At 43.6% G+C, this 124165-nt stretch overlaps 5 protein-coding genes, 2 long non-coding RNA genes and 1 pseudogene across 7 annotated transcripts; 3 read left to right on the plus strand and 5 right to left on the minus strand.

Annotated features, from left to right (window-relative positions):
• Positions 1-2517: 2517 nt before the first annotated feature.
• LOC121503223 (uncharacterized) lies at positions 2518-2907 on the minus strand. Its single transcript, XM_041777454.1, has one exon. The coding sequence runs from the start codon at positions 2905-2907 to the stop codon at positions 2518-2520; it is 390 nt and encodes a 129-aa protein (XP_041633388.1).
• Positions 2908-3099: 192 nt separating this feature from the next.
• Positions 3100-3804, plus strand: LOC121503224 (uncharacterized). The gene has a single exon (XM_041777455.1). It carries the CDS (start codon positions 3100-3102, stop codon positions 3802-3804), a length of 705 nt encoding a protein of 234 aa, XP_041633389.1.
• Positions 3805-13757: 9953 nt separating this feature from the next.
• On the minus strand, positions 13758-71953 carry Stlk (Ste20-like kinase). Its single transcript, XM_041777450.2, has 4 exons — positions 71591-71953; positions 48672-49100; positions 36517-36753; positions 13758-14093 (listed from the first exon to the last, which is right to left on the minus strand). The coding sequence occupies exons 1-4, from the start codon at positions 71895-71897 to the stop codon at positions 14026-14028; spliced, it is 1041 nt and encodes a 346-aa protein (XP_041633384.1). The 5' UTR covers positions 71898-71953; the 3' UTR covers positions 13758-14025.
• Positions 70584-71555, minus strand: LOC108081301 (uncharacterized). Its single transcript, XR_001770951.3, has 3 exons — positions 70990-71555; positions 70838-70862; positions 70584-70778 (listed from the first exon to the last, which is right to left on the minus strand). It is a non-coding gene; the product is annotated as an uncharacterized lncRNA (long non-coding RNA).
• A 1516-nt stretch (positions 71954-73469) lies between the features above and the next one.
• Positions 73470-74490, plus strand: LOC138929657 (uncharacterized). Its single transcript, XR_011445882.1, has 3 exons — positions 73470-73861; positions 73920-74319; positions 74387-74490. It is a non-coding gene; the product is annotated as an uncharacterized lncRNA (long non-coding RNA).
• Positions 74491-75162: 672 nt separating this feature from the next.
• On the minus strand, positions 75163-77275 carry LOC121503225 (myb/SANT-like DNA-binding domain-containing protein 1). The gene is made up of 4 exons (XM_070285999.1): positions 77185-77275; positions 75645-75858; positions 75474-75586; positions 75163-75413 (listed from the first exon to the last, which is right to left on the minus strand). Exons 2-4 carry the CDS (start codon positions 75812-75814, stop codon positions 75163-75165), a joined length of 534 nt encoding a protein of 177 aa, XP_070142100.1. The 5' UTR covers positions 75815-75858; positions 77185-77275.
• Positions 77276-84380: 7105 nt separating this feature from the next.
• On the plus strand, positions 84381-84899 carry LOC121503226 (protein Pixie-like; annotated as a pseudogene).
• Positions 84900-111415: 26516 nt separating this feature from the next.
• LOC138928645 (uncharacterized) lies at positions 111416-117502 on the minus strand. Its single transcript, XM_070286010.1, has 4 exons — positions 117304-117502; positions 117063-117214; positions 112991-114108; positions 111416-112805 (listed from the first exon to the last, which is right to left on the minus strand). The coding sequence occupies exons 1-4, from the start codon at positions 117500-117502 to the stop codon at positions 111416-111418; spliced, it is 2859 nt and encodes a 952-aa protein (XP_070142111.1).
• Positions 117503-124165: the final 6663 nt, after the last annotated feature.

A 124165-nucleotide genomic window follows, 5' to 3' on the forward strand; every position in this document is an offset into this window, starting at 1 on the left:
CCAGCAAATCGAGTGCAGCCTAATCCAGCTTTTCATACAACAGGTGTGGACTATTGTGGGCCATTCTATCATAAAGCAGAGACCAGAAATAAGGCACCCCACAAGTGCTACATCGTTGTTTTTGTCTGCTTTTCCACGAAGGCCGCTCATTTGGAAGTGGTTCAGGATCTCACGACGGATTCTTTCATCGCAGCGCTGAGGAGATTAATCAGCCTTCGAGGCAGTCCGCGTACCATTCGGAGTGACAATGCTACGAACTTTGTCGGTGCAAAGAGCGAGCTTGCCGAGCTGAAGGTGCTTTTTTTGAGCGAGCAACACACGGCATCGATATCTTCGGCCTGTTTAGCTGATGGGATCGATTGGAAGTTCATCCCTCCGCGTGCCCCGCACTTCGGTGGTTTATGGGAGGCCGCTGTGAAGTCGGCCAAATATCACTTCTACAGAGTCGTCGGTGCATCCGTCTTAGCCATCGATGAATTAAGAACTCTTGCCTATGAGATTTCTGCCATCCTTAACTCCCGTCCACTCTGTCCAATTTCAGAAAATGCTGAGAGCCTTGAGGTGCTAACGCCTGCGCATTTCCTGAAGGGTTCCAGCTTCACAAAATTTCCTGAGCCTGACATCACTCATCTTCGCGAAGGCCGCCTCAGCAGATGGCAACGGGTGACCCAGATGGAACAACACTTCTGGAAAAAATGGAGCAGCGAATATTTGTCCCTTCTTCAAGAAAGGAGCAAGTGGCGCGTCGAAACGTCCAACATCAAGGTTGGAAGCATAGTCATAGTGGTGCTGAAGGATGACAACATTCCCCCATTGAAATGGCAGCTTGGGTGCATCGAGGACGTCATACCCGGCGGAGACGGCGTCATCAGAGTAGCTATGGTCCGTACCGCTACGGGTCTTATCAAGAGAGCCGTCGCCAAACTAGCCGCTCTGCTCATCGATTCCGAGATGGTTGGAACCGTACCTCTTCCAACGGGGGGAGTATGTTCGGAGCAGACCGCCGGCACCTAGTCACGAGCGCATAGGTGTGCCGCTGCACCTGCAGCGCTCTTATGTTTTCTCTTTGCTACTCTTTTCTTATCTCGCTAAAGCTGTCGCGTTATCTATCAGCAAAACTACATTTGTTATCCCATAAACATGTATATATATTGAAGCCAAGCTTTTTATACACACAGTCTGCAGATCCGAGTAAAGAACACAAACATTAAACACGGCTTATATTAAATTACCTATCGTGCGTTTTTATTATAAACCAAAGGGTGGCATATTCGTTGTCTTCCCCACAAACAGATCCCTCGATGAAAGCGCTTTCAGGAGGCTGCAACGCTAAGAATGTTATTTGGAGGGGGGGGGGTCAAAGATCACACTTTCAAAAGAAACATTAAATAAAAATTACACGACCGGAGCAGAGACGAAAAATTACAACACAAAAACTAAACTCTCTCGATTCTTGCCTCTACATGCCTTCGCCCATTGGCCAATTAAATTGAACAAATTTCTCTTCACTCTCGGCTCATTTCACTTAAAAAAAAATTAATAAATAAATTTAACTAACTAAATCTAAATCAGCTTCATTTTTTTTCTTCGAGATTTTCTTTCTCTTTTTTTTTCTCTAGTTCGTTTTTTTTTTTTTACTTTTTCTTCCCTTTTTTTTCCACTCAAAATTTTTATGTGGCACTGGCAGGTTATGTTATATTTTTTCTCAACGAAATTTTTCCCTTTTCCTGGGTCGGGATTTCCCCAGTTAAGAGCTCGAGTTTTTCTCACAACACTTTGCAAATAAATTCGGTCGGTTTTCCTAAGCACAGCAAAAAAAAGGAACTTTCGTCTCTGCTTGACGATTTGGAGTAACTCCGCCGAATTAAGGCGCTCCGGCGAGCGCTTCCGCGACGACTGGCCTGAGCGTTTTATTGGCCCTCCTTTCGTGGCCACAGCGCTCGCAATTGAGCGCTTTTTTAAACCACTCCGGAGCGCTATTTTCTCTCTTTCTTTCCCGGTGGCTGATCTTGGCGCTGGCTTCTGCGCTGATGGGGATTTCCCTTGACGAAATACTCGCTTTCTGCTGCCGCAACCTGTATAATAAATTGGGCAGGCCCCTGTCAGATAAACCTATTTATTTCTCCTTTTTTTTTCGCCAACTCACCTCGCTCTATTTAGCGGAAAGGCTGGTATAGCTGGTACTAAAGTGTTTCTCCCTTAGGGTCTGTCCGCTTGTTGGCACTTCTCGACCGCTTGAAGGATGGATTGGGAAAGATCGAACCGACGCCAACTTTCTGGCGGCTATCCCCTTCCCGAGTCCAAAAGGAGAGATGTGCCCCAGAGCAGGTTGACATTTCACTCTGTTACTCTCCCTTCCTGATCTACCTTTCCTCCTTCTTACGTCGCTCACCCACCCCTAGGTGGCGCTAAAAACCAACTCTCATGCTAAAAGCGCTACAAAAGCCCCCTCTGAAGAGCAGACTTGGGGTTAGACACCCGAAGGCTGATCCACCCAAGGCTTGTAGCCTATCCGGTCTACTGCCTCATGTCCTTCGCATGGAACCGCCCTACAGTTCGACCATTCAAATTTTCCAGCTCATAGCAGGAATTGCCAAGCTTCTTCCGAACTCTCGCCTTTATATAAGCGGGTCCCAGTTTGGAACTGTATCCGGCCGGAAAACTGCTTTGCTTGAAGTTCTTCCTATAAACTTCCTGTCCTTCAGCGTAAACCACGTCCCTAGCTCGCAAATTGTATTGACGCTCGTTCTTCGCATTCTGTTTGCCCATCACCTCCATTGCCTTTAGCCTCGCCAATTCCAAAGAATCCCCTCGAGAATAAACTGCCGACCTGTCCTCCAACAGGCCCAATAGCCTTAACAGTTTATATGACGACCCGGACGTCATGAAGTGCTGTCCGATCGCCATGTAATATGGGGTTGTACCGATTGCCGAATGCACTGCTGAGCGAAGGGCGCAACAAATGCTACTTAGCTGCTCGTCCCAATCTTTTTGGTCTGCTCTAACATAGGATCGAATCGCAGCGATCACCGAACGATTCACCCTTTCAGATGCGTTCGCCTGTGGGCTATACGCGGCTGTTAGAGTGTGCGAGATCTCATGCAACACACGGCATCGATATCTTCGGCCTGTTTAGCTGATGGGATCGATTGGAAGTTCATCCCTCCGCGTGCCCCGCACTTCGGTGGTTTATGGGAGGCCGCTGTGAAGTCGGCCAAATATCACTTCTACAGAGTCGTCGGTGCATCCGTCTTAGCCATCGATGAATTAAGAACTCTTGCCTATGAGATTTCTGCCATCCTTAACTCCCGTCCACTCTGTCCAATTTCAGAAAATGCTGAGAGCCTTGAGGTGCTAACGCCTGCGCATTTCCTGAAGGGTTCCAGCTTCACAAAATTTCCTGAGCCTGACATCACTCATCTTCGCGAAGGCCGCCTCAGCAGATGGCAACGGGTGACCCAGATGCAACAACACTTCTGGAAAAAATGGAGCAGCGAATATTTGTCCCTTCTTCAAGAAAGGAGCAAGTGGCGCGTCGAAACGTCCAACATCAAGGTTGGAAGCATAGTCATAGTGGTGCTGAAGGATGACAACATTCCCCCATTGAAATGGCAGCTTGGGTGCATCGAGGACGTCATACCCGGCGGAGACGGCGTCATCAGAGTAGCTATGGTCCGTACCGCTACGGGTCTTATCAAGAGAGCCGTCGCCAAACTAGCCGCTCTGCTCATCGATTCCGAGATGGTTGGAACCGTACCTCTTCCAACGGGGGGAGTATGTTCGGAGCAGACCGCCGGCACCTAGTCACGAGCGCATAGGTGTGCCGCTGCACCTGCAGCGCTCTTATGTTTTCTCTTTGCTACTCTTTTCTTATCTCGCTAAAGCTGTCGCGTTATCTATCAGCAAAACTACATTTGTTATCCCATAAACATGTATATATATTGAAGCCAAGCTTTTTATACACACAGTCTGCAGATCCGAGTAAAGAACACAAACATTAAACACGGCTTATATTAAATTACCTATCGTGCGTTTTTATTATAAACCAAAGGGTGGCATATTCGTTGTCTTCCCCACAAACAGATCCCTCGATGAAAGCGCTTTCAGGAGGCTGCAACGCTAAGAATGTTATTTGGAGGGGGGGGGGGGTCAAAGATCACACTTTCAAAAGAAACATTAAATAAAAATTACACGACCGGAGCAGAGACGAAAAATTACAACACAAAAACTAAACTCTCTCGATTCTTGCCTCTACATGCCTTCGCCCATTGGCCAATTAAATTGAACAAATTTCTCTTCACTCTCGGCTCATTTCACTTAAAAAAAATTAATAAATAAATTTAACTAACTAAATCTAAATCAGCTTCATTTTTTTTCTTCGAGATTTTCTTTCTCTTTTTTTTTCTCTAGTTCGTTTTTTTTTTTTTACTTTTTCTTCCCTTTTTTTTCCACTCAAAATTTTTATGTGGCACTGGCAGGTTATGTTATATTTTTTCTCAGCGAAATTTTTCCCTTTTCCTGGGTCGGGATTTCCCCAGTTAAGAGCTCGAGTTTTTCTCACAACACTTGGCAAATAAATTCGGTCGGTTTTCCTAAGCACAGCAAAAAAAAGGAACTTTCGTCTCTGCTTGACGATTTGGAGTAACTCCGCCGAATTAAGGCGCTCCGGCGAGCGCTTCCGCGACGACTGGCCTGAGCGTTTTATTGGCCCTCCTTTCGTGGCCACAGCGCTCGCAATTGAGCGCTTTTTTAAACCACTCCGGAGCGCTATTTTCTCTCTTTCTTTCCCGGTGGCTGATCTTGGCGCTGGCTTCTGCGCTGATGGGGATTTTCCTTGACGAAATACTCGCTTTCTGCTGCCGCAACCTGTATAATAAATTGGGCAGGCCCCTGTCAGATAAACCTATTTATTTCTCCTTTTTTTTTCGCCAACTCACCTCGCTCTATTTAGCGGAAAGGCTGGTATAGCTGGTACTAAAGTGTTTCTCCCTTAGGGTCTGTCCGCTTGTTGGCACTTCTCGACCGCTTGAAGGATGGATTGGGAAAGATCGAACCGACGCCAACTTTCTGGCGGCTATCCCCTTCCCGAGTCCAAAAGGAGAGATGTGCCCCAGAGCAGGTTGACATTTCACTCTGTTACTCTCCCTTCCTGATCTACCTTTCCTCCTTCTTACGTCGCTCACCCACCCCTAGGTGGCGCTAAAAACCAACTCTCATGCTAAAAGCGCTACAAAAGCCCCCTCTGAAGAGCAGACTTGGGGTTAGACACCCGAAGGCTGATCCACCCAAGGCTTGTAGCCTATCCGGTCTACTGCCTCATGTCCTTCGCATGGAACCGCCCTACAGTTCGACCATTCAAATTTTCCAGCTCATAGCAGGAATTGCCAAGCTTCTTCCGAACTCTCGCCTTTATATAAGCGGGTCCCAGTTTGGAACTGTATCCGGCCGGAAAACTGCTTTGCTTGAAGTTCTTCCTATAAACTTCCTGTCCTTCAGCGTAAACCACGTCCCTAGCTCGCAAATTGTATTGACGCTCGTTCTTCGCATTCTGTTTGCCCATCACCTCCATTGCCTTTAGCCTCGCCAATTCCAAAGAATCCCCTCGAGAATAAACTGCCGACCTGTCCTCCAACAGGCCCAATAGCCTTAACAGTTTATATGACGACCCGGACGTCATGAAGTGCTGTCCGATCGCCATGTAATATGGGGTTGTACCGATTGCCGAATGCACTGCTGAGCGAAGGGCGCAACAAATGCTACTTAGCTGCTCGTCCCAATCTTTTTGGTCTGCTCTAACATAGGATCGAATCGCAGCGATCACCGAACGATTCACCCTTTCAGATGCGTTCGCCTGTGGGCTATACGCGGCTGTTAGAGTGTGCGAGATCTCATGCTCCCTCAAGAACTTTTGAAACGCCTCAGCCCTAAATTGAGAACCATTATCGGACACTAACGTCTCCGGCACTCCAAAAGTGTGGAACAATTCCTGCTGCAGATACTTGAGGACAACATCCGCCGTGAGTTTCTTTACGGCTTTCAGGAACACAAACTTGGAATAGTGGTCCAGCACAATAAATATCCCAACATTGCCGCTACGAGAGCGTGGATAGGGTCCAAGGAAATCAATGTACAAACGCTGGAAAAATCTTTGCGACTCAGGCGCAACGCCTATTGGCGGTCGCTGAGTCCTGTTCGGCGCTTTGGTGGTCTTACAGACTTCACAGGATTGGATATACGATTTTACATCGTTTACTAAGCTGGGCCAATAGTAGTAACGCCGAATCCGTTCAAGCGTTTTATGGATACCACCATGCGAAGCAAGAGGATCACCATGATTTTTCTTTAATACCTCAGGCACTAAACCTGCTGGTATCCACAGCTTCCAAACAAAGGTATCATACAAAGGATCCCCTGTTGCGTGCTCGGATCTTCGGTATAATAGTCCATCCCTTACTTTTAGGTCAGGCAACTTCTCCTCATTAGCCTTAACTCGCTCTAACAACTCGACATATCTCCCGAATTTAAACTCTGGCGACTGAAGATCCACCATTAAACCCTGGCTCGCTACAATGCTGGCCATTTCTGCTTCGTTTACTCTTGATAGAGCATCTGGCATCACATTGAGCCTCCCACTGCGGTGCTCTATTTTGAAATTAAAGCCATGCAGCTTTAATGCCCAACGGGCTAAGCGCGAGTGCAGGTCAGTTTGGGACATTAGCCATTTAAGAGAAGCGTGGTCCGTGATAACTGTAAATTCGTGTCCCTCAATATACGGCCTAAACCGCTTAATGCAGGCTATAGCCGCCAGACACTCCTGCTCAGTGACAGAATAATTTCTCTGTGCCTTATTGAGCTTCTTAGATACGAAAGCAATTGGATACTCATCCCCTTGCTCTGTCTTCTGCACTAAAACTCCACCTACTCCTGTCTTAGATGCATCGCATTGCACGAAGCACAGGAGCCGAACACAACATATTTTTCAGCTCTTGAAATGCCTTCTCACCTTCTGGCGTCATATGGAATTTCTTCCTAGGCTTGAGCAAGTCTGTCAACGGAGCAGCCACAGAGGCAAAATTGCTCATGAATTTGCGATACCACCCAACCATCCCTAAGAAGCTACGAAGGGATTTCAAACTTTTCGGGAGTGGGAATTCGGACATCGCAGATATTTTTTCGGGGTCAGTACGTATAACTCCGTTACCAACAATATGCCCCAAATACTTCACTGACTTCATGCAAAAGTGGCTTTTCTCTACGTTTAGAGTTAAACCAGCTGCTCGAACTCTATCAGCTACCAATCCCAACACTCGCAAATGCCTCTCAAAGGTGTCAGAGACCACTAGAAGGTCATCTAAATAAACGAAAACCTCATTCCTCAAATCTGCGGGTATGACTCGATCCATTAGCCGCGTCATCGTCTAAGATGCGTTAGTCAGACCAAATGGCATCACCTTATATTGGTAGAGCGGCTTTCCTGGGACGGTAAAAGCCGTGAGACTTGGGGTCAAGAGGGATCTGCCAATACGCATCTTTTAGATCTAGACTGGAGATAAACATCGCCTTTGGCAACCTCGACAATATGCCATCGATCTGCGGCAGGGGATATGCATCTTTTGTCGTCACCGCATTCACTTTTCGACTGTCTAAGCACAGTCGAACCTTTCCTGGCTTTTGGACGAGAACAACTGGCGACGACCAAGCGCTCTGGGACTCCTCTATCACTCCCATTTCGAACATCCTGTCGATTTCCGCATATAGCAGCTTCTCGACAGCGGGAGACACAGGGAAGTGACGCTGCTTTATGGGTTTGGCTTCCGCCACATCGATTTCGTGCGAGAGCAAATTTGTCTTCCCCAAACCTGAGATAGCGAACGAAGGAAATTTGGCCACCACAGCACTAAGACTGCCTTGTTGGCTTTCAGAGAGACTATGGGAATCCGATGTAATCTCAGCGATCTACATATTTTCCGGGAGCAACTTAAAATCTGACCAAAACTGGATTCCCAAATACAGATCTTGATTCAGAGAAGGGACTATGTGAAACTCTACTTCCTTAGTTATATCCTTGAAAGTGACCTGAGTCTTAAATCTTCCCACAATGTTCTGCGTTTTCCCATCTGCCGTGTGGGCTACCGTGGCCGCTCTCTTAAATTTTACTCCACTGCATATGACCTGTTTTGCTAAGTGGCCACCAATAACATTGATCGCCGCCCCGGTATCCAACAATCCGACCACTACTCTATCCAGCAACCAGACCTCGGCATAGGGACGCTGATCATTAGCTTTGAATCGAATGGAATTCACTGTTCGGACTGTCTTCCAAAATTCTTTCATCCTTTTTGCATTCCTTGAAATAACTGAGTTTTCTACTAAATAACTATTTAAATTTATCTCCTTACTAACTATTTTTGGCCAAAACTCCATGTGGCTGCACCCTATTATCTCCTACTGGCTCAGACTGATCAGATCCTACTGCTGACTCGTCTCCGTGTGTGTCGCCTTGTTTCTGAGAACACAGGACTGCAAGCGGCTGCTGCCTGTGTTCGAAATCCCGTTTTTTTGACAGCGAACACAGGTCGTTTTATACGCGTTTTTAGCCCCGCAACCATAGCAGAAAATTTTTCTTTTTGATCCGCAGTCTTGGTACCGGTGGCCCTCTTTGTGGCAATTCCAACAAATGAGTGCTACCGCCCCAACTTCCTGACCAACTTCCTCTTCCGAAAACTCCTCTGCGTCTTCCCACGGTGCCCCCTCGACTAGCTCTGCGACTGGCCTACGGACTGACACCGACCTTTGGTATCCCTGGGTCTTTCGCAAATCCTCAAGAAAGTTTTCCCTGCGATGACAAACTTCTCTTAAATTTTCCACAGTTTTGATTTGCAAATTCAGAATCTCATGTCTAATGTCTGGCCTCAAATTCCGCCTTAAAATCTCCACAACTTCCAGCTCCGTCAAGGGCATTTTAAGCGCATCCATCATTTCGGACAAGGCCTCATAAAATTCGTCGAACCCTTCCTTTTCTTTTTGTTTCCAATCGCGAATTGCCTCCCTGATGTCTATATCCGTCCGACCATCCCTAAACTGTCTTCTCAATGCCGTGCAAAGATAATCCCACCATAGTTCGGTCAGCTTTTTGTGGCACCGCCAATAAAACTCCCTAGCCTTTCCCTCAAACAAAAGGCTTGCATTGCTGCTGAGAATGGCGAAGTTCCCCTCCAGAGTCTGGTATGTAAGAGCCTCGACCCGATAGAATTCTGAAGCGAAACTTCTGGGCGTATCGCGTCTGGAACCTGCTAGCTCTCTACGGTGGTCAAATAGAGGACGGTTATCACCGTCTAGGACTGTTTCAGCTCCAGGGTTTGTCCCTCCTCCTGGCTGATAATGGCCAGCCAAGTTGGTTTGGAACAACTGGGCCATTTTATCACTCAATTGAGCAAGCAAGTCGTTTTGCATGGCCTGTACTGCGCTGATGACTGTATTTTCGATCAGCTCAGTTTGCGCGGTACCCAGGACTTGAGTATTTCGCTGGCCACCTGGTGTTGGGTCGCTGACAGCCAAAACTTGCCCCTTTTGCCTTCTAGTGTTCTGGGATGGAGTAGCCGGTATTTCAAAACAAATTGCAGAGCCAGTAGGGCATTTAGTACTCGATTTAGAATATGCTGCTACGCAGGTCTGATGGAACTGGTGCCCGCAATTAGTTGTGTAAGTGGATGCAGCAGCTAATTCAGCTTTGCATAGCGGACAAATAGGTGCACTACTACTCTCTGATTCTTCCATATTGATTTTCTAAATTATTTTTATGACAATATAATTAAACCCAAATAAAAATATTTATGCTAAAATATAAATGTGAATATAAAATATAAAATATAATTAAAATGTAATATTAATAATTGTTCTCTATTTAATTTTTATTTATTATTGTTTTTCTTGTATAAATTTTGTTTGTTTTTACTTTGAACTGCTTGCCGAATTAATTGATTTTAAAATGCCAACTAAATCACTGACATAAGAGTTTCTTATCTGCTTTTGCTTGTACGAGGTCATTGAACTCTCTGTCTAAACGCCTGACCAGCTTTACCGCTTACGCTCAGGAATGGTATGAGCTCGCTCTCAAACGCTCAAACTTTAATCGGGCTTCAAAGCGGCAAACGACAAAGAAAAGATCAAAAGATCAGCCGATCACGAAATCAGAACCATAAGCATGAAAAAAAAAAATTTACTCGGAACAGACAAAACCACAAGAATTCGGAAATAACAAAAACAATTGTAATAAATCAAATTTGACGTCGAGCGTGACTAATCCCCCTGGGAATATGAGACAAGTGCAGAAACAGGAAAGAAGGAAAAAGACAAAACAACAACACTGCCTGTGCTAGACGCCTGGCGCTTATCATATGTTAAGCGCCACCTGCGCCTTCGCACTCTGCAAAGTTGAGCATATCGGTTTCGCCTTTCATCGTGGTCAGCGAACTCTTTAGAAAAAAAATGCACTGCTTTCCGAAGCGACTAATGGCGAAATTATCTGTTTTTTTATTAGATGGAAATTTGGTGGGTTGTGTTTGTCCATTACCCGTGGTCAATCAATGCAATTATGAAACCTCACCGACTGCAATTCCTATGCGTTTAATGGACAGACCTATTGACACTAGTTGAATTGTAGAGTATCTGGTTGAGCTTTTCTTCCTCGCTTGCAATTCCACTCAACCGTGGTCGGACGACAAATCTCTCAAGATTTTGTCTCTCCGTGATCCGATGCGTTTGAGTGAAGTTCCACCCGAGGTTTGAAGCTGCGATGAGTGACAAATCGGAACGACTCAATATTTGCAACGAAAGTAAAAATTTACTTGCCTTTGCTAAAAGTTCATACCGAACCATCAAAATTGGTTAAAATGTCTATTTGTTTCTGAAGCAACGTAAGAATTACGTGGCCCCACGTTGGGCGCCATCTTTAATAATAATAATTATTCAATATATAATTATAAATGTAACGAACATTTTAAATTATATACTCAGGCTTGCAGTTGGGACTGAGAGAAGCGCACACGCAAAATTGTTCTCCGGCTGCGGCTGAATTGGAGTTAAATTGGAACTTAATTTTAATTTAGATGTAAACTGGCATCCAGTTCAACTGAGAATCATTTTAACTTGATTTAGATTTGGATATATTATAAATTAAGGTTTGAATCTAGGGTAAAACCAAGATTTAAACTTTAAAGTCGGAATCTAAAGTTAAGTTAACCTTAAACTTGTTTGATCTTGGGCCTAGAGTTGGTCTAAATTTTTAATTTATTTTGAATTAAGGTTCGCTTATATCCAAACTGTGCATTGAATTTTAATTGGAATTGGGATCTGATCCAAATTGGGAGTTAATTTAATTTTAAGTACAATTTAAATTAGGTTCAGAACTTGGGATTGATCTTGGGTTCAGATCTAAATCTAAACATTGATTTTTAAAATAAACTTCACTTAAATTTGAATTGGGCTATAAGTCGGATTTAAATTCTATTTAGATTTGAAGTCTAGATTTTAGTTAGATCGAGACTTAATTTTACTTAAATTCAAGGTTTAAATCGAGCTTGGATTTGGGTTTAAATTCGGGTTAATTGTCATTTCACATTCCGCAGTTGGCTTTAGTGGGGCTAAGAGCGCAAGGCGAAGGAACTCTCCATTTTCCAACCCCTCCGATAAGTCGGCGCCAATTAAAAAGGGGCTCTGGGGACCGAGACGGAGCGGTATAACTCCCATCAGGCATCCGCAGGGCGGAAATCCCCGCGCACCGAGGGACCCCATTAAGAGCAGGTGCGATGAATAAGGAGAAGCTGCCAGCAGGCCGGGATGACGAGACCCAGGAACTGGCCGTTTCGAGAGCAAAGGAGGAGCTGCTACGTTACTTTCAGCGTCTAAAGCAGAAAATACAACGCTCGCCGTCTATGACCACGACGAAGACGCACCCGACGTCAGCACCACCGAAAATGCATGGCCCGGTGTTCGTATTTGGCGATAACGAAGAGGAGTTGGCCACCCCAAAAAGAAGCCGGGATGCTGTGAGCCCTGACGACGGAGCCAAAAAGCAGAAGGTCGAAACTAGCGCACAAACCCTGGCGCACAAGTTCACGGACACTAAAAGCAACAACAAAAAGGTAGTCCGTCACGTCACGCATAGGACAATAGACTCGATGCTGGCTATATGAAAGCTACAGCTCGAAATTGTAGAAGCGATGGCCGACGCCCACCCCAAGCGCACCACCTCATGTGCAAGCCAGCAGACAACCCCGACGCTGACTGGTACGACGCATACAGATGCACCCCCAGACAGGCCAGGAAAGCCAGCATGGCAGCATGTTAAAGCCAAGCCTAAGCCAAAGAACCCCCACACCAGGGCTAAGATCAGCGGAAAACAGCGCTCTGATACTATCCTGATCAAATGCAACGAAGGATCCTAAGCAGACATGCTGAAGATAGTAAAAACTGAGCCCTCCTTACAGGGACTCAAGAATATCGTGCAAGGTGTGCGAAGGGTAGCTAATAGCGAGCTTCAGCTTAGGATGCAGAAGCCCATCGATCCAGCTACGCAACAGTTACAAGCTGCCATTAAGACGGCCATCGCCGGCAAAGCGGAGGTGACTGTCATGGATTAGATAGTTCAGATGGAGATCCGCGACCTGGACATGACCACCCTTTTCGCTGGCGAAGACTGCGACATCCCAGGCGACTCTGCACCCAGGATGCGGAAAGCATTCGGCGGGACACAGATAGCTACGGTCAACTTTAGACCTGAGCATGCGCGGAGGCTAATGTCTTTGGTCTCACCCTGGAACACCTCAGGGAACATGACCAGTGGCATGGCCAAGTATTTCGATGACCCCACTAAGTTCCTGCAACTCTATCGCAAAATCAGCAAGTACCGGTGCGATCTAAGAGGGACTGGCCATGGAGTGCCAGCTTGAGGCGTAGTTTAACAAGCAGATCAAGATCAAAAACAACTTTTAAATTATTGGTTTGATCATTTGTTAAGATGAAATACCGCTCCAACCTGTAGATCTCCAGATCATCCGTGAAGCAGTTGGTTTTCACTTTGATGTTCACATGCAAGGTTAGTTTAATGGGGCTGGGTTTTACTCAAAGTCAGTTTATGAGACTAATGGGTTATTTCGGAATCTGAAAGGAGTGTTTTTAACACAGATGATTAAATTAGGTTAGGTTAGGTTAGGTTAGGTTAGACCGGACGTCCCTCGAGGGGCAACACATAGGCCAATATGACCCATAGCTATGCGGGTTTCGAGATCCTTGAATATCAAGGTGTTTTTCGCAAAGGCAAGGAGTTCGCCTAGGTTCCTCTTGCAGGCATCTTCTAGCGATGCCAGAACTGGAGAGCCTAGGTATCTCATTCTTGCCCTCGTTAGGGCCGGACATTTGCAAATGAGATGCTCCAAGGTTTCGGTTGTCTCGGATTCATCACATTTCCGGCATTTGGCGTTGTCGGTAATACCCAGCTTGTGCAGCAGACAGGCAGTGACCTGTAAGAATACCCACTAACATTCTGCAGTCCTTCCCAGGAAGATGCAGCACGTAGTGAGTGAGTGATTGAATTAATGAGAGGCTAAAAATTAAGCTGGTAGTTATTAAAATCCTTAAATCCGAACCATTCTGAAAGTAAAACATTCTGGTTTGAAAAAAACATAAATCTATGTTTATGTTATGTGGGTATGTCTCACTATAAAAATGTGAATGTTACTTTAATTTAAAACATTATATTGATTTATGATCTTTATTATTTATTTATTGATATTTTATAAACACAGGAGTATATTAGATTTGGTTTATAAAAGATACTTTTCATTATTGTTTTACATACATAATCTACAATTAATTCTGATATTTATAGTTTATTTTTAGTTTTACTGAAGAATGTGGTAATTACATCTATTTGTGTGAAAAATATATATTGACATTTCAGAACTGCATTTGTGTTAGTAACATCCTTGCATTAAGGGGCCTTTAGGTAAAGATTATTTCAACACATTAAAAACTCCATTCAATGTCATCACAACTTCTGTTCGTTGTTACGTCATTCGTGCGCACAGATTTATCTGAAATTAATAAACAAAGATTACATTATTAAATATTTATAAATGACTATGAAAATCTTGTTGAGTGTGAAAATGTTTATTATAAAAGTAAAGTGGTTCCCGAGACTTCTCTATTATTTATCGGTTTCAATCTCTACAAACTTCCCGACCTTATCTTACCTATAAATAGGAGTCTTAAAAAATACAAGAGGTATAATACGATATAAAGGATATAAATAAGATACTGTGAATCAAGCAAGATGTTGGAATAGGGCAAATCACCCCAACCCAAAGAAATAGGCCAGGTGACCCAGCAAGAATGACTTTCGTAGGGTTCCTAGAAAATATGGTGAATACCCTAATTTTGAAGAACCTACGAGAATCAATTTGTTTCGATTCTATCTCCTGGCCAAACATTTGAATATTCAAAACTTTATCATATATGGTAAAATATAGGAGCCAACTTTTGATTTTTTTGGCATAGTTTCGTAAATTTTTAAAAATAATATACTCATTCCAAAAATTTTCAGGGCAACTATGATAAATGTTTAACAAATAATATATATAATAGGGTCTTCCCACACGCGCATTCACCGTCCGTTGAACTAACTGCCCATAAGGTTTTGCCGTTCCGAATTTTCTTAAATGGACCGCGGTCATAATTTTTCGGTGCAACGCTGATTTATTCTTCTTAACAGTGAAAATTTGACCAACACTACGAAAAATGTAAACAGGGTTGGCGAGGTTCAATTGAAAAATGAAATTTAAGATGTGGCGCCAAAGCTACAAACATGCCCAAAATAGTTGTTGGTGTTTTTCTGTATATTCTTGCCCTAATATGTCCCCAATTCTTACTATTTAATATAAACCGCCTACCTCTACCTTATTTTAAAGACTCTTCGGGGAATTTGCTCTTTGTTAGAGTTTCTAGGTTTTTGATGTTTGTATGGTGCTATAGTTGGTAGTCTGATCTGTGTTGGGCTATTTTCGTTTTTAATTTTGATTTTGTTGTACATATTAGACATCTACATGAGTGGCAAAAAAATGGCATTTAAATGCACAAAGCTCAAAATGAGTTGAGTGAATTTGAAGCAAATGCCAAACTAAATGGAATGAGTTGACTCGCTTACGTAGGACTCGGCCGCACAAAGAATAGAGAAGGAGAAACGAATGGAATGAAATGAGAACTCGGAAAACTGAGACGCTGTATTCGAATGATTCGAGTTGCAACTGTAAATAACACTACAGTACCAAATGTTTCAGAAAAAAAAGGTTTGATCGACCGCCACGTTTGGCTGTTGCCTAGTCTAAATTGATACGTAAGCAATTGATGAGTTTCTACATTCATGGCTTTTTTATTTAACTTATTTCTAAAAAACATGGCTATTAAATTCATAATTTCATGGTTTTCTCTTAAAGTAATTTCTAAATTAACAATAACAAAAATAAATTAAAATATAAATTCATAGTTTTTTCTTAAACTTATTTTCAAATTTACGATTTAGCTAACTTAATTTTGAATGCAAAAACATTATTTTGTTAATACTATCAGAGTTGATGGCTATTTGGGAACGCTTTTCGGTAATTAAATTTCTCGCGTTTGAGAATGTGCGTTCCGAAGCCGCGCTGCTAGCTGGAATGCAAAACATTTTGCAGCTTGTCTTGTGCAACAGCGGAAAAAATAGCTTATTCATATGCCACCAAGCTAAAGCACAAAAGTCCATCGTGTATGAAACATTGATATTCATATATCCAGCAATCTCTTGTTCCACCTTTTCTTGTGTTGTCTCGCATTTGGGGACCTCTAAGTAATCAGCAAATTCATCGTCTACCAACTGGGATTCGTTATTGATAATCTCGCAATTCATTTGGAGAAAGTGATTCATAATAACTTTGCAATCGTTAATTATGCTCTCTCTCTCAGTCGGTGTAAATTGAATAAGTTTGTTTGTTGGAGGAAAAAGGAACAAGGCTATGTTGTGGTATTTTGACAAATTTGGAGTTACAGTTGTTAAAATTTGGTTATTGAGTTCAAACTTTAGGCTTTTAATTATGTCTATGTCATAGTCAGAGTATTCAATCTGGCAGGCTTTCTTTAGCTTATTTAAATTTGGCAAAATGAGATGAATAGTTGGGCGTTTAGAAGCTTCAAGTTTTTTCGACACATTTTCAAAAACTTCCAGCAATCGTACAATTGGACCTAAACAATTAATGTTAATGCCCTCAACTCTGCAGGCCTGATTTTTTTCTTTTAAAATATCTGTTATCTCTACCCAATTGACTTCAATTGACTTTAGCAAGTAGTAGACGGTATTCCACCGAGTTGGACAAAAGCTCTTTAAAGACACTCCTAACGATGAATTATTTCCTGATTTTTTAAAATATTTTACCAACTTGCTGCAACTTGAGACAATATTTTCCATCTCAGGAATAGCATTAATAGCTTTTTCAACAGCGTTGTTGAGCAAGTGGTTGACGCAATGAATTTTCTCCGAGTCCGAAAAAGCTTTAATCATGTTCGACCCACGATCAGTTACGACTACGGGTTTGTCAAGAACGAGGTCACATCCAAAATCCTTCAATATTTCCTCTATTTTTGTCCGTATATTGACACCTTGATAAAGAATAAATTGGAATTATACTTGTACACATAAAGTTGGGGTTAACAAACCTGTGCTGGGCGAGCCCTTCATTGACTTCATGGCCATAAGGCGATAAACCAAAACTCCCTCTCTTATATAATGTACAGTGCACGACAAATATGAAGTTTTTAAATAGTTGTCTGTCCATATGTCACTCGTTATAGCGTACCCAAAGGCTTTATATTTTTCAATTTCCGATTTTATTGGGCCAAAGTGGGACGAATATATTGTTGATATGTTTCGGGAAACGGTTGTTGGATGTGGTAACAGCTTATTAACGTCAACATTTGCACCATATGTTGCTCCAACATTAATTAAAAACGATGCAAACTTCTTAATGCCAGAGTCGTCAATAATTTTAAGTGGGCGGCAATTCTTAAGTACCCATTCTGTTACAACAGTTATGCCCTCGTCTTTCGTTGCTTTGTTTACATCTAATAGAGCACCGTTGCGGAATTTAATGGCATTAACGTCGTAACATTTGTGTTTGACCAGGTTAGACGTGCTTCCTGCAAACTTCAAAACAGTGTAGCACATCTTACAAGCTACAAGATCGACCAATTCTTCTCCATTTTGGTTTTTAATTTTGGAGAAAAATTGCCAAACTTCGCTTCTGCCTCTCTTTTCTACCAAGGTGTACATGCCACTTTTAATCTCCTCTTTAACATCCACCGCGCTTTGCACAACCTATATTTTTCAAACAAATTAAATTAACTCTGAAAAATATAACACAAAAAACACTTATGGACAGGTCACGTTGGTTAATACTAAACGCATGTTAATATCTACGCACGAAAAACAAACAAATTGTTATAATTATATTAAAATTAAAACTTTAATTTAAAACAGCAACATTAAACTAAAATACAGATTCGTCGGCTTCTTTTCCCGTCTTGGGTTCTTCCATGCTTCTCTGTCTTTCACCCGCGATCTCTGAAAATTCGAATCCGTGCACAACAACTCGAATCATTCGAATGTAACACGCATTGCCAAATTGGTTGTTTCTTTTTTCGCGTCATTCGTTCTCTTTCATTTCGTTCAACGTCCCAAGCTGTGAAGCAAAGCGAGAACGCATACCTGATACAATGTCGTTTCATTTCATGCATTCCACTCATTCCATTCTATTTCATTCGAATGTATTCAATAAAGCGTATGTTGTGAGTGGTTTCATGCAGACGTCTAGTACATGTTATTGCATGGTCTGTTGTCAATACCGTTACACGGAATTTTGTAGATAACATTGTTTTTTTTTCCATTGTCAATAAAAACAAAGAAGAACAAGAAGCAACGTGCATGGAATTCTCTTTACGTATAACAGACAATCGAGGAAACAACAACCACACTGGCATGGACCGCGGAATACTTGACGCAGTGGGACGAACACGGAAATTTCTTAAGCAAAATAACAACATTAGGATTTTAGCTTCAGACAAAGGAAATAAAACGGTAGCAATGGAAATGGACGATTACAATAAGAAAATGAAGGATATTCTAAGACGATTTGAGCACGTGGTTGACGTGGATCAACCGAAATACATCGGACCAAATCAAAATAAAAGTGTTTCATTTATTTTGGTACTCCACCACCCCCTCCCTGACCACAAGCCGGCTCAACATTATATACATGTTTTTTAACTAAAACTAACATATAAATATATAGTACGAGCTGCCAGGTCCATCGACTATATACAAGGTTAATGGTGTTTTATTTACAATTTGTACAATTTTTATTGTTGTTCTTGTATTAAATATTGTGATATAATTGTGATTCTTTAAGAAATTTTGTTATTTTAATGTTTTCTGTAGAGGGGTGTCGTTTATGTTTTTAATGATGTTTTGTTTCATATGGGTAAAGGGCAAAGGTTTAGGATGTGATTGATAGTGACTGGAGTATGTATGGCAAAGTGGGCAGTTTCGTTGTGTTGTTGTATCTAGTTGATGCTTGTGTGTTAGGTTTGTATGGCGCAATCGAAATCGGGTAAACTTTATTTGGTCGAGACAAGTTATTTCTTCTTGTGCTATGCTTGAGTACATCGATGTGTCTGAGTTGTTGGTATTGAAGTTTTGGTACCAGGTATTGTATATGTGATATAAGTTTAACATATTGCGTGAAACAGTTCGTAAGGGATAATATTTAATTGTTTGTGAAAACTCAAGGCTGTTAGAAACAGAGGTACTTAAGGTGGGATATACATGTAAACCAAAATTTTTTTAGCAAATTTTATTTTTGTTTTAAAAAATAGTTTATTACTTAAAGAAGATACTGTGTAAGTCTCATTATCGAATTCCAACTTTAAGTGCCTCAAATCAAGTATACACGCGAGGTTCACAAGTGTTAACGTGGGCGCATCAAAAACTTGAATCATCTTCTTCTCAGCTTTCAATTTTTGCATTTCTACCTATGCTATGGACACGATTCACAAAAAACTACGTAACATATCGGAGTGAATCAAAAATTGTTATGATCAGCATGAAATTATCTTCTATTTGAACCTAAATGGTTGTTATAAAACTGAGTTTTACTATTTTTTAAGAGGGTGGGAAGTGAAAACTGACCATCTGAAAATGGCATTTTTTCCTTCAAATCAAAATTTTTTTTTGTCTTGATTTCTTTTTGGTTTTTTAGGTCAAATTGAAGATAAAGGTGTAATGAATACAAAAAATTTTATTTTACGCATTTCGGACAGGAATTACGAACTCTATCGTGTCCATAGCACGGCAACTCAAAGCTCGAGGTGCTACGGAATATGTTCCATAAATCCGCCATTTTGTAAAATATTGTTTATAACTAATTTTTTTTTATCATCTCTGATTCTACTTTTAACTATATCCAAAGTTTCACGATGATTGCTTGACTATTTCTTATAAAAAAAAAATCACGAAAAATGGCCAAATTTTGATCGCTTACATGTATATCCCCCCTTAAGTTAAGTCGGACTGGCGAGTGAAAGAGCAGAAAACGTCCCTGCCTCCCTAAGAACGCTCCAAAGCGAGCTGTAGAAACGGGCTGATCCAAGCGCAATAAGCAGATGGAGGAGTAATTCCGCAACCTGCAGAATATCAAAACTTATGTGCAAAGAGCACAACGAGAAACTTACTCACTACGTGCTGCATCTTCCGCGGAAGGACTGCAGAATGTTAGTAGGTATTCCAACAGGTCACTGCCTGTCTGCTGCACATGCAGTCAAGCTGGGTATTACCGACAACGACAAGTGCCGAAAATGTGATGAATCCGAGGCAACCGAAACCTTGGAGTATCTCATTTGCAAATGTCCGGCCCTAACAAGGGCAAGAATGAGATACCTGGCTTCTACGCTTTTTATGAAGAGTGCAGCGATCGCGTGTTCCAAACAAGTAAACAACACCAGCTCTCCCACTTTCACACAGCATATTATTGTCTGGCAAAAATCCTCCATCTGAACCCTCCCCGAGGGTGCCGTCTGGGCAATGGCCACTGTATTAACCCGGAATCGGGTAATGCATCGCTGCATGCCCCGTCCGCGATAATAGTGTCTAGCAAAGGCTACGGTTCAACTCCTTCTGCCCTTAAAAGCCTAAGGAAGTGAGCCGTTAGCCATGGCTGGAGGTGCCAGACGAAAGGCATAAAACGCAAGCGGGCGGTACCCCCGAAAAAGATACCATTCTGGACGGTATAAATGATGAAACCAGGGCTAGGATGTCAGCCTAAACGTCTGTGGAAGGCGTCCTCTCTGCGTGTCGCAAGCGGGTGCACCTCGGATGTGACGGGTGCTGCAGTGCAGTCCTCCAGATAAACAAGGAGGGAGAGGACATCCTCTATCCCAGATACGGGAAGATGCGTGGGGCATGGGTAGCGTATACCTGCTCCTCAAAAAGCGCCACCCCGGGGATACGGATGCTCACACCCTGAAGGCAGATGTGGTGGAGAAGGACCGAGGTCTGGAAACCATCGTGGATGCCGACCGGGAAATGACGCTGGATGAGTCCGACGAAGGAGAGGACGGTGACCTGACCGTAGTAGTCAACCCGTCGTATGGAGGTGAGCCCAGTACCCATGACACTCAGGGTGCTGCAGCTCAACCTCCATAAGAGCAAGGTCGCGTCGGCAGAACTCCTCATAGCCATGGAGCAAGGATCCGCCGACATAGCTTTGGTCCAGGAGCCATGGATAGCCTCAGGCAATGCCATCGCCGGACTGAAGTCCGCAAATTACAATTTGCTCCATCCACCAACGGTAAGCAGGAATAGAACCACCGTACTTGTACGGAAGGGTTTACACGCTAACCTTATGTCTCACTACAGCTCTGATGAAACAAACTCAAAGATTCTTCAAAATCGCCAAGCAGACGCAAGATTATATCGTCAATAAGGAATACAAAGTCCTACTATGGGACTACAAGAAGGAAATACGCAAGGCGCAGAGAAGCACGTGGAGAAACTTCTGCTCCAATATAGAGACTGCCCCAGAAACGGCTAAACTCCGGAAGCTGCTTTCGAAGCAGCCAACCATTCAGAGTCAGATTAAACGCGACGACGGACAGTGGACTGAGGACAGCGAAGAGGCCCTAACAGCACTAATGCATGCGCATTTCCCAGGATGCACTGAGGTATCAGATGCGAATAAGCACCAGGACCTAGCAGCTGGAGTAGAGCATCTCCCAAAAGATCTAATATCCTCTAGTAGAATCCACTGGGCTATAGACTCCTTTGCGAGGATAAAAGCACCAGGACTAGATGGAATATTCCCAGCCATGCTGCAGGTGACCAAGGAAGTGATCAACCCATGGCTCTGCGCAATATATACAGCTCGTTTAAGCACGGGCTTTATCCCTATCCAATGGAGGACCTCTCGGATTGTCTTCCTGCCCAAAGCAGGAGAGTGCAGTCACGTGAGCCCCAAGGATTACAGACCAATAAGCCTCACCTCATTTCTACTTAAAACGCTGGAAAGCTGCTGGACCTATACATCATGAACGATGTAGGGAGACTACTGTCGACCAACCAGCACGCCTACACAATGGGGAAATCAGTGGAGACGGCACTATATTCGTTGGGAGCCACCATTGAGAGAGCCCTAAACAATAAGGAATATGCACTTGGAGTGTTCGTGGACATATCCGGGGCATTCAACAACGTTAGCACGGACGCAATAATGGATTGCCTAGAAGCGACCAACACGTGCCCGCTATCAACTTGTGATTAAGAAATCTTCTAAGTTGCCGGCGGGTACAATCATATTGGGGCACCGCTTCCATGGAGCGCACAGAGGCACGCCACAAGGTGGGGTTCTGTCGCCCCTCCTATGGAATCTGGTGGTAGACGACCTAATCAAGAGATTCAAAAGGAAAGCACCAAAGATAACAGCTTATGCGGATGACATAAGCATAAGTATCACGGGAGTCTGTCCATCGACCCTCAGCTCGATCATGGAAACAACGCTCAGGGAGATATGTGAGTGGGCGGAGAGGGTAGGACTCAATATCAATGCGGATAAGACGGACCTTATTCTCTTCACCAAGAGATACAAGGTGCCGCAATGGATCCCCCCGAAAATTAACAAAACCAGGCTGACCCCGAAAACACAAGTCAAATACCTCGGCATTGTACTTGACAGCAAGCTGACGTGGAGAGCCAATGTAGTGGAGAGGATAAAAAAGGCCACCATAGCGCTATATGCATCCAAGAAGATGCTTAGCAGCACATGGGGCCTCTCACCCGCTCTAATGCGTTGGGTCTACATATCGGTGGTGCGTCGGTTCTGCTGAATGGAGTCTTAGAGTGGTGGCAAGCCACGGAGAAGAAAACATATAATAAGCTTATGGAGAGAACCCAGCGGCAGGCACTGCTCTGCATATCAGGGGCGCTGAGGTCAACCCCCACTAAAGCACTCGAAACCATAATCGGTATATATCCCCTAGATATCCAAGCGCAACTGACAGCAGGAAAGGCGGCACAACGTCTGGTTGCATCAGGAAACTGGTCGCTACAAGGTTTCGGGCACAGTTCAATTGGTCGACACGTGAGCAGTACATCTGACTACATGATACCTAGAACGTGCCCGGATGTAAACACAACAGTATTCATGGGACCAAATGACTGGAAGTCAGGCCAGGACTCTGCTCAACACCTCAATATATACACCAACGGCTCCAAGATGGAAGGAGGAGTTGGAGCGGGCATATACTGTTCAGACCCTGAAATGAGGCTGAGGCAACGTGAGGAGCAGAGAGGTACGGCGCAGAAGTACTGAAAGAGCTCATTAATTGACACAGCAAATCGCTTATTAACATGTACATCATTCGTTCGTCTTGTTTTTGAATATGCACCAGATATTAACTACTCTGCGCATTCAAAAATGTCTATCGGGGGAATGGACAAAATAAGTCTATATTGTCAGGCACTGAAATTTCGGCATGAAGCAGCCGGCATGTGCTGTGCCTCAGGAAAAGTTGCGCTGTCACCTCTACCCATTCCGCCTGAACCCTTCTTGCAGGCAATTCAGATAATTCAAAATCATTATTGCGTAAGATACGCAAATTTAATTCTTGCTTCCAAATGACGTCATTTTGAGCAACTAAAATTTGCGATCTTCACATTTAAAGTACAAGGCCAAGTGTATCATAAAATCGGGTCATTAATGTCATTGCCTGATGATAATCCGAAATTTCTTCAAAGTTATTTTATGGGGAATTGTGAAGAGCGCGTGACGACTCGGTGCCAGTATAATTTCATTGAACAAAAAGCAGAGGAAAGAGCAATTGTGATGTTAATGTTTTTTTAAAAGATTAGAATTAACTATTTCGATTGATTAAAAGAGTTTCGCCACGATTGCAAAATGACAACTATCAAATTGTCATAAAAGCCGATAAAGTACCATTAGGTGAACACGCTGGTAGATTCAACGCAATGCATTAAACTGCCAGACAATTTTTGCACTGTACTTCAGAATAAAAATGAGTTGATTCAGAGTATTTTTCCGGACATACAGAATAATTCTTTCAATAATAGCTGGTTTCGTCATAGGGCGATTTTGGCAACCAAAAATGTTGATGTTGTTGTTACCAGGCAATCTGATCTCTTTTAAATCAATCGATACTGTTATTGATGATAATGAAAGTGTAAATTTTCGAACTGAATTTTTACATTCACTAGATATACCTGGAATGCCACAACATAATCTTAATAATAATCTTTGAATCCGCCTCAATTATGCTGCGGTATGCGTTTGGTCATCAAAAGGATCACCGGAAATATACTTAAAGCAACCATTTTAACTGGGAAGTTTAAAGGAACAGTGGTCCTGTTGCCACGTATTCCAATGATACCGTCAGTTTTTACCATACCCTTCAAAAGGATACAGTTTCCAATTCGTTTATCTTTTGTCGTGTCTATAAATAAGTCTTAAACTCAAATGTCCATGTTTTTCTCATGAGTAACTATATGTTCCATGTTCACGTGTAGGAAAACCGTCGCACAATTAGCGTTGCAAAAATCGAAAAGTCATGTTCGCAAAAAAGATTTTAACCATACTTATTCGACAGAAATTTTCTCAAGGATTCAGAATCTGCAATAAAATCTATTTAAAGATTTTTTTGTAAAAGATATGTGCATTCAAAGTTGAACTTTCTTTTCTTTTTTGAATCATACAAATAAAATGGATAACTTGGTCGACTTTCAGCTAATATTACACAAAAACCATAAAACTAATGCTCATGGATTTATATATATAGATAGATAGATACATTCATAAACTATTAAAAAACTTAAAAAAAACAGCACTTTGGTTTGGGCTTGTACAGGTAAATCGTTACCTGCCAGGTGTCCATTTTTATACCCTTGCAGGATATTATAATTTCAGTCAGAAGTTTGCAACGCAGTGAAGGAGACGTTTCTGACCCTATAAAGTATATATATTCTTGATCAGCATCAACAGCCGACTCGATCTAGCCATGTCCGTCTGTCCGTCCGTCTGTCCGTTTCTACGCAAACTAGTCCCTCAGTTTTAAAGCTATCTGAATGAAACTTTGCATATAGTCTTCTATATACTCTCACTGCTATATATGTCAGAACGGGCCGGATCGGACGACTATATCATATAGCTGCCATACAAATGATCGATAAATTTTTAGAACATAATTTTTAACTTGGCTGTTTTTCAATATTATTCCATCATTTTTTTTTTATTATTCCAAAATTTTGGTAAAAATTTTATGAAAATCGGACCACTATATCTTATAGCTGCCATAGGAACGATCGGGAAATTAATCAAAAAAATTATTACTTCGTTGTTTTTCAACGTATTTTCGTCTACTCTGAAATATGAGCTTTACTTATTATTTCAGAATTTTGGTAACAATATTATGAAAATCGGATAACTATATCATATAGCTGCCGTAGAAGCGATCCGTAGATGTAGAGAAAATGTAAAGCTGGGAATGTATAACTGTAACTGTCAAACTGTAAACATAATAAGTATAGGTAAAATGTTATTGTTGGGGCGACGCTTCCTTCCTTCGGGAAAAGTGGAGTTTTCGACGATGGAAAATTCCCACGGCGCAAGCGAAGTAGTGGCGAAGTAGAAATAAAGAAACGGTGGGGGCGTCGTGGGCAAATTCAGATGATCAGCTTTATTTCGCTGCATACATGGTACTAAATCTAAGCTTAAGCAAACGGCTGCGCTCCCGCCCGCTTACTTCGCTAAGCGAGAGCGAGAGAGCGGCAGCGGCCGATCCAAGTGTTCGGCAGCGCAGCCGGAGGCCCGCGCTCGAGAGTGCGAAAGCGCTCAGCGCTGCGGGAGAGCGAGCGCGGGAGAGCCAGAGGGCGAGAGCAGCCCGAGGCCCGCGCTCGAGAGTGCGAAAGCGCTCAGCGCTGCGGGAGAGCGAGCGCGGGAGGGGAAGAGGGGCGCGAGCGGAAAGCTCAGCCGGCAGCGGTGGTACAATGGGCCGCGTACCTAAACATTCCGCCCCCCTTGCAATCACTCGGGTTGCAACAGGTCCGTGGACATTACGGCTGGTGACACGCGCCGGAGACGACCCAGCCGAAGACGGTGCTCTGGGCCACCGGGAGCCCTTCGTGGATCTTGAGGAACCCCGGTTGCATCACACGCGGATACATGTCCGCGCCCAGGATTACGGAGATCGTTGCTGGCAAGTAGAAGCGCTCGTCGGCTAGCATGACGTCCCGGAAGTGGCCGCGCACCGCCTCACTCAGCTCCCGGACGGGAGTGCGGATGCGCACGCTCGGCACCACCTTGAAGACCACGTCGAGTTGGACCTCATTGTCGGCCTTGGACCCCACGGTAGCCGCACAAATCTGCTCTCCACCGACGCTGGTAGTTGGCAGCCGCAAACACGCTGCCAGCGACGCGTCTATACAGCTCACAGGCGTGCATGGGTCAATGAGGGCCGCCGTGTCGAATGTCTGGATGCGCACCAGCGCAGTCGGGAGGATGTTGACGCTGTGCCGCTGCATGAGCGACGACAGCGACGGCGCCGTAGCCGCAAAGCGGCCGGCGGAACCTTGCTTAGGAGCGGCAGGCGAGGGCCGAGGAGCCACTGTAGACTGCCGTGGAGCGCCGGACGAGGGGCGCTGAGCTGCCGAGGAACGCCGTGGAGCGGCGGACGAGGGCCGCGGAGCGGCTGCAGAACGTCGTGGAGAGGCGGACGAGGGCCGCGGAGCGGCTGCAGAACGTCGTGGAGCGGCGGACGAGCGCCGCGGAGCGGCTGAGGAACACCGTGGAGCGGCGGATGCGGGTTGCGGAGCGGCCACAGAACGCCGTAGAGCGGTAGACGAGGGCCGAGGAGCTGGAGAACTCCGCGACCGGGACCGTCGCGCCTCCTGACGCGACTGGCGCGGATTCCGCGGCTCATCGGAGAGGTGCAGCAATGTGTGATGGTCCTGGCCGCACTTCTTACAGCGATCTCCCCGCTGACACCCTCCGTCAGAGTGCTCGTGGGCCAAGCAGTTGGGGCAGTACCGGTTGGCGAGGACGGCCCGGAGTCTCTTCTCGGCACTCAGTCGAAGAAAACGGCGACACTTCTTCAGCGGATGAATCTTGTTGCAGACTCGGCATCGGTAGGAATTCGAACCTCGCGAACATCTGCGCTCCAGTGCGATGGCGCTACGTGGACGTGGAGACATCGTGCTGCGATTACTGGCGGAATAGGGCGGAGATAAAAAACAAATCGAAATAAGTAATAAGCACTCGCAAGTCGAGACACGAACAGGAGCTACGGAACGGCACATTGACATAGAACATTGAGGCCGGTGCCTATTGGGGACCGGCGGAAGCTTCCGTCGGAAGAAGGACGAGCTTCGCTATGGGACGCTTAATGAGTCCCCGCGTCGTGCGGATGTCGACCACACGGACATGGCCATCGGCTCCGGGAAAGACCGCATCAATCCTGCCTAACCGCCACTCATTGGACGGAAGGTTGTCCTCCTTGACAACCACCATGTCCCCGACCTGAAGATTCCTTGCCGGAGCTCGCCACTTATTCCGCTTATGGAGTTCCTTCAAGTACTCCTCCTTCCATCGTAGACGAAATTGCTGGTTAAGAGCCTTCAGGTGTTGCCAGCGGTTTATGATGGCCGTGGCGTCCCCCTTTATTTCGGGTTCAACCACGGCGAGGAGTGGCCCCCAACAAGAAAGTGCCCCGGAGTCAGTGCCAACAGGTCCGCGGGGTCTTCGGACATTGGCGCGAGCGGACGCGAATTCAGGCACGCCTCGATCCTAGCTAGAAGCGTAGATAGCTCTTCGAATGTGTATTTTCGCGTGGCCGTAGACTTGTAGAACAGGGTCTTGAAACTTTTAACGCCTGCCTCCCATAAGCCTCCCATATGGGGGGCTCCCGGCGGAATGAACTGCCAGAGCAGCTGCTGGTGACTGTAAGCACCAGTCACAGCCTCCTTGACAGCTTGTAGGAAGTCTCGGGAGAGAAGGGTAGCCGCACCCACGAAGGTCTTCCCGTTGTCCGACTGAACCTGACGGGGGCATCCTCTTCGGGACACAAACCGGGCAAACGCGGCGAGAAACTTCTCAGTCGTAAGGTCGGATGTGGGCTCTAGATGAATGGCCTTAGTGCAGAAGCACACGAACACCAACACATACCCCTTTGTGATGAGGCAAGCTCGACCCGTGTAATTCTTTATGTCGAAGGGACCCGCATAGTCCACACCAGTAAATGTGAAGGGGCGCGAAAAGGCCGTCCGTTCTTGCGGTAAGTCTCCCATGAGTTGCGTTTGCAACTTCTTTCTGTGGATGACGCAGATCTTGCAGGAATAGATGACGGACTTGACCAAATTCCTCACCCTTGGGATCCAGAATTTGGAACGGATCAGGCGGATCATCAGCTGGTTGCCACCGTGCAACGTTATGCGATGCGTAAATCGGACTAGGAGTCGAGACAGATGGCAGTCGTATGGCAGGATGACCGGATGCCGTTCGTCATATTGGAGAAGATCGGAGGACGTGACACGACCGCATGCTCTCATGAGTCCTTGGGAATCAAGGAACGGGTTCAGGTTCTGAACCGGACTGGATGCTGGCACTGGCCGCTTTTGATTTAAGCAGCCAATTTCAAGGACGAAGTGCCTGCGTTGCGTGACGGAAATTAGGAGACGCTCGGCCGCCGCGATTTCTGAAGCTGTCAGGTGATCCTCAACCGGAGACAAGATCTTTCGTGCGCGCTAAATAAACCGATGAACGTACGCGAAGACTCGCAACGCCTTGTCGAGTGTCGAAAAACGGTCAAGAAGGTCTTCAGGGGGAGCCTTTGCCACATGGACTCTGACGGCTCGCTTCTCGAGATCAGTCACGGGGGAATCATTGCATTGGATGGGCCACTCGCCGCGCGGTCTTTGCAGCCAGGCTGGACCATGCCACCACAGCTGGCTGTCTGCGAGGTCTTGAAGTCCGACCCCCCGGCTGGCAAGATCGGCCGGGTTATGTTCGGAGCGGACATGTGCCCATCTCTCGACCTCAGTGAATTGGGTAATCTTGGTCACCCGATTGGCCACGAAAGTTGTCCAGTGACACGCCGGCCTATGCAACCAAGCGAGCACAATCGTGGAGTCAGTCCAACAGTACAGGGCGGACGCAGGCCCGGGCATCTTCGGAAGAATGGCGCTGGCCATTTCGGACAGTAGCAATGCCCCGCATAACTCGAGCCGCGGAAGTGACACCGTTTTTACTGGGGCAACCCTCGTTTTTCCGTTAGCAGATTCACCATCACAGTGGACCCAGCCTCCACCCGGACGTAAATGGCGGCGCCATACGCCTTCTGCGAGGCGTCGCAGAACCCATGATGCTCGACCTTCAAATGGGGTCGGAACGCGACCCATCGGGGAATGCGGATCTGATCGAGAGCGGAGTAGTGTCCCAGGAAGTCAACCCATCTCTGGCAGAAATCTCGAGGGAGGTCATCGTCCCATGCTAGATCTTGGAGCCAAATTTCCTGCATGAACATCTTTGCCTGGACGATGAAGGGGGCGAGCCAGCCCGCTGGATCAAATAACTTGGCAATCTGGGATAGGACCTGTCGCTTCGTGATCGATGATCCCGCCGTCAATTCGGGCGGAATGAAAAAGAACTCATCAGACGTCGCTTTCCAACGTACGCCGAGAGTCTTAGCCGTGCTCTCTGCGTCGATCTCGAGGAAATCAGCGCGCAGGAGATGGTCACTTTGGATGTAGGCCAAAATATCCTTACTATTGGACGTCCATTTCCTCAGTGGGAACCCTGCCGAACCCAGGGCACCCTGGAGCTCACGGATAGCCACCTTCGCTTCGATTTTGGAGTCTGCCCCGGCGAGAACGTCGTCGACGTACATGAAATGACGGATAATCTGACTCGCCTGAGGATACCTTGACTCCTCGTCGTCGGCGAGCTTCTGGAGGACACGGATCGCTAAGAACGGGGCACAATTGACTCCGAAGGTAACCGTCTTCAGCTCGTAGTCGCGGAGTTCCCCATTGGAATTGCGAAACAGGATGCGCTGGAAAGGAGTATGCTGGGGATCTACCCAAATTTGGCGGTACATCTTTTCGATGTCGGCATTGAACACAAACCTAAAGTACCTCCACTTCAGGATTTGAATCGTGAGGTCAGATTGTAAGACCGGGCCCGCATATAGAATGTCATTCAGGCTGGTCCCGTTTGCGGAGGGGCTCGAAGCATTAAAGACCACACGGACCTTAGTGGTGGTGCTTTCCGGCTTCAGAACCGCATGATGAGGAAGGTAGTATGTGGCGGAATTGCTCGTCGACGGAACCTCGGCCATGTGACCTAATTCGAGGTATTCTTGGATGACAGCATCATACCGGGCCTTGAGGGGAGGATCCCTCTTTAGGCGCTGCTCGTTACGCATCTGCGGAAGAACGTAAGCTGCAGTCTCTAACTGCAGCCCGGGTCTGGAGGGCGATCGCATGGAAAACTGGCAGAGCTTCGTGGATTGAGCGGCAACGGTGTGATTCAGGCCCGAGACTTGGGCTTGGATAGTCGTGAACGGAAGTTTGACGAGGTTGAAAAGCCTCTCCTCGGAACCCGAGTCGATTAAGGCTCGCGCCTGGAAATTGCACCCTAAATGGCAAATGTCAATGAGGGCTGTGCCCAGTAAAACGGCCCTTGAGTCCGAAGCGAAACACACCTGCACATCAGGATGATCCTCAGGAGTGGCCGCGGGTCGAGGCCTGGCTGGCGCAGGTGGGCCTGGAGCGGTCGCGAATGGATTACCGCGGTGCAGGAGGGTATGATGGCGACTGTGGCAAGTGAAGCAACTATGGGCACTATTACAGTCCCGCTGTTGGTGCCCTCGCGCAAAACAGTTAAGGCATAACTGTTTTCTCTTAATATAGTCGGAGCGACTATTTACGTCCATCTCGAGGAACCGTGGACACACGCGAATCGGATGGTTCTCCCTGGAACAAAGGTCACATCCTCTGGGGGCCGGAGCCACTCTGGCCTCGTAAGAGTTGAGCCTGCGTGCTGGGCGCTCGCAGCCGTCGGTCTTGGCGGAATTTGCCCTGAACCGCTAGGCCTGATGTCGTCGATCGCTTCCAGAGTGCGATGCCGCTCTGTCAGAAACGAATCTAACTCGTTCCAGGTTGGAATTTCAGCCTTATTGTGTATGGATTGCTCCCACATCGAAAGTGTGATTTTGGGAAGCTTTAAGGAAACCATATACACTAAGAGACAATCCCACGCCTCGATTTGAATGGAGGACATCTCTAAGGCTGTCAGACAACTTTGGACGGTGCCTTGCAGTTCTTTTAGAGCTGCTCCGGACTCTTGGGGGACAGCCTGAATGTTGAAAAGGATTTTCAACTGGCTGTTGACAAGTAACCGCCGATTCTCGAAGCGGTCGGTGAGGCTTTGCCACGCGGAGATGAAGCCATCATTTGTCAGAGGGGCTTTGGAAACGATGGCGTGCGCTTCGCCACTTGTTTTGGATAACAAGTGGAACAACTTTTCCACCGGTGTGAGGCGCGAGTTGTGAATATATATCGCGGTGAAAAGGTCTCTGAAGGTGGGCCACCGAAGATAATCGCCAGCGAAAACTTCTGTGTCCACTGGTGGCAATCGACAACCCATGGACGGGGGTGTGGGCAAAGGGGCGGAAGCCTGAGTGGACTGGGCGGCGGCCTTGTCGATTGTTTCTTGTAACAGGACCACACACCTCGAATAAACGGAGTAGCAATAACTGTACTTGGATTCAAGCACAGTTGAGGTGGCAGCGCTGTCGGCGGACACGGACAGTAGGTCGGAGCAGTTCTCATAGCTCTTCTCCACCTTATCCCACAGGGCCCGAATCTGATCCCGATGAACCTGGCACATGGCGGGGGAAAATCTATCGGTTTCAGGGGCGCTCGGAGTGTTGATGTCAGCCTCGAAAAGGCTCACACGGTCCGTTGTGGAAATGAACTTGCGGAGGGCGATATCGAGTGCGGATTGAGCCATCTTGGTTACCGACCGAGTAAATCTGGATGAGGTACCGGGGGAAGTGTCGACGGCCTCTTGACTTTTTGCCTTTGGAATGGCAGTGGCAGCCTTTGGCTTCAATTGATCAGGCCGTGGAGATACGGACTGGGACCTTTCCAGAGTAATTGATGGAATCAGAGGAGTCTGTTCCTCGTCTCCCGTGGGCATCCTTGATGTCGAATGGGTCGCGAATCAGTTGGTCGCCGCCGGAAACATACAAGTCCCGAAATCAATGGTTCGAAAACGTGACGGAAAAACAAGTTTTGGAATGGAACTTAGGATCACTTTGGCAAGGGGGCGCAATAGGAACTGCCAGAAGCCGCGGAACTGTATAACTTATGCAGTACGAAGTATCCCAGAAAACTCCGCACTCGGAGAGAAGGACAATGTGCTCGCTTACGGTCACATTGCCAGTGGATGCTGCGGGCGAATTCAAGAATTAAATGCCGGGCTCAGGTTCTGAGAGCCTCGGGCACCACCGAGCAAAAAAATTGACGAAAACTCGTGAAGGAGGAAATCACTCGAGTAAGGGCGTCAGGCGCCGACTTGGACAAAAAATAAATAAAACAACGAACGTCGACCGGAATGTCGAGGAACAAAAATTCTGTATTTAGGTGTCTCGGATGAGAAAGTTGTATCCGGCTTTGGTCGGCTCAGAACAGGACTACACAGCGACCCACGAATGTTTGGTTTCTTCCCGCAATAATGAATTAATCCACCAATAATTCGAAAAAAAAATTATTGGCCGCATATAATTAGTTAATAATTCGGAAAATTATTGGCCGCAAATACTCCACTAAGAATTCGAAAAATTATTGGCCGCAAATAACAAATTAATAATTCGGAAAATTATTACGGAGCCGGAAAGGTGGAATTAAAACCTTGGCTTTTGTTTGGAAGAACACGGGCACTGAGTTCTGCCGCCGGCAAAAACAACCCCAATAAAAAACACAGGTTAATTTGGAAAAGGCGGAAAAAAAAAAACACAGTCGTAATCGCACCCGTGAATTGATTTGCCGTTTTGTCCTAAACGTTTGTTGTTTTGTCGCGGTTTATATATATATATTTCAATTTTATTTTAATTTATTTTATTTGAATTTTTTATAGTTTATTTATTGTTCGTTCTTATGTAGGAGGCAGAAAATATATTGTATGGGCATGCATGCATATGGAAATATATGTGTATGTGTAAGGCTTGTGTTTCACAGTGGAGCTTCGAGAAGTGGACTGTATTTGGATTGGCGGAATAGCCCAAATTATGTGGAGAAAAAAAAAATTGCACACAAAAAAATATCGCGGCAGCGGCGAACTGTTCGGCGAACAGGGAACTCCCGAAACAATTACTTTCCGGATGCCGAATATTAATTAAGCCTTTATTTTTCTTCACCACACAATTTCACTTTGCCTTTTGACTTTGCGGAGATGCCGATATTTGGCGCGCGAGTATGTGTGTGTGTACACCGGAGCAACGGAGGAACCGAGAATCGAAAAAACTCAGGAATATGGCGACACACACAAAGCGGAGGCGGATTGAAAATTTCCACGAGACGACGAGAATGGAGGACTGGAAATTCCTCAACTGCCGTTGTGTCAGGAAAACTCGGACTTGGAGTCGACACGGAAAAACTTGCAGCAGAGTGAACGAAATTTATGTTCGGACACTGCTGAAGATCGGCAGAGAGGGGGAGACGGAATGCTCGTACTTATCTTGGTGGAGAGAAACGCCGAGAACTGCTGGTGGGGCGGAGTTGAAAATAATCCGGAATCCAAAAAAATCCGGCTCTGTGGACCAAAATGTTGGGGCGACGCACAGTAGCGCCTTTTCTCATTTAGCGTTGCAAAAATCATAACTTTTGAACCAAATGAGATAACTAAATAATTTAAACGGCATTGGACAGGTAATTGTTGTAAAATTTATATATGTACTGCATAATGTGCCACGCCCACAAATAGCGTATTTTATAGGGTATCAAAGAGAAAAAAATAATTTTTTTTCTATGAAAACGAATTTTTAAAAACAAAAGTTTGTTAATTTTTTTGCTTTATTTTTGTTTAATTTATAAAATAAAAATATTTTTTAACACTGAAAAAAAATTTTTTTTTTTTTAATTTTTTTTTGGTATTTTTTAATTTTTGGTTAATTTTGACTACTTATTCCTAAATATATGCTTATATTTGAGGAATTTCTAATAGACTAGGCATTTCTGGACTATAATCACTTGATTCTATCTCTTTTCGTGATTTTACATGCCGTAGAGATGCAATAAATGGGTCAGATGATGCAGTATCTATATTTCTTATAGAATTTATTCAGCGACTCCTGAGCTTCTTCCGAAAGTTCTCCAATAGGCAAAGATTGATATTCAATTATATCTTTACCATGTTCCAAAATTTTGTGGACTGTCGGGGTCAATCTTTTATGTGGATACTTCTGAGCCAAAAGTGAAGCTGTGATGGAAGCATATTCCCCATATTTTACGGAATCAATTTTCTCCTTGCAATTGAGTCCATTCAAGATCGTACCCAATCTTTGAATGATTTCCTCGTCAACTCCAGTGATTTCTGCCGCAACATGGCAATTTTCAAAAAATCTCCGTATTTCCATCGTTTGAGTTTCCATATCCCGGTTTTGGGTCTTTTAAAGGGTTACATCATGCACGTGTTATACCTGTGCATCTTTGTAAATATGTCCCAAATTCATGTTATGCAATTTTTAGGTAAGACATTTTTACCTAGTACAACCCAAAACTATTTTGTAAACAACAAAATGGTCTACCTGTTTTTTAAAAGTACTCTTTTTGCCCCTTTGGAAGTATAATCAGGTATAAATATGAAACCTAGTACAACCCAAAACTATTTTGTAAACAACAAAATGGTCTACCTCTTTTTAAAAGTACTCTTTTTGCCCCTTTGGAAGTATAATCAGGTATAAATATGAAACCTCCAAACCCATTTTAAAAGGTACGTTTTGTCCTTCAATACAGAAAACATAAACAGATTGAAAGTATTTGGGATGCAAAACAGTTGCGCGCTAAATTTGGTATATAGTATATACCGTGTAAGTGGCGGTTATGGTAATTTGGTATATTTTACCCTGAGTTGTTTTGGTTTTTTTGCGTTGCATTTCCGCAGACGCAGCTCGACGCAGCCGATGAAAGTTAATTCTGATCCAGGAAAGATCCACGGAACTTGTAGTCATAGTGTAGTCAGTGGCCGTCATTGGCGTCAGAAGATATAGACTACTTTAGGCAGAAAAAGGTGAAAAAATGGACACCTGGCAGGTAGCGATTTACCTGTAGAAGCCCAAACCAAAGTGTCGTTTTTTTAGGTTCTTTAATAGTTTATGAATGTATCTATCATTTAAAGTAAAAACCATGAGCATTGGTTTTATGGTTTTTTTGTAATATTACCAGAAAGTCGACCAATTTACACATTTTTTTTTGTATGATGCAAAAAACGAAACAAAGTTCAACTTTAAATGCTCATAACTTCTACAAAAAAAATCTTAAAATTGATTTTATTGCAGATTCTGAATCCTTGTTAAATTTCCTGTCGAATAAGTATGGTTAAAATCGTTTTTGCGAACATGACTTTTTTGATTTTTGCAACGCTAATTGTTCGAGAGGCGCTACTGTGCGACGCTTCCTTCCTTCGGGAAAAGTGGAGTTTTCGACGATGGAAAATTCCCACGGCGCAAGCGAAGTAGTGGCGAAGTAGAAATAAAGAAACGGCGGGGGCGTCGTGGGCAAATTCAGATGATCAGCTTTATTTCGCTGCATACATGGTACTAAATCTAAGCTTAAGCAAACGGCTGCGCTCCCGCCCGCTTACTTCGCTAAGCGAGAGCGAGAGAGCGGCAGCGGCCGATCCAAGTGTTCGGCAGCGCAGCCCGAGGCCCGCGCTCGAGAGTGCGAAAGCGCTCAGCGCTGCGGGAGAGCGAGCGCGGGAGAGCCAGAGGGCGAGAGCAGCCCGAGGCCCGCGCTCGAGAGTGCGAAAGCGCTCAGCGCTGCGGGAGAGCGAGCGCGGGAGGGGAAGAGGGGCGCGAGCGGAAAGCTCAGCCGGCAGCGGTGGTACAATGGGCCGCGTACCTAAACAGTTATGAAACTCTGTTTAGTGTCTGTTTTCGGCATTATAATTTATGATATAAATATGAAAACCAATCTGCAAGGGTATACAAACTTCAGCGTGCCGAAGTTAGCTTCCTTTCTCGTTTCACCTTTTTTGCATAAGTACAACTTCTGAAGCCGATAAAAGCCACCGACTACAGTATGTCTATAAGTTACGTGGATCTTTCCTGGACCAGAATTAACTTTCATCGGCTGCATCGAGCTGCGTCTGCGAAAATGCAATGACAAAAACCAAAAGTCCACAGAGCTAAATATATCAAAATACCGACACAATTGCATACATTCCAAAAACCCTTTAAAAAAGCGAATTTGTGGGCGTGGTACAAAAGTTCTGATTTTTGCAACGCTAAATGAGAAAAGGCGCTACTGTTCGTCGAATCTATTTGTGTTAGCTAAAGGAAGGTTAACTAAAAATATTGTACACCGATTAGTGCTAAATAAAATTGAAATTAAAAGTATTCATAATTCAAATCATTAATATTACTGTTAAAGATTTAATACTATCTGCCTTACCTACCGCATTCATACGTTTATGTGTCACATGTTATTTAATAAGATCTTTGTAATACATATACTCATTTGTTAGCCACAGCAAGGCGTGGTCGGGTCTTTTAGTATAAGATAAAATATATACTTCTGTAGTTATGAAAAGTTGAATAGGGTTTACCCCAATTTTGCTTTTGCCCAGCCAATAATCAAAAGCAAATTATAATACTTACCTTTATTAATTTTAGATGTAGCGAAGTCACAACTGATATCTTTCAAATTTTCAGAAATGCTAGTATTACGGCATTGCTTTAAAAATGAGTGTGTCACTAATTTTGATGCAGTCCAGCGAGATACTGGACTTTTAGTTAAACATAGCTCAACAAATTGGTAGAAATCGTCTGAAAAAGTTTTTTTCACCAATAAATCACGGGAAATTTTTCTGTTATGGCAATGAAAAAGGGTCGATCCTGCAAATAGTAAAAAAGAAACGATAACATGAAACTCCTTTTTTATTTTGTAAAATTAAACTTTAAATTAATCAGTCACCACATAATATAACTCTAAACTATCTTCGGTTTGTATACCTTTGCGGCTTGCAATTCAATTATTGTGCACCGATTCATTTCGGTCGCATAAAAAAATAATTATAATTAGTTTTTATACGTTCAGAAACAATCAAGTATGTCAAATTGCATTACAGTGCAAAGTGGCCGAATATTGTATTAATATTGTAACATATCTGCATCTGTAAGTCTACCCATCAACTAGAACCAAATATTGTGACACTTTGGTGCAATAAATACAGAAACACTTGATTTCAGTTCAAGTGTAATATGATCAGCCAATGAACAATGAATATGAATGACATAAACATATGCATGCACACCATTCCTTCTCTTATTTATTATGGAAGGTTTAGAATAAGTAAAATTGTAACAAAAAGAACACTGATGAATAAACCAGAGCAGCGACACGACATGTCGCTCTTATAAAATGAAAAGCTGTGCAGTTCTTACTACAATTATTACATGACGACCGTGACGCGCAATCAGGAGATTGCAGGACGAAGCACCAAAACGCAAAAATGTCTATTTTGTTCTGGAAGAAATCGACGTGGAGGAAAACTGGAGGAACCAAAAATAAATTGAGTGAGTAGAGATGGAGTTATGGCTAAACGCGGGGGCGTGAAGAATAAGATAAATAAAAGAATAGCGCACGTAATGTGGCTATTATTTAAAAAACAACCACCACCCCTTGGGCAACTGCCCAAAAGCTACAATAAGAGCTTGACTTCTTAAAAGAAACATTATAAAAAAAAAACAAGAAAGGAAGCTAACTTCGGCACGCCGAAGTTTGTATACCCTTGCAGATTGGTTTTCATATTTATATTATAAATTATAATGCCGAAAACAGACACTAAACAGAGTTTCATAACTTTTTACCTATACTTATTATGTTTACAGTTTGACAGTTACAGTTATACATTCCCAGCTTTACATTTTCTCTACATCTACAGATCGCTTCTATGGCAGCTATATGATATAGTTCTCCGATTTTTATGAAATTTATACCAAAATTCTATAATAATAAGTAAAGCTCATATCTCAGAGTAGACGAAAATACGTTGAAAAACAACGAAGTTCTAATTTTTTCTATTACTTTCCCTATAGTTCCTATGGCAGCTATAAGATATAGTCGTCCGATTTTCATAAAATTTATACCAAAATTCTGAAATAATACCAGAAGCTCATGTCTCAAAGTAGATTAAAATACGTTGAAAAAAACAACGAAGTTATAATTATTTTCGATTAATTTCCCGATCGTTCCTATGGCAGCTATAAGATATAGTGGTCCGATTTTCATAAAATTTTTAACAAAATTCTGGAATAATATAAAATGGCTATATGAAAAAAATGATACAATAATATTGAAAAACAGCCAAGTTATAATTTTTTTTCTAAAAATTTATCGAACATTTGTATGGCAGCTATATGATATAGTCGTCCGATCCGGCCCGTTCCGACATATATAGCAGTGAGAGTATATAGAAGACTATATGCAAAGTTTCATTCAGATAGCTTTAAAACTGAGGGACTAGTTTGCGTAGAAACGGACAGACGGACGGACAGACGGACGGACAGACGGACATGGCTAGATCGACTCGGCTGTTTATGCTGATCAAGAATATATGTACTTTATAGAGTCGGAAACGTCTCCTTCACTGCGTTGCAAACTTCTGACTGAAATTATAATACCCTGCAAGGGTATAACAAGGACAATAACTCCAGCTCATTCAGATTTAAGATCAAAAACTAAAACCTCCAACTCCCAAGCCGCTACCGAGAAAAGAAAAAAACTTGCCCAAGCGGTTGTCCCTTCTGCTTGCAAACTTGCGGAAGACAAAAAAAAAAAAAAAAATATACATATACTTGTGCGAAGACCGGCACCGGTACCGCCTGAACTCATAGGCCCCGGACATCAGCAGCAGAGATTATAAGTGCGGGGGGTAAGCCACCACCTACGCCATCGATGGAGCGTCAGCGTGTCCCGGACCGGCGACGACCAGCTGATTCTGAATAGGTCATCATTACTTAAGATAGAAAAATAAAATATATCAGGCCTGTTCTAGCTTCCACTTCCGCAAAATTTATTCGGATTCGGATTTCCCTGACCTGTTCTAGTTTTCACTTCCGAAAAATTCTTACGGATTCGTATTTCCCTCTGTTAAGTGTCTGTTAATTTGCAGGCGAAACGTTCGGAAACTTTCCGTGTGCCATTGGGCTGGCGGATTCAAATCCGCAAAATCAGAAATTAATTATTTTAAAATACAATGCGATTATGAAAATTACAAATTTTAATTGTATTTTATTCCTTGAAGTTTTGGGAACATTATTGCATAATTTAATTAATTAATACTAACATACTTGATTAATAAATAATTATTTTGTGGGTGCACCTTAAAATCGGTTCGATTCTAACCTTCAACATTATTGCAAATCCGCCGCCGCTGTTTCGTATTTGAGAGGGACTATTTAAGGGCTGTCAGCGTACAAAAAAATAAGCGGTGGAATATGTTTCACGTTATTTTAAACAATCGTTGTACTAATTGGTATTTTATTATAAGAACTATTATTATTATATTAACCTATGCTAAAAAAATTGTTTTATTCAAAATATCTCCAAAATTATTGCACAAACTGTGCGTGATGTGAAGGGTATTTTTATACCCTTGCAGGGTATTATAATTTCAGTCAGAAGTTTGCAACGCAGTGAAGGAGACGTTTCCAACCCTATAAAGTATATATATTCTTGATCAGCATCAACAGCCGAGTCGATCTAGCTATGTCTGTCTGTCTGTCTGTCTGTCTGTCTGTCTGTCTGTCTGTCTGTCTGTCTGTCTGTCTGTCTGTCTGTCTGTCTGTCTGTCTGTCTGTCTGTCTGTCTGTCTGTCTGTCTGTCTGTCTGTCTGTCTGTCTGTCTGTCTGTCTGTCTGTCTGTCTGTCTGTCTGTCTGTCTGTCTGTCTGTCTGTCTGTCTGTCTGTCTGTCTGTCTGTCTGTCTGTCTGTCTGTCTGTCTGTCTGTCTGTCTGTCTGTCTGTCTGTCTGTCTGTCTGTCTGTCTGTCTGTCTGTCTGTCTGTCTGTCTGTCTGTCTGTCTGTCTGTCTGTCTGTCTGTCTGTCTGTCTGTCTGTCTGTCTGTCTGTCTGTCTGTCTGTCTGTCTGTCTGTCTGTCTGTCTGTCTGTCTGTCTGTCTGTCTGTCTGTCTGTCTGTCTGTCTGTCTGTCTGTCTGTCTGTCTGTCTGTCTGTCTGTCTGTCTGTCTGTCTGTCTGTCTGTCTGTCTGTCTGTCTGTCTGTCTGTCTGTCTGTCTGTCTGTCTGTCTGTCTGTCTGTCTGTCTGTCTGTCTGTCTGTCTGTCTGTCTGTCTGTCTGTCTGTCTGTCTGTCTGTCTGTCTGTCTGTCTGTCTGTCTGTCTGTCTGTCTGTCTGTCTGTCTGTCTGTCTGTCTGTCTGTCTGTCTGTCTGTCTGTCTGTCTGTCTGTCTGTCTGTCTGTCTGTCTGTCTGTCTGTCTGTCTGTCTGTCTGTCTGTCTGTCTGTCTGTCTGTCTGTCTGTCTGTCTGTCTGTCTGTCTGTCTGTCTGTCTGTCTGTCTGTCTGTCTGTCTGTCTGTCTGTCTGTCTGTCTGTCTGTCTGTCTGTCTGTCTGTCTGTCTGTCTGTCTGTCTGTCTGTCTGTCTGTCTGTCTGTCTGTCTGTCTGTCTGTCTGTCCGTTTCTACGCAAACTTGTCTCCCAGTTTTAGAGCTATCTGAATGAAACTTTGCATATAGTCTTCTATATACTCTCACTGCTATATATGTCGGAACAGGCCGGATCGGACGACTATATCATATAGCTCCCATACAAATAATCGATAAATTTTTAGAAAAAAAATTATAACTTTGCCGTTTTTCAACATTTTTGCACAATTTCATGAAAATCGGACGACTATATCTTATAGCTGCCATAGGAACGATCGGGAAATTAATAGGGAAAAAATTAGAACTTCGTTGTTTTTCAACGTATTTACATCTACTCTGCGATATAAGCTTATTTTATTATTCTAGAATTTTGGTATAAATTTCATAAAATTTTCATTGTCCCTTCTGCTTGCAAACTTGCGGAAGACAAAAAAAAAAAAAAAAATATACATATACTTGTGCGAAGACCGGCACCGGTACCGCCTGAACTCATAGGCCCCGGACATCAGCAGCAGAGATTATAAGTGCGGGGGGTAAGCCACCACCTACGCCATCGATGGAGCGTCAGCGTGTCCCGGACCGGCGACGACCAGCTGATTCTGAATAGGTCATCATTACTTAAGATAGAAAAATAAAATATATCAGGCCTGTTCTAGCTTCCACTTCCGCAAAATTTATTCGGATTCGGATTTCCCTGACCTGTTCTAGTTTTCACTTCCGAAAAATTCTTACGGATTCGTATTTCCCTCTGTTAAGTGTCTGTTAATTTGCAGGCGAAACGTTCGGAAACTTTCCGTGTGCCATTGGGCTGGCGGATTCAAATCCGCAAAATCAGAAATTAATTATTTTAAAATACAATGCGATTATGAAAATTACAAATTTTAATTGTATTTTATTCCTTGAAGTTTTGGGAACATTATTGCATAATTTAATTAATTAATACTAACATACTTGATTAATAAATAATTATTTTGTGGGTGCACCTTAAAATCGGTTCGATTCTAACCTTCAACATTATTGCAAATCCGCCGCCGCTGTTTCGTATTTGAGAGGGACTATTTAAGGGCTGTCAGCGTACAAAAAAATAAGCGGTGGAATATGTTTCACGTTATTTTAAACAATCGTTGTACTAATTGGTATTTTATTATAAGAACTATTATTATTATATTAACCTATGCTAAAAAAATTGTTTTATTCAAAATATCTCCAAAATTATTGCACAAACTGTGCGTGATGTGAAGGGTATTTTTATACCCTTGCAGGGTATTATAATTTCAGTCAGAAGTTTGCAACGCAGTGAAGGAGACGTTTCCAACCCTATAAAGTATATATATTCTTGATCAGCATCAACAGCCGAGTCGATCTAGCTATGTCTGTCTGTCTGTCTGTCTGTCTGTCTGTCTGTCTGTCTGTCTGTCTGTCTGTCTGTCTGTCTGTCTGTCTGTCTGTCTGTCTGTCTGTCTGTCTGTCTGTCTGTCTGTCTGTCTGTCTGTCTGTCTGTCTGTCTGTCTGTCTGTCTGTCTGTCTGTCTGTCTGTCTGTCTGTCTGTCTGTCTGTCTGTCTGTCTGTCTGTCTGTCTGTCTGTCTGTCTGTCTGTCTGTCTGTCTGTCTGTCTGTCTGTCTGTCTGTCTGTCTGTCTGTCTGTCTGTCTGTCTGTCTGTCTGTCTGTCTGTCTGTCTGTCTGTCTGTCTGTCTGTCTGTCTGTCTGTCTGTCTGTCTGTCTGTCTGTCTGTCTGTCTGTCTGTCTGTCTGTCTGTCTGTCTGTCTGTCTGTCTGTCTGTCTGTCTGTCTGTCTGTCTGTCTGTCTGTCTGTCTGTCTGTCTGTCTGTCTGTCTGTCTGTCTGTCTGTCTGTCTGTCTGTCTGTCTGTCTGTCTGTCTGTCTGTCTGTCTGTCTGTCTGTCTGTCTGTCTGTCTGTCTGTCTGTCTGTCTGTCTGTCTGTCTGTCTGTCTGTCTGTCTGTCTGTCTGTCTGTCTGTCTGTCTGTCTGTCTGTCTGTCTGTCTGTCTGTCTGTCTGTCTGTCTGTCTGTCTGTCTGTCTGTCTGTCTGTCTGTCTGTCTGTCTGTCTGTCTGTCTGTCTGTCTGTCTGTCTGTCTGTCTGTCTGTCTGTCTGTCTGTCTGTCTGTCTGTCTGTCTGTCTGTCTGTCTGTCTGTCTGTCTGTCTGTCTGTCTGTCTGTCTGTCTGTCTGTCTGTCTGTCTGTCTGTCTGTCTGTCTGTCTGTCTGTCTGTCTGTCTGTCTGTCTGTCTGTCTGTCTGTCTGTCTGTCTGTCTGTCTGTCTGTCTGTCTGTCTGTCTGTCTGTCTGTCTGTCTGTCTGTCTGTCTGTCTGTCTGTCTGTCTGTCTGTCTGTCTGTCTGTCTGTCTGTCTGTCTGTCTGTCTGTCTGTCTGTCTGTCTGTCTGTCTGTCTGTCTGTCTGTCTGTCTGTCTGTCTGTCTGTCTGTCTGTCTGTCCGTTTCTACGCAAACTTGTCTCCCAGTTTTAGAGCTATCTGAATGAAACTTTGCATATAGTCTTCTATATACTCTCACTGCTATATATGTCGGAACAGGCCGGATCGGACGACTATATCATATAGCTCCCATACAAATAATCGATAAATTTTTAGAAAAAAAATTATAACTTTGCCGTTTTTCAACATTTTTGCACAATTTCATGAAAATCGGACGACTATATCTTATAGCTGCCATAGGAACGATCGGGAAATTAATAGGGAAAAAATTAGAACTTCGTTGTTTTTCAACGTATTTACATCTACTCTGCGATATAAGCTTATTTTATTATTCTAGAATTTTGGTATAAATTTCATAAAAATCGGACAACTATATCCTATAGCTGCCATAGGAGCGATCGGTAGATGTATAGAAAATGTAAAGGTGTAAAACTGTAACTGTCAAACTGTAAACATAATAATTATAGGTAAAATGTAATGAAATAATATCTGCAAGGGTATACAAACTTCGGCGTGCTGAAGTTAGCTTCCTTTCTTGTTATACTTAATTTAAATAATCAGTGATTTTTGATTGTGTTGTTTTTGACTTATAAAAAGAGTCGCGGACAGCATTATTTAGGCAAGAAATGCTGTAAGTTAATGTCTCGTCATTAAAATTGGAATGGACAAATTTATTCAAAATTTCAGCGGCCTTGAGTGCCTCCAAAACGCTAGGCGCTGACACATCATCATTTTGGTCTTCCGCGTTGTCGTCGCTGTCCTGTTCGTCATCTAATATGTTCTTAATAATACTCTCTTCAGATGGTTTCTTGCAAATCGCCACACCATTGTCTATAAGAACAAATTCATCGAGTTCTTCCTTCGAAATCGGTAGCTGCTTTTTAGAGCTCTTGCCCAAACCGATAGAGGAATGTCATCCTCGATGTCAATATCGTTTGAGAATGAGCTGCTGGGACCATCTAAATTTTCTCCGGCAAGCCCAGAATGCTTAAAGCAATTCGCAATTGTTAAGGGGGTTTCCTGAATTAGGAGGCAAAAAAAATCGTTTTTTTTTTTATTACTTAAATCGATAGATAAACTATCTAAGAATATACCACAAAAATTTCAGAAGCCAATTCGAAGTATTTTCGAAGATACAGAGATGAAAGCAAAGGAGCGCCGGGTATGTTTGCAGGCGCTTGGCGAACTTTGAGGCCCGTTTTCTCACTTTTAATTTTTACGATTCTTTCGAATTGGCGGGAAAGATAACAAAAAAACTTATTGACCGATTGAAACGAATAAAGGCTTATTCTCTTTAGAATTAAATTCTCTTCTATTTGAACTAAAACGGTTGATGAAAACCGCTTTTTATATTTTTTACAGCATGTTAAAGTCAATATTTCATTTTTCGGGATAAAATATTGACTTTAACATGCTGTAAAAAATATAAAAAGCGGTTTTCAACAACCGTTTTAGTTCAAATAGAAGAGAATTTAATTCTAAAGAGAATAAGCCTTTATTCGTTTCAATCGGTCAAGAAGTTTTTTTGTTATCTTTCCCGCCAATTCGAAAGAATCGTAAAAATTAAAAGTGAAGAAAACGCGCTTCAAAGTTCGCCAAGCGCCTGCAAACCTGCTCGGCGCTCCTTTGCTTTCATCTCTGTATCTTCGAAAATACTTCGAATTGGCTTCTGAAATTTTTGTGGTATATTCTTAGATAGTTTATCTATCGATTTAAGCAATAAAAAAAAATCGATTTATATATATATATATATATATATATATTTCCCCATTTTATTTAAAAACATCATCTCGCAATAACTTTTCAACGGAGTGGTAAATCTTAAAGATTGGTATATATAACGCTTCAATACCTTTCGTTTGATGTATATATTGTGGTTATTGCTTATGCATAAAAATATGCGTATACGTAATGCTTATTACATTCCCCAAACAAACAAGGATACTAAATTTAACATTTTAACGTTTTTTTTCAGAGAGTGTAGTTATTTTTTTCTTATTCGTAAATGGCTTTTGTTATATATATATATATGTCGGAGACCTAGGTGGTGGTGTTGGAGACATCGGTTCATCCTCCATGATTCTGCAGTTTTTCCGAGTTTCGCACAGCAAGTCGCCTGGGTGTGTTCCTTGTCCGTTCTGAAGTGAATAGCCGTTCACCTCCATTGCCATTCACCTGTCATAGGTCTCTTTTCCTATCTCACCACTCCAGTCTATTATCTCACCATGCTTTCACAGCACACGACTCAGCTGAACACCCCAGGCGCCATGCTCATTTGAGTTACACTCAAATGATGCTCACCTAACTCATCAGAATATTACACACTTCTTTATTCTACATGGGGCTCATTATTTTGGTTACATTCGAATTTAGCGTAGTTAGATTTACGAATCTACGACATATATATATATTAAAAAACTGATGTTTTTAAATTCAAATAAAATGGGGAAATAAAAAAATATATACTTAGTTTTAATATATATATATATATATATGCCACTTAAGGTGCAAGCTTTCCTCAGACTCGATTAAAAAACTGATGTTTTTAAATAAAATGGGGAAATATATATATATATATATATATATATATATATATATATTCCCCCATTTATATATATATATATATATATATATTTCCCCATTTTATTTAAAAACATCAGTTTTTTAATCGAGTCTGAGGAAAGCTTGCACCTTAAGTGGCATATATATATATATATATATATTAAAACTAAGTATATATTTTTTTATTTCCCCATTTTATTTAAATTTAAAAACATCAGTTTTTTAATATATATATATGTCGTAGATTCGTAAATCTAACTACGCTAAATTCGAATGTAACCAAAATAATGAGCCCCATGTAGAATAAAGAAGTGTGTAATATTCTGATGAGTTAGGTGAGCATCATTTGAGTGTAACTCAAATGAGCATGGCGCCTGGGGTGTTCAGCTGAGTCGTGTGCTGTGAAAGCATGGTGAGATAATAGACTGGAGTGGTGAGATAGGAAAAGAGACCTATGACAGGTGAATGGCAATGGAGGTGAACGGCTATTCACTTCAGAACGGACAAGGAACACACCCAGGCGACTTGCTGTGCGAAACTCGGAAAAACTGCAGAATCATGGAGGATGAACCGATGTCTCCAACACCACCACCTAGGTCTCCGACATATATATATATATAACAAAAGCCATTTACGAATAAGAAAAAAATAACTACACTCTCTGAAAAAAAACGTTAAAATGTTAAATTTAGTATCCTTGTTTGTTTGGGGAATGTAATAAGCATTACGTATACGCATATTTTTATGCATAAGCAATAACCACAATATATACATCAAACGAAAGGTATTGAAGCGTTATATATACCAATCTTTAAGATTTACCACTCCGTTGAAAAGTTATTGCGAGAATAATTTTAATTTTCAATTATTATTTTAAAAATTGAAAATAACTGTTATAACTCAACTTTTATATACAAATTGAAAAATAATTATTATTTTACAACTTTTTTATTAAATTTTAAAAATAAGAGTTAAAGCGCAATTAACAAATAAAAATTGGTTATAAAAGTTTATTTTATTTTTGAGAACTCCTTCAAAAATTATGGTATACCTAAATATTTTATCTTTCCAGCTCAATTTTTTGGTAGTAACTTTTATTTTACTCATAACTCTTATTTGCGATCCCTGATTTATTTTGAAAGATGAAATGTTCCTATCACAGCAAACTAAAATTTGTACACCTTTTTTTTTTCTTTCTTTCGGCTACTGTTTTGCTTTGGATAAAAGCTATAACATCTTACGATTTTTGATCAGGGGAAAGCCGCGAAACAAATAACTGTTTCGTTGGTGATATTACCATAATGGGTTTTGGCAAGGCAGACTGATTATCCACCTTGCCAATTTCGGCTTTTAGTCCGGGCCTGACACTCTGGCAGGGAACAGGACTGGGGCTTCGAGTGGTCACTTTTTGAGACCCTCCAGGGGACGGACGGAAATAGGTAACACTAGGAGCACGGCCACTCCAGCGACACATTCGGATACCGAAACTTTTTTAGCACTCGATCTCAGGATTCAGGATTCGTGGAGTTTGTCTTGATGTGGAGGGCTGTGCCGAGGAAGGCTGCTGCTGAGAGCCAGCCTCTGGTGGTTGGGATCCGCCTAGATGCTGCACACCAGTTGCGATTTTTTTTTTGTCCTAGGAGACTCTTTTAATAGCTTGAGCCTATTAAATTGAGTGTCCAGCGCCAAGAGCAAATCTTGTGTATCATCAAGTGTCCGGCAACGACACCAATGTACTTGGCGTGCACCATGTTACAGAGCCAACAGCTGATGGTAAATTCGCCGAAAATAGGCGAAAAAAATTCGAGGCAAACGCAGCAGCCCAAACTAAAATGTAATTTAAATTAAATTAAAAAACAAATGGAAAAGTTGCATGCACACCAGAGAGCTGCATTGAGTATGATCGGTCCGGATGGATCAACAACGCTCAAGCCGATCACAACTTAACACAGAAGATCGCCACAACATGCTCGATCGATCTTCGCGAACAAAACGAACGATCTCGTTCAGTTGGCTCGATTGCTCTGCTTCCTGATTCAAACTGATTTTTTGGTACCGGTATGATGATCGGAACTGATTGGGCAGAAAAAGAACGATCAAGTCCAACGATTCAAAAGAGCTCAGGCTTCACTCATGTTGCGCTTGATTAGATTGTGAATGAAGCAATCAGATCGAAAATAGCCTTGCGAAATGTGTGAATTTTTTTTTTTAACATTTGAGTGTTTTAAAAGAAACTAGTTGCGACGCAAAGAATGAAATAAAACAGATAACTTCATTTATTTCTTAATTTTTTACAGTTATAATTTAAATTCAAGTAATGCAGACAGAAACTTAATATTTAATTACGAAATTAATGAACAAACGGTATGCTTAAAATAATATGGAACACAAATTATCACTTTCTCACAAAGATAAAAAAAAAATTAAATTAATTATTTAATTTAGGTAACCGATCAAACTGCAAGTACTAGTTATGCACGTGCGTATGAGATTCTGCTAAATTTCGTCAGACTGAACCGAACCACTCGGTATGAGCAAATCAAAACCGGTGTTACCGAACGGTATGATTGCGATCGGCCTGAATGGAAGCAGCAGTCTTGATCATTCTTTGTTGCTCATACAACGCGTACGATCAAAAAAAATCATTCCGAACCAAGTCAAGGGTGATCGGAACTGAATGTTCGCTTAGATCACGCTTGCTAACGATCATTCAATTTTGTTGATGCAAAGTTTTGGCTCACAAAAAATCCGAGTCAATGATCGGGTATGATCGAAAAAATGTTGATCGTTGCAGCTCTCTGATGCACACGCGAAGTGAACGGGCACTCCGAGGGTTTTAAGGCAAATTCTACACAAATCGAAGGAAGAATTAGAACTGATATCATCTTTAAGTAAACGAAGTTTTTATGAATTTATTTAAAACATTTTTAAGTCGTTCCTATGAAAGCTACAGGATATAGTTTCCTGATTCGGATAATTTTGATCCAGTATTATCCAATAAGTAAAATATTACGATTGGTAAGGTTTCATGTGGAAACCTCTTTACCAAACAATTAGAAATGATACATATCGAATAACGGTTTGCCACCGCGGAACATAAAAACCCCCCGGTCATGTATTTTTTTTAGTCTTAAATCTTACCTTGTTCCTCCATAATACTGTTTTTATCCATTAGAAAATGAAGATTACCACGAATTTTTTCTATATACATATATGTAAGCTCAGTGCCTTTAAATGGTTGGAATCCATTTGCCATTTCGCAGCAAGTGATTCCAAGTGAGTATATGTCTATTTTTTCTGAGTACCCACAAAGGCTTTGATGCAAAACTTCAGGAGCTGTCCAGTTTAATTGTTGTTTTCTTCCTTTGGTGGATCCATATAGAAATCGTGATTTTCTTCCATGGTTAATAAAGGTTTGATAATCACCAAAGTTGGATATCGAAGCTTTCAAAGAATTTAATAAAATTATTTTAGCCCTTATTGCTCCATGTACAAAATTGTGAGAATGAATATATATTAGCGCTGACAATATGTCTTTAACAATAAGTGCTATCAAGGTTTCGGGAAATCCTGAAAAAATAATTTAAAAAATATATATATTAACAGGTTTTATTACTGATTTGTAAGCACCATATGGTTTTACAAAAATGTAAGGAAGATGACAAGATATGGCACTATCAATAAAACTTATAAAAAACAGATGCTAATATACTGCTCTAATGAATAAAAATGGTATTTAAAAAGTGTATGTAAATGCAAGAAAAATCTTGAAAAGAAGCGAGATTCTTACGCTGCAAACTGAACTAAAAATAATTTTTTGGATGTTAATTATAAAAGTTTTTATGCATTAGGTTATAAAATTAATTTAAAGACTTCCACAAACATAATGGCAGGAATACAGGATTGTGACCCTCTGTAGTCGTCGTCTTGTTCCTCGTGTCGTCAGTCTTCTGGCCATAGGGTTAGGATGACTTATCAGCAGTGTTTCCAATATAATGATTTCGTTTTCCCACGCCTCAATTCAGATTTGCCCTTCTCAGGACTTTTTTCCCTCAAAAATTATTTTGCTGTAGTTTTTAGTATAGTTTTTCCCCTTTTTCTTCCCCTCTGGACCCTAATTTCCCCTTAAAAGGGGAATTTTCCCTCATTGTGGAAACACTGAAAAGCTGTTATTCAAAAACTCAAGATATGCTCTTGGCGCTGGATACTCAGTTTAATAGCCTTAAGCTATTAAATGAGTCTCCGAGGGTCAAAAAAACAGCAACTGGTGTTCAGCATCTAGGCCGATCCCAACCACCAGAGGTTGGCTCTCAGCAGCAGTCTCCTTCGGCACAGCCCTCCACATCAGGACAAACTCCACAAATCCTGAGATCGAGTGCTAAAAAAGTGTCGCGGTAATGACCGTGCTCCCGGTGTTCCTCATTTCCGTTTAGTACCCGGGTGTGGTTCCAAAAAGTCACCACTCAGAATCCCAGTCCTGTTCCCTGCCAGGGTATCAGGCCCGGACTACCGGCAGAAAGTGGTAACGGCCCTATGATACTCATTAATCAGCCACTTCATTAGGACCTTGAAAGAGACAACTATATATGTTATTTTTCTTGGATTATTTGGGTACAACGACTACGGCCACACAGATCGAAAGAGGTAAACCATAAAAACGGCCGCCATTCGCGGCGTATTACTATGAATTTCTGAATTCCTCGTCGAAGTATTCACGCATAAATGAATGCGGAAACCTTTAAATTTATGTTTTTAACCTACCATTTTTATACCCTTGCAGGGTATCATAATTTCAGTCAGAAGATTGCAACGCAGTAAAGGAGACCTTTCCGACCCTATAAAGTATATATATTCTTGAACAGCATCAACAGCCGAGTCGATCTAGCCATGTCTGTCTGTCCGTCCGTCCGTCTGTCCGTTTCTACGCAAACTAGTCCCTCAGTTTTAAAGCTATCTGAATGAAACTTTGCATATAGTCTTTTATATACTCTCACTGCTATATATGTCGAAACGTGCCGTATCGGACGACTATATCATATAGCTGCCATACAAATGTTCGATAAATTTTTAGAAAAACAAGAAAGGAAGCTACTTCGGCACGCCGAAGTTTGTATACCCTTGCAGATATTATTTCATTACATTTTACCTATAATTATTATGTTTACAGTTTGACAGTTACAGTTTTACATTCACACCTTTACATTTTCTATACATCTACCGATCGCTCCTATGGCAGCTATAGGATATAGTTGTCCGATTTTCATGAAATTTATACCAAAATTCTAGAATAATAAAATAAGCTTATATCTCAGAGTAGATGAAAATACGTTGCCGAAGTTAGCTTCCTTTCTTGTTTTCCTATTAATTTCCCGATCGTTCCTATGGCAGCTATAAGATATAGTCGTCTGATTTTCATGAAATTTTTATCGAAATTTTGAAATAATATAAAATGGCCATATCTAAAAAATGGTGCAAAAATGTTGAAAAACAGCCAACTTATAATTTTTTTTCTAAAAATTTATCGAACATTTGTATGGCAGCTATATGATATAGTCGTCCGATCCGGCCCGTTCCGACATATATAGCAGTGAGAGTATAAAGAAGACTATATGCAAAGATAGCTTTAAAACTTAGGGACTAGTTTGCGTAGAAACGGACAGGTGGACAGACGGACAGAAGGACAGACGGACAGAAGGACAGACGGACATGGCTAGATCGACTCGGCTGTTGATGCTGATCAAGAATATATATACTTTATAAGGTCGGAAATGTCTCCTTCACTGCGTTGCAAACTTCTGACTGAAATTATAATACCCTGCAAGGGTATACAAATTATAACTTGGCTGTTTTTCAAAATTTTTGCACAATTTTTGAGATATGGCCATTTTTTATTATTTCAGATTTTCGGTGTTCAATTTATGAAAATCAGACGACTATATTATATTTTTTTTTTGTTTTTTTTCGGAAAATTAATATGAAAAAAAATATATAACTTCGTCTTTTTTTCAACGTATTTTCATCTACTCTGAGATATGAGCTTTTGTTATTATTTTATAATTTTGTTACAAATTTCACAAAAATCTGAAATCATATAGCTTCCATAGAAGCGATCGGTAAATGTAGAGAAAATATAAAGCTAGGAATGTAAAATTGTAACTGTCAAACTGTAAACATAATAAGTATAGGTAAAATGTAATGAAACTCTGCTTTTTGTGTGTCTTCAGCATTCGAATTTATAATATAAATATCAAAACCAATCTGCAAGGGTATACAAACTTCGGCGTGCCAAAGTTTGCTTCCTTTCCTGTTTTAATTATTACCAAAACGAAATTATTTAAATTAATTTTACAACACAAGAACCTTGACACTGAAAACATATTATTTTTCCTAATTTTGTATTAATTTTTTAATTTAGAAACCAGCAAAATGAAATAAAAATAAAATTCCTATTGAGACCACTTTGAGTTTCGCCCTCTAATTAACTGGCTTTTCAATTACACTTTTCTTCATTAATACAGTATTTTGTTATCGGTCCAAATAAATGTATAACTATCGATTTCCGCTTTTTGGTTTGGCTATTTGGCCCTTGATAATTCCACTAACTCACTTCTTACCACAATACACATGATTTTATAGATGGCTTGATTGTCTGATTGTCCAGCCCAAAACAGTCCTCTGCTTTAGCAAGACCGTGCAAAATGCGCGGTCTTACACAATTATTTGACTTGTTGCAGGGCTCAGTTTTCTGAGGACCCAAAACAGTTGTATAATTTGTTAAAACTAAACGTAAACCCATTACTCATCCTTCCTCACACTTTTACAACAGCCGATAATGATCAGGCAATTGCCGATCTATTTGCTCAGTTTTTTCAAACTACTTCCTCCAACTTTAGATCATCATCGTTTTAAGCCAGTCCTCTTGCCAGGTCCCGACGAAATACCTGGCTGGGTGCTTAGGTATTGTGCCGAAGCCCTGTGAAATCCTCTTCTAAAATTGTTTACCTTATCCTTAGAAGCTTTCCACTTTCCCCTTATTTGGAAGGAATCATTTGTTATTCCTCTCTACAAAAAAGGTAGCAAATTGGAGGAAAATACCTATAGAGGAATCTCTAAGTTGTTGTCCATCCCAAAACTGTTCGAAAATGTAATTTGTTTGGAGGAGGTGGCTTTAATCTGAAATGCACTCGAAATAAGAACACAGAGACTTTCGGGTTTTTGCGCGACGTGCGTCGGATGTATTTATTCGTACGAGAAGTGAACATCATTATTTGCAGCTCCTGTGTAGGTCAATTATTTCTCCATGTCAACATACGCGTGAACTTATAAAACTTAAATGTCTCTAAATGCAAGTTAATGACATTGTCCTGTGTCGATACTAAACCTACAAATTATACTCTAAACTGCTGCTCTTCGGAAAGAATAAAAATGGTTGATTCTTTGGATGTCCGTCTGTACCCTAAACTTGACTTTACGAAGGAATTCAATGACCCCTATGTTACAAAATCCCTATACACTTCAATTTTCGTCCTATCTTAGAATATGGATCTTGCGTTTGGAGCCCTCAGTACGGCGTCAAAAGATCTTTTAAATTTTCGCTTTACGCGGTTTAAACTGGGATGCAAACCAGAGGTTACCAGCTTATACTAGAAGACTCCTCTAATTAACTTATCCTCTTTATCTGATCGTAGAACCATGCTAGGTATTACATTCATATATAACCTAATCCGTGGTGACGTGGAAAGTGCTGATTTGCTGGGCCAGCTAAATTTTTATGCACCGAGTAGAAACACTAGATCCTTTATACCATAAGTTTTTCCCCACTGTAGAACATCCTTTGAACTGCAGCCTTTAAAATCTTCTGTGCAAATTATAATGATAATAATTATAAACTAAAGACTTTAATCTTAACCGACTTAGAACGGATGCAAGCAACCAATCCGGCAGCACGACAGTAGTAGTTTTCTCGCATACTTTTCTATTTATTTCCTTCGCGTCTACTTACACCTAACTCGAACTAGCAACTGCTTGGTGTCGCAAGTTCCACTTGATATGTACTGTACACATCCGCATCAAATTACAGCTGATCGATCAGCTGTGGTTCATAAAAACAAATATGGCTGAAGCGGCCAATGTTGGAGTAAAATGAATAGTTTATCAACTATTTAGGCTCTATCCCAGATACAAGAAAATGGCGTGAGGCATGGGTAGCGTATACCTGCGCCTCGAAAAGCCCCATCCCGGGGATAAGGATGCTCACACCCTGAAGGCAAGCGTGGTGGAGAAGGACCTAGGTCCTAGAAACCATCGTGGATGCCGCCCAGGGAAAAACGCTGGATGAGCCCGACGAAGGAGAGGACGGTGACCTGACCGTAGTACTCAACCCGTCTTATGGAGGTGAGCCCAGTACCCATGACACTCAGGGTGCTGCATCTCAACCTCCAAAAAAAACAAGGCCGCGTCGACGGAACTCCTCATAGCCATGGAGCAATGATTCGCCGACATAGCTTTGGTCCAGGAGCCATGGATCGCCTCAGGCAATGCCATCGGCGGACTGAAGTCCGCAAATTACAATTTGCTCCATCCACCAACGGTAAGCAGGAACACAACCGCCGTACTTGAACGGAAGGGCCTACATGCTAACCTTTTGTATCATGACAGCTCTGATGACCTGAACGTGGTGATGCTAGAGAGCGGAAAAAGCGCCTTTTGGTAGCCAGCCCGAAGAAGCAGCAACTGCTCGTGGGTGCAGACGCTAACGCGCACCACTGCGTATTGGGGAGCCCCGACATAAACGACAGAGGTGGGTCACTCTTAGACTTTATACTCTTAACAAACCTAAGTTTAGCAAACATGGGGGAGGAACACACCTTTGTAGGTCCCACCTCCTCAAACTTCCTAGATCATACTCTTGTGAGGGGCAAGGTACTTTGGTATCAGAATGGGGAGTCCTTGGGAGATCACCCTTCTCATATCATAAGTACATACGGTTCCAATACGCATTCGAACACTCTCCAAACAATCAGTCTTCAGGAACTCATGGAATACTAACAGGGAAAAGTTTAAGGAGACTATCGCGACACGGCTCGCGACCTCTCCGGGCATAGTAGAATCTGCGAAAGACTTAAAAAAATCCCTAGAGACCCTCTTCAAAGAACTGCTAGATGCGTACCACGCATCATGCCCAATATAGGACACGAGAAAAAGGACCAGGCCACCCTGATGGAATACGGACCTTTCACTCCGACGAAACAAACTCAAAGATTCTTCAAAATCGCCAAGCAGACGCAAGATTATATCGTCAATAAGGAATACAAAGTCCTACTATGGGACTACAAGAAGGAAATACGCAAGGCGCAGAAAAGCTCGTGGAGAAACTTCTGCTCCAATATAGAGACTGCCCCAGAAACGGCTAAACTCCGGAAGCTGCTTTCGAAGCAGCCAACCATTCAGAGTCAGATTAAACGCGACGACAGACAGTGGACTGAGGACAGCGAAGAGGCCCTAACAGCACTAGTGCATGCGTATTTCCCAGGATGCACTGAGGTACCAGATGCGAACAAGCACCAGGACCTAGCAACTGGAGAAGAGCATCTCCCAAAATATCTGATATCCTCTAGTAGAATCCGCTGGGCTAAAGACTTCTTTGCAAGGATAAAAGCACCAGGACCAGATGAAATATTCCCAGCCGTGCTGCAGATGACCAAAGAAGTGATCACCCCATGGCTCTAAGCAATATGTACAGCTTGTTCAAGTACGGGCTATATCCCTGTCCAATGGAGGACCTCTCGGATTGTCTTTCTGCCCAAAGCAGGAAAGTGCAGCCACATGAGCCCCAAGGATTACAGACCGATAAGCCTTACCTCTACTCAAAACGCTGGGAAGCTGCTGGACTTATACATCAGGAACGGTGTATGGGACTACCGGGACAAGCAGCATGCCTACACGAAGGGGAGACCAGTTGAGACGGCACTACATTAGTTGGTAGCCACCATTAAGAGAGCCCTAGACAATAAGGAATATGCACTCGTAATGTCCGTGGACATATCCAGAGCATTCAACAACGTTAGCACGGAAGCAATAATGGAGCGCCTAGAAGCGACTAACTCGTCCCCCGCTATTAACTTGTGGATAAGAAATCTTCGAAGTTGCCGGCGGGTACATTCAGATTGGGGCACCGCTTCCATGGTGAGGAGCGAACAGAGGCACGCCGCTAGGTGGGGTCCTATCGCCCCTCCTATGGAATCTGGTGGTAGACGATCTAATCAAGAGATTCGAGATATAACAGCTTATGAGGATAACATAAGCATAATTATCTCGGGAGTCTGTTCATCGACCCTCAGCTCGATCATGGAAACAACACTCAGGGAGATATGTGAGTGGGCGGAGAAGGTAGGACTCAATATCAATGCGAATAAGACGGACCTCATTCTCTTTACCAAGAGATACAAGGGGCCGCAATGGATCCCCCCAAAAATTAACAAAACCAGGCTGATCCCGAAAACACAAGTCAAATACCTCGGCATTGTACTTGACAACAAGCTGACGTTGAAGGCCAATGCAGTAGAGAGGATAAAAAAGGCCACCATAGCGCTATATGCATCCCAGAAGATACTTAGCATCACATGGGGCTTCTCACCCGCTTTAATGCATTGGGTCTACATATCAGTGGTGCGTCCAACTCTGCTGTATGGAGTCTTACTGTGGTGGCAAGCCATGGAGATGAAAACGTATGATAATTATGATAATGGAGAGAACCCAGCGGCAGGGACTACTCTGCATTTCACGGGCGCTGAGGTCAACCATTACCAAAGCACTCGAAACCATAATCGGTATATACCCCCTAGATATCCAAGGGCAACTGACAGCATGAAAGGCGGCACAACATCTAGTTGCATCAGGAAACTTGGCGCTACAAGGATTCGGGCACAGTTCATTGATCGAGACATGAGCAGTACATCTGACTACATGATATCCAAAACGTGCACGGATGTAAACACAACAGCCTTCATAGGATCTAATGAATGGAAATCAGGCCAGGATTGTGATCAATACCTCAATATATACACCGAAGGCTCCAAGATGGATGGAGTACTGCAGTATATTCCAGGCGAAACAATTCGCCATCAGCCTAAACCGTTCACATGAGGCGATCCATGCAATATTCACCGGTCAGTACAAAAAATGTACTGGCAAGCAGGGAGTCACTAGATAGCCTGAGCACGACTAAGTCAGTGCGGACCTACTGGGTTCCCAGCCACCAAGGCATAGACGGTAAGAAGACCGAACGAACTTGCCAAAAAAGACGTCGGACTGGCGAGTGAAAGAGCAGAAAGCGTTCCTGTCTCCTTAAGAACGCTCCAAAGCGAGCTAGTGAGACGGGCGAAAAACTCACTCACTACGTGCTGCATCTTCCACGGAAGGATTGCAGAATGTTAGTGGGTATTCTAAAAGGTCACTGCCTGTCTGCTGCACATGCTTGGTATTACCGACAACCCCAGATGCCGGAAATGAGATGAGTCCGAGGCAACTGAAACCTGGGAGCATCTCATTTACAAATGTTTTTTTTTTCCAGATTTTCTTTGTTTGGCTGATCTGTAGTGAGGGAATTAATGTTCTCGCATATCTTTTAAAGGTATCCCAGAAGAAGCCATAATTATTAAGATTCGTTAAATATTGACTGAGATAGGATGGTTGCAGGCTCAAAAAATGTAGTTTTCCAGAAAACGCGTTTAAAGTTTTATGTTTGCTCCTCCTTTAAGTCGGTCGGGTCATAACTTTTAAACTATTACGTAGCAGTAAGTATTTAATTGCTCGTCGAACCCGTCTGAGGGCGGAGTATGGGAGCGGATGGTGCAGTGCGTCAAACGAGTGCTGCGCCATAAACTGAAGGAAGTCGCGCCGAGGGATCATGTGTTGGAGAGTTTCCTGATCGAGGCGGAGAATGTGGTCAACTCGCGTCCGCTCACCCACTTGCCGGTGGATGCGGACCAAGAGGCGCCGTTGACGCCAAACGATCTGCTCAAGGGAGCAGCTAAGCTGCCGAATACGCCCGGTTTGGATGCGGAGCTGCCCAAGGAGGGTTCTACGTGAAAGCAGTGGAGGATTGCCCGCATGCTGCGAGACAGTTTTTGGAGGAAGTGGGCCCTGGAGTACCTGCCTACGCTTGTGCGCCGCGAGAAGTGGTGCCGGAGACCGGAGCCCATCCGCCAGGGCGACATGGTCTTCGTCTGCGATCCTGCCTTGCCCAGGCATCCTGGAGGAAGTCTACAGCGGAGCTGATGGAGTCCTCAGACGCGCCAGTGTGCGCGTGAACGACAATGTCCTATCTCGAACAATGTTGCGGCCTGTCTCAAAACTTGCAGTTTTGGATTTCAGTGAAGCGGTTCATCACGGGGTCGGGGATGTTGACGGCCAAACATTGTTATCGATAGGTAGAATAAGTATTACAAGGAAATTCTAGTATTTTGTAAGTTATCCGATCTTGTGTGAATTTCTTGGCCCTTGAAGTACGGGCCTACCAATTTCGGTACTGTGAATGCCCCCAAAAATGTGCTTTTCATTGTCTTGTGAATTGTAGGAGGGCACACTGCGGTAAGATTAAGTTCGTTTGAAATGTATTAGGCTAATTTAATATTTCACAGAATAAAACGCGCCCTACAGCCACGGCCATAGGCCCTTAAAGTAAAACCCTCCCTTCGGACCTACTTGTGTGGGGGAGTCGATAAAGGCAACTCCACATGATGCAAGACAGGTAAATTAGCCCGCTTTCAGGTAATGTTACACAAAAACTACATAACCAATGGTCATGCATTTTTTTGTTTTAAATGACAGATACATTCATTACCTCTTATTGAAATTATGTTTGGTTTTGTTTGGGCTTGTGTAAATCGATACCGGCCAGGTATTCCATTATCTTCGCCTTTTTCTTGCTAAAGAAGTCTATAACTTCTGAAGCTGGAATCAGAATCAGAATCAGTTTTCATCGGTTGCGTCCAGCTGCGAACTGGCAAAAACGAAACAACTCAGGGTAAAATATACCCGAAAATACCAAAAAGTACACAAACTACAACTGCAAACGAGGACCTGTTCAACAAGTTTATTCCATCTCCGCGGCAGGTAAAGTCTCAAAAAGAAATAGAATAAAATGATTATAGTCCAGTCTATTAGAAATTCCCCATATATAGGCTTACTTTTAGTAATAAAGTCAAAATGACAAAAAAAATGAAAATTTAAAAACAAAATAAATACTTATTTTTTTCAGTGTTCAAAATATTTTTATTTGATCTAATAAACTAAAATAAAGCAAACAAATTAAAAAACTTTTGTTGTTAATAATTCGTTTTCACAGGAAAAAATCGAAGTTTTCACCTTGATACCCAATAAAAATTACAATTACCTTATCTGAAAATTTTTCGATTGGCTTTTTCATTTGGCCAAAAAAAATTCTAGAAAATGGGCTTTTTTTTGCCAGTTACTCAGATGTCCCCCCTTAAGGGGGGGAAAAAAGCCCATTTTCTAGAATTTTTTTTGCCAAATGAAAAAGCGAATCGAAAAATTTTAAAGTAGGTTTGATAATGTTAGATGTGAACTACAAAATAAATTTTTTTTTAATAAATCGAAAACAAAATGGCGGCTGTAGGCCCTATTTTTTTGAAAGGGGTCCATGGTCGAAAACCTAACGTCCTTAACTTTTGATCTAGAACAAAAAATCAAATTTTGTTAGTTTCTCTATCTCAACCGCTATCGACACACGTAGGATTTTTTCGATATTTTGATTTTTAGCAAAATGGTGAGTGATTAAATAAAATGTTCAATTTTCATGAAAAAAAACGTCACAAAATTGTTGATAAAAAAAAAGTAAGCAACAAAAAAAAAATCCTACGTGTGTCGATAGCTATATGTATAATGGATATACTGTCAAAATTCCAGATCGATCGGTTAAGATTTGTTCGAGTTATGTTTTCGGCCAACTCAAGAAAAGTGGTTTTGAGAAAAACGCGTTTAAAGTTTTAAGATCGTATTACATGAGAGGCATCGCCGCAGAATGAAAAATTTCGACACTTAGACACATTTTGCCGGACTCTATCTTTTGGTATGTTATTTTTAAGACCCTAAAGAATTTTTTAAGCAAAAAAAAAATGTCCGATTTTTAAAAAAAGTTACTCAGATGTCCCCCCTTAAATGCCATTTAAATTTTTCCATTATCTTATTTGAATTAAAAGTTATGATTTTTTCAAGGTAAAATGAGAAAATGCGCTACTGTGCGACGTCAGAGTGCCCCTTTTTAAATAATTTGGAATATTTATAAATATTAAAGATTATATTTAACTTATTTTTACGTATCAAATTGTATGGTATAAAACTTAAACCACCTTAAAAAAAATTTGTGTTGTTTTTAACTAGTTGTTTGGCATGCAAGTCTATCAGACTTGTAAAAAGCCAAGCTTAAAAGCTTTTACGTATGGTGGTGTGGGCTTTTTTGGGGCTAATTTTATAAAATCGAAGCCGACGGTGACCTCTAGTCTGCAATTACGAATGCTTAAAGAAATAATAATATCAACTTTCCGAGATACATTGTACGGAAGGACACTAAACTGATTTCGAAAATTAAATGCCATTATGATCTAGACGTATGGAAACATTGCATGAATAGGATATTTTTAAGATATGGAAGAATAACATTTTTATATTTTAAGATTTATTGCTTGAAAAACAATTAATTTCTTATTACTCAGATATATTATTCAGATATATGTGTGCGCGGCTGTAAATAGGCCAGCTCGTTGATGAGGAGCCCGCGTATAAGCTCGCTTATCAGCTCACCAGTCAGCTCTACTTTCCGCCGCCAGTGTGCGTGCGGCCTATATTTTTAAGAGAAGGAGAGCGACAGAGTGCCGTTTTTTTATTGATGAAGCACCGTTTGTCCTTTTTGTCATCAAAATTTAGTCACTTTTTTATTAAGAAAGAAAAGAGAAAATGAGAGGCTCGGCAGAAGTCGCAGCCTGCACGTTGATGACAGTGGCCTATTGATTACAATTGGTACTGCAGGGTACAGATAGTTCTTTACAAATATCGTTTATTTTTGTATACTTTATGATGTATGAAAAAAAAAAGTAAAATAAAAATTTACAGTGAGTCACAAAAGTATTCGTTGCAAAGGAGGTTATGAGGAAAATGTCAATTTTCAATCAATTACAATATGCCGAAAAGTACGGAGTCAAAACATTTTTCAAAAGAAAATTATATTTAATCCTTCAAATATATTTCTAGTAATAGAATAATAATAGTTCTTTTACCATAATAAGCGTAGTTTTTCGACTGAAATCAAGAAATTCCCTGGAAAATTGGCCACGTTTTGGCCGAATGCAGTAATTGACTATCAGAGAAGATAGGGAAAACAAAAAAAAAACAGGAAAAGCATACGTACATTTATAGACTGCAAAAATTAACACCGTCATGACCACATCCGTAGGAACAAATGTACTCACTTAAACTATCGGATCAGTTCCTAGAAGCCATGATTTGCATGTTAGAACCTAAAATAAAATCCTTGTTTTCACCTATCAACATGTGGAAGGTATTTTCTTTGAAAATATGTTTTTTTTTCGACAGGATAATAATTGCTGGTACATATGTATATATTTATATATGTATATTAACGTGCAATTTACCTTACAGTGCCACCCTAATGGGTCCACAACCCGACAAGTTCAATTTCCACCAGTACAATAGCGCCAAACAAACGACTTTTGAAGTCAAGATGTGGGAGATGTACTATTGAAACCAGGCTTAAACAGAGCCCATACGTTAGCCCTTCTGAAAATCTATGACACCATCTAAAATTCCAGGTACATCGGATTTCTTCCGAATAAGGAATCTAGACATAATGCGAAAGAAATTGTTGAATATATCCTAAAAGAAGTGCCCAAAATGGGTAGAGTCAATACAAAGACGATTATAAGCTATTAAAGAAAACAAAGAATTGCACATAAGATAACATAACATAATAACTAAAAAAAAAACGAATACTTTTGTGACATGATATTTTGTAGTTCAAATGAATTTCTTAGAAATTCCTAATGTTTAATATCTGTGTAGCATATAAAAAAACTAAAATTATAATTTTGATACTTAATCATTAAAAAAAATAACATATTTTTTCGCCGGGTACCTTGCAACGAATACTTTTGTTACACTACAGGCTCCTGGAAAATTTTTTTTGGCCAAATTCGTTTGCTTTCTCTTATTTGCCGACGATATCAAGGGCGTCTTCCGCGCAGTAGGGGCATGTTAGTCCTCTTTTTTTCAAAATTTTTCGGATTGAATCCTCATGAAGATCGTTGTTGTACTTCTCCTTGATGTCCTGACTAATTTTCAAGGCTGTTAATCGAGGATTCAGCTTCGCACTCTTCAAAACGTCCCGCTTCTCTCGATCCGTCAGCTTAGGTGGCCTTCCACAACGTGGCTTTGACCTAATTGACCCGTTTAAAACAAAGTTTTTGAGACCTATTTGTATAGAGGAATGAACTCTGCCAACAATTTTCCCAATTTCCCACAGAGTTTTCCCCTTATCTCGGAGTTATACAATTAATATCCTTAAATCGGGATCAATTTCTTTTGATCTTTTGCCCTTTGCGATTTTTTCCACGAAGTAAAGAAATTAACTCAAAGGACGAATGCAAAGAAGTTATTAGAGCTTTGTTTACCGTTTTTAGTAATCTAACGGTGCCCAAAGCTGCATACAGAGCAAATACACATCGTTTTTCAAATTTGTACGCAAACTTTTTCTGGCTAAAAATTCGTCACTTTTTCGTTTTTTAATTTTAATAAATAAAGTATATTATGTATGAAGTATATTATGACAATAAAAAGGAAATATATATATAATCAATAAACGTGTACAAAATATTACAAAAATTTTAAGTCGATATCAATTATATATATACAGTGACGAACTTAATTTTTGGTACAGTTGGCATGTCTGACTTTGGCACCGTTTTTCTCCATTAAATATGGCGATATTTAAATAAAACAAATTTTATTTATATTCTTTAATCAATTTGCAACTAAAATAAGCTTTTTTTTTCTTGTATATCATTTTACTAATTTAACAAAATTAAAAAACTAAAAAAACACCTGAATTTGGCTGAACAAAATTATTGGCACACTTGGGTAAATGTGAATTATACTGTAAAATATGATCGATCTGGCCACTTTTTCATCTTGAAAAGCCCCGTTATCTGTACTTTGAGTATTTACCAACACACATTTTCAAGCTAAAAACGCAGAAGTGCCTTTTTTCCGAATAAAATCAGCAAATTTTACCAAAATGAGCGGAAAACAAAAGGAAACCACCAAGTCACAAGGAAAGATCATAATGTATTTGCACAATCAAGGCAAATCATATGCTGAGATTGGGGAGATGATGGAGAGAAGCCGTTTTACCATCCGGAGCATTGTTCAGCGCTTTAAGGGAGCCTCATCGTTGGAGAGTGCTAAGCACACAGGGCGACCTAAGGCTTTGACCGAACGTGAACGCGCCAATATAATCCGAAAGGTGAAGGTGAACCCTAAAATCTCTTCCACGCAGATTGCAGCAGAAATAAAAAATGATTTCGGGAAGGATATTCACCCTATAACAGTTCGGAGGACACTACATGAAGCAAACTTCGTATTCGACGAGCTTTGAGTTGGACGTGCTTTACATCGCTCTACATTTATTCAAAGTTTTCTTAGTGAAATCCTATTTATCAAAGCCCAAATTTTCGGCAAGTGGTCGGTGTTTCCGTGAACTTCTTAATCAGTAAACAACCGGACCTTTTTAAATAAAGTCTGTGACTTTATCGTCGAAAAACAATTTCGGTTTTACAATTGCCTTGCCTTTCTATTCTTGTGCATTGTGTTTACCGCTTATCGCTGCATCGCCTTGTGTTGTTGTTGGCGCTAGCTAAATCAATAACACAAATTTCTTATTTTTCGGCGCTTAGATAAAAGCTTTTATTTTTGCGCTCTTCGCTTTTTGTTTTGATCGGTCTGTTCGCCGCGAAACTTAAACAATTTTTTTTTCCAAATAAACAATTGTATAATTTGTTTTGATCGGCCATTTCGTCGCGCAAATAAATTAATCCAATTCGTAATTTACTTGGATAAAGTATTTTTTTTATTCTAAAAATGGCTACATGTTGTTTCTCTAAGTGCCCGAACGGCCAAAAAATTTTTTCGCGGCATGTCACTGTCTACTGCTGGCTCTGCGATAATATCGCTCACATTGGATGCGCCGATCTGGGGCAAAATGGATCGCGTATCACCGATCGCATTCGGGAAAATCCTGGATTGGACTGGACGTGCCCGAGCTGCCTGCATATCAAATCCGATATGCGGGTCTTCATGAGGCAGACTCACCTGGAGTTTCAGTCGTTGGCGGCCGGCTTTAAGGAGTTGTCAACTCGCTTCCAGAAGGCGGAACACCATTTCAAGTCGCTAAAACTGCTAAGTGACCCCGCAAACAAAAACAAGAGCAACTTGTCTGAAAAGTTCTTAGCTCTTCCAGACCCTGAATGCCCCCTTATGCAGTTCACCCCACGTGCCAAGCCTGCAGCCGTGGATAACGGCTCTGGTGATGATGCATCATCGATCACAACTTCTATGGTTGAAGATCTTGTCAGGCCGTTGGATCAGCAGCCTGTCAACGTTGTCCGGGCGTCCACGTTGCACGCTGCTGCCTCTGCTGAAGTTGCTGCACCAGTCCCCATTCTCGGAGGGGGCGAAGCCACCATGCTCCCGGTTCAGCAGCCTGTCTACACCGATCAGGCATCCACGTCGCGTGCTGCTGCCATCAACGACGCGTCGGTGGTGTCAAATCCCAACCCAGTGGCTCCCCCGGTGGTCACTATCTCGGTGCCGGCCGTTACCAGAAGCGGCCCCCAACAGTCGACAATTTCTGGCGTTGCCAAACGCGGACCGGTGCCTTTGGCTGGTGTTGCTCCGAAAAAACAGATTTTTGTTTCCCGCCTCAATCCAGATGCTTCTGAGGGCGACGTTAAGACCCACTTGAGCAGCAAATTGAATGTTTCTGTTACTGAATTTAGTGTCTCCAAATTCAATTTTAAGGAAAGACGTGATATATCTTCGTTTAAAATTACAATTTCTGACCAACTATTTTCTAAGGCTCTTGATCCTTCTGTGTGGCCTAAGCATGCAATTGTTCATGAATTCGAACACAAAAGTACTCCTCGTGCTCGCGGGCCTCAAACTCCCTCAACTAGGCCTCCAAAAAACTAATAGACTCTTTTGTTCTTCACTATCAGAATGTTCGTAGTTTACTTGGCAAGCTCAGTAGGCTGCACGTCAATAGTGTCTCTTTCGATGCCAATGTTATTGTCTTTACAGAAACATGGCTCAACTCCTCTGTGTCTGACTCTGAGATTTTTTCAGGGAACTATGCCATCTTTAGACGTGATCGTCCTATACGGACAGGCGGTGGTGTTCTCATTGCGGTTAAATCCGATCTGGTTTCCAATATCATTTCTAAAACTGACACTGATATAGAGTTTGTGGCGGTTCGCATCCAGGTTTACGATTATTCTATCTACGTTTCATGCTCGTATATTCCACCTAGGTCTGACACTGATATTTATATGCAGCATTTATCCTTAATTCAAGAAATTCATTCTTCCCTTGGTATTAATGACCACCTTATCGTCACGGGTGATTTTAATCTACCCTCCATTTCCTGGATGCCCTTACCTGATTCAAATGTTCTTGTTCCCTCCTCACCCCACGATTTAATTCATGGTCTCATTGACCATTCATTGGGACAATTAAATTTTGTTAGGAACTGCAGTAATAACGTCTTAGACCTCATCTTTGTCTCTGAGTTTGCCAATGCCTACGTCACTAGAATTGACCCTCTTTCTAGTCCTGAGGACGCTTATCATCCCACTCTGGAGCTAACCCTCGAAGCCTCCACACCATTATTATTGTGTCCGGAAGCTGAGCCTGCAACGTTTCGTTGCTTTCGAAAAGCTAAGTTTACAGAAATGAACCACCACTTATCCTTAACGGATTGGACTTTCTTGAACTCCACAGAGGATCCCTCAGACATTGTTAAGCGTTTCTATGAAATAATGTACTCAGTTTTCGACATGTATGTCCCTTCATTTCCCTCACCAGAAGTTTCTCATAAGCCCCCTTGGTTTTCTCGTCGGCTTTCATATCTAAAAAATCTGAAATCCAGACTGTTTAAAAAGTATAGCAAATTTGGTCTTCAAGTCGACCATTCGAGATATTTAACTGCTCGTACAAATATCCTAGCACACAATTCTGAATGCTACAGAAACCACTTAAATCGGTGCAAAATTGAGTTTCAGGCTAACCCGAAGCAATTTTACGCTTTTGTAAACTCGAAACGGAAATCTCAACAATTTCCTTCATGTCTTCATTTCGATAATGCCTCCGCTTCCAATGAGCCTGATATCGCGAACCTGTTCGCAAAGTTCTTCCAGACTACATACTCACAAAGTAATTTCGATAATAACTCAGAGTATTCTTTTCCACTCCCGCATTCCAATTGCATTTTTATGCCTGTAATCAGCGAAGATGATGTTCTTCATAATCTTAGAACAATCAAACTTTCCTTTTCCTCTGGTCCAGATCTTGTACCTAGCTGTGTTCTGAGAAATTGTGCCAGCTCATTATGTAGACCATTGTCTAGACTTTTTCAGTTATCACTTCAGCATTCGTTTTTCCCCAAAGTTTGGAAAGAATCGTTTATCATTCCGCTTCATAAAAAGGGCAGTAAATCTAATATTGAACACTATAGAGGTATTGCAAAACTTAGTGCGATTCCCAAATTATTCGAATTTCTAATTACTACTCAGCTTCAGCACCAATGTAGCTCAATAATGTCCCCCTCACAGCATGGCTTCATAAAACGTAAATCAACGTCTACAAATCTCCTTGAGTTTGTTGCTGTCATTAGAAACGCATTTAAAAATAACACCCAAACCGATGTTATCTTTACAGATTTCAGCAAAGCTTTCGATTCGGTGAATCATCAATTACTGCTGAAGAAACTTTGTCTGTTGGGTTTTCCGGTTACGTTGATCAAGTGGATTTCTACTTATTTGTCGAACCGTACTCAAAGAGTTGCATTCAAGGGTTCATTCTCAAACCTTGTTCACGTGACTTCTGGTGTTCCTCAAGGGAACCACCTCGGTCCTCTTCTATTTGGCATTTTTATAAATGATCTGCCCCAAGTTATTCTCCACTCTTACGTCTTGATGTATGCTGATGACGTAAAACTATGTTTGCCTCTTGTGAATCCTGACTCTGCTCAGCTTTTGCAAGCTGATTTAAACAACATGATGTCCTGGTGCACTCACAATTTATTGTTTCTTAACAACTCCAAATGTAAATACATGTCGTTTTACCGCAGAAATTGTTTCCAGGCTAACTATTCCTTAGGCACGAGTGTTCTTGAACGTATCCACTCTGTAACGGATCTTGGTGTTCTATTTACCCACAACTTGAGCTTCACCGATCATATCGGTATAATTGTTGGTAAAGCAAAGGGTGTTTTTGCTTTCGTAAAACGATGGTCTAAGGAATTCGATGATCCCTACACTACAAAACTTTTATATATATCCCTGGTTCGGCCCATACTCGAATATTGTTCGTGCGTATGGTCCCCTCAATATGCAAAGTATCAGGATCTTATCGAATCGGTACAGAAACAATTCCTTTTGTTCGCTCTTCGGGGTTTAGACTGGGACCCACATCGCCACCTTCCTCCGTATGCCGAAAGACTACGCCTTCTGGACCTGCCCTCTCTTAAGGATCGTCAGACCTGCCATGGCGTGATGTTCCTGCATAAATTAATAAATGGATATATTTTTTCCAGTAATCTTCTTAAACAAATACGCTTTTCAGTTCCTTCTAGGCCATCACGTTACTTTCGGCCTATAGCTTTGGATATTTGTAAAACTAATTTCGAGGCACACGATCCTTTTCGCGTTTTATGTTCGCTTTACAACGACATGTACTTTCTGTTATATTTTGAAATGTCATTAGACTTTAACAAAAATAATATCTTAAGACACCTATCCTTGCCTCTGACCACCTGATGTGAGTCGGAGCATATCATTAAAAAACACTCCTTATCCGGTCTGAGGTAAGGATATGGATTTAAAATGGCAGATATTTGCTATTCTTAATAAATAAATAAACTACAAGTGCCGCGTTGCTCGGATGGCCGCCAAACGGTGTGGAGAAAGCCTAATATCGAACTACAAAAAGAGAACCTTGCAATGTCCGTAAAGCATGGTGGTGGAAGTGTCATTGTGTGGGGTTGCATGTTCGCTGCCGGTGTCGGAGAACTCCAATTTATAGAGGGCGTAATGGACAAAAAATATTATTTATATATTTTGAAGACACATCTAAAAAAAAGTGCCGAAAACTTAAATTTACCTCCGACATTTACATTTCAACATGACAACGACCCGAAACATACGGCTCATGATGTGCGCATGTGGCTGGCATATCATGTAAACATACTTTGCCGCATCCGCCACAATCTCCAGATCTAAACCCCATCGAACATTTGTGGGAAGAGTTGGACAGGCGCGTAAAAAAACGCTCCATTTCGACTAAGGCTGAGCTAAAAGTGGCGCTTGTAATTATTTGTAATAATTTTGTTCAGGCAAATGAAACTGTTTTTTTAGTTTTTTAATTTTATTAAATTAATGGGAAGAGAGAAAATAATGAAATAAATCTAATTCTGTTGGAAATTGATTAATGAATATAAATAAAATTTGTTTTATTTAAATATCGCCATATGTAATGGAGAAAAACGGTGCCAAAGTCAGACATGCCAACTGTGCCAAAAATTGAGTTCGTCACTGTAGGTTTTTTTTGCGATCAAAGTTAGGCATCGAGTTTGTCCGCATACTTTTTCTTGCATGTGTACATACACTTGCTCTCATATCTCTGCGTACAGGACAATAAAAAATCATAAAATTGACTTTAATGTCAAATAACTCTGCAAATATTTTGCACTGCGAATCAAAAATTGGTTCAATCTATTAGTCATTCAATTGACGTCGCCTCTTTATTTTTGCAGAATTATGAGCCTAGCGGTTTTCTTATAATGACCATTTTACCCAAACCCCTTTAAAAATAGCATTCTCAAAAGTGTGCGTACAGCAAAGAAGATTGTCTTTTATTTACTGATTAGTAACTTGTCGGGTAGCCCTTAGTCTTCAAAACTTCCCTCAGACGTTTAGGCATCGATTCCACTAGTTTTCTTGTATCCTCTGCTGTTATTTTCTGCCATTCCTCTAAGATTACAGCCTTTAGCATAGGTTTGGATGTAATGATGCGTTTCCGTATAAGACGCTCCAAAAGATCCCACAAATGTTCGATTGGATTCAAGTCTGGTGATTATGGAGGAGTTCGCAACTGTTTTTTTGTATTATACAGAAGTCAAAGCTTGACATTGTGGGCAGTGTATTTCGGGTCATAATCTTGTTGAAAAATAAAGTCCCCTTCCAGACCTAACCGTCTATCACTTTCAACCAAATTTACCTTCAGTATGTCAATATAGGCCCTATGGTCCATAATTGAGTCTATAAAGGAAAGATTTTCCACGCCGTTGGCCGCCATACATCCCCATATCATAACTTTGCCTCCTCCATGTTTTACGGTAGGCATTAAAGTTTGCTTTTCCAAGGCAGTACCACTCTTCCGCCACACATATTTTTTCCCCTTAATGCCGAAAATGCAGAACTGGCTTTTGTCCGAAAAAATGACTTTATTCCAAATTCGGATGGCTCCGTTATGTGGTCATTTGCAAAATCCAATCGCTTTTTCTTATTAGTTTCGGAAATAAAAGGTTTCCTTCTGGCCACGCGGCTTTTGTATCCACCTTTTTTTATTGCCCGTCGTATGGTATTATCTGATACGGTTTTGGAAAACCATTCCTCACCTTCCAGTTTAAGCTTGTGCGCTGTTAATTTTGGATTGTTCTGGACTAGTTGGAGAATTTTTGATATTTCTCTTTTCATTAACTTGCTTGGACGGCCAGATCTGGGCGCTGATAAGATACATCCCGACTTTGCGTAATTGGTAATAACTCTTTGAACAGATGAGTGCGATCTGCCAATGGATTTTCCAATCTTACTGTAGCTTTTGCCTTTAAGATGCAGTTTAAGTATGATTTTTCTTTCGTAAGCGCATATCTGCTTTCCCTTAGACACCATAGTCACAAATGCATATATTACCAATTAAAAATTGATTAATCAAAGAATCAAAGCGAACTTTAAACAAAAATAGAATTGCATTGGACATTAAATTACGATCTTCTTTGCTGTACGCACACTTTTGAGAATGCTATTTTTAAAGGGGTTTGGGTAAAATGGTCATTATAAGAAAACCGCTAGGCTCATAATTCTGCAAAAATAAAGAGGCGACGTCAATTGAATGACTAATAGATTGAACCAATTTTTGATTCGCAGTGCAAAATATTTGCAGAGTTATTTGACATTAAAGTCAATGTTATGATTTTTTATTGTCCTGTACGCAGAGATATGAGAGCAAGTGTACATATGTATGTACATATACTTCAGAGCACATTAATGCAAATCTGTTACTACCCTGCAGTACCATTCATCAACAATTCATCAACGTTTCATCAATAGCCGAAGGGGTGTTGTTGATGATTCATCGATGAATGGCCATACAAATTACTGATGAATTTAACATGGGCATGTCATAGGCATTCATCAACAACAATTCATCAACAATTAATCAACAATTCATCGATGAATTGTTGATGAATTACTGATGAAAGGCTGATGAAATGTTGATGAATTGTTGATGATTCATCGATGAATTCTTGATGAATTGTTGATGAATAATCAACAATTCATCGATGAATCATCAACAATTCATCAACATTTCATCAGCCTTTCATCAACATTTCATCATCAATTCATCGATGAATTGTTGATGATTTTTTTTTTTTTCATATATAAAAATAAAACTCTAAAATTTTTATTAATATTATTTATTCTAACTAATTCTATAACAAAACTAAAACACAAATATAAAAAATTAAGATTAAGCATCCATATATTAAGAGGCCTGAAGGTCTTTTTGATTCTTGGTGTTCCGCTTTTTATTCATGAAGACCAAATTTATTGCGCAGTATCTTCTCTGGAGGCTCAGTTTTAGTCACTTGGGAAATTGCATCTACAGAAAAAATTATAATTAATCAAGGGAAAATATATAATTTAATTAAATAAAATTACCCAATATATTGGCCATTACTGCAGTCTGAAAAGAAAATACATACATACATATATAAATATAATATATTAATATATTATATACATATAATAAATAAAATATTATATGTACATTTATAGGCTTCTATTTAATTAAGAACAATCTTTTTACTCACCTTTTTTTATATTTCAATATGGCCCGGAACGTAATTATTGAATTATTTGATTTCTTAATATTTTTAACACACGACACTTCTGCAGTGGAGAACACTTCAACTTGTAATGCAAAGGGAATAAGAAGAAGCAAGACGAAACCGAAAGCCGAAGACCGAACATTTCTTTCCCCCTTCTTTCGCTCTATCACCATCTCTCTCTAATTTTCGGACAGTTGCGTTTCTTAGTTTGTTTCGGACTTCAATAAACGAAGCCCATGCAAATTGTTTTTGTTTTTTTTTTGACATGCACCAACAAATCGGACTCGAAGGGAGTTCGGGTATCCGAAGGGAGTTCGGGTTCAAGTAGCAGTCGGCAGAGCGTCGATTCTGTCGACGTCGCAGTCGGCGCGTTGATGAAAAGGCCTATTGATGAAATGTGGTACTGCAGGGTATACAAACATATGTATCTACATATGTACACATATATGTACATAGGTTTGTATGTATGTATGTACATATAAGTAGTTAGTGGTCGAGACAGCAACATTTTTGTGTATGAATGTATAAATCGAAATGTTAAGTGGTTGTTATTAGTTTTATTATTATAAAACTACTTAGTTACCAGTAGTAAAAACGTTTTGAAGAAGTATTTGACAGTTTCCAAAGCACATGTATGGGAAAATCAAATAGGCATACTCCTTATGTATAAAGCAGTGGATGATAGTATTTATATTTCGATGTTTAAACTGACGAATGTTTAATACTTGTTTACATATAAAATCAAACTTTTCCATTTTCTGATCCAGTAATATTTTTTCAATAACAACATTTCTATTTGAATTTCTGAAATTTGCTTTGTAAACGGATCCAAATTGACCATCTTTAAATTGTGCTAAGAAATTATAGTGGTTTATATTGCTACTGAACATCAAGAGGATTAGTCCATAAACTACTCTTACGAAATATGGTTTTAAAATGTGTCAAGATAGCACCGATTAGGGATGTAAACAATATATCAATACATCGATATTTTCTAATAACAAAAAATATTTAAATGTCATTTTTGTTGCGGTAACAAAACATTCTGTCCTGAGCAACGCCAGGCTAGCTTAAGATGTCCCATGGCAGGTTCGACCCGGTGACCGCAAGTCCGCACATTGAAATACCGAAAATGTCGGACGTCTCATCACTTCGAAAACGCACATCACTAACATCAAAACATAAACAAACCAGCAAATTTGGACAATTTGGAAAAACAATCGGCAAATTAAAGTGTGTGTATCGGGTATAGCCTATAAGTTTGAATGATATGTCTCAATGAATAAGCACGAGCTGTCAAAATAAGACCTAAAACCCCAACGATTCGGCCCCGACGGGACTACCTTGTATCATTGTGTCATGATTTGGTAGGGCTGGGAAACTATCGATAGTGGCACCATTCTATATTCTCGATGTTTTGAAAGCGAAAAATTCGATACTATCGATAGTATCGATCAGCTTTTCGGATGTTGAATGTGCTTTAATGTTGTGTGGGAACACGAGTTTCACATTTGTGAAAAATCCCAAATTATACAGTATAATACTGTCTTCCCACACAGCACATTTGTGAGGAACGTTTGGGATTTTTCACAAATGTGAAACTTATACAGTATAATACTGTCTTCCCACACAGCACATTTGTGGGGAACGTTTGGGATTTTTCACAAATGTGAAACTCGTGTTCCCACACAACATTAAACAGTATTATACTGTATAATACTGTCTTCCCACACAGCACATTTGTGAGGAACGTTTGGGATTTTTCACAAATATGAAACTCGTGTTCCCACACAACATTAAACAGTATTATACTGTATAATACTGTCTTCCCACACAGCACATTTGTGAGGAACGTTTGGGATTTTTCACAAATGTGAAACTCGTGTTCCCACACAACAATAAAGCACATTTAACATCCGAACAGCTGATCGATCAGCTGTGGCTCATGAAAACGTAAACAAAGGCTGTCGAATTGGCAGTTGCAAATTTGAAATTGAGCATTTACCAACTATTTTGGCTGTTGTACAACAGCAAAAGGCACAGATTGCGTTAGAATTTATCAGCAATAAATTTAAATGAATTAAATGACAAGGAATTTTAGTTTTTCTAATGATTTTTCTCTAACAAAGAGCAAATTCCCCGAAGAGTGTCTATAGGTGGTAAGGCATCCAAAATCTTCAAAATAAGGTAGAGGCAGGCGGTTTATATTAAATAGTAACAATTGGGGACATATTGGGGCAAGAATATACAGAAAAAACGCCAACAACTACTTTGGGCATGCTTGTAGCTTTGGCGCCACGTTTTAAATTCCATATCTCATTTGTTCCTCTCCAATTTGTTTACATTTTCGTGGTGAATGGTCAAATTAAGAAGAAGAATCACAGTTGCACCGAAAAACTATCGCCTAACTATCGCCAAACAAACCGTGTTTAGATTTTAATGTTGATCTAACGACGGTCCATTTGGGAAAATTTGGAACGGCAAAACCTTATGGACCGTTTGTTCAACGGATGTTGAATGTGCTTTATACGGTCTTCCCACACAGCGCATCTGTGAGGAACGTTTGGGATTTTTCGCAGATGCGAAACTCGTGTTCCCACACACCGTCAAAGCGCATCTGGCATCCGAACAGCTGATCGATCAGCTGTGGCCCATGAACAAAGGCTGTCGAATTGGTTTTTGCAAAATTAAAATGGAGCAGTTACCAACTACTTTGGCTGTTGTACAGCAGCAAAATCTTAGATTGCGACAGATTTTAATGTCGCTAAGTGTAAATGACGACGACGACTTGGAAGCTCTCCTTGAAGTCTATTGCTCTACCAAAGAGCAAATGCCACGAAGCTTGTGGATGGTGGTAGGTGCTACCAAAATTTAATTAAATACAGATTAAATATGATTTGTAAATTAAATAGAAGCGATTCGGAACATTTTGGGAGAAGGATATACCGGAAAACAGCGATGAGTTCTTTAAAGAGAGCTTTCGAATGGAGAAGCGTACTTTTTCCTTTTTGGTGGATCGCCTAGAAGTTCTCCGAAAGAAGGATACCAACTGGCGAACAGCAATTTCTTTGGAGAAGAGGATTGCTATCGCCTTGTACACCTTGGGATCATCCTCGGAGTATCGTTCCATTGGAAGGCTATTCGGTGTTGCACAAAACACTGTGTGCAAAATCCTCCATAAATTTAGCCGGGCTGTCATTGCCGAGTTTGCCGGTGAATTCATGTCCCCTGACTATTTAACTCTGGAAAAAGTTGAGGAGTGTGTCAGGGGCTTTGAACTAATTGGATTTCCCCAATGTCTAGGAGCAATTGGTAATAAATTAATTCATTAATCAGTTCACTTACATATTTAAAATATATATGTATATCTATATTCTAGATGGTTGTCATATCGAAATAAAACCATCGGCAGCAGATGCAGTCGATCATCACAACTATAAAGGTTGGTACTCAATAGTACTATTCGCTCTTGTGGATTACAGGCAAGTTACCTGCTCTTTAGATGTTTTATAATCTGCTAATTGTATTAAATTGTATATTAACTATAGGTACAGATTCACCTACGTAAACATCGGCTCTGCAGGGCGTTGCAACGACTCGACTATTTTTCAAAAGTCTAGCCTTGCAAGGAAATTGGGGTCGTCTACATTAATTTGGGAAAAATCAAAGGAAATCTGTGGCGTACAAGTTCCGCTGCTGCTTATTGGAGACTCGGCTTTCCGATTTTCCCAAACGCTGATGAAACCAATCCCATTTTCGACGACCGCGAGCATAGAAGAGCGCACATTTAACTACAATTTGTCCAAAGCTAGGCGAGTTGTAGAAAATGCTTTTGGGCATTTAAAGGCCAGGTTTCGGTTTGTTGGAAAGGGACTTGACAGCCACTACAAAAACAATAATGCAATTGTTCTAACCTGTTGTATTTTGCATAACATTTTAAATGAGCACAACAGCGTTATTAATGATAATTGGCAACTGGCTACCAGTGACCTTCGTGAACAACCCAATCGAACCAATATGTCTGCAGATTTTAGCCAGCCTGCTGAAAAAGTTAGAGCAGCAATTGCTCAATATTGTCTTAATGGAAACAAAAATATTTAAATAAATAGTGGTTTTATTTTTTAAGCTCTCCTTGATTTTGCTATTTAATTTGTTTTAGTTCCTGGACTCCCTCAAAAATTGGAGAAGTTCCGACTGGAACTTCTCCTGGCTGTCCGCCATTCGTTGCAGAATTTCTGTCTGCGCTTTCTGCTCCTCCAGCCTCTCTCGAGCAATTTCGACCAGCTCACTCTTTTGTTCTAATCTTGCTCTTTTGGCCGGAGGCAAACTGCCGGAACGACGACTTCCACTCAGATTTGATTCCTCCGGGTCCTCTAGAACTTCCTCCGAAAAGTACTGCGTCGTATCTGCAATAAAAACATGTTAATTATTGAATGTACATAAGAACTATCTGGGAGGGAACTTACTCTCGTTGTCCACCGTATCCTGCTCCAAGTTATGGACACGGAACGAGCCGAGGAACGCTTGCAGCGTCTCAAAATGTTGCCAATCATTTGGCCCCATTTTGTTTTTTTCCTGCCTGCAATAATAATTTCGCGGAATTAATTAATGCAATATATTCTGGTACTCATATTTACTTGTATTTCCTTGTCATGTTCTCCAGCTTCGTCTTAATATCCTTCCAATATACATCATACCCAGCCTCCATCAAGGTCTGGGCCATCTCCATATACACATGGCTATTTTTTCGCGATCCCCGCAAGTGCTCAATATTTTCCTGCCATACATCGATGAGCAGGCACTCCATATGCAGGGTCCATCTCAGCTTCCCACCGGCGGTTCTAGAATCATCTGCAAAATTAAAAACAATTATCAATATTAAAATGTAAACAACCTGTTAATATACAACCTGTTGCATTGGCGCCTTCCATTTTTCATTTGTTCCTCGCAAGTTTGTTTACATTTTCGTAGTGAATGGTCAAATTAAGAAGAAGAATCAGAGTTGCACCGAAAAACTATCGCCAAACAAACGGTCGTTACATTTAGATGCGCTTTGATGCAGGGCCAATTGAGAAAATTCGGAACGGCAAGACCTTATGGACCGTTTGTTCAACGGACGGTAGATGCGCTTTGACGGTGTGTGGGAAGACCCTATTAATGTTGTGTGGGAAGACCCTATAAAAGTGAAAATTTGACCAATAATACGAAAGTGTATACACACTTGGCGATGAAGGATTGAAATATGGAATTTAAAATATGGCGCCAAAGCTACAAGCATGCCCAAAATAGTTGTTGGCGTTTTTTTTTTTGTATATTCTTGCCCCAAATTGTCTCCAATTGCTACTATTTAATATAAAACGCCTACTTCGTCTTTAATTATAGATTTGGGAAGCCTATACTACCTATACACACTCATTGGGGAATTTGCTCTTTGTTAGAGAAAAATCATTAGAGAAACTCAAATTCCTCGTCATCTAATTCATTCATTTTAAGTTAGTGCGGATAAAATTTTACGCAATCTGCGCTTTTGCTGTTGTACAACAGCCAAAATAGTTGGTAAATGCTCCATTTCAATTTTGCAACTGCCAATTCGACAGCCTTTGTTTACGTTTTCATGAGCCACAGCTGATCGGTCAGCTGTTCGGATGCAGATGCACTTTGATGCAGCTCTGTAGGAACACGAGTTTCGCATCTGCGAGAAATCCCAACCGTTCCTCACAGATGCGCTGTGTGGGAAGACAGTATTACATTTATAATAACAAACATATATTTTAACATACATTGTTTTAACGTCCGCTCTGTCCGACGTGGAGTTTTGTATTGTTTTCATTTTTAATAAGTGTCTGTATGTGTGAGCGCAGTTTTCAGTGTCAGTCTTGTAATTCATTAATGACCCTATAACTCACATCCTTTTATTTTGTAATCTTGATGGAAAAAAGCTTGCATTATTATCATTACCATTATCCAACAGTGATCAGTGATAATGTTGTTCTACTGAAAACAATTATTGCCTTGTCTTTTTATAGTATTTTTTTTTTAGAAATATGGCAATTTTTAAAAAATTTCTAAATTATAGATGTTTTAAAGTAAAATAATTTGGTAATGTATTACTCACCATTTTGGTTTATTTTGGGCATGCGTAATTCATCATACTATATTCATCATACTATATATTACCTTATTTTGTTCGTGGTAAAGCATTCGTTACCATGTTGGCTTCCAAAACCGGTTTTTTTCTTCCAAGCATACTGTTTTTACTAGCTTCTCTATGTCCGCTAGCATGTTACTTTCTATAAGATTTTAAATCTAAAGGTGCTATCAAGTTAAAACCGTCAAGTATCCATATAGAAAACCATATTTTGTTATCTTATTTGATTTTTAAATAAAACTAATATATAAATAAAATGGTTTTACATTTGCGGTTTGCTGCCGTCTTAATTATAATATATTGCATTGAAACAAAAAGTCAACATAATATAATTGAAGAAAATGCTATGAACAAGCAGTTGGAAATGCATATTGGCAAAGCAAAAGATACAAACCCAACAAACTTTATTAGACTGGTGTTATTGCGGTTAATATACGGAATCGCCTCTAGTATGGGTATAGAAGATAGATTGGAAGATACATTTAATGGGGCGTTTATACCTCCAGGAGCTAACGATGTCATTGAAGTGGATAGTGACACTGATGGGTTATTGGAAAATGTTTTTGCCGGAATATAAATAATGTATTTGTTTGTTTTTTTAAATTAAAATTATCCAGATATATATTATTAATAAAATGTTATGTTTATGTATATGCACACATATATATGTACATGTAAGAAAAAAGTTATAATAAAAAATTAATATTGCATTATATCTAACTTTAAAATAAATTTGTTTCAGATATACATACATATAAATGTACATATGTATGTATGTATTTACCCTTCAGTTCCATTCCTCCCGGATTCCCCAAGGATTGCTTGGGGCACCGGGATAGGTTCCCGCGGAAATTCGAAATTCCGCGAGGAATCCGCACCAATCCCCCGGGACAGTCCCCGGGAATTTCGAACTCGAATCCTCCAGGAATCCCGCGGGAATCGACGAGGAATCCCGAGAAAATCGTCGCGGAATCCAGCGGGATTCGCTAGCGGAATCCGCCAGGAATTCCAGATGAAAACCTATAGAAAATTCCTGAAAAATCCCCCCTTCCTAGTAAAAATCCGATGTAATTTATTCCTTATTTATTTATGGATTGTACATTTTTATTTATGTTCACTTTTTTTTGGTAGCATTACATATTTCTGCATAATTAAACATATGTATGTAAGTTAACTATGGTCAGCCAGACCAGAGTCGTTGACCACAGTCAACATCATAATGAAGCTCCGGCCAGACTGCTGACCCAGCAATTTGCCGGATGCTCGTGCACAGACGGCAGACACTGCATATTTGCGTGGCCGCTGTGAGCCTTTGTTAGCTTTAAGTTCTTTTCATATATTCAGTTCACATTTGATATTCAATAAATCAAGAGCACCAGCTCTCATTTATGAAACTCCGGCACTTAGCCGTTAACTCTCTTATTAATTATTATACTGACTGAGTCACTAGGCCAGCGGTATCGAAGGACAGTCATCCTTCCACCGTAATCTCCCTATTTCAACATAGGAGCAGTACGACCATCCCTTGGGATCTACAGCGACGTGAGCCACCACGGGCAGTAACCTTCCGCCGACCGCCCGCCACGGATATCCAACCAGCGGCAGTAACCTACTGCCGGCCCAGACAATCAATTGAGGAAGGAGGTCGAAGCGACCACCCGACTCTCCATTGGCTGCCAACCTTGGCGGTCACCAATACCCAGCCGGCTCTACCCCTGCCACGGAGGCATAGCCAGCCGGCTCTGCAATATAAACAATTTACACAAATTGGAATATTACCTATTTTAATTGGCGCCCAACTAGCAGAAGTTGGAAGATGACAGCGGCGCAAAGCGCAACCGTTCAGGGAGATAAACACACCATTACAGACCATGTAAGTGGGCCCTTCGGCCAAACTTTTTACGTCTTCAACAAAAAAATACTCCATAGTTCGGACCAGGACACAAATAAACAAGTCTAAAGTGATTTAAAAAAAAAAAAAAAAATCTATTTTAAACGTTACGACTTTAATAGTGTTTAGTGTTTATTTCTTTCATTAATATTTTTTCGCACTGTGTACGCAACATAAATTCTATGCAGCGGTGTACTGTTACCCTTCAAATACTTTTGGTGTAGAAATTAGCGTATTGTGGAGGATAAATATCAGAGCCAAGACTCTCATAATTGAGCATACCAAATTCGGATTTTTATTGGGCATTTATTATTTAAATATATAAAAGAAAAAACTTTTTTTCTGTGTGCAGATATTTTATTTGGTTTCTATATGTCGCTTCGCTCGAATAAAAATTCTCGGTATTAGCTTCGCAGTACAATTTCATTATTCTTTGTCTCCACTCTACTGCTGCGAACCCGATACGGTCGCACATGCATTTGTGTGGCAATCGTTGTTTTTTATTTTTTCTTTGTTTATCATAGCGGAGGCTCAGACCCCGCGTACCCCACACCTTGCCAGTGCTTGGCAAGGCGGCAGCTCGATTCAACGAGCGCACATACATCGTTGATAAGCGGCGGCTCCGTCCCAGCATACCCCTTGCCATGCCAACTGCCTCCAAAACAGATTGAGCAAGCAGTTCTCACCAGTGCGATTTAGCTCCATTACACATGAACTCTCCGTTCGCACAATACAGGCATAGTGACTCAGAATCCGACAGAGAAGAGCCCCGGCGCACTTCCACCCCCACTCAAGAGCCCCCGCGCACTTCCACCCCCACTCAAGAACCCCCTAATACCCCCCAAGTAGAGATGATGGACTCGAACCAGCTTAGGGGTGTAATCCAGGCCGCCATTAGCCAAGCCCTGACAGAGGCGGCCGGCCAAGCCATGGCCAGAGAAGCTGAATTACGCAAAACCATTCAAGAATTAGCCGTCAAAGTTGCAGCGGTGCAAGCGGCACCCGCGCAGACGGCAGCCCCCAAAATCAAGGTCTATGAACATTGATATTACGGGCAACATCCAGTGCAATGAGCCCCTGGATGCCGTAAAATGCTTGCCCGAGTTTACGGAAGCACAAGAGTCATATGTCTCTTGGCGGCAGGCGGCGGTAGCCGCATATTTCATATTCAGGAACTACGTAAATAGCTCACGCCACTACCAGGCGGTCGTTATAATTAGGAGCAAGATGTGCGGCCCTGCCGATGCGGTGCTGTCTTCGTTTGGCACTATACTGAATTTCGACGCGATCATAGGTCGCCTCGATTTCACATATAGTGACAAGCGCCAGATACACGTTATCGAGCAGGAGATGGGTACCCTCAGACAGGGAAGCCTCATTCTCCTACAATACTATGACGAGGTCGAGAAAAAGCTCACCTTGATTACTCATAAAGCCACGATGTCGTACTAAGCGTCGGCGGCAAGAATCTTATGTGAAAAGTTCCGGGACGACGCGCTCCGCGTATTTATTTCGGGACTCAAACGCAGACTTTCCGACGTCCTTTTCTCGGCGAAGCCGGAAGACATGCCAACTGCGTTGGCATTAGCCCAGGAAGTGGAATCTAACCACGAGAGGTACACATTCCCAACTTCGTTTGCAAAGAGCCAAGAGGATAGGGATCGTAGGCAAACCCCAAAGCCACAAGATCGCCAACAAGAAAAATCCTTTTCTCACGCAAATCAACAGTTCGGTGCTGGTAAAAACCTGCACTTTAGCAAACAGCACAGGGCGCAGGTACATTCTGTACAGCAAGAAAATACCCCGGAACCGATGGACATTGACCCATCCATTTCCAGGATGAGACAACCGACCCAGACACAGGCTTATCAAAACGGGAAGCCGACCCCCTCCGGTCGATCAGGCCCTCACAAAAGACAAAGGGTTAATCATATCGCTCAAAGCGTATATCAAGCTGAGGGTACGTACGCAGCCGCAGCTTCCAGCGCGGCGGCCAAAGTCGAAGATGACGCCATCTCTGAATACGATTCAGAAACGATAAATTTTTTAGGGGAAAATCCCTGCTACCCGTCATCAGACGAAGAGTAGCGGGGAAAGAAATGAAGTTCCTCATCGACACGGGCGCGTCGAGAAATTTCATCCGACCTCACGAAGGTTTAAAAGGCGTTCGGCCCGTCGATTCCCCTTTCACAATTACAAAAATCACAAAGAAATGCTTTGTGTCATTATTTAATTTAAAGACTACTTTCTTTCTACTACCGGACTTATCCTCCTTTGATGGAATAATCGGCCTTGACTTATTAAAGCAGGCAGGGGCAACGCTTTGCCTAGTTTCCGGTAGCCTAAATTGGGGCACCGAGGCGGAGAAAATCGAGTTCCACACGTGCACTGACGTAAACTTCACCAGCGTGAACTGCTCAGATGCACCGCCATCGGCAAAAGACTCGTTCTTGAAAATGCTGAAGACCAGGAAAAAGGCTTTCGCAAACCCTAATGAGGCTTTGCCTTACAACACATCGGTGGTAGCCACCATCCGAACAGTTGATGAGTAGCCCATATACGCAAAATTATACCCGTATCCCATGGGAGCAGCGGATTTCGTCAACAAAGAGATTGAAGATCTGCTTAAGAACGGGATAATTCAGAAGTCGGTATCCCCCTACTCAAAACGCTGGAAAAGCTGCTGGACCTATACATCACCAACGATGTAGGGAGACAACTGTCGACCAACCAGCACGCCTACACGAAGGGGAAATCAATGGAGACGGCACTACATTCGTTGGTAGCCACCATTGAGAGAGCCCTAAACAATAAGGAATATGCACTTGGAGTGTTCGTGGACATATCCGGGGCATTCAACAACGTTAGCACGGACGCAATAATGGATCGCCTAGAAGCGACCAACTCGTCCCCCGCTATCAACTTGTGGATAAGAAATCTTCTAAGTTGCCGGCGGGTACAATCAGATTGGGGCACCGCTTCCATGGTGAGAGGAGCGCACAGAGGCACGCCGCAAGGTGGGGTTCTTTCGCCCCTCCTATGGAATCTGGTGGTAGACGACCTAATCAAGAGATTCGAGAGGAAAGCACCAAAGATAACAGTTTATGCGGATGACATAAGCATAATTATCACGGGAGTCTGTCCATCGACCCTCAGCTCGATCATGGAAACACTGCTCAGGGAGATATGTGAGTGGGCGGAGAAGGTAGGATTCAATATCAATGCGGATAAGACGGACCTCATTCTCTTCACCAAGAGATACAAGGTGCCGCAATGGATCCCCCCGAAAATTAACAAAACCAGGCTGACCCCGAAAACACAAGTCAAATACCTCGGCATTGTACTTGACAACAAGCTGACGTGGAAGGCCAAAGTAGTAGAGAGGATAAAAAAGGCCACCATAGCGCTATATGCATCCAAGAAGATGCTTAGCAGCACATGGGGCCTCTCACCCGCTCTAATGCATTGGGTCTACATATCGGTGGTGCGTCCTACTCTGCTGTATGGAGTCTTAGTGTGGTGGCAAGCCACGGAGAAGAAAACGTATAATAAGCTTATGGAGAGAACCCAGCGGCAGGCACTGCTCTGCATATCAGGGGCGCTGAGGTAAACCCCCACCAAAGCACTCGAAACCATAATCGGTATATATCCCCTAGATATCCAAGCGCAACTGACAGCAGGAAAGGCGGCACAACGTCTGGTTGCATCAGGAACCTGGTCGCCACAAGGTTTCGGGCACAGTTCAATTGGTCGACACATGAGCAGTACATCTGACTACATGACACCCAGAACGTGCCCGGATGTAAACACAACAGTATTCATGGGACCAAATGACTGGAAGTCAGGCCAGGACCATGCTCAATACCTCAATATATACACCAACGGCTCCAAGATGGAAGGAGGAGTTGGAGCGGGCATATACTGTGCAGACCCTGAAATGAGGCTGTCGTATAAGCTACCAAGCTACTGCAGTATATTCCAGGCGGAAGTATTCGCCATCAGGAAAGCAGCAGAGTTTGCGCAGAGCATAAACCGTCCACATGAGCCGGTCAATTTGTTCGTAGACAGTCAAGCGGCGATAAGATCAATGCAATCATCAGCGGTCAGTTCCAAAAATGTACTGGCAAGCAGGGAGTCACTAGATAGCCTAAGCACGACTATGTCAGTGAGGATCTACTGGGTTCCCAGCCACCAAGGCATAGACGGTAACGGAACCGAGGACGAACTTGCAAAGGAAGGCGTTGGACTGGCGAGTGAAAGAACAGAAAACGTCCCTATCTCCCTAAGAACGCTCTAAAGCGAGCTAGAGAGACGGGGTGACGCAAGCGCAAAAAGCAGGTGGAGGAGTAATTCCGCAACCTGCAGAATATCAAAAATCATGTGCAAAGAGCACAACGAGAAACTCACCCACTACGTGCTGCACCTTCCGCGGAAGGACTGCAGAATGTTAGTGGGTATTCTTACAGGTCACTGCCTGTCTGCTGCACATGCAGTCAAGCTGGGTATTACCGACAACGCCAAATGCCGGAAATGTGATGAATCCGAGGCAATCGAAACCTTGGAGCATCTCATTTGCAAATATCCGGCCCTAACGAGGGCAAGAATGAGATACCTAGGCTCTCCAGTTCTGGCATCGCTAGAAGATGCCTCTAGGAGAAAGCCAGGCGAACTCCTTGCCTTTGCGAAAAACACCTTGATATTCAAGGATCTCGAAACCCGCATAAATAGTCTCTAGGTCCATCCAGGAGTTTCCCCGGATAGCTATGGGCCATATTGGCCTATGTGTGGCCCCTCGAGGGCCGTCCGGTCTAACCTAACCTAACCTAATCCATGGTGACGTGGAAAGTGCTGACTTGCTGGATCAGCTTTTTTTACCATTAGTTTTGCCCCACTTAACTGCATGACCCCTTTAGAATCCTCTGTGAAAATTATATTGATTTGTACACCATAACATCTAATGTTGTTAGCCTCCCAAAACTAAGAACTTTAATCTTAACCCACTTAGTACGCATGCAAGCAACCAACCCGGCAGCACGCCAGTAGTAGTTTCCTCGCATCCTTTGGAGAATACTTCACCAAGATGCTCGAGGACAACCTGAAGGCGCTGGTCAAGTCCCAGTATATGAATCAGATCCCCAAGGCGGTCCGCGGCGCTGTCGGTTAGTTGCTGGACAAGAAGGACGGTCGCGACCTGCAGACAAAGATCTGCAACATGCTGGACCTTTCGCAAATTCAGGATCGAGAGATCTCTCCGTCCGCGAAGGCATCAACATTTTCCTTGACGGCTTCGTGCCAACCGAGAACGTGCGCTTCCGCACGGAGTCTTACTTCCAGAACCATGTGCGCCATCTGCTGCACGACAAGATCCGTGACGCGTACGTGCATCCTCAGTTCATTGCCGATGTGATGAAGCCGATGAAGATTGAGGAGATTATGGACCAGGAGGTGCAGAAGGTGCGTGGCTTTAGCTCTGTGTTTGGGCAAGCCAGCAGATGTCTACCTCATTAACGAGCCCTCAGCCTACTTGGACTCGGAGCAGCGTCTGGTGGTGGGCAAGGCTATCAAGCGGTAGATTCTTCTGCTGAACGGCATGAACCGATTCCACGAACTGCTCGGCATCACCTTCCGAAGCGACTCCAACAACTTTAGGCCCCGCATCAACAAGAACAATATATGCTCGACTCGCTCAAGGATACGGAACAGAAGTGATCCGGCCAGTTCTTCTTCCTGGAGGACAAGGCGTCGAACCAAGACAGCAGCAACAGGATTCAGCACCTTTGTTTTCCCTCGTTCCCTCTGCCCTTCAGTTTATTTTTAAATTCAACAAACACACCAACATTTGCTTTCAACTAACAGTTAGTTATTGTTTTCGATATTTTGAGGATTGTTTGTAATCGAATTAAAGTGAGTTTTATATACGTTTATATACAGCGAAAAATAAATAGTGAGCCCAAAAAAAATATCATATAGCTGCCATAGAAATGATCGTTAAATCTAGAGAAAAACGCTAAGCGGTGAGTGTGAAAGTGAAGTTGTAACTGTAAGCCTGAAAAACAATATATAATATGTTTTTTAATAAAAGTAGACATATCTTTGTATTTGATCGGCATATTTGTATTGTTCACGCATAGACGGCGTGAGAGCAAGCTCCGGTGTCTGTAACACCGCTCAAGATAAGTAACCATCTCAATACTTCTGACGGTCATCGAAACCGACTAGACCTCGAGTCTGAAGAACTTTGCAAATTAAGTCCAAATTTTTTATCCGAAACATATTGTAAAAATTTGAAATAAGGTACTGATAAATTTGAATTCGGGGGGTCGGCAGACCATGGTTGCTGCCACTGGCTCTAGTCGCAATAGAAATCGAAGGTGGCCGGTTGGCCTGTGGCATCAAATGTAGAAATATGTTGATTGGGATGAGAGGGTAACTGCCCTCATCTCACCCGCTGGCCTAGAGAATCAGTCAGGGTATCAAATCAATAATTAGTTAACGGCGGTTGCCGGAGTTCCTTTTAGCGAGCTTTGGCATTTTTATTTATCTATATATATGTAAGATGGGTTGATAACCCCGCTTAGCTGGTTCTTTATTATAGTAGTTTTTTTAATTTTTTTTTAATTTAATTTATTGGTAAATAAATTCCTAACGCTACAAGTTTAAAACTTATAAATTAGTGCGATAGTCACAACGGGTCAATTTTTAAAAATTTCTTATCTGTCTTAAAACTACACAAGATTGAAATACATGTATATCTTATTCTAACAATTTGAATGTCCTTATGTTATAATTGAACATTTATTTTATTATGTCTAGTTTTCATTTCTATAAAACTTTAGTAAATTATTCTTAAATTGCGGCGTGCTTCTTATTGTTTTTAAATTTTGAGGAAGTTCATTCCACAAGCGAATAGTGTGAATAAAAAAGTGGCGTTCAGAAGACGAAAGATTATGACGAAAATTAATGAGATTATTGGTTCTTGCTGATGTTCCAAATTTTAGCTTTTCAAATAGATAACTGGGCTCTCTTGTATTTATTACCTTATGCAAAAGAATTAAATTTCTGGTATTGCTCCAGATTTTAAAGTTAAATCCGTATATGCTATTGGCCATTGCCGTAATGGGATCACCTCGTCTAATATTGAATATGTATCTTGCAATATTGTTAAATGCAACGTTTAATTTGTGTTGGGAGGCAGCATCACAGTTCCCGAAAATTTCTATCCCATAACTTAGAGAAGGTATGAGATAAGCCTTTGCAATCATAAGCCGCATATCAGCCGATAGGTACTTTTGTGTCATGTAGAGTTGCCTAAGTAGGCCGTATATTTTCCCGGATACCCTTATGACATGTGCACTCCATGAAAGGTTATTAGTCATAGTAATACCTAGATTAACAACTTGCTCAACATACTCAATACAGCCATTATTAACACGAAGACGAGGAAGATTTGGAATATTCGACGATCTTTTACTAACAATTAAACATTTACATTTTGACGGATTAAGGGAGAGTCCATTCATGTTTGCCCACTTACTAATATTTGACAATTCAAGGTTACATACATCTACACAGTCAAAAATTCTAGCAACAGGACAACTAACGTACATTTGAACATCGTCAGCATACATATGAAGATTACCATTGGTTAGTACACTCGGGAGGTCATTCACGTACATAGAAAACAGTAGTGGACCAAGAACAGAGCCTTGAGGTACACCTCGCGTCAAGATCATATCGTCAGATGGTCCAGTGTCAGTGATCACAGTTTGCGATCTGCCATATAAATATGACGAAATTAATCTAACAGCAGTGTCCGCGAATGAGAAGAACTTTGAAAGCTTCGTACATAAAATTTCGTGGTTAACCGTGTCAAAGGCTTTGCTAAAGTCCAAAAGAGTTAATAACGTCACATGTTTGTCATCAAGTTTTTGTCTAATGCTCTCAGTTATATCTATTATTGCAGTGGTACAGCTTCTAAATTGTCTAAAGCCAGATTGGTTATTGCACATTAGGGTGTTTTGTCTCAGAAACCAGTTGATCTGTTTGGCCAATAGTTGCTCAAAGACTTTCGATAAAAATGGCAGTATGGATATCGGCCTATATTCGCCGTTAGTTTTTGGGACAGGAACAATTTTGGCTGATTTCCAGCAGATAGGGAAACTAGACATAGTCAAAACAGAATTGAACACATATGTTATTTTGTCTAAAATCTTTGGCAATATAATTTTTATAAATTTGGGATGAACATTATCAAGCCCAACAGCACTAGATTTTACAGAAAGGACTGATTCTAGAACGTCACACGGCGAAACACACATAAAACTAAAGCTATTATCACAGATATTATTCACAGTCATGTCCAAATAAGGGTTAGTCAATGTTTCAGGTACGTTTGATTGCAGGAATTTTCTGTTGAGATCATTGGGGTCTATGTCTAATTTGCTATTGTGATTTGATTTTCCGATTCCCAACATTTTAAGTTCTCTCCATTTTTGTTTCATTGTCATTGTACTGGTAAATTTTTGAGCGAAATAATTGCTCTTTGCATTGGCAATCATCAAGTTAGCAGTCATTCTCAAAGACTTAAATTCGTCATAGTAACTTGCAATTTTGTATCTTTTCCAGCGTCTATAGGCAATATCGCGTCGATTGATCATTGCAGCAATACCATTATTGAACCACAGATTATCTTTGGCTTTAAGAACCTTTTGCTTAAGTGGCACAAACCTTTCGTACATTGAGTCAATGCAGTACGTTAAATAATGCAGTTGGGAGTTAACGTCACTAAAATTGTACATAGGGTCCCAATCATAAGAATCCAATTCATGACTTAGAAGTTCAAAGTCAATGTTCCTAAAGTCCCTATAGAAAATTGTATGGTCAGTACAGTTAGGGTTAAATTCGTACGTCATATATATTAGGTCATGTTTTGAGAAAGCCGGCACTGAGACCTGGTCATAAAGAAGAATTCTGTCTGTATTGCTGACAAAGAAAACATCTAGAAGTGTATTTGAATTCGTCGTAAAATGTGTTGGTAGAGTCTTATTTACTAGTTGTAGTCCAAGACTTTCCATTTCAGAGTTTAATTGTCGTTCCCTTAGCATATTACTATTCAGGTCCCCAGTTATTAAAACGTCAGAGTATTCAGAACATAAAGAAGATAACTCGTCAATAAATTCACTACAGTCAATCGTTCTGTGTGGCCTGTAGACACATCCAATGAGCATATTCGATGAGTTTCCACGCCCATGTACTTCCAGGAAAAGATATTCTATTGAACTGCCAGAGGGTTGTTTGATTACTAATTTGGTTTTTAAAGTTTTCCTAATATAGATGGCAACCCCTCCAGCATGCCCCTCGCGGTCAGATCTATAAAGGTCATAACCTTCACATTCAACTAGGACATCACTAAGTTGAGGGACAAACCAAGTTTCACTAACACACACAACATCAACATTAGATTTAATAAACAAATACCGGAACTCATCAATTTTTTTGCATAAGCTTTGAGCGTTAATATGGCATATACGCAACCCTTCTTTTTGTTTTGCAAGAACCCTAATTATTGCACTACTACTCGCTCTGGATGCTGTTAAATCAAAGCTATTGAATTAAAATAATAAATTAAACACACACGCAATTTAAGAACTATAAAATAATTACAAAAGAATTCTATTAAACTGATCTCTCTTAAAGAACTTAGCCTATTAAACCTACATAAGAGACAAATACTAACGAAAAAGAGTTCCCTCTCTTAGTTGCTCTTCGGCATTTCCAGCAGACGAGATATCCAGAGATAGCGATGTATTAGCTTGCAGGTCGTGGAGCTTCTGCATGCTATCAATTCGCATTATCTCTGCGTCGGCTCCCTCGTATTGGGTGACATGGACGACCGCCCGTCGTGTAAACACCCAGTGCAGACGCTTAAGCTTTTTTAAGCGCATGGCCTCTTTGAAGATAGCATAGTTCTCTCTTGAAAGCTGCTCATTTAAGTAGAGGGCTGCCGGGGAATTGATACCCAAAAGTTTTAGGTTTAGTGGCTGCTTAAATTCTTTTCGGTATGCACCAGCCGCACGCAGCATCGCGGCCTTATCTCGCACGTGTTCAAATTTAATAATAATGGCCGGATCCACGGCTGGATTAGATCTCCGCGGCTTTATCCGGAAAATATCGCGGATCTTAGGCGGTGGCGTGAGTTTCAGGCTGAAGCATAGGGAGTGAATCAAAGTTTTTAAATTTTCGCCTTCACCATAGGGGACTCCGTGGACTCGCAAGTCTGCCGCGATGCAGGCGTTAGCCTGAGTAGCCACCTGAGCCTCCACTTCTCCGAGACGCCCACCCAAATGTTGAGCCTCCTGAGCAGAGGCCTCCAGCTGCAACAACCGCTTTTTCAGCTGCTCCACACCGGCGACTTCTCTTTCCAGCTGGAGCACCCTTTGAGTGAGTTTTTCAATGGTCTCACTCATCACATTTACCTTTTCGCCCAGCTCTTGTAGTATGCGGCTTTCGGATGTTTGAACCGCATCAGTTATTGTGGCTGATATACTGGCTGTTTGTTCGGCTAGCTTGCTCTCGATGATGTCCAGTAATTTAGGACACGGTGCATCAGAGGGTCGATCCTTCTTCAAGTCCGTGGACGTAGCTTCACGCTGGCGCTTGGGTGCTGGAGCCATTTGTTTGTGTGCGTGCGACGGATTATGCTTTGTCTTCTGTGTTCTTCCTTGCCCACTTCTGTTTGAGTGTTTTATGTTTCGTTTGCTTGTTACTTCGCGCGCAAACAAAAATTATTTTTGCACTTTTAATTATTTTTATAGTGTTTTTTTTAAAGTGTTTTTCAATCGGTTCAGATAAAAAACTGAGTGATTTTTGGAATTAAATGTATTTTCCACCACAATAAGTGAGATTACAAAGGATTTTAATTATTTTCACGGAGCGGTCATAAAAATACGTCTTTCTCTGACTTTCTCTCTGACTTTCTTTTCTTAATTATATTTATTTTAATTATTGCAAGTTTTGCGTCTTCTCTGCTTTTTTGCTTTTCAGCTTTCGTTTTTGTTCTTTCTGCTGTCGTATCTGAACTGCTTTACTGCCTGCTTTACTGCCTGTGTCCCCTGTCACCTCCCAGCTCTTAGCCTGCTCCGTTCAATACCCTTTTTTACATATATAAAAGAAAGTCGTGTTAGTTACACCACTAAAAACTCAAGAGCGGCAGAACAGATTTGGGTGAAAATGGGTAGGGAGGTACCTTTACTTTTTTATCCCGTTCGACACTATAAAACGTAGTATAACAAAAAAGAATCAGATCATAACAAAACGCTATCTTGCATACAATGGAATTATTTTTAAATCAATCGATACTGTTGTTGATGAAAATAAAAGTGTGAATTTTCCAACTGAATTTTTAAATTCACTAGATATACCACGTCAAGTATGCAACGGTACGCGTTTGGTCATCAAAACGATCACCGGAAATATTCTTGAAGAAACCATTTTAACTGGGAAGTTTAAAGGAACAGTGGTTTGTTGCCACGTATTCCAATGATACCGTCAGATTCTACCATACCCTTCAAAAGGCTACAGTTTCCAACTCGTTTGTCTTTTGCCGCATCTATAAATAAGTCTCAAGATCAAATGTTCATTTGTGGTTTACATTTGGAAAATCCGTGTTTTCATAGCATTCTCATGTGTAGGAAAACCGTCGAATATATTTGTGTAAGCTAAAAACAGGTTAACCAAAAATATTGTGCACCGATAAGTGCTAAATTAAATTGAAATTATAAGTATTATATTTATAATTCAAATAATAAATATTACTTATTTAAACTATGTTTGCAGTATAAGGACAGCTCTTGCCAGTCAGACCTGCAATCGGATCTTAATAACTTTCAAGCATGGTGTCGTGCTAATTTATTACATCTCAATAGCTCTAAATGCAAGCTGATGACATTTTCACGTGTCACTCCCCAGTTTGCCACTTATATGCTAAATGATTGCGTTCTTGAAAGAATATCTCTTGTTGATGATTTAGGCGTTCGCTTAGACCCTAAACTTTCGTTCTCTTAACATATCTCGTGCATGGTTGATAAAGCCAGAGTCATGCTCGGTTTTATTAATAGGTGGTCGAAGGAATTCGATTCACCACAAAAGAACTTCTTACTTTTCGCCCTCCGAGGCCTACCCTGGGCTGCTGATGAGAGACTACCATCCTATTCTAGTAGACTTATATTAATTAACTTACCCTCGCTAGCTAACCGTAGAACGATGCTTGGTGTCGTATTCCTTAATAACCTAATAAACGGTGATGTTGAGAGCCCCTTTCTTTTAGGGCAGCTCAATTTCCACGTTCCTCGACTAACATCTAGAACCCATATCCCCTTAGTAATAAATCAGGTTAATTCAGTGCAAAAATGCCCACTTTACAACAAAATGTTGTGGCGAAACGGTTAAAGTTAGCTTAATGAATTAAATACCATATAATAACACAGCATTTATACAATTTTTGTTAATTTTTGTATTAAACAAGAAGGAAGGAACTTCGGCACGCCGAAGTTTGTATACCCTTGCAGATTGCAATTGGATCATTAAGAATCGAGCCATTCTGGTTAAATAATTAAAAAATATATAAAATTTGTATATTTATACATAGCATAAATAAAATGCTGAAAACACATACAAAACAAAGTTTCATTACATTTTACCTATACTTATTATGTTTACAGTTTGACGGTTACAGTTGTGACGGTTAGGTCATTCCTCGGGGCTCAAGGATGGCCAGGGTTCGTCTCAGAAATTTATTTGTTGTCTGAGGTGGTTGCTGAAAGAGATGCCGACCCGGTCCCAGAGTAGAACGCCGAGAAATATGCCGTAACTATAATTATATGTTTATTGCCTCGAATATTACAACTGTTCAAAAGATTGGATTTAGCCTGCTGCCGCGGGTAGTCGCTCTGGAATGCCGCACTTCAGGGTCAGGTTCATCCTTCCCGCTCGGGTCGACAGTGTCGGTGAAACGTCGATGCGCGGATGCCCCTCAGATCTCCTAGAGTGAGAATAACTGGTGGAGGCCCTCAGGTCTGCCAGTTAGTGGAATAACTTGTTAGCGGAGACCCTGAGATCTTCCAGTTAGTGAGCAGATTTGTGGAGTCCCTAAGGTCTTCCAATCTTTAGAAGTGTGTAGCGGCCCTAAGGTCGTCGAAGATTGAGAAGTTGGGGAGGCCCTAAGGTCTTCCAAGTTCAAGAAGTTTGGGAGAGGCCCTAAGGTCTTCCAAGTTCGAGAAGTTTGTAGAGGCCCTAAGGTCTTCTAAAAGAGAGAAGTTTGTAGAGGCCCTAAGGTCTTCTAAGTTTGTAGAGGCCCTAAGGTCTTCTAAAAGAGAGAAGTTGTTAGAGGGCCTAAGGTCTTCTAAAAGAGAGAAGTTGTTAGAGGTCCTTAGGTCTTCTAAGTTTGAGAAGTGCACGGAGGCCCTAAGGTCTACCAAGATATATAGAGACTTATAGGGAGGCCCTTAGGTCTTCCAATATTGAGACGTACAGAGAGTCCCTAAGGTCTTCCACAAGTTATAGACGTAAGATATGGTCGGGGTCCGACTATGGGTTACCGCTTACCAATATACCTTACTTAACCGTGCTCCTTGGGTGACTCCTTCCTGTTGGCTTCCCCTTAGCTCCGGGTAGAGGACTTGGCCGATCGCTGGCCGAAAAACTGAATGCTTTCCAAGGGCTGAGGCTCGCCTTATATAGGGCTCTGGCAGGGTCGAGTGTGACCGCCGCACCCGAAGATATTTTGCCATAATAGTGTGGCCAGGCCCTTCCTGGGCCAGTGTGACCATTTGGGCGCGATCATGGCGCGCGCGCTCATTCAATTCAAATCTATTCCATATTCTATATTCATTGTTTTCTATTGTGTATTCCTTATTTTATATCTTACGTATATATTTGTGCGCGTCTGCGCGTCACACTCCCCCCTCGCTTCGGAGGCGGTGTGATACCGCACCGTAATCATTTTCCTCTGTCGAATACGCTTCTCCAGGATCCGGTGGTGCCCTCCGATTGTACCACCTGCCGTTGTATCTTCCATTTTTCTCCCGGTTCATCTTCTTGGGCAAGTCCCGTGCCGTATGACCTTAGTTCTCCTGATGAACTTGTCCGTTGCCATTTCCTCTTGCCCCTTTCCGTTGTCTGTATCACCGTGCCATCGTTGCCTGGGGTTGCTCGTTGCAGTTTTGCCCCTGCCTCTACTTCTGCCATCGTCTGCTCCTTTCTGTCTTGCCCTTCATGCTCCACTCCGTAACGTTCCTGCTCTCGCCGTCTTTTCCGCTCCTGTTCCTCTGCCCACATGGCAACCTCCTTTGATTGGTCCATGATTCCCGTGTCCATACCGTCTTGATCGACCTCCCTTTCGGCTTCCTTTGGTTGTTCTGTGTCCCCTTGTCCATCGGTTGACCGCATATACAACTCGCTCTTTCGAATTCCGAGTGTGTTATACGGGTCTTGAATCTCCTGGCCTGTCTGCTCTGGTCCCATCGTCGCAGTTCCACAGCACTCCTTATATCCCTCGCTGATCTCCGGGGTGAGTCTTTGCTGTGCCTGGTCGAAAACCGATTCCGATTCTATTATCTCGACTATTTCCGCCAGTTTGAGGAATTCGATAAGTGTCTTAAATTCCGATCTTCTCGTATACCACTTTATCTCGCTTTTACAATTTACGTAGATACGGTCCAAATTTTCCTCCTCTGTTAAATCTGCAAATCTCATCATTTGCCTTAAGCTCATTGCGTATTCCCTCGCCGACTCCCACTCTTCTTGCTTACGCTGCGCAATTTTCTCCCTCAACTGCTCCTTGTACCTTCGTGGTAAGAAGTACTCCACCAGCTCTGATGTCAGCTTTGCCCAACTGTCTTTTTTGACAGGGAAGCAGATCCACCAGTCGATTGCTGCGTCTTCCAAAAGCGAAGGTACTCTTCCCCATCGCAATCCAAGCGGACCGGGCGCTGAAGCTGCTGCAGCGTCAGAACCCGGATATCCCAACCGCGGACTGGAAGGTTCTGCACGTTGCGGCCCCATCACCCAAGCAGGGGGCCAAAGTGCAGTCCTCCAGATAAACAAGGAGGCAGAGGACATCCTTTATCCCAGATACGGGAAGATGACGTGGGGCATGGGTAGCGTATACCTGCGCCTCAAAAAGCGCCACCCCGGGGGTAAGGATGCTCACACCCTGAAGGCAGATGTGGTGGAGAAGGACCTAGGTCTGGAAACCATCGTGGATGCCGACCGGGAAATGACGATGGATGAACCCGACGAAGGAGGACGGTGACCTGACCGTAGTAGTCAACCCGTCGTATGGAGGTGAGCCCAGTACCCATGACACTCAGGGTGCTGCAGCTCAACCTCCATAAGAGCAAGGTCGCGTCGGCGGAACTCCCCATAGCCATGGAGCAAATTGTGTCGGTATTTTGGTATATTTAGCGCTGAGTTGCTTCGCTTTTTTGCCAGAGTCGCAGCCGATCTAAACGGATTCTGATTTATGAAAGATAAACGCAGTGCGTAGTCATAGTGTAGTTGCCTACTCTGGGCAGCTTCAGAAGTTGTAGACTACTAAAAAGGTGAAAATAATAGACACCTGACAGGTAGCGATTTACCTGTACCACACAAAACTACAATTTCTTGAAATTAGGATAAGAGTTAATGAATGTAACTGTCATTAAAAAAAAATCATGACCATTGGTTATGTTGTTTTTGTGTAATTATACCTGAAATTCGACTAATTTACCTATTTTTTGTTGTATGACGCATACACGGCTAACAATTTCGACTTTGAATGCTCATATCTTGCACAAAAAAAAATCTGAACATTTTTTTGGTTACAGATTTTAAATCCCTGGGAAATTCTCTGTCGAATTTGTATCGCTTAAAACTATTTCCTATTTTTTTAAACGGCTTTTGTTCGAGAGGCGCTACTGTGCGACGCCCCCGTTGTTTTTCTGGTCTACTTTATGCTTGCGCCGTGGGAATTTTCCTCCTGATCAACAGCACTGTTTTACTTATACAAGGCAAAGAAGCGCCGCCCCCAACATTTTGGTCCTTTGAACCGGATTTTTTGTATTCCGGATATTTTTTCAGTGGTCCGAACTTTCAATTTCGTTCACGCTGCTGCAAGATTTTCCGTGTCGACTCCAAGTCCGAGTTTTCCTGACACAATAGCAGTTCTCGTCAATTTGTGGAAATTTTCTATCCGCCTCCGCCTCTTTCGATTCTCGGTTCCTCCGTTTCTCCGGTGTACATACACACATACTCGCGCGCCAAATATCGGCATCTCCGCGAAAACCAAAAGGCAAAGTGAAATTTTGTGGTGAAGGATAAGAAAGGCATAACTAATATTAGGCATCCGGAAAGTAATTGTTTCGAGAGTTCCCTGTCCGCCAAACAGTTCGCCGCTGCCGCGATTTTTTTGTGTACCATTTTTTTTCTCCACATAATTTGTGCTGTTCCGCCAATCTAAATACAGTGCACTTCTCGAAGCTCCACTGTGCAATAAAAGCCCTACACATACACATATATGTCCATATGCATGCATGCCCATAATATATATATTTTCTGCCTCCCACACAGGAACGACCCATAAATAAATTATAAAAAATGTAAATAAATTCAATTAAAATATATATATACAAAAACCTCGACAAAACAACAAACGTTTATGACAAAACGGCAAATCAATTCACGGGCGCGACTACGAGTGTGTTTTTTTTTCGCCTTTTCCAAATTAACCGCCAGCGGCCGTGTTTTTTATTGGGGTTGTTTTGCCGGCGGCAGAACCCAGTGCCCGTGTTCTTCCAAACGAAAGCCAAGGTTTTAATTCCACATTTCCGGCTCCGTAATAATTTTCCGAATTATTAATTAATTATTTGTGGCCAATGATTTTCCGAATGTTAATTGATTATATACGGCCAATAATTTTCCAAATTATTAAATAATTATTTGCGGCCAAAAATTTTTTTTTCGAATTATTGGTGGATTAATTCATTATTGCGGGAAGAAACCAAACATTCGTGGGTCGCTGTGTAGTCCTGTTCTGAGCCGACCAAAGCCGGATACAACTTTCTCATCCGAGACACCTAAATACAGAATTTTTGTTCCTCGACATTACGGTCGACGTTCGTTGTTTTATTTATTTTTTGTCCAAGTCGGCGCCTGACGCCCTTACTCGAGTGATTTCCTCCTTCACGAGTTTTCGTCAATTTTTTTGCTCGGTGGTGCCCGAGGCTCTCAGAACCTGAGCCCGGCGTTTATTTCTCGAATTCACCCGCGGCATCCACTGGCAGTGTGACCGTAAGCGAGCACATTGTATTCTCTCCGGGTGCGGTATTTTCTGCGATTTTTTGTACTGCATAAATTTCTACAATTCCGCTGCTTCTGGCATTTCTTATTTCGTCTCCTGTGCCAAAGTGATCCCAGGTTAACTTGTTTTTCCGTCACGTTTTCGAATTATTGTTTCCGGGACTCGTCCATTTTTCTGCGGCAACCAACTGATCGGCGACCCATTCGAGTTCAAGAATGCCCACGGGAGACGAGAAGAATCTTCCTCCGATCCCATTAATTAGTCTGGAAAGGTCCCAGTCCGTATCTCCTCAGCCTTCTCAATTACAGACAAAGCCTGGCTCTGCCATTCCAAGGGCAAAAAGTCAAGAGGCATTCGACACCTCCCCCGGTCCCTCATCCAGACTTACTCGGTCGGTATCCAAGATGGCTGAAACCGCATTAGACATCGCCTCCCGCCTCCCATTTCACTCAGGATTCCGTCACACCGAAGTTTTCACTGGTGATTATCTTCGGTGGCCCACCTTTAAAGACCTTTTTACTGCGATATATATCCACAACTCGTGGCTCACACCGGTGGAGAAGTTGTTCCACTTGTTATCCAAAACAAGTGGCGAAGCGCACGCCATCGTTTCCAAAGCCCCGCTTCATCTCCACATGGAGAAGCCTCACCGACCGCTTTGAAAATCGGCGGTTATTGGTTAACAGCCAGTTGAAAATTCTCTTCAACATTCAGGCTGTCTGAAAGAGCTACAAGGCACCATCCAAAGTAGCCTGACAGCCTTTGAGATGTTCTCTATTCAAATCGAGGCGTGGGATTGTCTCCTAGTGTATATGGTTTCCCTAAGGCTTCCCAAAATCACACTTTCTACGTGGGAGCAATCCATTCACAAAAAGGCAGAAATCCCTACATGGAATAACTTAGACGGGTTTCTGACAGAGCGTCATCCGACTACATTAGAAGACTGCAGGTTTGCTGAACTGTTTTGCACGAGGGCACCAGCAGCGGGATTGCACTAATGCTCATAGCTGCTTTACGTGCCACAGCCGTCATCACACCCTCCTGCAACGCGGTAATCCATCCGCGACCGCACCAAGTCCGCCAGCCAGACCTCGACCCGCGCCTAATCCACGAGGCAGGGGCGATCACTCTGATGTGCAAGTGTGCCCTTATTAACATTTGCCATCTAGGACGCAGTTACCAAGCGGGAGCCTTGATCGACTGTGATTCCAAGACCACCTTTCTTACGGAGAGACTTTTCCATCAAATCAACCCACCATTCAAGCCAGTCCAGACCCAAGTTGATGATCTCAATGAGACAGTAGCCGCTCAATCCATCAAGCTGTACACTCTGTCCATTCGAGCGTCTTCCAGGTCCGGGCTGCAGCTGGACGGCGCTAAGAATAATATTTTCGGATCTCTTCTGGCGCTCTGAAGCCAAGTTTCTACAGCAGATACGAGCGGCGTGTCGGTGTTCTCGACACGAATTTCCATCGTGTCAAACCGTTCGTAGCACACGTTGTTGCACCTCTCCGAGTAGCCACTGGATCCGCGCCAGTCGCGTCAGGAGGCGCGACGGTCCCGGAGCGCCGGCGCCCGGCCCCGGAGTTCTTCAGCAGCTCCTCGTCCGGCACTCCAGCTGCTCTTCGGCCCTCGTCTGCCCTCGTTCGGCCACCGTGGGATCCAAGGCCGATAACAATGTCCATCTCGACGTCGCCTTCAAGATTGAACCTCACGTGCGCATTTACACACCAGTCCGTAAGCTGAGCGAGGCGGTGCGGGCCCACTTCCGGGACATCACGCTAGCCGACGAGCGGTTCTATTTACCCGCGACGATCTCCGTGGTCCTGGGTGCAGACATGCATCCTCGTGTAATGCAGCCGGGTTTCCTCAAAATTCACGGGGGACTCCCGGTGGCCCAGTGCACTGTTTTCGGATGGGTCGTGTCCGGCGCCTGTCATCAGCCATAATGACAACGGACCCACTGCCCACTGCTGGCTGAGCGTTCCGCTCTCGCCCCTCTTGCTCTCCCACGCTCGTACTCTAGCGCGGGACTCGGGCTTCGTTGCCGAATTCCTCGATCGTCCGCTGCCGATCTCCCGCTTTAGCTTTAGCGAAGTAATGCGGACGGGAATTTTTCCTCCAGCCACAACCGCCACTTTTTCCAAGGGAAGAAGCGCCGTCCTCAACAATTAAATTTTACCTATGCCTAGATTTACAGTTTGACAGTTACTGTTTTACACTCGCAGCTTTCCATTTTTCTGTACATCTACCGATTATTTCTATGGTAGCTAAATGATAAAGTCGTCAGATTTTCATAAAACTAAGACCGAAATTCTAAAATAATAAAAAAACTTATATCTCACAGTAGATAAAAATACTCTGAAAAACAATGAAGTTATAATTTCTTCTATTAATTTGCCGATCGTTCCTATAGCAATAGTATGATATAGTCGTCAGATTTTCATAAAATTAAAACCGAAATGCTGAAATTTAAAAAGTATGAAAATACGTTAAAAATAAACTAAGTTATAATTGTTTCTATTAATGTCCCGATCGTTCCTATGAGAGGTATGTGATATATTCGTTCGATTTTCATAGAATTAAAACCGAAATTCTGAAATAAGCTATATGATATGGTCGTCCGATCCGGCCCGTTCCGCCATATATAACAGTGAGGGCATTCAGGAAAAGTTTATAGTTTTATAACTTCAAAACTAAGAGACTTGTTTGCGTAGAAACTAAAAGTTCCGACCCGAAATTCATATTTCAAAGCCGGGTACCCAAGCCTGAGGTTCCAACCTCCAAACACACCACCGAGCCCAGGGAGACTGCGGCCCCAGAAATAATGCCCACTTTTTATTTTTTTATTTAATTATATTTGTATAAATATATATATTTTTTAATTATTTATTTATTCATATGCACATATTTATTATATTTATTTATCCGTTTTGCTTTGTAAGGATGTGTCTTGGGCCGGGGTAAACCTCAGCGGCCCAGGATTCCTCTCCAGAAATATTTATATTTTAGAGACGGCTAGAACATGGACGCCGAATTTTATTGAATTACCTAGGGGCAAAATGGCAGCGAAAGGGGCTCGTTTCAACGGGAAAAGTCTGACTTGATGAAATGGGAACCTTGGACGCGATTACCCTGGCGATGGCCAGGTGCTCCTCCGTTTCCTGCGCCCGCTCGGTTGCCCAGCAGCGGCGACTCTTTAGATCGGCAAAATCTCCGCCGCCCGGTATGACCCAGCGGCGATGGCGGGCAAAATGCAGATCGAAAGGGAAAGGGAGAGGGGAGGGGGAAACCTTAGAGCGCGCGATCACCCTGGCGGCGGCCAGGTGCTCCTCCGTTTCCTGCGGCCGCTCGGTTGCCCAGCAGCGGCGACTCTTTCGATCGGCACAATCTCCGTCGCCCGGTATGACCCAGCGGCGATGGCGGGCAAAATGCAGATCGAAAGGGAAAGGAGAGGGGAAAACTTGGAAACACGCGCCGGCGGCGATGAACACGTGGCCCGGGAAACCCAGCAGCCCCGATGCCCACGCCAGATCTGTGCCCGGGAGAACCCAGCGGCGACAAATCCCGCTCCCGTCCCGCTGCTCTGGCCCGGAGTTTGCCCAGCGGCCACGCGAAGTTGGTGCGGGGAACCCAGCCACCAGCTCGGCGAGTGAGTGAGCGGGAGGGGTACACTTTGGCACGCGTCAAAATAAGGGTTGATTGTTGCTACGCGGAGTTCGGTGTGCGTGAGAGGGAGAAAGCGATACTATTTTGGTCTTCATTTTATTGCTTAGCTGTATTTGGTTTTGACCATTTATTCCTAACTTAGATTTGGCTACGGCTAACGGCACCTAGCCTGGCCCTACGCCACACTCCAGAAAGCTACCCTGACATGGCTCTCAGCCGGCTCACCCGCTGTTGTCGGTGGGCGAGAACACGTGTCCGTCAGCCGAAGGCTCCTTAGGCACTCGCGTGTCCTTTTGGGACTTGGGTACTAGCTTCGATGGTTTCGAGTCCTTTTGGACTTGTCGCGGTGACCGAGTTTGACCGATCGCGTTTGCTGTCGTCAGAGAAGTGAATGAGGCCAAGTTCGGGCAGAGCCCTTGTGGCCTAATTCTGCCCGGAATTTTGCGGTGTGACGATGTCACAACACCCTATTTGTAAATTATGTACATATTAGTTAAGTTTATAGTTAAGTTAGTAATTAGTATAGGGAAATAAGTTAGGATTAGCCATATCACACACCCACACACCCACACACACACACACACACAACTGCACATTTAAGCGGGCATGAAGCCAAAGTTAATTTGCCCAAGAAGGGCCCAATTAGATTTAGATTAAGGCCGCAACGCACAGGCGTATACATTTTTTCAACACGAACTGTAGCGACCACGCTAAAGACATTTCCCCTCTCCGCTGCCGACGCGAACAGCAGCAGAGGCAGCGACATTTCCCCTCCGACGATCGTGCGTGTTTACGTTTTGGTCGTGCGTATTTACATGCCGATCAAAACATAAACAATAACAATAACAAAGCCGGCGGCCGAAAGCTGCGCTGCCCGGACATTTTTGGCAGAGACGAGGCGACAAGGGCTTTGCAAGCCGCGACCGCGATCACTTCTCCGACAACTGCGAACGTGAGCGATCGAAATTAGTCCCCGCGACTCGAAACTATTACAAACCGACGGCTAAGTCCAAAAGGACCCGCGTGTGCATTATCATACCAGGCTGCCGGACACGTGTCCCAGCCCACCGATAATAGCAGGTGAGCCGGCCGAGTGCCATGTGAGGGCAGATCCTTGGAGTGTGGCGTAGGGCCAGGCAGGGCATTGTAGCCGTAGCCAAAGTTAGAAATAATTGTACCAAATAGTTAAGCAATAAAGAATGAAGATCAAAGTCATATCTCTTTCTCTTTCTCTCTCACGCCGAACTCCGCGTAGTAACCGTCAACCCTTATTCTGACGCGTGCCAAAGTGATCCCCTCCCGCCGAGCTGGTGGCTGGGTTATCCCACACCAACTCCGCGTGGTCGCTGGGCAAGCTCCGGGCCGGAGAAGCGGGACGGGAGCGGGATTTGTCGCCGCTGGGTTCTCCCGGGCGCAGATCTGGCGTGGGCATCGGGGCTGCTGGGTTTTCCCGAGCTACGAGTTCACCGCCGCCGGCACGTGCTCACAGATTTTCCCCTCTCCCCTCTCCCTTTCCCTTTCGATCTGCATTTTGCCCGCCATCGCCGCTGGGTCATCCCGGGCGGCGGAGATTTTGCCGATCGGAAGAGTCGCCGCTGCTGGGCAACCGGGCGAGCGCAGGAAAACGGAGGAGCACCTGGCCATCGCCAGGGTGACCACGTGTTTTAGGTTTCCCCTTCCCCTCTCCCTTTCCCCTCCGATCTGCATTTTGCCCGCCATCGCCGCTGGGTCACCCCGGGCGGCGGAGATTTTGCCGATCGAAAGAGTCGCCGCTGCTGGGCAACCGAGCGGGCGCAGGAAAACGGAGGAGCACCTGGCCATCGACAGGGTGACCGTCCACGATTCCCATTCTCCCGAAGCCAGAGTTCCCCTTTTGAAAACGAGCCCCTTTTCGCTGCCATTTTGCCCCCCCCCCCTAGAAAAATCATTAAAATTCGGCGTCCATGTCCTGGCCGTCTCTAAAAATATAAATATTTCTGGAGAGGAATCCTGGGCCGCTGAGGTTTACCCCGGCCTAAGACACATCTTTTCAGCGGGCAGCGCAGCTTTCTGTCGTCGGCTTTGTTGTCGTCTTTGTTTATGTTTTGATCGTGTTGTTTATGTTTTGGTCGTGCTTGTATACGTTTTGATCGTGCTTGTTTATGTTTTGATCGTGCTTGTTTACATGCCGATCGTTGTTGTCGTCCCGGAGGGGACCTTTCTTTTTTTTTTTTTTGACCTTTCGCATAATATTTATTCCCGGAGGGGAAATGTCGCTGCCTCTGCCGCTGTCGCGTCGGCTTGCGTCGGCAGCGGAGAGGGGAAATGCTTGGAGCGCGGCAGCGACTGTTTAAGTGCGGCCAGTTGACGTAGGCCTACAGTCGTTCCCTAAAAAATGGCGTGTTGCTGTTGTCTAATTACTTTGTAATCTGGCCCTTCTTGGGCAAAATAAAGATCGGGCTTCGTGCTGTTAAATCTACGGTTTTCTGTGTGCGTGTGTGGTGTATGTAGGGGTGCTTTTTTTTTTTGTTGTATTCATTTATTACACAACAAGGGGTTTTTACTTTTTACAATTCACTAACGAGTAACAAAACAATGAGTATGACAGGGCAAGGGGCCCGCGAGTGTGCGGTACGGCCGCAAAGCAATGCTTCGCACATCGGTAAGCCGCTCAGCCAGTCTGCTCCTTCCTCGATCTCTCCAGGGCCCTGAGAGATCTCATCAGCTTGGCAGCGAACTCTGCCGCCGCCTCCCATGTCCTCGGGTCCGCCAGCATCAGCGGCACCAGCGTATCCGCACTGATGGCTGCACCTGCTATCGCCTCCAGCTCGTCCCTTTCCTCGTCGAACCGGCGGCAATCGAAGATGACGTGGGCTGCATCCTCTGTTATCCCGGATCCACATTCTGGGCAGCTTTCCTCCGCGTCGTGGCCAAACCTCTTGAGGTAGCTACGGAAGCATCCATGCCCGCTCAGCACCTGGGTCAGGTAAAAGTCTACCTGTCCGTGCTTCCGCTCCATCCAGGCCTCGATGTTGGGGATCATCCTGTGGGTCCAGCGACCTTTGGACGAGGCATCCCACCGGGCCTGCCAGCTTCCGTAGCTCCTTTTTCTGGCCGCGCTTTTCAGCTCGGCCTTCGAGACCGTATCGGCACCCTGCTGGCCGCGTATCACGGCACGAATGTCCGCCTTCTCGCGGATCAGCTCCTTCAGAGGGACCAGTCCTGCTAGCACCAGCACCGCGTGGTCCGAGATGGTTCGGAAGGCGCTCGCCACTCGAATGGCACAGAGTCTATACGTTGACTCGATACCCCGCATATAAGACTTTTTCCAGCCGCCAACGCCCACACTGGTGCCGCATACAGCAATTGGGAGGTGATGACGCTGGTCAGCAGCCTCCTTGTGCTCTGCTTAGGTCCCCTGGTGTTCAGCAGCATCCGAGAAAGTGCTCCAACCGTCCCACTGGCCTTCTTTTGGGCGTACTGGAGGTGTTCTTTGAAGGACAGCCTTGTATCGAGGAGGACACCCAGGTATTTGATGGCCCTCTGGGATTTTATGGCCGTTCCTCCGACCAGGACCTCCGCCGTTTCGATTTTTTTCCTGCTCGAAATCAGGACTGCCTCCGTCTTGTGCGCTGCTAACTCCAGGCCAGCGTTCGAGAGCCACGCCTCGATTGCTCTGATCGCGCCATTCGCTTTTTCCTCCGCAGCCGCCCGCTCCTTCGCGACTACAACCACGGCTATGTCGTCCGCGAAGCCAACTGTCTTGGTGTCGCTGGGCATCGGGAATCGCAGGACCCCATCGTACATGGTGTTCCAGAGCAGGGGTCCCAGCACGGAGCCCTGAGGGACTCCGGCTGAGACTTCGTATACTCTGGAACCCACATCCGTGTCCACAATGAGCACCCTCTGGCTGAAATAGCTCCTAGCTATCTCCAGTAGGTACCCTGGGATGTTCAGCGCAGCGAGGGACTCCAGCGTCCGGTTCCAGTCGGCAGTGTTGAAGGCGTTCCTAATGTCCAGCGTGACCACCAGACAGTATTTCTTGGAACCGCCTTCCCACCTCTTTCCCGCGATCGCAGATCCCGCCGTCTCCTTCACCGCCTCGATTGCGTCCAGCGTTGACTTCCCTTTTCTGAAGCCGAACTGGCTCGGCGAGAGGCCTCCGGCCCTCTCGATGGCGGCATGTAGCCTTGCGGCTATTATCTTCTCGAGCACCTTGCCCGTGGTGTCGGTAAGGCAGATTGGCCTATACGAGGATGGCTCTCCAGGCGGTTTGCCCGGTTTGGCCAACAGCAGAAGCCTTTGCCTCTTCCACCTCTCTGGAAAGGTACCCTCCTCGAGGCACCTTGAGTATAGGCCGGCGAACTCCTTTGGGTGCAACGCGATGGCCAGCTTCAGCGCACGGTTAGGCACTGCATCCGGCCCCGGCGTCTTTTTGGGGCGTACGCTCCGTCCTATCCTGGTCACCTCTTCGTCCGAAACCGCCCAGGCGTCGCTGGAATGACTCACAGCGCTGCTCTGCAGGGTCACCGGTGCTCCCCTCGGGAATAGGGCTTGCACTATTCCGTCCAGTGTATCCGGGTCAGAAGGGGCCGTGCTACCCGCTTTCAGCCCTTTGACCACCAGTCTATAGGCTCCGCCCCAGGGGTCGTTTTCCGCTTCGTCGCAGAGCCGCAGGAAGCTGTCCCTCTTCGCGTCCCTTATGGCAATTTTGAGAGTCTTCCGTGCCATTTTGTATGCCTCGCTGCACTCGGCGACTCTGGACGAGCCTCGAGCCCGCGTCATACGTCTCCGCGCGCGAAGGCAAGTGGACCGGAGGTCGGCTATCGTGTCGCTCCACCAGAACATAGGCCTCTTGTTCCTCCGAAACGCCCCTCTCAGCCGCATGCTCCTGTCGCAGGCACATTCCATAAGTGCAGCGGTCTGGTTCGCCAACTCGTTCGCTCCAACTGATTCATCAGCTGACATGCCCTCCAGTGCGTCCGTGAATTTCTGTGTGCAAAGCGTGTCCGGTCGGTATGCCTTGTTGGGTCTCAACACGGCGCGAGGACTCTCGGACTCTCCTACCGAACAGAGGATAGCCTCGTGATCGCTCCCCGTATATGCGTCGCTGATCTCCCATTTGACATTATGGGAGATTGCACTGCTCGCAAACGTGAGGTCAATGATCGAGGCAGCTCCCGCTCTGACAAACGTGTGCCTCTCTCCGTGGTTCAGGAGGACAACGTCCGTCGAGGCGAACGCCTCTAGCACCACCCGTCCTCTGGCGTTGGTCGCTGTGGATCCCCACTCCTGGGCCCAGGCATTGAAGTCGCCTCCAACTATTACGTTCGCCCTACCGCGCAAGTCGTAGCAGAGTTCGTCGAGAATCCTGCTAAACGCCTCCAACGGCAGGCTAGGCGCAAGGTAGCAACTGTACATCCAAAAGCCACCGACTTCTGCACGCACGAAACCATCGGCTTCCCGGATGCTGGACATACGAAGTCGCCTGTCGCCGCATAGCCAAAGGGCCGCCTTGCCAGTGCGGTCGCTGGCCCACTCCGCTCCTTCCCTCTCCCTGTAGGGTTCGCTCAAAAAAGCAACATCAGCTGATACCTCGCGGACCGTCTGCTGCAGCAAATCCTGCGCCGCCCTGCAATGATTCAGGTTGAGCTGAATCAATTGCATGACATCCTTGGGGGGCCCTCACCGCCAGTTCCGACCGGGCTGCTTCTGCTGCCGGATCGACCGTTGGTCTCGCTGCCGCCAGCACTCTTACCGAGGGGGTGCACCGGCTCCTTCTTGCACGTGGCTGCCAAGTGTCCTGCTTCGCCGCACCTGATGCAGCAGCCGCTCCTATCCACAAGGCTCCTACATCTGCTGGCGATATGCCCCAGTTCCAGGCATCTAAAGCATCGAGGAGGGCCCTCGCGCTCACGCACTCTGCACTGCGTCCATCCTATTCGAATCTCGCCTCTTTTCCTTACCTCTCTGGCCATAGAGCAAGGCAGGCTGATCACCGCTGTTTTGGAGTCTCCGTATCCGAGGCGGAGGCTTCGGACCTTGACTGCCCCTTCACTAAGCTGGTACTGCTTTGTGAAGGCGTTTCGGATCTCGCTTTCCGACGTAATCGCGTCGAGGTCCCTTAATACGAAGACACAGACCTTCGAATCCTCGGTCAGCGCCCGTACTTCCGCCGCGTCCCCAAGGACTCGGGAGATGCTGTCTCTCATGGACTCGGCGCTTCCCTTGCTGCCTTTTGCCACCTCCAGGAGTAGGTTTCCTTTTGCCGTACGGCGAACCCTGTTTACGGCGCTTCCCAGGTCAGACAGTTGGTTGTCGTCTCTTCTCGTGACCATTGCCAAGACCTCGTTGTAGGTCTTCCCTGCTGCCTCCACTACCACTGCGTCGGGTCGTGTTCTGCGAGACGGCTTCTTCTTCTTTACTACCGTGCTCCACGAAGTCACAGCGGAAACAGCGGAAACAGGCCCTGCGGTCTTCGCCGAGCCTTCTTGCCGATGTTCCGGCTCCATGCGCGCCGCTGCACGGGCGGTGGTCCGGGCTGGCGGTTTGCGAGCTGGTTGCTGGGCCTGCCCGGGGCGATCCAGGGTTTCGACCGCACCCTCGGGTTGGCTTTGTCCCCGCCGTGGGTCCGTCTGGACAGCCTGGTTCTTCGTCCTCAATGCAGTCGTCTGCTGCCCCTTGTTCACGCTGCACTTCCCATCCGGTGAGGCCTGGGCGCATTTACTGCAAACGCTCTCCGAGACCACAGCCTTCTCGACCGACTGCTCGATGCAGGATTTGAGTCTCCTCATCTCGGTGACCATTTCCCGCATGCGGTTGTTGATATGGCGGACCTGCTTATCCTGCATCTGCTTGTGCAGTTTCTCCAGCAGAATGCCAAGCTTCTCGTCGCACTCAGCCCGCGTGAGCTTCAGCTCCTCCTCTTCCTTATCCTCGGCGTCGGATTTGGGTAGTATGGGGGTGTATAGGGGTGTATGTGTAGGGGTGTATGTGTGTGTGTGTGCAGTGGTATATGATATGCCTGATCCTAATATATCTCCCTATATTAATTACTAAACTTAACTATGAACCTAACTAATATTTACATTATTTATAATAGGGGCTTTTGTGACTTCGTCACACCCCATCCCATCTTCGGGAGGGCTGGAGAGTGACGATGACTTTCCCCTTTCGATTTATTTGGACGCGGAAGCGTTGACTCGCCTCCTCCTCCAAGATCCGGGTCGTCCGTCGCCTTGGTATCGCCAGCCGCCCTTGAATCCGGCGGAGCAAGGCGGCCGGCAATGTGCCGTTGGGCGTGGTCCACTCTGCTGGAGCCGGTACCCAGCGGGGAGGGTTGAATCGCAATAACTTCAACGGAGCGGTATACATTAAAGATTGGCATATATAATTAATCTACGCTTCCATACCTTTCGTTTGATGTATATATTGTGGTTATTGCTTATGCATAAAAATATGCGTATACGTAATGCTTATTACATTTCCCAAACAAACAAGGATACTAAAATACCTTTTACAAATGGCAAGCCCAAAATGCAGATAACAAAAATATATATAATAAATTGTCACCTTTATGTTTAAATATTATTACCTGTAGCTGGGTAATTATCTCAGTATTCATGTTTGTTTGTGAAACGGTGAATTTTTTATTATATGCACTTATGTTCATGTACATATTTGTGTACATGCAATAACCACAATATATACATCAAACGAAAGGTATTGAAGCGTAGAATCATTATATATGCCAATCTTTAAGATATACCGCTCCGTTGGAAAGTTATTGCGATTCAATTTTTATTTTCAATTTTTAAAATAAAAATTGGAAAATAATTATTATTTTCAATTTTTAAAATAAAAATTGGAAAATAATTTTAATTTTCAATTATTATTTTAAAAATTGAAAATAACTGTTATAACTCAACTTTTATATACAAATTGAAAAATAATAATTATTCTACAACTTTTTTATAACACTTGAATAATAAGAATTAATTTCCTATTTTTTCTATATAATTGTAAAATAACTCTTATTTCATAATTTGTATTATAAAAATTATAACTGTTACGATCCCTGCTCTCTGCTGACTTTTGAGTCCCCGAGTCTGCAGACTTTCGAGTCCGACCATAACGTCTCTCTGCTGACTTTCGAGTCCGAGCTGACTTTCGAGTCCAAAAAACGTGGGTTCAGTTGACTTTCGAGTCCGAACGCATTCTCTCGTGGACGACTTTCGAGTCCGAACGCATTCGCTATTGGGTGGCTTTCAAGGCCCATACCCTGGCGGAACTATCGGCATTCCCCTATCGGACAGCCGCACTCGGGACGAGGAGGACGAATCGGAACTACGGCGTACCCCAGAATCGAGATCCGGCATGAAATTATTGAAAATTGTACCTTTTAAGAAAATAAACATTAAGATACATTTACGGCATAATCCTCTAGCGTTCTACTCTGGGACGGGGTCGGAATCTCTTACAGCAACCACGCCTGAACCAAATAAATATATCTGCACAGACCCTGGACGTCCCGCTGACTACCCGTGGACGACAGGACGTTACAATTTTATAAACATATTTTTCGATCAGCGCACATTCGTTTTTGCGAGTGTAAGAAATTTTCGTCCCACGTGTCGCGACGTACGGTCGCCGGCAAAAATCGGCAAAAGTACAGGAGAAAAGGGAGAAATCGTAGTCAACGTCACTGCCAGCGTCAACGCCGGCAAAGGGACGCTTCAAGCACACACACACGGGGCCCACACACATCTCCAGTTCTGCTCTGCCCGCGGCAGCAGCGTTGGCTAGCTTAAGCATTATGATAAATACAGGGGACCCTCGCTAGGAGGGACAGACTTCGCAAGATCAGCTCTTTGAATACACATCGCTCGCAGTCTTTAATACACTCTTAAAACCATCGTTGAATACACATCGTCGCAGGCCTTACACCTCGAAAGACCCACTCATCAAAACTCGTCGTCGTATCCTTCCACACCGGGAAGATTTTCACAATCCTTAAACCAAGTTAAGGACGCCCACGAATCCTCAAAGAGTCCTGCGAGATCCTGCCGCCTAGAACATAATAACAAATTTCATAACAAAAGTAATTAATAATTAAAGCAAATAAATAAACGGAAACAATAAAAATTAAAATGAATTAATAAAAATTAAAATAAATCGAAATAAAATAAATAAAACCAAAAATAATCAAATTAAAATAAAACCAAATAAAATAATCAAATAAATAAATACAAATCAAATAAAATAAATGCAAATATAGGGCATAAATCAACAATAAAATTTAAATAAAAATAACCGCCGAGAATACTAAAATCGAATAAAAATTAATCGAATAAATAATAACCGATCGCTAAAACGAATCGGAATCGAATAACTCAAAATATCGATAAAATAACAATAAAATAGTAAATAAATAATTAAAATTTAATACTGAATAAAACAATAGGAATCGAAGAAAATAATAAACGAGTCAACGGAAAACAATTCTCGGGACAAAAGCCCAGTGATCCTGCGAGATCCAAACCAAGGGTGTACGTGCACACAGTGCGGATCCTGCGAGATCCACTTCCGCAAACTCGTATCCGACAACGTAGAACCAGGTCGCTGCCACGGTATCCTGCCGTTTCCACTCACTCGAGCCCCGTTGTTACTTTTAATCCTTGTTCTCTACGTCTCCTGCGACCCATGGGCGTCACGTGGATAAGCTACCGCAAAAAGATGGAATTAGAAGCCATCCTCGGCGAGTTCGGACTCGAACGAAGCGGCACGGTAGATGAGCAACGTGCGCGGCTCATAGCATTCTCGCGGCAGCCAGGCAATTCCGAGGAAATACTGGATCGGCTCGACGAGCTGGAACGCCGGTTCGGGAACGCGCCCACTGGCGAAATGAAGTCGCCTATACCGCTAGATCCGTCTCTCATCTCGCCGCAACCGACCACGTTGGCATCGCTGGTGCCACCCTCGCTTTTTCTGCCGCGTAGCACGTCACCCGCTACAGGGCGACGCCCGAAGGCGGAAGAGCCTCCACGACCTGCGCATTCCCCGAGCGACGCCGGCTTAGGGGCCATCTTAATCGATCGGATGACCAAGTGGGGCCTTTCTTTCGACGGGACGACGCACAGTAGCCCACTGGCGAAATGAAGTCGCCTATACCGCTAGATCCGTCTCTCATCTCGCCGCAACCGACCACGTCGGCATCGCTGGTGCCACCCTCGCTTTTTCTGCCGCGTAGCAGGTCACCCGCTACAGGGCGACGCCCGAAGGCGGAAGAGCCTCCACGACCTGCGCATTCCCCGAGCGACGCCGGCTTAGGGGCCATCTTAATCGATCGGATGACCAAGTGGGGCCTTTCTTTCGACGGGACGACGCACAGTAGCGCCTTTTCTCATTTACCGTTGCAAAAATCATAATTTTTGAACCAAATAAGGTAATCGAATAATTTAAACGGCATTGGACAGGTAATTGTTGTAAAATGTATATATGTACTGCATAATTTACCACGCCCACAAATACGCCTTTTTAAAGGGTATCAAAGTGAAAAAATAATTTTTTTTCAATGAAAACAATTTTTAAAAATATTTGTTATTTAATTTTTTATGTTTATTTTTATGTATTTGCTCAAATAAAAATAATTTGAAAACTGAAAAAAAATATTTCTTGGAATGTATGAAATTGTGTCGGTATTTTGGTATATTTCACCATGAGTAGCTTTGGTTTATGTCGTTGCATTTTCGCAGACGCAGCTCGACGCAGCCGATGAAAGTTAATTCTGGTCCAGGAAATATCCACGTAACTTGTAGACATAGTGTAGTCGGTGGCTTTCATCGGCTTCAGAAGTTATAGACTACTTTAGGCAAAAAAAGGTGAAAAAAATTGACACCTGGCAGGTAGCGATTTACCTGTACAAGCCCAAACCAAAGTGCCGTTTTTTTTTTGGGTTAATTTACAGTTTATGAATGTCTCTATCATTTAAAGTAAAACCCATGACCATTGGTTTTATGGTTTTTGTGTAATATTACCTGAAAGTCGACCAATTTACCAATTTTTTTTGGTATTATGCAAAAAACGAAAAAAAGTTCAACTTTGAATGCTCATATCTTCTACGAAAAACATCTTAAAATAGATTTTATTGCAGATTCGGAATCCTTGGGAAATTTTCTGTCGAATAAGTATGGTTAAAATCGTTTTTGCGAACATGACTTTTTTGATTTTTGCAACGCTAATTGTTCGAGAGGCGCTACTGTGCGACGGCTGGACCAAGGTCCGCCGAGAATTCCTAGATTCTTCTTGCCACCGCGATACTATCAGCGGTTGTAGGATGAGATAAGGACACACTTCCAGAAGCCCAATGAACCATTCAAGGACTACCTTATCGACATTCGCTTGCAGATGCGCCGGGCAGGATTCTCCTCGGACAAGGAGCTGGAGAGGATCTACGAGAACATGCTGGAAAGGTACCCTCCTCAAGGCACCTTGAGTATAGGCCGGCGAACTCCGTTGGGTGCAACGCGATGGCCAGCTTCAGCGCACGGTTAGGCACTGCATCCGGCCCCGGCGCCTTTTTGGGGCGCACGCTCCGTCCCATCCTGGTCACCTCTTCGTCCGAAACCGCCCAGGCGTCGCTGGAATGACTCACAGCGCTGCTCTGCCAGGTCACCGGTGCTCCCCTCGGGAATAGGGCTTGCACTATTCCGTCCAGTGTATCCGGGTCAGAAGGGGCCGTGCTACCCGCTTTCAGCCCTTTGACCACCAGTCTATAGGCTCCGCCCCAGGGGTCGTTTTCCGCTTCGTCGCAGAGCCGCAGGAAGCTGTCCCTCTTCGCGTCCCTTATGGCAATTTTGAGAGTCTTCCGTGCCATTTTGTATGCCTCGCTGCACTCGGCGACTCTGGACGAGCCTCGAGCCCGCGTCATACGTCTCCGCGCGCGAAGGCAAGTGGACCGGAGGTCGGCTATCGTGTCGCTCCACCAGAACATAGGCCTCTTGTTCCTCCGAAACGCCCCTCTCAGCCGCATGCTCCTGTCGCAGGCACATTCCATAAGTGCAGCGGTCTGGTTCGCCAACTCGTTCGCTCCAACTGATTCATCAGCTGACATGCCCTCCAGTGCTTCCGTGAATTTCTGTGTGCAAAGCGTGTCCGGTCGGTATGCCTTGTTGGGTCTCAACACGGCGCGAGGACTCTCGGACTCTCCTACCGAACAGAGGATAGCCTCGTGATCGCTCCCCGTATATGCGTCGCTGATCTCCCATTTGACATTATGGGAGATTGCACTGCTCGCAAACGTGAGGTCAATGATCGAGGCAGCTCCCGCTCTGACAAACGTGTGCCTCTCTCCGTGGTTCAGGAGGACAACGTCCGTCGAGGCGAACGCCTCTAGCACCACCCGTCCTCTGGCGTTGGTCGCTGTGGATCCCCACTCCTGGGCCCAGGCATTGAAGTCGCCTCCAACTATTACGTTCGCCCTACCGCGCAAGTCGTAGCAGAGTTCGTCGAGAATCCTGCTAAACGCCTCCAACGGCAGGCTAGGCGCAAGGTAGCAACTGTACATCCAAAAGCCACCGACTTCTGCACGCACGAAACCATCGGCTTCCCGGATGCTGGACATACGAAGTCGCCTGTCGCCGCATAGCCAAAGGGCCGCCTTGCCAGTGCGGTCGCTGGCCCACTCCGCTCCTTCCCTCTCCCTGTAGGGTTCGCTCAAAAAAGCAACATCAGCTGATACCTCGCGGACCGTCTGCTGCAGCAAATCCTGCGCCGCCCTGCAATGATTCAGGTTGAGCTGAATCAATTGCATGACATCCTTGGGGGGCCCTCACCGCCAGTTCCGACCGGGCTGCTTCTGCTGCCGGATCGACCGTTGGTCTCGCTGCCGCCAGCACTCTTACCGAGGGGGTGCACCGGCTCCTTCTTGCACGTGGCTGCCAAGTGTCCTGCTTCGCCGCACCTGATGCAGCAGCCGCTCCTATCCACAAGGCTCCTACATCTGCTGGCGATATGCCCCAGTTCCAGGCATCTAAAGCATCGAGGAGGGCCCTCGCGCTCACGCACTCTGCACTGCGTCCATCCTATTCGAATCTCGCCTCTTTTCCTTACCTCTCTGGCCATAGAGCAAGGCAGGCTGATCACCGCTGTTTTGGAGTCTCCGTATCCGAGGCGGAGGCTTCGGACCTTGACTGCCCCTTCACTAAGCTGGTACTGCTTTGTGAAGGCGTTTCGGATCTCGCTTTCCGACGTAATCGCGTCGAGGTCCCTTAATACGAAGACACAGACCTTCGAATCCTCGGTCAGCGCCCGTACTTCCGCCGCGTCCCCAAGGACTCGGGAGATGCTGTCTCTCATGGACTCGGCGCTTCCCTTGCTGCCTTTTGCCACCTCCAGGAGTAGGTTTCCTTTTGCCGTACGGCGAACCCTGTTTACGGCGCTTCCCAGGTCAGACAGTTGGTTGTCGTCTCTTCTCGTGACCATTGCCAAGACCTCGTTGTAGGTCTTCCCTGCTGCCTCCACTACCACTGCGTCGGGTCGTGTTCTGCGAGACGGCTTCTTCTTCTTTACTACCGTGCTCCACGAAGTCACAGCGGAAACAGCGGAAACAGGCCCTGCGGTCTTCGCCGAGCCTTTTTGCCGATGTTCCGGCTCCATGCGCGCCGCTGCACGGGCGGTGGTCCGGGCTGGCGGTTTGCGAGCTGGTTGCTGGGCCTGCCCGGGGCGATCCAGGGTTTCGACCGCACCCTCGGGTTGGCTTTGTCCCCGCCGTGGGTCCGTCTGGACAGCCTGGTTCTTCGTCCTCAATGCAGTCGTCTGCTGCCCCTTGTTCACGCTGCACTTCCCATCCGGTGAGGCCTGGGCGCATTTACTGCAAACGCTCTCCGAGACCACAGCCTTCTCGACCGACTGCTCGATGCAGGATTTGAGTCTCCTCATCTCGGTGACCATTTCCCGCATGCGGTTGTTGATATGGCGGACCTGCTTATCCTGCATCTGCTTGTGCAGTTTCTCCAGCAGAATGCCAAGCTTCTCGTCGCACTCAGCCCGCGTGAGCTTCAGCTCCTCCTCTTCCTTATCCTCGGCGTCGGATTTGGGTAGTATGGGGGTGTATAGGGGTGTATGTGTAGGGGTGTATGTGTGTGTGTGTGCAGTGGTATATGATATGCCTGATCCTAATTTATCTCCCTATATTAATTACTAAACTTAACTATGAACCTAACTAATATTTACATTATTTATAATAGGGACTTTTGTGACTTCGTCACACCCCATCCCATCTTCGGGAGGGCTGGAGAGTGACGATGACTTTCCCCTTTCGATTTATTTGGACGCGGAAGCGTTGACTCGCCTCCTCCTCCAAGATCCGGGTCGTCCGTCGCCTTGGTATCGCCAGCCGCCCTTGAATCCGGCGGAGCAAGGCGGCCGGCAATGTGCCGTTGGGCGTGGTCCACTCTGCTGGAGCCGGTACCCAGCGGGGAGGGTTGAATCGCAATAACTTCAACGGAGCGGTATACATTAAAGATTGGCATATATAAATAATCTACGCTTCCATACCTTTCGTTTGATGTATATATTGTGGTTATTGCTTATGCATAAAAATATGCGTATACGTAATGCTTATTACATTTCCCAAACAAACAAGGATACTAAAATACCTTTTACAAATGGCAAGCCCAAAATGCAGATAACAAAAATATATATAATAAATTGTCACCTTTATGTTTAAATATTATTACCTGTAGCTGGGTAATTATCTCAGTATTCATGTTTGTTTGTGAAACGGTGAATTTTTTATTATATGCACTTATGTTCATGTACATATTTGTGTACATGCAATAACCACAATATATACATCAAACGAAAGGTATTGAAGCGTAGAATCATTATATATGCCAATCTTTAAGATATACCGCTCCGTTGGAAAGTTATTGCGATTCAATTTTTATTTTCAATTTTTAAAATAAAAATTGGAAAATAATTATTATTTTCAATTTTTAAAATAAAAATTGGAAAATAATTTTAATTTTCAATTATTATTTTAAAAATTGAAAATAACTGTTATAACTCAACTTTTATATACAAATTGAAAAATAATAATTATTCTACAACTTTTTTATAACACTTGAATAATAAGAATTAATTTCCTATTTTTTCTATATAATTGTAAAATAACTCTTATTTCATAATTTGTATTATAAAAATATTACGATCCCTGCTCTCTGCTGACTTTTGAGTCCCCGAGTCTGCAGACTTTCGAGTCCGACCATAACGTCTCTCTGCTGACTTTCGAGTCCGAGCTGACTTTCGAGTCCAAAAAACGTGGGTTCAGTTGACTTTCGAGTCCGAACGCATTCTCTCGTGGACGACTTTCGAGTCCGAACGCATTCGCTATTGGGTGGCTTTCAAGGCCCATACCCTGGCGGAACTATCGGCATTCCCCTATCGGACAGCCGCACTCGGGACGAGGAGGACGAATCGGAACTACGGCGTACCCCAGAATCGAGATCCGGCATGAAATTATTGAAAATTGTACCTTTTAAGAAAATAAACATTAAGATACATTTACGGCATAATCCTCTAGCGTTCTACTCTGGGACGGGGTCGGAATCTCTTACAGCAACCACGCCTGAACCAAATAAATATATCTGCACAGACCCTGGACGTCCCGCTGACTACCCGTGGACGACAGGACGTTACAATTTTATAAACATATTTTTCGATCAGCGCACATTCGTTTTTGCGAGTGTAAGAAATTTTCGTCCCACGTGTCGCGACGTACGGTCGCCGGCAAAAATCGGCAAAAGTACAGGAGAAAAGGGAGAAATCGTAGTCAACGTCACTGCCAGCGTCAACGCCGGCAAAGGGACGCTTCAAGCACACACACACGGGGCCCATACACATCTCCAGTTCTGCTCTGCCCGCGGCAGCAGCGTTGGCTAGCTTAAGCATTATGATAAATACAGGGGACCCTCGCTAGGAGGGACAGACTTCGCAAGATCAGCTCTTTGAATACACATCGCTCGCAGTCTTTAATACACTCTTAAAACCATCGTTGAATACACATCGTCGCAGACCTTACACCTCGAAAGACCCACTCATCAAAACTCGTCGTCGTATCCTTCCACACCGGGAAGATTTTCACTATCCTTAAACCAAGTTAAGGACGCCCACGAATCCTCAAAGAGTCCTGCGAGATCCTGCCGCCTAGAACATAATAACAAATTTCATAACAAAAATAATTAATAATTAAAGCAAATAAATAAACGGAAACAATAAAAATTAAAATGAATTAATAAAAATTAAAATAAATCGAAATAAAATAAATAAAACCAAAAATAATCAAATTAAAATAAAACCAAATAAAATAATCAAATAAATAAATACAAATCAAATAAAATAAATGCAAATATAGGGCATAAATCAACAATAAAATTTAAATAAAAATAACCGCCGAGAATACTAAAATCGAATAAAAATTAATCGAATAAATAATAACCGATCGCTAAAACGAATCGGAATCGAATAACTCAAAATATCGATAAAATAACAATAAAATAGTAAATAAATAATTAAAATTTAATACTGAATAAAACAATAGGAATCGAAGAAAATAATAAACGAGTCAACGGAAAACAATTCTCGGGACAAAGGCCCAGTGATCCTGCGAGATCCAAACCAAGGGTGTACGTGCACACAGTGCGGATCCTGCGAGATCCACTTCCGCAAACTCGTATCCGACAACGTAGAACCAGGTCGCTGCCACGGTATCCTGCCGTTTCCACTCACTCGAGCCCCGTTGTTACTTTTAATCCTTGTTCTCTACGTCTCCTGCGACCCATGGGCGTCACGTGGATAAGCTACCGCAAAAAGATGGAATTAGAAGCCATCCTCGGCGAGTTCGGACTCGAACGAAGCGGCACGGTAGATGAGCAACGTGCGCGGCTCATAGCATTCTCGCGGCAGCCAGGCAATTCCGAGGAAATACTGGATCGGCTCGACGAGCTGGAACGCCGGTTCGGGAACGCGCCCACTGGCGAAATGAAGTCGCCTATACCGCTAGATCCGTCTCTCATCTCGCCGCAACCGACCACGTTGGCATCGCTGGTGCCACCCTCGCTTTTTCTGCCGCGTAGCACGTCACCCGCTACAGGGCGACGCCCGAAGGCGGAAGAGCCTCCACGACCTGCGCATTCCCCGAGCGACGCCGGCTTAGGGGCCATCTTAATCGATCGGATGACCAAGTGGGGCCTTTCTTTCGACGGGACGACGCACAGTAGCCCACTGGCGAAATGAAGTCGCCTATACCGCTAGATCCGTCTCTCATCTCGCCGCAACCGACCACGTCGGCATCGCTGGTGCCACCCTCGCTTTTTCTGCCGCGTAGCAGGTCACCCGCTACAGGGCGACGCCCGAAGGCGGAAGAGCCTCCACGACCTGCGCATTCCCCGAGCGACGCCGGCTTAGGGGCCATCTTAATCGATCGGATGACCAAGTGGGGCCTTTCTTTCGACGGGACGACGCACAGTAGCGCCTTTTCTCATTTACCGTTGCAAAAATCATAATTTTTGAACCAAATAAGGTAATCGAATAATTTAAACGGCATTGGACAGGTAATTGTTGTAAAATGTATATATGTACTGCATAATTTACCACGCCCACAAATACGCCTTTTTAAAGGGTATCAAAGTGAAAAAATAATTTTTTTTCAATGAAAACAATTTTTAAAAATATTTGTTATTTAATTTTTTATGTTTATTTTTATGTATTTGCTCAAATAAAAATAATTTGAAAACTGAAAAAAAAATATTTCTTGGAATGTATGAAATTGTGTCGGTATTTTGGTATATTTCACCATGAGTAGCTTTGGTTTATGTCGTTGCATTTTCGCAGACGCAGCTCGACGCAGCCGATGAAAGTTAATTCTGGTCCAGGAAATATCCACGTAACTTGTAGACATAGTGTAGTCGGTGGCTTTCATCGGCTTCAGAAGTTATAGACTACTTTAGGCAAAAAAAGGTGAAAAAAATTGACACCTGGCAGGTAGCGATTTACCTGTACAAGCCCAAACCAAAGTGCCGTTTTTTTTTTGGGTTAATTTACAGTTTATGAATGTCTCTATCATTTAAAGTAAAACCCATGACCATTGGTTTTATGGTTTTTGTGTAATATTACCTGAAAGTCGACCAATTTACCAATTTTTTTTGGTATTATGCAAAAAACGAAAAAAAGTTCAACTTTGAATGCTCATATCTTCTACGAAAAACATCTTAAAATAGACTGTGCGACGGCTGGACCAAGGTCCGCCGAGAATTCCTAGATTCTTCTTGCCACCGCGATACTATCAGCGGTTGTAGGATGAGATAAGGACACACTTCCAGAAGCCCAATGAACCATTCAAGGACTACCTTATCGACATTCGCTTGCAGATGCGCCGGGCAGGATTCTCCTCGGACAAGGAGCTGGAGAGGATCTACGAGAACATGCTGGAAAGGTACCCTCCTCAAGGCACCTTGAGTATAGGCCGGCGAACTCCGTTGGGTGCAACGCGATGGCCAGCTTCAGCGCACGGTTAGGCACTGCATCCGGCCCCGGCGCCTTTTTGGGGCGCACGCTCCGTCCCATCCTGGTCACCTCTTCGTCCGAAACCGCCCAGGCGTCGCTGGAATGACTCACAGCGCTGCTCTGCCAGGTCACCGGTGCTCCCCTCGGGAATAGGGCTTGCACTATTCCGTCCAGTGTATCCGGGTCAGAAGGGGCCGTGCTACCCGCTTTCAGCCCTTTGACCACCAGTCTATAGGCTCCGCCCCAGGGGTCGTTTTCCGCTTCGTCGCAGAGCCGCAGGAAGCTGTGCCTCTTCGCGTCCCTTATGGCAATTTTGAGAGTCTTCCGTGCCATTTTGTATGCCTCGCTGCACTCGGCGACTCTGGACGAGCCTCGAGCCCGCGTCATACGTCTCCGCGCGCGAAGGCAAGTGGACCGGAGGTCGGCTATCGTGTCGCTCCACCAGAACATAGGCCTCTTGTTCCTCCGAAACGCCCCTCTCAGCCGCATGCTCCTGTCGCAGGCACATTCCATAAGTGCAGCGGTCTGGTTCGCCAACTCGTTCGCTCCAACTGATTCATCAGCTGACATGCCCTCCAGTGCGTCCGTGAATTTCTGTGTGCAAAGCGTGTCCGGTCGGTATGCCTTGTTGGGTCTCAACACGGCGCGAGGACTCTCGGACTCTCCTACCGAACAGAGGATAGCCTCGTGATCGCTCCCCGTATATGCGTCGCTGATCTCCCATTTGACATTATGGGAGTTTGCACTGCTCGCAAACGTGAGGTCAATGATCGAGGCAGCTCCCGCTCTGACAAACGTGTGCCTCTCTCCGTGGTTCAGGAGGACAACGTCCGTCGAGGCGAACGCCTCTAGCACCACCCGTCCTCTGGCGTTGGTCGCTGTGGATCCCCACTCCTGGGCCCAGGCATTGAAGTCGCCTCCAACTATTACGTTCGCCCTACCGCGCAAGTCGTAGCAGAGTTCGTCGAGAATCCTGCTAAACGCCTCCAACGGCAGGCTAGGCGCAAGGTAGCAACTGTACATCCAAAAGCCACCGACTTCTGCACGCACGAAACCATCGGCTTCCCGGATGCTGGACATACGAAGTCGCCTGTCGCCGCATAGCCAAAGGGCCGCCTTGCCAGTGCGGTCGCTGGCCCACTCCGCTCCTTCCCTCTCCCTGTAGGGTTCGCTCAAAAAAGCAACATCAGCTGATACCTCGCGGACCGTCTGCTGCAGCAAATCCTGCGCCGCCCTGCAATGATTCAGGTTGAGCTGAATCAATTGCATGACATCCTTGGGGGGCCCTCACCGCCAGTTCCGACCGGGCTGCTTCTGCTGCCGGATCGACCGTTGGTCTCGCTGCCGCCAGCACTCTTACCGAGGGGGTGCACCGGCTCCTTCTTGCACGTGGCTGCCAAGTGTCCTGCTTCGCCGCACCTGATGCAGCAGCCGCTCCTATCCACAAGGCTCCTACATCTGCTGGCGATATGCCCCAGTTCCAGGCATCTAAAGCATCGAGGAGGGCCCTCGCGCTCACGCACTCTGCACTGCCTCCATCCTATTCGAATCTCGCCTCTTTTCCTTACCTCTCTGGCCATAGAGCAAGGCAGGCTGATCACCGCTGTTTTGGAGTCTCCGTATCCGGGGCGGAGGCTTCGGACCTTGACTGCCCCTTCACTAAGCTGGTACTGCTTTGTGAAGGCGTTTCGGATCTCGCTTTCCGACGTAATCGCGTCGAGGTCCCTTAATACGAAGACACAGACCTTCGAATCCTCGGTCTGCGCCCGTACTTCCGCCGCGTCCCCAAGGACTCGGGAGATGCTGTCTCTCATGGACTCGGCGCTTCCCTTGCTGCCTTTTGCCACCTCCAGGAGTAGGTTTCCTTTTGCCGTACGGCGAACCCTGTTTACGGCGCTTCCCAGGTCAGACAGTTGGTTGTCGTCTCTTCTCGTGACCATTGCCAAGACCTCGTTGTAGGTCTTCCCTGCTGCCTCCACTACCACTGCGTCGGGTCGTGTTCTGCGAGACGGCTTCTTCTTCTTTACTACCGTGCTCCACGAAGTCACAGCGGAAACAGCGGAAACAGGCCCTGCGGTCTTCGCCGCGCCTTCTTGCCGATGTTCCGGCTCCATGCGCGCCGCTGCACGGGCGGTGGTCCGGGCTGGCGGTTTGCGAGCTGGTTGCTGGGCCTGCCCGGGGCGATCCAGGGTTTCGACCGCACCCTCGGGTTGGCTTTGTCCCCGCCGTGGGTCCGTCTGGACAGCCTGGTTCTTCGTCCTCAATGCAGTCGTCTGCTGCCCCTTGTTCACGCTGCACTTCCCATCCGGTGAGGCCTGGGCGCATTTACTGCAAACGCTCTCCGAGACCACAGCCTTCTCGACCGACTGCTCGATGCAGGATTTGAGTCTCCTCATCTCGGTGACCATTTCCCGCATGCGGTTGTTGATATGGCGGACCTGCTTATCCTGCATCTGCTTGTGCAGTTTCTCCAGCAGAATGCCAAGCTTCTCGTCGCACTCAGCCCGCGTGAGCTTCAGCTCCTCCTCTTCCTTATCCTCGGCGTCGGATTTGGGTAGTATGGGGGTGTATAGGGGTGTATATGTAGGGGTGTATGTGTGTGTGTGTGCAGTGGTATATGATATGCCTGATCCTAATTTATCTCCCTATATTAATTACTAAACTTAACTATGAACCTAACTAATATTTACATTATTTATAATAGGGGCTTTTGTGACTTCGTCACACCCCATCCCATCTTCGGGAGGGCTGGAGAGTGACGATGACTTTCCCCTTTCGATTTATTTGGACGCGGAAGCGTTGACTCGCCTCCTCCTCCAAGATCCGGGTCGTCCGTCGCCTTGGTATCGCCAGCCGCCCTTGAATAAAAATTGGAAAATAATTATTATTTTCAATTTTTAAAATAAAAATTGGAAAATAATTTTAATTTTCAATTATTATTTTAAAAATTGAAAATAACTGTTATAACTCAACTTTTATATACAAATTGAAAAATAATAATTATTCTACAACTTTTTTATAACACTTGAATAATAAGAATTAATTTCCTATTTTTTCTATATAATTGTAAAATAACTCTTATTTCATAATTTGTATTATAAAAATTATAACTGTTACGATCCCTGCTCTCTGCTGACTTTTGAGTCCCTGAGTCTGCAGACTTTCGAGTCCGACCATAACGTCTCTCTGCTGACTTTCGAGTCCGAGCTGACTTTCGAGTCCAAAAAACGTGGGTTCAGTTGACTTTCGAGTCCGAACGCATTCTCTCGTGGACGACTTTCGAGTCCGAACGCATTCGCTATTGGGTGGCTTTCAAGGCCCATACCCTGGCGGAACTATCGGCATTCCCCTATCGGACAGCCGCACTCGGGACGAGGAGGACGAATCGGAACTACGGCGTACCCCAGAATCGAGATCCGGCATGAAATTATTGAAAATTGTACCTTTTAAGTAAATAAACATTAAGATACATTTACGGCATAATCCTCTAGCGTTCTACTCTGGGACGGGGTCGGAATCTCTTACAGCAACCACGCCTGAACCAGATAAATATATCTGCACAGACCCTGGACGTCCCGCTGACTACCCGTGGACGACAGGACGTTACAATTTTATAAACATATTTTTCGATCAGCGCACATTCGTTTTTGCGAGTGTAAGAAATTTTCGTCCCACGTGTCGCGACGTACGGTCGCCGGCAAAAATCGGCAAAAGTACAGGAGAAAAGGGAGAAATCGTAGTCAACGTCACTGCCAGCGTCAACGCCGGCAAAGGGACGCTTCAAGCACACACACACGGGGCCCACACACATCTCCAGTTCTGCTCTGCCCGCGGCAGCAGCGTTGGCTAGCTTAAGCATTATGATAAATACAGGGGACCCTCGCTAGGAGGGACAGACTTCGCAAGATCAGCTCTTAATAAAAATTAAAATAAATCGAAATAAAATAAATAAAACCAAAAATAATCAAATTAAAATAAAACCAAATAAAATAATCAAATAAATAAATACAAATCAAATAAAATAAATGCAAATATAGGGCATAAATCAACAATAAAATTTAAATAAAAATAACCGCCGAGAATACTAAAATCGAATAAAAATTAATCGAATAAATAATAACCGATCGCTAAAACGAATCGGAATCGAATAACTCCAAATATCGATAAAATAACAATAAAATAGTAAATAAATAAGGAAAATTTAATACTGAATAAAACAATAGGAATCGAAGAAAATAATAAACGAGTCAACGGAAAACAATTCTCGGGACAAAAGCCCAGTGATCCTGCGAGATCCAAACCAAGGGTGTACGTGCACACAGTGCGGATCCTGCGAGATCCACTTCCGCAAACTCGTATCCGACAACGTAGAACCAGGTCGCTGCCACGGTATCCTGCCGTTTGCAAAAAACATAATTTTTGAACCAAATAAGGTAATCGAATAATTTAAACGGCATTGGACAGGTAATTGTTGTAAAATGTATATATGTACTGCATAATTTACCACGCCCACAAATACGCCTTTTTAAAGGGTATCAAAGTGAAAAAATAATTTTTTTTCAATGAAAACAATTTTTAAAAATATTTGTTATTTAATTTTTTATGTTTATTTTTATCTATTTGCTCAAATAAAAATAATTTGAAAACTGAAAAAAAAATATTTCTTGGAATGTATGAAATTGTGTCGGTATTTTGGTATATTTCACCATAAGTAGCTTTGGTTTATGTCGTTGCATTTTCGCAGACGCAGCTCGACGCAGCTCGACGCAGCCGATGAAAGTTAATTCTGGTCCAGGAAATATCCACGTAACTTGTAGACATAGTGTAGTCGGTGGCTTTCATCGGCTTCAGAAGTTATAGACTACTTTAGGCAAAAAAAGGTGAAAAAAATTGACACCTGGCAGGTAGCGATTTACCTGTACAAGCCCAAACCAAAGTGCCGTTTTTTTTGGGTTAATTTACAGTTTATGAATGTCTCTATCATTTAAAGTAAAAACCATGACCATTGGTTTTATGGTTTTTGTGTAATATTACCTGAAAGTCGACCAATTTACCAATTTTTGATGGTATTATGCAAAAAACGAAAAAAAGTTCAACTTTGAATGCTCATATCTTCTACGAAAAACATCTTAAAATAGATTTTATTGCAGATTCGGAATCCTTGGGAAATTTTCTGTCGAATAAGTATGGTTAAAATCGTTTTTGCGAACATGACTTTTTCGATTTTTGCAACGCTAATTGTTCGAGAGGCGCCACTGTGCGACGGCTGGACCAAGGTCCGCCGAGAATTCCTAGATTCTTCTTGCCACCGCGATACTATCAGCGGTTGGAGGATGAGATAAGGACACACTTCCAGAAGCCCAATGAACCATTCAAGGACTACCTTATCGACATTCGCTTGCAGATGCGCCGGGCAGGATTCTCCTCGGACAAGGAGCTGGAGAGGATCTACGAGAACATGCTGCCGGAATACCAACTCTACACCCGGAGGCAGGATTTCCGTACGCTGACCGAGCTAACGCATCTCGTGACCAACTACGAGGAGACACGCAGCCGAGGCGGAAGGATGCCC

Source organism: Drosophila kikkawai, chromosome 2L (genome assembly GCF_030179895.1).
Source record: "Drosophila kikkawai strain 14028-0561.14 chromosome 2L, DkikHiC1v2, whole genome shotgun sequence".
Classification (NCBI taxonomy): Eukaryota; Metazoa; Arthropoda; class Insecta; order Diptera; family Drosophilidae; genus Drosophila; species Drosophila kikkawai.

Coding starts and splice junctions, on each gene's coding strand:
- LOC121503223 (XM_041777454.1), bottom strand. CDS start 2,907: ATGGCGATCGGACAGCACTTCATGACGTCCGGGTCGTCATATAAACTG.
- LOC121503224 (XM_041777455.1), top strand. CDS start 3,100: ATGCAACACACGGCATCGATATCTTCGGCCTGTTTAGCTGATGGGATC.
- Stlk (XM_041777450.2), bottom strand. CDS start 71,897: ATGTTCAGTAGCAATATAAACCACTATAATTTCTTAGCACAATTTAAA. Junction 49,101..71,590: donor TCAAAACGTTTTTACTACTG/GTAACTAAGTAG, acceptor TTATTTTTTCAG/GATTTCCCGAAACCTTGATA. Junction 14,094..36,516: donor TACATCTAAAATTAATAAAG/GTAAGTATTATA, acceptor TATTAATTTCAG/ATAAATCTGTGCGCACGAAT.
- LOC121503225 (XM_070285999.1), bottom strand. CDS start 75,814: ATGGAGTGCCTGCTCATCGATGTATGGCAGGAAAATATTGAGCACTTG. Junction 75,587..75,644: donor AACATGACAAGGAAATACAA/GTAAATATGAGT, acceptor TTATTATTGCAG/GCAGGAAAAAAACAAAATGG. Junction 75,414..75,473: donor GGATACGGTGGACAACGAGA/GTAAGTTCCCTC, acceptor TTTTTATTGCAG/ATACGACGCAGTACTTTTCG.
- LOC138928645 (XM_070286010.1), bottom strand. CDS start 117,502: ATGGCCCCTAAGCCGGCGTCGCTCGGGGAATGCGCAGGTCGTGGAGGC. Junction 117,215..117,303: donor CATTTCGCCAGTGGGCTACT/GTGCGTCGTCCC, acceptor GGGAATGCGCAG/GTCGTGGAGGCTCTTCCGCC. Junction 114,109..117,062: donor TAGGCGACTTCATTTCGCCA/GTGGGCGCGTTC, acceptor TCCGACGCCGAG/GATAAGGAAGAGGAGGAGCT.